The 144,179-nt window shown below is 43.3% G+C and overlaps 5 protein-coding genes across 5 annotated transcripts in view; all 5 read left to right on the forward strand.

Moving 5' to 3' along the window:
• Nucleotides 1-29,095: 29,095 nt before the first annotated feature.
• On the forward strand, nucleotides 29,096-91,297 carry tmc2a (transmembrane channel-like 2a; the record flags this gene model as incomplete). The annotated part of the gene is made up of 21 exons (XM_079581153.1): nucleotides 29,096-29,138; nucleotides 42,882-42,920; nucleotides 44,188-44,375; nucleotides 46,953-47,218; nucleotides 48,303-48,455; nucleotides 49,910-50,000; nucleotides 50,109-50,190; nucleotides 50,293-50,399; nucleotides 52,115-52,213; nucleotides 55,062-55,204; nucleotides 61,999-62,146; nucleotides 63,794-63,982; nucleotides 66,906-67,085; nucleotides 69,623-69,781; nucleotides 78,768-78,896; nucleotides 81,839-81,906; nucleotides 85,529-85,768; nucleotides 87,283-87,408; nucleotides 89,707-89,785; nucleotides 90,946-91,066; nucleotides 91,149-91,297. Exons 1-21 carry the CDS (start codon nucleotides 29,102-29,104, stop codon nucleotides 91,295-91,297), a joined length of 2,793 nt encoding a protein of 930 aa, XP_079437279.1. The 5' UTR covers nucleotides 29,096-29,101.
• A 3,444-nt stretch (nucleotides 91,298-94,741) lies between these two features.
• LOC306981547 (heat shock 70 kDa protein 12A-like) lies at nucleotides 94,742-105,673 on the forward strand (the record flags this gene model as incomplete). The annotated part of the gene is made up of 7 exons (XM_079581154.1): nucleotides 94,742-94,816; nucleotides 94,870-95,180; nucleotides 95,325-95,805; nucleotides 97,532-97,897; nucleotides 99,280-99,507; nucleotides 102,032-102,197; nucleotides 104,616-105,673. 7 exons carry the CDS (start codon nucleotides 94,742-94,744, stop codon nucleotides 105,671-105,673), a joined length of 2,685 nt encoding a protein of 894 aa, XP_079437280.1.
• A 14,669-nt stretch (nucleotides 105,674-120,342) lies between these two features.
• The window catches only part of LOC306981548 (uncharacterized protein), a gene marked incomplete at its 3' end in the record, with an annotated part of 30,908 nt that continues 7,071 nt past the window's right edge, over nucleotides 120,343-144,179 (forward strand). The window contains exons 1-3 of the mRNA XM_079581155.1: nucleotides 120,343-120,374; nucleotides 121,247-121,279; nucleotides 121,408-121,473. Of these exons, the coding sequence (XP_079437281.1) occupies nucleotides 121,248-121,279; nucleotides 121,408-121,473 (98 nt within the window). The 5' untranslated portion in view covers nucleotides 120,343-120,374; nucleotide 121,247. The remainder of the gene's footprint in view (nucleotides 120,375-121,246; nucleotides 121,280-121,407; nucleotides 121,474-144,179) is intronic.
• Nucleotides 121,554-122,266, forward strand: LOC306981477 (uncharacterized protein; the record flags this gene model as incomplete). Its single annotated transcript, XM_079581085.1, has 5 exons — nucleotides 121,554-121,600; nucleotides 121,662-121,709; nucleotides 121,765-121,930; nucleotides 122,004-122,081; nucleotides 122,152-122,266. The coding sequence occupies 5 exons, from the start codon at nucleotides 121,554-121,556 to the stop codon at nucleotides 122,245-122,247; spliced, it is 435 nt and encodes a 144-aa protein (XP_079437211.1). The 3' UTR covers nucleotides 122,248-122,266.
• LOC306981478 (heat shock 70 kDa protein 12A-like) lies at nucleotides 122,660-138,503 on the forward strand (the record flags this gene model as incomplete). Its single annotated transcript, XM_079581086.1, has 6 exons — nucleotides 122,660-122,768; nucleotides 122,914-122,985; nucleotides 128,330-128,655; nucleotides 130,590-130,814; nucleotides 130,884-131,055; nucleotides 137,334-138,503. 6 exons carry the CDS (start codon nucleotides 122,660-122,662, stop codon nucleotides 138,374-138,376), a joined length of 1,947 nt encoding a protein of 648 aa, XP_079437212.1. The 3' UTR covers nucleotides 138,377-138,503.

Raw genomic sequence — 144,179 nt, forward strand, 5'->3', positions numbered from 1 at the left:
TCAGGGTCGGGTAGTAATTACTCTGTAGTTTTATCATACAGTACTTTTTACTTCTACAAGCAAAATTATAAAGAAGTATCTGTACTGTAAAAAAAAAGTTACTTTTTCCACAAAAAACTGGAACTAACAAATATTTGTGTTAAATGCTTTGATCTATCATATTGATGTAGTCTGTCTCCTGCACCTTGTTCTCGATTTGATTCAGCTTTTCTGTATTTTCTTGGAATTTTCTTTGGAAATATCACATGCTTTTATGTTTTGTTTCACACACTTTACCGCGTCATTGAAAATAAATCTTTTTCTTTTTTTTTTGCTCAGTTGGTCAGTACTCTTTACTTGAGTAACTATTTTGGCTCCTCTACCCACCTCTGCGAATATTGCATCACCGTGAATACAGTCACTGTTGCTTTTGTGAGTTGAGTCAAATTGTCATGGTCTGCTTTCTGTTGCCTTGTTTTGGTTTGTTTTCTCGTGTTTATGTCCTTGGTGTTTTATTTGGACATGTCTTTTTGGTCTGTTGTATTTTCTGTTTGACGTCCCTCTCGTTACCTGCCTGCCCCGCCCTAATGTGTCTCACCTGTGCCCCGTTTCCTCATGTATTTCTAACCCTGTGTTTCCCTTGTTCTTGGTCAGCTCATTGACTTCATGTCTGAGTTTGGTTTTCAGTTGCTCCTGCTTTATTTTTGCCAGTTTCTTGATTTTTGCATGCATTAAATCAGTTTCCGTGGCGTTCTGCATTTTGGGTCGTTTCATTTTGATTTTTACTTTAAAACCGTGACACAAATAGTGGCATTACACAAAGAAATTAAATGCTTCTGGAATGAACATTTAATGCTTTTCATTGACATTTAAAGGGACTACACTGGGTTTAAAATGTTAAAATTCTGTATTTTCCTGCCCAGCCATGTCCTAATGTGTAGAATGAGCCCAGACTTGTTGTTACTTTGGGTCCGAAGTGCCGTCATGCACAAGCTTAATATAGAAGCTGCTGCTACGCCTAAGACCTGAGGTGGCAGTAGTGAGTATAAAAATGATACAAACACACAGTAAAGGAAAACATTCACACAAGAAAGTCGTCTACAAACCACTGAACTGCTAAAACTTTGTACACAGGTGTAGCACCAAATTCCGGACTCTGGGTACAAACTATCTTGGTGGCTTTGGAAGATCATTCCAAGGAGCCTATAGGGGCCACGGCCTGGAAGGATCGGTCACTTGTAGTCCGAAAATGAGCGCGTGGAACCATCAGCAGATTTTGACCCTCAGACCTGTAAGGGGGGGTGTAGGGCTGGATCAAATCACTGATGTAAGAAGGAGCCTGACCATGCAAGGCTCTGAAAGCTAGAACCAGAGTTTTGAACTTGATCCGATAGGACACTGGCAGCCAATGCAGTTCTTTAAGAATAGGGGAAATGTGAGTCAGCTTTTATCTGACAGATAAATGAGAAAAAGTGGCATTGAACCGATTTGACGACTGGGCTAGCTGGTAGCATGAAATAAAGCAAGTCTACGATGAGCTCATAGTAGACTTGTATTTTTAATGCTGCTGCCAAACAAAACCAGGTACAGTTAGCAGGCTAGCAGAATTAGACATTACAAACACAAATTAGACATTCACTGGTCCAAAAACAACAACCTTCAGATATAGCTACTGTGTACAAATTAGGCATTCACTGGTCAATAATAAAAAATAAAATGTGCAAAAATAACCCTACAGAAATAAAAACAAAAAACCTTAAGGGTGGGACAACTCTCATAGGCATCCAATGTAAAGGTAAGTCCCACGTGTGGAGGGATTCCCCGCACATAATCCAAAGAGAATACAGTATGAAATAGTTTAACATTTACTTTGTCACATGTAAATGCTTTAAAACATACCCATGTGTCAACATCTGCTCCAGATGTAACACTGCCACAGGACCTGCAGATACTAGAAAGATCCTCTGCAAAAAGAAAAAAAATACATATAAAATTACGTTATTAATAAACAAACTTTACATTGTCCAGACAAGGTTGTACCAGATTCTTCGAGCAGCGACGTCGCAATGCTGAGACGCATCTCTTTAATTCCAGCTGTGCTGGTGTCGAATTGAAGCAGCTGTCCTGTCATTATTAGCTCTGCAATCTAACACCACTCTGTAAGAACCCAAACATCAACATCTCAGATCAATCCATTGGCCGACCTTGCAAATAAGTGCCCCGCACGAAGAGAAGTCAGTCTGTTTTGGGTGCACTACTGTTGCACAAGCCCACCTGCCCAAAGCAGAGCATGACTTGCGAACAATTGCTCTGAATACAAGAACACACACACACTGGGGACTCAGTCATTTCATCCATGATACCTTGTAACCTCTGTGCACTGCGTCAACTGACTCTCACTTGCGTCAAAGGGGTCGACAAACACAGCCCGCTTTTGATTAGGATAGATAATCTGGATATAAAAACATTTACAATATAAATAAACTTACACACACCTCCATATAGATACTCACAACAAAGGTCCAGTGGTGCTGGAAACAAACAGCCCCAAGGGCGACATTACAGTTGCTCGGATCCAGCTGTAAAATGCAAAGATGTGAAGTAATGAAGTATAACGATCAATCCATAACAATGAAGGGAATGCATACTCTTCTGAAGGGCTTGAGGCCTCCCTCCCAAGCCATCGACAGGGCAAATGAGTCCAGGAGGACTGCCCCCGTTTGTTTGCACAGGCAGTGCAAGAACACCTAAACAACATTGTGTATTAACCATTGTTAAAGTTTATCACATACAGTTTACCTCACTCTCTAGCTCTCGGCCTGGAGCCACATTCAGTAGGTCCTGAGAAAAGATTTTAAATGGACCTACTTTGGCCCTCAGCATGTGTTTGGACTTCCTGGCCCAAATCCTCAGTCACTGTAAAGAAGGACAATGAAGACATGATTTGATACTGCTCAACGTGTGCACTCACACTTCCGTCTGCCCAGACTAGAGTGGAGCGGGGCGGGTGGGCCAGGTGGAGCAGCTTGGTGGTTGAGTAGAATGGAGCTGGCCGGGTGGTGGCGAGGTGGAATGACCTGGAGCAAGGTGGATGGGCCAGGAGCAGTGGCTTGGATGGAGCGGATTGGGCCTGGCCAGATGGAACGGCTTGGAGAGTGGTAGGTGGAGCAAGTAGAGTGGCCCGGTGCGAGATGTTTGGGGCAGGCAAATATGTCGGCAGAGGAGGAATCCGTAGAATGGCATGTTTAACCGGTCTTGGTATCCTGAGTTGGCCAGGTGGAGCAGCCTGAATGGACACGGGTGGTGCAGTGTGGACAGAGGTAAGCGGTGCAGGATGGATGGAGGAAAGTGGGCCAGGTGGAGCAGGACTGTGTGGTGCAGGAGGGGATGTTACAGAACAGAATTGAGTGGGGACTGCATGTTATTGTTGCGGATGAGGGGGATGGAGGGGTCAGCCAGTAATGTGGAAGCCATCCGTTTCAATTTTGCCGGAATCTTTTCCTCTAGTTCAATATATAGTGTGAGATGGTCTATATTGACCACCTTGTCTAGATTGTTCTTTTTTAAAGTGGCCAATTTGTCTTTTATTGTTACTATTGTATTTGGTCCAAGACCATCTGGAGCCAGTTTCCCGCCCTTCCGCTGCCCTCCCCTTGCAGGGCCCAGGGCCAGCTTCCGCTTCATCACCTTCATCTGTGAGGCCTTCACATTGTTGAGGACTGTTTGATATGTGTCCTCCACTTTTTTAAGGCCCTCACATACATCCATGTTACTGATCACACTTGTGATGCTGTGATCTGGTGAAGAAAGAAAAATGATAATCAGATTACTACATGTAGGTAAATTCGAAATTAGCCTACAAGATCACTTTACAATTTCCTGCATTTATTTCATTCTCACTGTAAGCTACGATTGTAGCCCCAGCTGCCCTGGTGCATTGACAGAAGCAAGGCTGCCAATTGGCGACATTCAGCCACCACCAATCACTCTCTACATTCACCCAGGTTTCTTCTCCCTAGCGGGCTCCCAGCAAAGCACCAACCAGGCCGTACCCTGCTTTGCTTCAGATCATCTGATGGGATCAGGCAGTGTAAAGTCAGTATAACCAAGATATAATTAATCAGTTGCCCAATATGAAAATAATTGCAAGCAAATCAAGGCCCCTTGTATCTCAGGGACCTCGGCAGGATATCGCGCTTCCCTCCCATACATAAAGTATGGCGTGAAATGTGTTGTGCTTTGTTTTTTAGTTCTTATTGCGAACATTGTTGGCTGCAGCTCCTCATCCCAAGTTGTCGGCCTTTGTCTGACCATTGCACTGAGAGAGCTGATCATACATGGTCACAACAAGTCAAACTGTTCAGAGGGCCTACATTGACAGAGATGGGTAGAGTATCCACAATATTTACTCAAGAAGGCTTAAGCGCAACAAAATAAAAGTACAACAAAAAATGCTACAATGTTAGACTACGGAGTGAAAGCCTGATTGTCAACGATGCCAAAAATTGTGGGAAACAAAAGCAAATTGTGACATTTCCGTAGAAAATGCCATGAAATGCAGAACAAAATTCCAAACAAGGTACACGAGGCGATATACATCCATTTTCTACATCGAAATGAAGCATTTGCCTCTGAAACATTACAGATGCTGCATCGTTGTTTTAATCAAGATACGCCTTTACTGATTTAACTTCACACACACACACGCGCTTTCTTACAAAATGAGGACCTATGGCACAAACGTGACAAATGGGTACGTGTGAGGTCCCACAAGTCTCAGTGACATATAAAGACCTGTGACACACAAATCCAGGTCTGAGTGAAATCCAGAGACCTTTGACACACAAATCCAGGTCTGAGTGAAATGTTAAGACCATTGACCGTATAAGGTTGACCTGTACAACACAAAATCCAACACAGAAAGGGCGGATGGACTAAAAAAATATTAAATCAAATTCACATTAACCACGACCCGGCCCCGGATGAAGCAGAAGAAAATGGTTGGATTATAATTAATATTATTTTATTAACAATCAATCAACACTTCTTCTGAAACATGAACAAACATTTTGGTTCTGTAGTCTTTTCACTAAGCTGAATTGACTGATTTCTGTCACTGAATAAGCTGAATAAACATGAACATCACCAGCGTTGTCACGTAGGGCTGGGCAATATGTAAGGATTAAACAACGAGGAGCCGCATTAGACGGTTATAATGCACGACGCAGAGTCAAGAATATCCGCAAAGTGCATTATAACGTCTAATGCACGGCTCCTCGTTGTTTAATCCGCTTATACCAGGGTCCCACAAACGTAACATTTATAATAAATGTGTTTTTCATTGACTAAAGTCACTAAATCTGCCAGACTACGGGACTATTTTGTGTGGGTTATTAGCCGGTCACTGAAGGCTGGTCTCAGAGCGAGTCATTCTCCGCAGCTATTACGAGGATCTCAGTCAGGCGCAACGACACAACATCAGCACAGAATCACAACACAACAGGACTAACCCGGAAACACTTTTCCCTGGAAGGAAACACCGATATGCGGCACTCGTGGGCAGGAGTTATTTACCTTTTACGCTGTTTAACCTGAAGCTAAAGCTAGCTAGCTCAACCAGCTCAACTGTTTATGGAAACAGCTGCGGTGGAGTCGCTCACACCTGGGCCCCCCCACCTGAAACTTTTATGTTTGACTTTACTAATCCAGACAAATATGCTTCAATGCAGGATCATTTTATGTACGCCTGAAAATGATGAATAGCCTTAACCGTTTTCAATAGAAATGTAAAGCTCATATGTTATTAACAGTAGCTAACCTAGCTGCTCACTCTCCTCTACAAACATTTAGCAAACCTTTGGTTTTGGCCAAAAACGTTGAAATTAACACAAAATCCATCTCATACGTTCCTGTCAGTCACTAATTACGCCTTTATCTGATTCAGCTGTGTCATGCGTTGCTATGGCGATGCCACAGCGGAGTGATATCCCAGTGATTTAACTACCGGACTACGTGTGCGGTTATACCAAAATAATGCATCAGAATCCAGTATTCACCCAGACCATGTTATAATCTACCATAACACAAATGTACTGGTAGTAGCCACTGTTGGTTGTTGTGAGTTTACCCACCAAATCCATCCTTACCACAATCGGACAATACTCTGTTTTGTCCTTTATTTTACGAGCCCTTTTGAATTGGCACGACGGACACTGTGCCATCTGTAAAGCAGGCAACATTAGATTACAACTACAACATGAAATTATTAATAGGCTGTATAACACCGAAGAAAACGGAATATAATAATGATAATAATATGCGACTTCTTAAATGTAACATTTGTCACCGTGTTTAGTAAAATATTTGGTCCACGTGTCCTGTGCACTTTAAACATTAAGGTCAACTCACCCACTTCTTCAAGTCTGCCTCCATACCTGGCCAGTAAAATCTTTTTATTACGGCAGAATGGGTTTTTTTCCACCCTAAATGCCCCCCTACTGCGCTGTCATGGAATCGGGTGAAAAGGTTCGCAGCCTCCTCCGCTGTAGTGACAACTTTGGCCAGGTGTGTGGACTTATCCCTTTTCCTTCTGCAAATGTAGAATAGCTCGTCATCTGTGTAAATAAAGGATTTTTTGAAATATAATTTGTAAGGTTCTCATAATAATTGCACATCAAGGAAGACCCTGCAAATTGAACTACATTTTCAGGTTTGGGGCTAGTTTGGTCTGTAAAAGAAGAATGAATTTGTACAGGTCCATCTGGATATATTTTCCAATATTCACATTGCACTTAATCAGCAATTCATTAATGTCATTAAAGAAGGAATTGTAACTTTACACAAAAAAATGTTTCATGCAATTTTATTTAGATTGGCTGTTCTTAACAAAGGGCCTCCCCCTCCCCTTTTTTTCCCTTCCCCCCTTTATTTGTCTGATTTCTTTTGCTTTAACCCAAAAACAAGCGGTAATTCAGTTTAGTTTTTCACATATTTGTCTGGCAAACTAAAAAAGGGAAACTAAAAAAGGATTCTCTTGGCATCCAATACCCCTGCTTGTGACCCAGACATTGTATGCTGGCTCTTTAATTTACTCAGATTTTCTTGCCACATTGGATTTTGGACATTTTATACATCAAATGTGAATTTCTCATTTACGTGGTCATACAGGAAATGAAATGTATGGGCGATAGCATTTCATCCCACTGTGAGATTAAGAAAATATTATTACCTTTCACCACACAGTTTCCCGCTGTCCTCTTGAGCCTGTATCTCCCCACAACATTTAGGCTTTTGGGATATGTTTTCTTCACAATAAACTCAAACACACGTTTGGCTTTCTGCGAATCCATTGTCTCTCGGTCATAAACCCAAGTGTGTGTGTGGTGGTTTTTATACCTCCTCATCTCCAATCCTCCGCCTGATCACCTGTGCTTCTCTGATGCACAGCAGCTGAGAAACACAGGTGATGGGCAACTTTATGTAATAAATGTCAGACAGTTATTAATTCATTATCTTAAGCTATATAGGCCTACAGACACAATTAAAGTCTATATAAATTATATGAAAAGACAAAAGATGAAAAGATAATTACTCCATGTAGGCTGTTCAATCTATCCTCCATTATTAATTTATAGTGGAACTGTAATCATGCAAATAGGCCTCCTTTGGCCTGTCAAATAGACCTAGACCATTAGTGCATAGGCCTTTACTGACCTCACAACGGAGAAATACACAATCTATGAATGAGATTGTGATTTTCATGTCATTAGGAGGGAGAATACAGACGTCTTTAATAAATGATGTTCTGATATTCATCTGAGCCGACTCAACATCACATTTAAATTGATGATGCACTAGTTGTGACATAATCAATATTTTAGCTTTAAATGGTAACATCAGTGGTGGGGGAGGGGGGCGGGGGAACAGGGGAAAAAAAACATTACGCCAACAGTCACAATGCTTGTCATTAGATTCATGAAACAATACGAACGGGAAAGTCTTTGAATTTAAAGTTAAAGGAATAGGCCATCGTTTTTACATACTGAGATATGTTCTTACCTCACTTTAGACGTGTTAATATATCCCCGTCTGGTCTTTGTCCGTGCGCTCTGTCAGGCAAACGGAGCACATACGCAGCCTCTCCCACATGTCACATAGCTCCAAAAAAGCTCACGATAGAAGCTACCAAGCTCTTCCACGTGTTCCCTATTTAAATAAAGTTACGTGAAGTGTTTTCATGCGAAGTATATTTACACAGAAATGTAGCATGTCGATTTTATAAGCAGATAAAAAGGGGGACTATATTGTGAGGCGTAATGATACAGGAGCAAAACGTCCGCGCAGTAACTCCTAAAGACTTCCCCCGCTCACTTCCGTCAATAGAAGCTACTTGTATTAGTGCAGTAGTAACAGAGAGCTATCGGCTGGCTAGTTTGAGTACAGTTGAGGAAGCGTCAAGTTTTAGTGACATAACTGAAATGAAGAATTTGCGATGGCGGACTTTGTTGATGAGGAGGAATGGCTTACAGCAGATCCAGAGCCGTATCTTTTTGAGCCAGAATATACAGTAGAGGAACTTGCCTTTTTGGACCGTGAGAGGGAACAAAGACACGAAGTACAGCAGACTGGAGCCATCGAAGAAAGAACACGGGAAAATAACAACTGGTGGTGCAAATGTGACTGTTGCGAAAAAGATGCCACGTGAAATGGAGGGTCTGTGTTGTTCAGAGTGGGACCAGGTGTTGCCATCATTGTTCACCTGGAAGAGCCTGGACAAAGGCCTTGTGTCACGGCAAACGATGCTTTTGAAGCAATGATTCATCCTGCAGTAGTTGATTTTTTTCTTTCGCCTGGACAAAGTAAATCGGAAAAAACGACCCACACCAAGTGGTCCCGATGGCCAGCTTTCCCCAGAGTAAGTACAAAATGAAACCGTTGAAATACGTTTATCATGTTGCCATATTAGTGCATATACTTTGCAAAACGCTGACGCTTCTTCAACTGTCCTCTGCGAGCTCTTTACAAGTCTCGCAGCTTCTATTGACGGAAGTGAGCGGGGGAAGTCTTTAGGAGTTACTGCGCGGACGTTGTGCTCCTCGTATCATTACGCCTCACAATATAGTACTATACTACTCTTTCCATTTCCGAATGATGGATTAAACAGTTGCTCCAGGAGATGTTCAAATCTTGGGATAACTTTGTATAACTTAATGCTGCTTTAAACTTCTCCACAGCTTTATCCCTGACCTCTCTGGTGCTCCTTGACCTTCATGATGTTGTTCAGTGACCAACACACTCCGACCACAGCTCTGAGGGCCTGAAAGAACAGCTGTAATTATACTGAGAGTAGATTACACACAGGTGCCTCTGTTTAACCGTTAGGCCAAGGTGTGAACATTCTGGAGTCATTAGAAATGTTTTAAAGGCAATTTAATGCACTCAGAAAATGCTGTATGAATACTTATGCAAGCCCCACTTTTCACTTTTCTATTTTTGGAAAAATAACAGAATCATGTATCATTTAGCTTTCACTTCACAGTCGTCTGTTACTTGTGTGTGAACACTCAGTAAAAAAATCAAAATAAAATCTTTATGTTTAGGGATGTAAACATGACAAAATGTGCAAAAGTTCAAGGTCTATGAATACTTACTAGAGGCACTGTATATCACGATGATTATGTTGGCCTACCCATCACATGGCTCACTGTGAGTGAAAAACAACACACTAGCGAGTACAGAACGCCCGTAGTAGACACAATTATTCATTAAATGTGCATGCGAGTCGGGCATAAATAAAACATGGCGGCCGCTGCTGTGGATCGAGAAACGGAAAGGTGTGGTAACGCAAATCACCTGTGGACTAACGCCAATTGATGCCTATATGGCCTATATAAGGATATAAGGGAGATCAGTGGTCTGACTTTCTCAAAATAGGATGATTAAGAAATGGATCCAAAAAAAAGTCAAAGAAATAGAAGATCTTTTGATTTCCAAAACCTTTCCGAGAGACATAACAGCAAAACAACGATGGAAAATAAAAAGATGTGAAAATTTCACTATTAAGGGTAAGTGGCAGTGACGCACCTGCTCATATCTATCCATACATCTATATATCTATCTATATATAATAGATGAAATAGACAGATTTTGTGTCATTAAACGTGAAATATTGAAAGGACTCAGCTTATATAGCACTTTTGTACCTTCATTAGGCCCAAAGCACTTTACAGCAAGCAATGCTTACATACCTCACAATTACAGAGTAGTCAAGTGTAAACTCTTATGCCCAATTAGGGGGGATTTCACAGCTGTGTGAACTCTAGCGTGCAATTGGTTTTAAGCGAATCCTTGTACAAAGTTTGGTGTGAAGTCAAACAGAAGAGCAGAAATTCAGGCCATGAAATATACAATGTGAAGTACATAAAGGTTGTAAGGGATTATTTAAAACGGGTTCAAGGTCTCTGCTCATATTCACAGGGTAACGCTACTTCAGCTACCCTTGTACGTTTCCCAAATACCAAGAAAGTGATTGGAATTTAAACATTCATTATCAATTTCCTGTTGTACTCCCTTTTTAATTGTATCAACCATTTCAATCTCTATCTCTATCCTATTTATATCTCTAAATTTCACATTGGAAGTTGCCTACACACTTTGAGTCTTTCCAATTCATTTATCTTCTCCTTTTTATTTGACAAAAATATAATTACACTCATTGACTTTTAACATAGTTTGACTCAAATTACATCAAAATTATGCTGTGGACAAAATGAACACTGGGTAGCCTACTACTGGACAAAAACCATCACCAACAACACTATGCTCGCATAATGTAGCCTACATACTGCATTTGTCATATTGTGAATTTGAGGGCCAGTTATGTTTTCTCATGGCCAGGAAAAAAAAACAAGGGTCCACACTGGGCACAGGTGGTAAAAACGCCCAAAGAAGCTGCAGACATTTTTCACTGCTTTCATAGCAGCAGCTACGGAGGGAACAGTGGCATGGAAAAAACAACAGACGACGCCATCTCACTGAGATACTACTGGCCTGGCATGAAGAAGGATATCAGGAAATGGGTGAGTGAAGCTGGGTACATGGTAAGCGTTTTTTTTTTTTGAGCTGCTGTAACAAGTAGGCCTGCGTTTCACTTTTGTGAGATCAACAATGTCTTACCTCATTTCACCCTACAATTCCTATTTTGAAATGTTTCCTCAGATATCTAAATGTCCTGAATGCCAGGCCAGAAGAAAAAACTTAAAAGTGAAGAAGGACTACATCCCCATTGAGGTAACTGTCTGTACCATACAGGGTGGGCCAACAAAACCTGTTTATTTTACCCCTTTCACAAGACACTTCTTTTTGTTTTTGTTTTTGTTTTTTTAACTTTGCTGATATCTTGTTTGTTTCTATCCTGCAACCATTAAAAGTGGAGGACATAGCTAAGAGATTGGCTTCCTATAGAGTATGTGTTTTCAAATCATGACTGTATTAGTAAAATACTGGTTGGTGGAACTTCATCTCAACATTCCAAATAGCCTCCTTATTCTTATACCTCTTGGCGTTTCTCATGATTCTTAGCATGCTCTTATGTAGGCCTATTGATGCACAATGTGTAAGCCTATTCCTTGTTCATTTCACCCTCCAGGTCAATGATCCATTTGAGCTGGTGGGAATGGACCTCATTGGGAAACTAACAATGACTGACCTCTATATCTGCGTCCTGATCGACTACGTCACCAAATGGACTGAGGCTTATCCATTGAAAAGTAAAACAGCCGTTGAGGTGTCGGGGTGCGTATGGGATTTCTTTTGCCGCCATGGAGCCCCCAAAAGAATCCTAGCAGACCAGGGGAGAGAATTTGTAAAAAACTATAAAGGTGTGTGTGTGTGTTTATAGGCATTGATTCTAATTTAATCATTTAATTTTCCCTGCAGCTCAATTACTCTTTATGCAAAAAGCTAGAAATTGAGAGAAGTCTCTGTGCCCCATACCACACCCAAACCAATGGGTTAGTGGAAAAAAAAATGAATGGGACAATTCAAAGAAGAAGAAGAAGAAGAATTCAAAGGTGACCAACAAATTACGACCGGAATAAACTCTTGTAAACTCCAAGTAGGTTGGTGTAATGCTTATATTTTTTTCCTATTTCCGTAGAGCGTTGTGGCCAAAGACCGAAAACCTGGGACCTCAACTTGCAGGGAGCACTTTTTGAAATGAGGGCCAAAAAACAGTTGACAGCGCAATTTTCACCTTGTTATTTATTATATGGGCGGGATGCACGGTACCCTCCACAGGTACCCGACAATTGTCCGTTCTCCAATGAACCGCAAGAACATCAACGAAATGGTGGCTTTTGATGGGCCAAATAAAAAGACTGGAAAAAGAAAGAGGACAAACGAAATGGCGCTAGAAAAATGGGCACAATCCAGAGAAAAAAAAAGAAAAAAAAGGGAGGAAATGGCCTCCTCAATGCTGGGGCCTTTCACCATCCTCAAACTCGAGGGGAAGAATGCCGATCTAGAGTCAGAAAAAGGCAAGACTATATTAAAAATCAATATAGATCATTTAATTCAATACAAACAACCCTCTGCACGCATCCCCCATAAATGGCCCATGAATTCTCCACCATGCATCACCCCACCTCCATGTAGCCCAGCAGCCACCACACACTGCCCTTAGTCCAGCACCTACACACATGTCACTTTCACCATAAACCTGACAATAACCCCCCCACCTGGCTCCTCTCCACAGAATAAATCCACATTTTCCACACCTCAACATTCCACCCTTGACACGTCAGCCTTTTCACCACTTGGTCACTCCCCCTTAAACTTGTCAACCTCTGCTCCACCTGGCTCCCCTTTGTACTTATCACTCTCAGCTCAACCTGCTTCACATAACGGCTGCGTCCGAAATGGTCAGATTGCTAAGAGCTCTTACGCCAAACCGGATGTGCGTCAGCGTCCGCCATGGCAAGTCGCTTCCGAATTGGTAAGTCAGTTAGGAAGTAGTTAGGAAATGGAGCCTTGATGCTAACTATCATAGCCACTTTAGCATAGGGACCTCTGATGCTAACTATCATAGCCACTTTAGCATAGGGACCTCTGATGCTAACTATCATGGCCACTTTAGCATAGGGACCTCTGATGCTAACTATCATGGCCACTTTAGCATAGGGACCTCTGATGCTATCTATCATAGCCACTTTAGCATAGGGACCTCTGATGCTAACTATCATAGCCACTTTAGCATAGGGACCACTGATGCTAACTATCATGGCCACTTTAGCATAGGGACCTCTGATGCTAACTATCATGGCCACTTTAGCATAGGGACCTCTGATGCTAACTATCATAGCCACTTTAGCATAGGGACCTCTGATGCTAACTATCATGGCCACTTTAGCATAGGGACCTCTGATGCTATCTATCATAGCCACTTTAGCATAGGGACCTCTGATGCTAACTATCATAGCCATTTTAGCATAGGGACCTCTGATGCTAACTATCATAGCCACTTTAGCATAGGGACCTCTGATGCTAACTATCATAGCCACTTTAGCATAGGGACCTCTGATGCTAACTATCATAGCCACTTTAGCATAGGGACCTCTGATGCTAACTATCATAGCCACTTTAGCATAGGGACCTCTGATGCTAACTATCATAGCCACTTTAGCATAGGGACCTCTGATGCTAACTATCATGGCCACTTTAGCATAGGGACCTCTGATGCTAACTATCATGGCCACTTTAGCATAGGGACCTCTGATGCTAACTATCATGGCCACTTTAGCATAGGGACCTCTGATGCTAACTATCATAGCCACTTTAGCATAGGGACCTCTGATGCTAACTATCATGGCCACTTTAGCATAGGGACCTCTGATGCTAACTATCATGGCCACTTTAGCATAGGGACCTCTGATGCTAACTATCATGGCCACTTTAGCATAGGGACCTCTGATGCTAACTATCATAGCCACTTTAGCATAGGGACCTCTGATGCTAACTATCATAGCCACTTTAGCATAGGGACCTCTGATGCTAACTATCATAGCCACTTTAGCATAGGGACCTCTGATGCTAACTATCATAGCCACTTTAGCATAGGGACCTCTGATGCTAACTATCATGGCCACTTTAGCATAGGGACCTCTGATGCTACCTAACCGGTGATTAGGAGCTATGTGCCATCCCACAATCCCTTGCGCCACATGACGGCATAAATACTGCTCGCCCATCCTACAAAAAAGAAGGAAAATGGCCGAGAAGAAGCGCGCATGTGAGTAAAACAGCCCGTCTGAAGTTTGAGCACATGTAACCAATCCATTTGCACCATTAGACTGTTGGTCATGTGCGCGTGTGTTGTGCACCGTAAATATTATCCCATTGTGTTATAGTGCAACAGCTACATTTAGAAAGAAAACCATAGAAGTTATGCACCATTTAATGTAATAGAAATCGAACCTCAAATGCATGGACGGATCAAATGTAAACATAAGTAGGTATATCAAAGTGAGGGCTCAATTCAAAGAAAGCAATATCTGAGACAGCCAATTTTGGTATGTCATCACATGCCTTCAATAACAGTTGTGTTCTACTTGTATTTCCCATACTTATGGGAGTTACACATGCTCAGGAGGACATTGTCTTGACACTAAGTGTACCTAAAATCTGCTTAAACGAGAGATGTCCTCCATACTAACACGAATTAAGTCCCATCTAATCTCTCCTCTAATTTGGCCATCATCAGCATAAAACGTTCTGCCGGAAAACTTTCAGGTTAAAAAAAAAACAAAAACTGTTGTACAAGTTATTATCCTGTAGATGGAATCCACACATCAAACCATGGTCATTTTGTTCTTTCAGTCACCGATGAAGAGACAAGTAACCTAATTAGGGCTCGCACCAGGCTGGCGCACCTGTTCACAGGGAGGCAACACAAGGTGGCGGCTGCCTGGCAGTAAGTACATTATCATCTACAAATATCATTAAGCAGAGTGACATCACTCTCGACCTTCGTTCACGTAAAGAATTAATGTACAATGACTAATTACAGCCTTTTCTTACCAAAAGGCAGGTTGTCCGGGAGATAGGCCTTGAGGGCCAAATTATTGGCCCTCAAGCGTCGAAAAAGTGGGATAACTTGAAATCAAAATACAACACAGGGTCACCGTTTAGTAAACCGTGCTTGCACATTTCTCACCTGGGGGAGACATTTAATCGATGGTGAATGGAATACATTCTGACACAGAAAACGTCCCCTTTCAGGAAATAGACCAGTGTTGCACTTCAATAAAGGGTATCACATGGCTGTCACTGTGGCCAAATATTAATGATGTTGTCATTTTTAGGAGCTGATAAAACCACCCACGGGGACATGACAGGATGAGGGCACAGCTGAGACATGGCCCTGGTTTGATGCCTCACGTGTGGCATCAAACCAGGGCCATGTCATCACACCAGCTAGCACCATGAGCACCGGGCCGAGCACCATGAGCACCGAGCCGAGCACCATGAGCACCGAGCCGAGCACCATGAGCACCGAGCCGAGCACCATGAGCACCGGGCCGAGCACCGAGCCGAGCACCATGAGCACCGAGCCGAGCACCATGAGCACCGAGCCGAGCACCATGAGCACCGAGCCGAGCACCATGAGCACCGAGCCGAGCACCATGAGCACCGAGCCGAGCACCATGAGCACCATGAGCACCGAGCCGAGCACCATGAGCACAGAGCCGAGCACCATCCGCACCGAGCTGAGCACCAGCCACGGGGAAAGGAGCACCACACCAGCACGTCCACGAAAGCGCCGGGGAGAGTCACTCACATCGATAATCACAAAACAATTACAAAAGGTCAATGAAATAAACCATCAACTCATAGAACAAAATGAAAGAATCATTAAACTACTAGAGGAAATACAAAATTCACAATAAAACATTTCATCACAACAATGCGCCAGTCCTTCTTGTAAGCTGCAGGCTCTACAAAATGTTATTATAATGGCTGTATGGTAATCATTAATGTGTCAAATCAGACACTGCAGGGTCAGACTTGCACATAACTCAGGTCATAGCATATTGCTATTTTAAGATGCAACTATAACTATCCCCTCTTTCAGCATACTTAGGAAAAATTACAATGGTGGTGGCCATCAATATATTGTTTTGTAACTGAACCCATTTAGCACAAGGAAGAATATCCAAATCAAATATTAAGATTATGAGAAGGATTTCATGATGTGATTCTCATTTCCTGTAGGAAACACATTAGGTTGTCGTAGTTAAAGTCAGTAGGGGCAGAGTACGAATAAATGAGGAACCTTTAATGGCTTGGGGCAAACTAATTGAACTTCGTCTGGGTGGGATTTCAGTCATACACATGAGTAACATCGTAATGGCCTCACAGTCTTCATTGTTGGAATTTAATATAACCTTTGTTGGCAATAACAGAGGTCAAACGATTACTATCGGTCTGTACCAGGTTTGCACACACAGTAGCTGGTATTTTGGCCCATCCCTCCATGCAGATCTTCTCCAGAGCAGTGATGTTTTGGGGCTGTCGCCGAGCAACACGGACTTTCAACTCCCTCCACAGATTTTCTATGGGGTTGAGGTCTGGAGACTGGCTAGGCCACTCCAGCACTTTCAAATGCTTCTTACGGAGCCAGTCCTTCGTTGCCCGGGCGGTGTGTTTGGGATCATTGTCATGCTGGAAGACCCAGCCACGTTTCATCTTCAAAGCTCTCACTGATGGAAGGAGGTTTTGGCTCAAAATCTCACGATACATGGCCCCATTCATTCTTTCCTTAACACGGATCAGTCGTCCTGTCCCCTTAGCAGAAAAACAGCCCCAAAGCATGATGTTTCCACCCCCATGCTTCACAGTAGGTATGGTGTTCTTGAGATGCAACTCAGTATTCTTCTTCCTCCAAACACGACGAGTTGAGTTTATACCAAAAAGTTCTACTTTGGTTTCATCTGACCACATGACATTCTCCCAATCCTCTGCTGTATCATCCATGTGCTCTCTGGCAAACTTCAGACGGGCCTGGACATGCACTGGCTTAAGCAGGGGGACACGTCTGGGATTCCCTGTCGTTGTGGTGTGTTACTGATGGTAGCCTTTGTTACTTTGGTCCCAGCTCTCTGCAGGTCATTCACCAGGTCCCCCCGTGTGGTTCTGGGATTGTTGCTCACCGTTCTCATGATCATTGTGACCCCACGGGATGAGATCTTGCGTGAAGCCCCAGATCGAGGGAGATTATCAGTGGTCTTGTATGTCTTCCATTTTCTGATAATTGTTCCCACAGTTGATTTTTTCACACCAAGCTGCCTATTGTAGATTCACTCTTCCCAGTCTGGTGCAGGTCTACAGTTCTGTTCCTGGTGTCCTTCCACAGCTCTTTGGTCTTGGCCATAGTGGAGTTTGGAGTCTGACTGTTTGAGGCTGTGGACAGGTTTTTTTTATACAGATAACCAGTTCCAACAGGTGCCATTAATACAGGTAACGAGTGGAGGACAGAAGAAGAAGTTACAGGTCTGTGAGAGCCAGAGATCTTCCTTGTTTGAACCAAATACTTATTTTCCACCATAATTTACAAATAAACTCTTTAAAAATCCTACAATGTGAATTCCTGGATTTTTTTTTCACATTCTGTCTCTCACAGTTGAAGTGAACCTATGATGAAAATTACAGACCTCTGTCATTATTTTAAGTGGGAGAACTTGCACAATTGGTGGCTGACTAAATACTTTTTTGCCCCACTGTAAGATAGTTGTACATATGTGAAGCCTTTGTGTGGGACCCTATTGTGGCTCTTCTTACACAATGGCATGAGCCTCAGCCTTTTCTGTAATGACAACACGACATCTAATTGTAGGTGTATACCAGAAATAATTTAATACATAAAATGTGAACAAAACATAATGGCGGAGCAACCATCAGAGGTAATCATGTTCAAGAAGATGAGGAGGGCACTGGCGAGGGGCGGAGACTTGCTTCACCAATACATGTTGATTGTATCGTCCCTGATAAATAAATAAATAAATGACGTTGGGTCGAAAGGCTGTACGAAACGGGCACATCCGCGAACGGCTCCCTAGACTACCAGCCATGTGTTCTCACAGTCGACCCCATGAAAGGTTAAGGATTAGTTGCTAGTGTTAGCACTTAGAGGCTACAATTTGATGGTTTCGGACGCAGCCCACGTCGCTCCTCCAGCCAACCTGCCTCTGCCACGGCTCACTATAACCCAGAAGGACAACGAAGCAGGAAAGTGTTTAACAGATTTATTTAGGAGTCTTTTCAGGTGGAGCAGGAGGAACCAAGCAGGGAGGTTGATGGACAAGATGGCAGGCAAGCAGGTGAGTTAACAAGATGGCTGCTGCCACCTGAGCACAAAAAACAGGTTACAAAAATATTGATTTAACAATGACTGAGCCAAGCGTTACTAACTGGGTAGTTGAGACAACGAACTGGCGAGGAGTGGCTGAAGAACCAGGTGTCTTATACTGCAGGTTAACGAGATCTGGATGAGTATCAGGTGTGCCAGCAGCCAAGCCAGGAAAGCCACGCCCAGGTAGGAGGACAGACAAACACACACACACACACACACACACAGAAGGGGAGAGCCAAGATATGGATCCTGACAGCTTCTGAACTACCTGGTCCCTCCACCAGCCATCCTGCCTCTGAACTACCTGGCCCTTCCACCAGCCATCCTGCCTCTGAACTACCTGGTCCCTCCACCAGCCATCCTGCCACTGAACTACCTGGTCCCTCCACCAGCCATCCTGCCACTGAACTACCTGGTCCCTCCTCCAGCCATCCTGCCACTGAACTACCTGGTCCCTCCACCAGCCATCCTGCCTCTGAAATACCTGGCCCCTCCACCAGCCATCCTGCCACTGAACTACCTGGTCCCTCCTCCAGCCATCCTGTCTCTGAACTACCTGGCCCCTCCACCAGCCATCCTGCCTCTGAACTACCTGGTCCCTCCACCAGCCAACCTGCCTCTGAACTACCTGGTCCCTCCTCCAGCCATCCTGCCTCTGAACTACCTGGCCCCTCCACCAGCCATCCTGCCACTGAACTACCTGGTCCCTCCTCCAGCCAAGTTGTATGGTCAATTGGGGCCATACAACGTGTATGTCCATGAACATCAGAGACCACTTGGACCCCAACAAAAAACTGGAGGCAGAGGTAAGGAACCACACATTTTTGACTCTCTTTTACACTTCTAATCGTGTGTGTGTGTGTATATGTGTGTGTCTTTTCTTTTATAGGTTGTAAATGCATACACCCAGATGCTGGTTGGGGACCTTGGGGAGGGTCATGGGTTCCACATCGATTTATTTGCAATCTGGAATGGAAAATACAGAGGCTTGAGCAAAGTACAATTCAATATTTAATGAATATCACCAGTAATTTGGTTTTGAGTAAACTGCCTGCTTTCCAGATCAATCAAAAAATGACCATTGGACACTGGCAGAAAGACAAAATATGTGAGACATGCAGACCTTTTTTAATTGACACTATTATTTGGTTCTATTGATGTTTTGAAGGTCATTTGTCCGAGGGGGCGGCGATCCATTTACGTGGATCCACTTGGTGCAACAGCTAGTGCACTAACACATGTGGCAATGTCAGCAGGTTGTAGTATGCAATTAACAAAAATAAAATAGAATGTACCTTTAATTCTTATTGACCAATACACACTATCAGCGAAACGTCCTACACTTCAACGACAGTGTACAGACGATGACTAAAGAACCTTCACCTAGGATAGCATACATGTCCACCCTGATTGTGTATTTTAATCTGTGTCTTTCTTGCTTGTTTATGTCGTATTCATGTATTTTGCAGATAAAATACTGATTTCTTGAGTTTATCATCATCACCCATCCCTCCATTTGCTACAAATTTCCTGACGGACAGATGGCCGTGTGTGGCATGGGAACATGTCACTCTTTTGTTGTTTATTAATTATAATTTTTACTGAATGTTAACACATTTTACCAACTTGCAAAAATAAATGTGGCAATGACATTAAATCCGTGTATGGGTTCTTTGTTTTTTTTTCTATTTCAAATTTAGTTTAGTTTAGTTTATTTCAGTCAGTATCTTCACACAGACACGATTTACTCCAAAACATGAAAACACAGAAACAATGACTGAAAAGGGTTTTGGCTGAAGTGAAACACTCATCTAAAGCCAAACCTTATTGCAACTTATAGCAACTTAGAGTCTACAGCAGTTTTATCATCTGCAAGATGAGGACAAATGATTATGTTTCTGTATCAATTAGTTACAAAATGAATTCGCACAAGTCACACATCAATCAATAATGTAACGTAAAAACAAAATATAATGTACACAGGAGAGTTTATATGCGAGTTTGCGCTAGTGCCTTATAACTACTAATTACATCAGATTTGAACATTTTTTTGAAAGCGTTTAAGGATGTTGAGTTTTTTAAGGTGTCATTCAGACTATTCCAGACGTTTACTCCTCTGACTGAGACACATCTGGCTTTGGTGTTTGTTCCAAATGCTCTTTTCTGATAGATTTGAGTTCCTCTGAGATTATAGCCAGTCTCTCTGGGTTTAAACCTTTCTTGTATACATTCAGGAAGCTTATGGTTATGAACCTTATACATAACAATAGCTGTGCCAAGATCAACTAAGTCGTGTAGTTTTAGTATTTTTAATTTAATGAACAAAGGATTTGTTGGGGCATTATAATCTGCATAGCTGACTATTCTGACCGCTTTTTTTTGTAGGATAAAAATGGGTTGGATTGTACTTTTATAATTATTCCCCCAGAGTACCACACCATAATTTAGGTATGGAAGAATGAGAGCATTGTATAATAAATGGAGTGATTTTTGATTTACAACTGCTTTGATTTTACACAATATGCCAATTATTTTTGATACTTTTGATTTCACATAATTTACATGCACTTTCCAATTTAGTCTTTCATCAACATGTACTCCCAAAAATTTTGTATGACACACCCTCTCAATTTCCATTTGGTTAATTTTTAGTGTTGTTGGATTATCAATTCTCTTATTACCAAATATAATATATTTTGTTTTATTCACATTCATTGATAATTTATTATAGTCAAACCATCTTTTTAGCAATTCTAGTTCCTTTTCAACTGAATGCATTAACTGTTCAAAATTTTGTCCAGAACAATAGAGGCTGGTGTCATCAGCAAACAAAATACACTGCATGTTCTTAAGGACTTGACAGATGTCATTAATGTACATGATAAATAATTTTGGCCCAAGAACAGATCCCTGCGGGACACCATGAGTTATGGTGTGTTTTTCAGAATTAACATGATCAATTTGTACATATTGCTTCCTCCCACTGAGATAACTTTTTAGCCATTCGTACGCGACTCCCCTAAAACCATATCTTTGCATTTTTGATAAAAGTAATTGATGATTAATAGTGTCAAAGGCCTTACTTAGATCTATAAAGACACCAACTGTATTTTCTCCATTGTCTGTTGCAGTTGTAATCTCCTCCACCAGATCCATGACTGCCATAGAGGTTGATCTATTTGCTCTAAAACCAAACTGCCTATCGTTAATTATTTTGTGCTTATTTAAAAATTCGTTCATTCTCGTGTCAAACAGCTTTTCTAGAATTTTGGAAAATTGGGAAAGTAAAGAAATTGGTCTGTAGTTTGTGAATTTGTGTTTGTCGCCAGTTTTGAAAATAGGTATTACTTTTGATATTTTCATTGCAGTTGGAAAGATACCAGTAAGGAAAGACTGATTAAAGATATATGTTAAAGGTATTACAATGCTATCTATGATCTCCTTTACCAGCATCATATCAAAATCAAAGCTGTCAGTGGACCTCTTACTCTTAAACGTATGCACAACATTTATAACTTCATTCTCATCTACACTTCTAATAAAAAATGAATTTATGTTACTTTTGATATTGCTTATGTCCACTTCCATGGTTTCTGGTGGTGGAGCAATTTCTTGGGCTATAGCGGGCCCAACATTGACAAAGAATTGGTTAAATGCATTTACTATTTCGATATTTTTATCCATAATTTTTCCTTCTTTAACAAAATATGTAGGATAATCAGCTTTTTTTGTTTTGTGCTTAAGTATACCATTTAGAACTTTCCAAGTACCTTGAATATTATCTTTCTGTTTCTCTAATAGCTTATTATTATATATTTTTTGGCATGATCTTATTATGTTGGTTAATTTATTTTTATATGTTTTATATCTTTCAGCTTCTTTAGATCGTGATTTTAGAAATAATTTATAATAATGTTTTTTCTTTTTACACGCATTAGCTATGCCTTTTGTAATCCACGGTTTGTTTTGTTTGCTTGATTGCTTGATAGTATGTTTCTTTGGTGGGCAGTGTTTATCATAAAGACTTATCAGTTTGGTTAAGAAGATGTCATAGGCCAGGTCAGGATTAGACGTGGAATAGACCTCATTCCATGTCTGACTGGATAGGTCTGTCCTTAAAGCAGCCATGGCTTCAGGGGTTCTACGTCTCACCATTTTATATGTTACTGTTTGGGATGTACTTGATATATCATACCTTTTGAGTAACTTATGGAAAATACTGAACACTGGAAGATGATCGCTAATATCATTTATGAGTAAGCCAGCAGTGGTTGATGTTTTATGGTTTGTATATGATATGAACGCTGTCATATCGGATGTGAACAAATAAGCAGCATTTAGTGAACAGACTCCTGGAAGGTGTTCTCACTTTTTGGTTTGGTTTGGTTTTATGTGATCAATAAAGCACATCCCACATGTTTCCACCCTCTGTTACGTGACACTGTGCACATTCAGCACACCTGCTCTTGGCGCGGTAGAAGACAACAAGTGGAAGGAGGAGAGACTTCACCCCGGAGAAAGGTGCTGTTGTGGGCCGCGATGGCAGCTATGAGGCGCAGCAGACGAACGCATGGACGGGGCAGGTGCGGGCCTTGGAACATGATGGATGAAGATGCAGCGGCCGCGGAAAGGTGCTTGTGATGTTACGCACAGCTTATTAACCTTCAATGAAATCCATGTCTAAATGCGTCAAAAGGTGCACAGGAAACATGGCCAGTGTGTCTGGGTCAGAAGGGCTTTTGTGCGGCTGCTGAATTGATTTAAGTGGAGATATTCAAATACATTTTGAGGGAAAAGGTCCTTGCCACATTTTCACATGTATTTGTAAAGGGTTTCATTGAACAGCCATGATGATTCCAGCGCTGTAACGACTGTAACCAGTAGGTGGTGCTATTGCAATACAGAATCAGATGTAAGCCTGTGATGATCCACAGTAAAACTATATGATAAGGTTTCGGACAGTTTCTGGTCTCGACTTAAAGCTCATAACAAGAGGCTGAAAGTTTGGATTTACTTATTGATACCATCCGTATTGCATTAACCACCTGGACACATGATAGAGGTTTTAACAGTTAGGAATGCAACAATTCTCAATATCATATTAAATCGTGCAATACACCCTCCTCAATTCAATATGCATATGTTAAATATGAGTGGATGAAAGACTGTAGATGTGTCACTGATAGTATTTTCACATTTTTTCCAACTTAATTTGATTTTGAAAATTTAGGCTAAAATCCAACTTTTTGAAACCTAATGGATTTGGATTTAAAGTATTATAATTAATATTTAAATCACCACAATAATTGCCATTTAAATATATATATATTTGAAATGCTCCAGTCTATATACAAAATTACTGGGACAGCATTTAAGGAAGGGGGGCCTACTAGAAAAAAAGTAAACAGTGTCTTTTAAACATGAGTTTCTTTTCAGTCTTTTTTTAAATTTTTGTTAGTTTCCGACAGTTTTTCTGTCAGTGGTTCCCCTGTAATACCCCGGCCCCTGTATACTCGGATTCGCCCCTGCTCAAAGTCAATTCTGCACAGCCTTCAATCCCGCTGTCACTGGGCTCTGTGTGGCTATTTCCTTATCAAAAACACCCCCAGAGAAAACCCAAAATGCAGGGCTCCAACTAAACTGGTGATGTTTAATGAAGGACGAAAACCAAACTAACAAAATCCAGAGATAACCAAAAACCGGGGCTGACAATGACGCGACAAAGGACAAGGGAAACACAGGGGTATAAATACAAGAGGAAACGGGGCACAGGTGGAACACATCAGGGCGGGGCAGGCAGGTAACGAGGGAAGTAAAGCAAAAGCACAAGGACAGAACACGTCAAAAATAAAACACAGGACTAAACCAAACACAAGAAAACATACAAAAACAGGTGAACAAAAGACGAATCATGACAAGCAGTGTCTCTTAATGGATGTTTGGTGAACCTTCTCAAAGTGGATTAACTTTTACAACCAACACGAGTCCCCAATGTGAGGGAGAGGCCAGGACAGAGCGGTATTGAGTCAAGACGCGTGTTAGCTTGTGAGGTAGCTTGTGTGTTAGCTTGTGAGGTAGCTTGTGTGTTAGCTTGTGTGTTAGCTTGTGAGGTAGCTTGTGTGTTAGCTTGTGTGTTAGCTTGTGAGGTAGCTTGTGTGTTAGCTTGTGTGTTAGCGTGTGTGTTAGCTTGTGTGTTAGCTTGTGTGTTAGCATGTGTGGTAGCTTGTGTGTTAGCATGTGTGCTAGCGTGTGTGTTAGCATGTGTGTTAGCTTGTGTGTTAGCGTGTGGTAGCTTGTGTGTTAGCATGTGTGTTAGCTTGTGTGTTAGCGTGTGTGCTAGCGAGTGTGTTAGCGTGTGTGTTAGCTTGTGTGGTAGCTTGTGTGTTAGCATGTGTGGTAGCTTGTGTGGTAGCATGTGTGTTAGCGTGTGTGTTAGCTTGTGTGTTAGCTTGTGTGGTAGCGTGTGTGTTAACTTGTGTGTTAGCATGTGTATTAGCGTGTGTGTTAGCTTGTGTGTTAGCGTGTGTGTTAGCGTGTGTGTTAGCTTGTGTGGTAGCGTGTGTGTTAGCTTGTGTGTTAGCATGTGTGTTAGCGTGTGTGGTAGCGTGTGTGTTAGCTTGTGTCTTAGCGTGTGTGTTAGCGTGAGTGTTAGCTTGTGTGTTAGCGTGTGTGTTAGCTTGTGGGTTAGCATGTGTGTTAGCGTGTGTGGTAGCGTGTGTGTTAACTTGTGTGTTAGCATGTGTGTTAGCTTGTGTGTTAGCTTGTGTGTTAGCATGTGTGTTAGCTTGTGTGTTAGCTTGTGTGTTAGCATGTGTGGTAGCATGTGTGTTAGCATGTGTGTTAGCCATTTATGAAGCTGTGTTGCAGATTCCTTATAACTGTATTGTGAAGTAACTTCACTTATTGCTGTGATATTTATATTTATTTTACTGCTAATAATGCCTGGGCAGATCCGCTCGGAGAGAGGGGGCGGAGTTAACTGAATTGAAGCGTCTTGTCTTCCGGGTTTGCAAAAAGTACTTATATTTCTCACAAAAAATTGTGCTCCATAGCGGAAGAGGTACAACATATCATATAAATGCCTATACTTTACTTTGGGGTGGCTAAAATAGCAGGATGCAGATCCTTTAAGTCAGAGCAAGTCATTGAAAGTCATTGGCCTCAAGTCCAAGTTAAAGGGATATTTCAGGATTTTTGTCATAGGGCCTCATTTCCTAGTTATCCATAGTGTTGCTGATTTCTGGAGATATTTTTTTTGTAATTCATGCAGTTCTTATGTTTGAAGAGTTTCGTGGCGCTAGGCTAATGCTAGGCTAGCGCATTTCTACGATATCAGCTAGCCTGCATTAAAAACAGTCTGACCCGCTCCACAGAGCACCTGAGGCAAATCACTTATAACACCAGACTAACCATATGAATTTCTGTGTCGATAGAATAATTTTGCATTTAAAATACCTTATATTTGAGCAGCATCAGCTTCGTGGTTGTATAAGCTACGCAGTGATCGAGTGATCTGCTAGAAAATAGTCCCTCAAAATGCGATCATTCATGTGATGCAGGTCGGTTATATTCCAAACATTATTCTATGGACATTATGGATATTCTATGGTTTTTACTGCAGGCTAGCTGACATCGTAGAAGTGCGCTAGCCTTGCATTAGCCTAGCGCCACAAAACTCTTCAAACATAAGGAAACATAAGCATGCATGAAGTAACAGAAGAAAGGGCAATTTCTGGGTTCCATATTCACACACTTCACAAAAACAAAAGGGGTTTCTTGTAAAAGGGATCAGTTTATGGAATTCTTCGGACATTGTTCATGTAACACAATCACTCAATTCAACAAAATGTATAAAAAAAATGTACTTGGAAAATACGAAGGCGACGAAACATAAGAACCAATGTTTGACAAATTCGAAACAGTCATTGATTTAGATGTAAAGTATTATTGTACCTTGATATAGGCCAAAACATATCAAAAACTGAATACTTTGCTGTTGCTGTTGTTGTTGTTACTATTATGTCTGCAAAAAAACTTGAACTGAACTGAACCCAGCCCTACCAGCTGATCTCCTGTGTCCTGAGAGTCTAGTCTTCCCTATACACACTGTAACAAAGCACTTTCAGCCAGAACTTCAACCGTCCACACAACTCTTAAGGCCAGAACTGGGTTGAGATGACCAATTCTGGCTCTAAACTGAAGTTCAGAAGAAAGTAGAACAGTTACTTGTACTTTTTCATCGGCTACTTTTGTGGCTGCGAGTCGACGGCCTAGCTTGAACCCGACGTGAGAGCGCCCGGCCTCAGGGGCGAGCAGCGTATAATGGAAGTGCTTTGGCCGGTAAACAGATAGGGTTTGTAATATTTAATGAGGCTGTTATCTGCGCTCGTCCCGCTGTCTCACGCCACGTCGCAGGTGCTCAGGTACAGTGTGCGGAGCAACCCAGCGTGAAAATATATACCTATCACACAGATCAGCATCACGCCGTTACCAGGACCTCCAGCCAAAAACCCCTGCACGCTTGAACGATCCTGGTACTCAGGCAGGTTACTCAGGTCAATGCCCTGGACTAAAATGTGAATAAAAGTATGAAGTATGTTCACAATTTTTCAGTCTTTTTTACATTATCATATCATATTTATCACACAAAATGAATTCAAGTCGAAGTCGGGTCCATGTGGATGTTTTTTCACAGCAGATGGTTCAGTAGGAGTGAAAAATGTCACTCTTAGAATCTCAGCAGAACCCCCTCCCCACTGATGCCACAGACAGCGTGTGGAGGGGGCGTGTCGGAAAGGCTCAGAGGTTCTTAAAGAGACAGAGGCCTATTTCAAGACATTCACTACAGCCATTTTGAGAGAGCAATTTTATACAAGGCAGTTATTCTAATTTACTGCATTTACAGACCAACAGAAGGTTTGCTCATCATTGTAGTGTGATATAGACTGGTGCCATGTGATTGAAAAAAGCATAATTTTCCCCCTTAACAGTTTCAAACTTGACCATAAAACCATGGTGATTCCAGAGATGCCGTCTGTATCTATGGCGGAATGTGTGTGTCCTCATAAGGACAAGCAGACAGACGTGTGTGTGTGTGTGTGTGTGTGTGTGTGTCGGGTTACAGGCAGTGAGAGTGTCTGGGTAACGGTCTCCACTTACAGAGAAGCGGCTCCTGAACAAACTGACTGAAGGCACGTCAGAGTTTCAAGACGCTGCAAATACAAATCCTTGTCGTTAAAACACATTGTGATATGTTTTTATAATAATAATAATAATCTATACTGTATTAATCTCTGTAGAGACATTTCTGTAGAGAAATTAGTTCTCTGCATTTGACCCATCCTCAGTGTCACATGGGGCGACCTGTAGGAGCAGTGAGCTGCCAGCATGGGCCGGCGCTCGGGGACATATTAATTATATTATAATATTTTTACATATGTAACTAGTTACATTAGTCACGTTACTGTAATTGAGTACACTTTTGGGGTAATTGTACATTTTTGAGCACATTTTTCAGCCTGTACTTTTACTTCTAACTGAGTACAATTTTAGTCATGCAATTGTAACTGCGCACACTTTTTTTTTTAAATTGTCGAGAGTTTCAGCTGCCATTTGGAAGATATATCCATGTGCAAAAAGGAAGGTCCATTTTGTATTTCCCAGAACGCTGTGACCATGGTTGTTTTAAATGTGCTTTATAAATAAAATTGACATTGACATTGACATTGACCATAAGGCATTGTGATATTACTGTTGGAGGAGAACCCAATGTCACAACACGGGCGAATGAAAACAGCTGATTGAACAAACTACTTTGAACATTAATCGTTAAAAGTTGGTGATGTTAGCCGCTTAGCTTGAGCTGTTAAACGAACAAGAGCTTCCTCCCTTCAGCCAAAAAAATCCATGTGAAATAACACGGGTCTGAATCCAAACACCCCTCCTGGAGCCGCCGCCTTAACGTGGTGGAGGGGTTTGAGCACCTGAATGATCCTGGAGCTCTGTTGTCGGGGGCTTCGTGCCCCTGGTAGGGTCTCCCATGGCAAACAGGTCCTACAGGTGGCGGGTCAGACAAAGAGCGGTTCAGAAGCTCCTTATGAGAGACCAACAGGCCCGGTTAGAACCATGAGGCCGACCTTCTGTGGACCCACCACCTGCAGGAGGAGGCATAGGGGCTGGTGCAATGTGATTTGGGCAACTCCAACAACTGCCCCCACGACCCGGCAATGGACAAGTGGAAGAAAATGGATGGATGGATGGATGGATGGATGGATGGATGGATGGATATCGAATCGTGAGGTCCCCAGAGGTTCCCACCCCTACTGAGTATGACGTGGATGATTTGTGGCGCTCTGTGGAACTTGGAAACCCAGGCTTGTAAAGGACGATACAATACAATTTTGGCTGTTTTTATGCCTAAATGTCTTATTGGTGACATAAAACGGCAGAAATATTGCAATAGTTTATTTTTCATTTATTTTAGTAATCTACTGCAGACGTTTCAAATAAATATCTCCACATTTATTTTTGCCCCTTACTTCACAAACAGCCGGGCCATTACCTCTCAGCCGCTCCACACTCTGCCAGATCAGACCCACCTGAGGTCACGTGGTGCGTCGTCATGGCGACCGGCCGAGACACCCGAGTCTGCGGGCTTAGAGGACGTCTCTCATCAGTCTGCACTTTGTTCAGCTCATCTCTACACGGGACGCCAGGATGCCCCGGAGGAAGGAGGTCGCCGATATGGAGGAAGGTCAGAAAGAGGCTTTTAAGACTACTGTATATCCATTTCAAACTGTAGCTTACCATCAGGAGTCTAACAATAATACTCAAGTTTCCTTTCATTTAATGATGTTTGAAGAAAAATGGCCCAAATTGACCATATTTGTGAGTTTAACAAAAAGTATTTCGGTCATGTAGTCATCTGTACGTTTTTATTTTAATTTTTTCTTGTGATGTCATGTTCTTGTCGCATAAAGAAATATGCTTAAATGAAGGAATACAACATGACATGACACTAATACTGCCTACTACTACCTACTACTAACTGCTACTACCACTACCTGCTACCTACTACTTGCTACCTACTACTACCTACTACTACCTGCTACTACCTACTTCTACCTGCAACTACCTGCTACTACCTACTACTTGCTACCTACTACTACCTGCTACTACCTACTACTTGCTACCTACTACTACCTGCTACTACCTGCTACTACCTGCTACGACCTACTACTACTTGCTACCTACTACTACCTGCTACTACCTACTACTAACTGCTACTACCACTACCTGCTACTTGCTACCTACTACTACCTACTACTACCTGCTACTACCTACTTCTACCTGCTACTACCTACTACTTGCTACCTACTACTACCTGCTACTACCTACTTCTACCTGCTACTACCTACTACTTGCTACCTACTATTACCTGCTACTACCTGCTACTACCTGCTACTACATGCTACAACCTGCTACTACCTACAACTATCTGCTACTGCTACCTACTACTACCTGCTACTACCTACTACTACCTGCTACTACATGCTACAACCTGCTACTACCTACAACTATCTGCTACTGCTACCTACTACTACCTGCTACTACCTACTACTACCTACTACTACCTGCTACTACCTACTACTACCTACTACTACCTGCTACTACCTACTACTACCTACAACTACCTGCTACTGCTACCTACTACTACCTGCTACTACCTACTACTACCTGCTACTACCTGCTACTACCACCTGCTACTACCTGCTATTACCTGCTACTACCTACAACTACCTGCTACTACCTACTACTACCTACAACTACCTGCTACTACCTGCTTCTACAGGCTACTGCTACCAACTACTACCAACTATTACCTGCTACTACCTGCTACTACCTACAACTACCTGCTACTACCTACTACTACCTGCTACTGCTACTACCTACAACTATCTGCTACTACCTACTATTACCTGCTACTACCTGCTACTACCTACTACTAACTGCTACTACCTACTACTACCTACTACTACCTACTATTACCTGCTACTACCTGCTACTACCTACTACTACCTACTACTACCTGCTATTACCTGCTACTACCTACTACTACCTACTACTACCTGCTACCTACTACTACCTGCTACTACCTACTACTACCTGCTACCACCTATCAAACACAACCACAGATTTCATATTTAGATCCGAACAAAGTACTGCTAAGTGAAACAGCAAAATTATTGTTGCGTTTTCGGCTTTCCCAATAAATCGGACGGGGAAAATCGTTTGCAGTTTTTCTACCGTTAACCCAAAGCTGTGCAGAATCAGGGAGAGCAGACAGAATGATTGAAAGAAAGGAGACGATTATGGATTGCAAGCCACAATTTGAATTTGGGATGGGAAACATCATCATCATCATTTTGTTGCCCTAGTGTTTGGGTTGATTTGCTTTTAACCAATTCATTCAATCATTGCATTGGTGCCTGTGTGTTTCAGCTGATTGTGACTTGCTTTATTTTGTGTGTCTCCCTATGATAAATCGTAAAAAAGACCATGGGGTCACACCAGTTTTTTTTCTTTCAACAGATCGACATGTTTTATGTTAATTTTGTAAATTCCTGGCCCATACAGATAGCTCGGTTTCATCCATATTAAACAAATGTGACGGTAAAATAGTCGGGGACCGTCCAACGGCATCATAGAAACTTCATTCATTTATTTCACAAATTTAAACGTTCAGATAGCATATAGCTTTATAACGTGAAATATAACAACTTATGTCAGTTTTGTATAAGACCATGGCATCAAATATCGATGAGAAAATGGATGAACACAGTTTGTTCATGTAAAATTATTTTTCTTTGGCGTCCAGTCTTTCTCTGTCCAACTGGTCAACTGTGTGAAGTTTTACAGGCCGATGTCGAGGATTTATGGCGAAACTTTGACTTTTTATCCATGATTCATGATCGTACGTCTCGTTACGTGGCAAGTGCTTTGGACGGCGGTGAAGTTGGTTTCATGTTGGACGGTAGATAGTCGTCTCCTGTGGTGTACATGTTAGAGAGGTGTCTCTCACCCAGAAGGCTTTGGGGTTTTGGGGCGTGTCTGAGCCCTTACAGTCATTTCTGTAAATGTAGTCAGCTGAAGGAATACAGTTGACTCACTTGTGGCTAGCTTGTGTCTCCTTCATTCTCGCCACACTCCTATAGTCCCTTTTCCACAGGCAGACACTACTCAGCCCAGTGCCTGGTCAACCCACAGCGGAGGCCTGTGCCTAATCAGTCTGACCCGGTACACGTTTTGGGACCCACCGCTGGCTGTGGCTCTAAAAAAAGCGCTAAATCCTTTATGCCGATATTAGCACTTAGCGCAACTTTAGCTGCTGTTAGCATAACATTTGCAAGTTGCTCACCTCCATGGTTCAGATTTTAGCAGTTTCTTTCCTGTTTTATTAGCCTTGGCACCTCTGAATGATTCCATAACTCCCACCAGAAGTTGTAGTCCACATTTGTTCTCTTCTGACGATCTGAACTGCGTGCTCCTTTGTGGGGGCGCCTCCCACAACAGCTGCGGTTGTGTTATCTTGTGAAAAACAAGTGTGTACTGTGTAGAGTCGATACGTGCACGTAGATCGTGACATGCACAGTAGAGCCGTACTCTGTGGAAAAGGGGCTTTGGGTGCTGGTCTGGAGAAAAGCTACAAACATGTTCTACACATGACTATTCTGCTGGTTAATGGGTTTGACACACAGGAGACGATGTCGCTTCTCTTCAGTTCATAACCGATGGAACGAGCGACAAGGCGAAAATCGTCCTCCAACCTCTCATTATTGGCATTCGTGCATGTGATATTTTGTGCACACGCAGGTTTGCGACGTAATTCAAGAACGTTTCTAAACTCTTGTCAGGCGAAACATAATGTATGATTTTTAAATGACAGCAAATAGTTACATTCAAAAGTCACACAGATCATAAATGGGATTGTGCCAGCACCCACTCTTACTTATTTCCTCTACCAGTGCCTAATTCAACAAATACTTTGAATAATATCCACTTAAGGAGGAAGTGTTATAGTGCAATTTTTTGACTTTTTTTTTTCATAAACATGGCCCACCGACCTACAAAATTATTAAAACTGGTCAATTTAGCATCAGTGCATTTTTATGAAGTCAAACTAAAGATAGAACCCACATTTATTTCAAAATTGTATTTTATGAGTGAAATATTGGAGAAACAAAGGGACCATAAGTGTAACCCTTCAAAATGGAGCACACAAGGGTTAAAATACTCGACCTGAGAGATCAATGAAAACAGTCCAAAAGAGTCAAAGCTTTCAAAGAGTAAATGTATAAATCTACTGTAATAATGACTAAAGTAAGCAACTACTGAAAAGACGTTCATAGATCCTTAACGGATGAATAAAATAAAAATACATAAACAAATTGCAGGGCAACTCTTTACTCTAACCCTCGGGGTTAATTGCACTAATAAAATACAACCGTTTTTGTATCAGACCAATAATTGACTTTGATTGAAAAACACTTTTTCAAATAAAGTGGGATTATTTTATGGACAATTTTTCACATTTTTTGTCTGGCAAGTTATGAGAAGATCAAATCTATAATCTTACTTAGAAATAAAAATGTTTTATTTTCAAAATGTTCTGTAAATAAGTTTATGCTGTTCAGTAGATACATTTAAATGCTTGATGTGTCATTGTAACCATTGTCTGGTTTGTTCATGTCATTTTATGCCTGTTTAATGCGATTTTGGGGAGGCGGTTTAGGGAGTTCAGCTTCTCGATTACTCTGTATGAAACTGTTCCTCAGTCGACCGGAACTGACCTGTAGATTCCGCAGTCTCCTCCCTGAAGGCATTACCTTGAAGAGACTGAGTGATGGGTGTGTAGTGCATCTCCTTAATAGAGGGGAGAGGGGCTCCGCAGATCTTCTCCACTGCTCTCACGATGCACTGGAGGCTCCTTCGGCAGGATGCAGTGCTGACTTTTACACAAGCAGAGCTGTTTTAAATTCTATTCTCTGAGTGACAGGAAGCCAGTGCACAATTTCAAGTGTCCAACAGAAGAGAAATACATTTGTATCTATCATCATTATTTTATGCATTCCAATTATCCCAAAATATATGTTAATATATAAGAAACAATGAATATATTCCAGACCATTTTGAAGATGCAAACACATCAACACATCCCAAAATGTGTATAAAATTGTTGTCTTTATATCATACTATTTCTACACAATAAACACCAAAGTAAAAAGTCTCATCTTACCCCACTGTCCCCTATGTTTGCTTTCTTCCCGACCACCTCTATACAGCGCTAATGGCCGCACTGGAGAAACACTTTTGCCCAGTGGCCACATGAATCTTTCACACACAACTTAAAACCTGAAGACGCAGTGAAATCCAAGTCCATTTGCAGCTTAAGTAGCTCAATGTCACCAGGCTGACTGACCGGAGGCACGAGCTATAGATGTTTGCAGTTCAAGGCTCAATTAATCATGCAGGAATTAGATAACTTAACAAACAAACAAAAACAAAATAAAAAACTCCAAATGTAGTTGAGTCCAGGCCTGTAGAGTCTGTAGGAGCTGCGACATTAAGCATTTCTTATCCATATTAAACTATTTGTGGTCCAATCATAGGTTGACTGGATTTTTTTGGTCCAAAATACTCAAGTAAAATACTGTATAATTAAACAAAAAATTCAACAAAATAATCTTTTTGGAAAATTTGGCTCATTATTATCAATTTTCACGGTCAGAAATGACTTAAAATTACTCCACAAATGAGAAAAATCTTCTTGTAAACAAACTTTTAGGCAATTCCAGTTCTGTTCCCTTTTTCCTAATGACTATTCTCTTCAAAATGAGCCATTTCCCAAAGAAATTCATTGATATTTGTCCTGGCAGTGCTCAGTGGGTGCCAGAAGCACATGTTAGCCACATGTTAGCCACATTAGCATTTCCGCACAAACTTGTCTAAAATGTCCACACGGCCATTGATTTCACAGTGGACAGTGGTACATCTGAGTAGAGGTTCATTGTCTCTGTCCAACAATATGCCATAGTCCATATCGACAGTGAATGCAGACATGTAAGGGGCTCTTTTCTGAGTAAACAAGGCGGCCATTTTGTTTTGGGGGAAGGGTGTGACTAATGCACCTCTGTGCACTGAGATAAATATGGAAACAAAATCACCCACTTCATTTTGCTTTGATTGTCGTCAATTTTTGGGCGGTTTGTTGTTGCTGCTGCACTTTGTTTGACACATTTGTGAAAATAGTTTTTGCTTCTATAACATTTGGCCCTTTGGAGCGGTTTGTGCACAATGCTAATGAGATATAGCACCAAAAAATTGAAAAGTTTACAATTCCAACATACTTGGACCTAGACTTCTGAAATTTTGCACACATTCTGAGTACCAGTAAGGTCACAACTGTACTACATTTGGAGTGTGTGCTATGAAGTATATTTTCAGGAAAGACATTTCAGTTTATGTGGGATTTTCGATATATAAAAAAACTACATTTTTATTGATTTTTCCACTGCAGAACCTTTTTACAAGTTTTTGTCACAATGTCTTTCTAAATGTACATAAAAGCTACTTTTTGTCCTGATTCCAATGATGGTTCACATAAGCAATTTGGACAAAGTATGTTGTTTTAATACTAATTTTAATATGGAGAGGTGACTGTTTAATTTAGCCAGGCGAGAGCACATCAAAATAGGTGGTCCTTAACAGGTCCAGCATGTTTTGTGGCTTGCAGAGTATAAATCCAAGTGTTTCCAAGCGATTTCCTTTTTGTATCGTGTCCGTTGATATATTCCATGTGCTTGAAGACTAGCTGGATTGCTGGTATGGAAACCCAAAACATGTCTGGCCATTGGGTAGTTCAGGTTAGCAGTTAGCGAATAGCATACTTGCCAACCTGTCCTGTAGGCCGTCTCTTTGTCATCCCAATGGAAAAGACTTCACAGCCATAGCACACCAGCCTGTAGATGGCAAATGTAGTTTTACAGTTAATGCAATGCTTTATACAACGTGTCTTGTCTTGCCTTACAGCTGTATGTCTACAAGAAAGCGCTGTTTGTATTTTTTTGGGACCTCTCTAAGGCATTCGATACTGTCAACCATGCGATTCTTCTAGAAAAGCTTTCATACTTAGAATCCAACTCCAACAAATCATTATTATGGTTTACTAGTTACCTAACGGACCGCTATCAAACCGTCAAATACAATGGCTACGAATCTCCTCTTCTTCCTCTTCAGTGCGGGTTACCCCAAGGTTCGATTTTGGGGCCCTTGTTGTTTTTGTTATATATTAATGACCTCCCTAATGCTTCCATCAAACTCTCAAAAATACTCTTTGCAGATGACACAAGTGTGTTTTGTTCCCATAAAGATACTAATATGCTCATGAATGTGGTTAATGAAGAACTGAAAAAACTATCCTCGTGGTTTAAGGCCAATAAATTATCACTTAACATTAAGAAAACAAGCTTTATATTTTTTGGGACACAACATAAAAGTTTAAACCCTTCCATAAAAATCCAAATTGATGGCATTCCCATCAGGAGTGTGAGTTCAGCTCGCTTCCTCGGAGTCCTGGTGGATGAATCCCTGACCTGGAAACCACACCTTAATTTCATGAGTACAAAAATAGCCAAAGCAGTCGTATATTGGGAGAATCTCTGCATCTGATCAACACAAATGTTGCAAAGATCTTGTATTACACAATGATATATCCATATATTAATGATTGTTATATTGCTTGGGCCGGCACTCATAAAACCAAACTTGAGCCAATTCTTCATCTGCAGAAACGAGCCTTAAGAATAATCTTTTGTGTCGATCGCAGACATTCCTCAAAGCCCCTGTTTGCTAAAGCCGGTGTTCTTAGTGTTCACCAGGTTAACCACTTCCAAGTTGGTCAATTTGTTTACGGTTCAGTTAAAGGGCTACTGCCACAGCACCTCAATAAAATGTTTTCCTTTAACAATACATTTCATAGATTTCCCACTCGCAGCAGCAATCTAATCAGAGCACCTTTAGCTCCAGACACTCTCAGTTCAGTGTTCTATACAGAGGACCCAAAATATGGAAGATCCTGCCAACTCCTCTCACGGAGCTTTCCCCAATTCAGTTTAGAAAATCTCTTCAATCTTTGCTTCTGAGTGATTGCTATTTACCTCTTGGGATCCATTTCTAAACCCAGTATTGATGTATGTATTGTGTTTTCTGACAATGTACTTTAATTAACTTTATTTTTTTTGACAATTGCATGCCTCACATTTGCTTTTAATTTTAACTTATGGAGGTTGCCACTCATGAAGCCCCTTGAGGGTTTTCGGCAAACCTTCCATCACATTTGTGAAACCAGATGTAATCGTGCTATTGTTTTATTATGTGAAAATAAATCAAATCAAATCAAATGTGGTGCTAAAAAATTCTACTGCTAGTTTTGGAGGGATTCCTTTCATGCAGGGCATCTCAGTTTAGATGCTGTATCTCCCGGTGAGCCTTAAGGAGGGTCTTCTCATCGGAACCTCGGAAAATGCCATTCATGTGAATCATGTAGATCTGCAATAAAAAAAAATGAAGGGGGGGGGGGAGGTATGTGGCGTTTTTTATTTTATTTGCTGATCTCCAAATATTTTAGCCTTGACTTTAATGTAATTTGGCCAGATTCAATGTCTGTGTGTATTTGGGGGATGTATGTGTATTGGGAACTGTCTGGGTGGGCGTACCCTCTCAATTTACGAAGGAGACAGTTTGGAGCATATTATCACCTCGTAGCTGAACTTCGCCTGAACCCAGAAAGACATATTCAGTATTTCAGGATGTGCACACCAAATGGAGGACCTACTGGCCATAATAGGACCTACAATCCGCCGCACTGACACCAACTACAGAGAAAGCATCAGTCCAAGACAGAGGCTTGCAGTAACTATCAGGTGAGAATTAAATAAACGTACACACATTTCCAAGAGTTGTTACAGTACAGGCCAGTCCAAAGGTAAGCCTTACAAAAAGAAAATGTTAAAATGAAAAAAAATTAAGTTCTTCCATGTATCGCCTTTGTGGATCTTGGTTGGAGGAGGTAGAGGGTGTAGAATGGAGAGGTATGAAGACTTGTTCTTAAGGTCGGCTGTATGGTTGGAATCCAGGCAATCTGTGTGGTTGAAATGGGGATGTATGTGTAGGAGGCCTGTCCTGGATCTCTGAAAGCACCTGCAGTATTCGGCCCTGTGCTGTAAGCCTTGAGGTTGGTGAAAGGGCATTTAAGGCGGGTACAATGCTTAGGGCAAAATGATACATAGCTTCATTCTCTGAGGGAACATGGGGGGGCAGGGGTCACAGTGGGTCTTGTTACTATATTTAGTAATTGCTGTTCAGCTGGTGTGTACGTCCTTTGTGGAGTGCTTGAGCGAGGTAGTGGACTGCTTGACTGAGGTCGTGGAGTGCTTGAGCGAGGTAGTGGACTGCTGGACTGAGGTCGTGGACTGCTGGACTGAGGTCGTGGAGTGCTTGAGCGAGGTAGTGGACTGCTTGACTGAGGTCGTGGTGTGCTGGAGCGAGGTAGTGGACTGCTTGACTGAGGTCGTGTAGTGCTTGAGCGAGGTAGTGGACTGCTTGACTGAGGTCGTGGTGTGCTGGAGCGAGGTAGTGGACTGCTGGACTGAGGTTGTGGAGTGCTGGAGCGAGGTAGTGGACTGCTGGACTGATGTCGTCGAGTGCTGGAGCGAGGTAGTGGACTGCTTGACTGAGGTCGGGGAGTGCTTGAGCGAGGTAGTGGACTGCTTTACTGAGGTCGTGGAGTGCTTGAGCGAGGTAGTAGACTGCTGGACTGAGGTCGTGGAGTGCTTGAGCGAGGTAGTGGACTGCTTGACTGAGGTCGTGGAGTGCTTGAGCGAGGTAGTGGACTGCTTGACTAAGGTCGTGGAGTGCTTGAGTGAGGTAGTGGACTGCTTGACTGAGGTCGTGGAGTGCTTGAGCGAGGTAGTGGACTTCTTGACTGAGGTCGTGGAGTGCTTGAGCGAGGTAGTGGACTGCTGGACTGAGGTCGTGGAGTGCTTGAGCGAGGTAGTGGACTGCTTGACTGAGGTCGTGGACTGCTTGAGCGAGGTAGTGGACTGCTTGACTGAGGTCGTGGAGTGCTGGAGCGAGGTAGTGGACTGCTTGACTGAGGTCGTGGAGTGCTTGAGCGAGGTAGTGGACTGCTGGACTGAGGTCGTGGAGTGCTTGACTGAGGTCGTGGAGTGCTTGAGCGAGGTAGTGGACTGCTGGACTGAGGTTGTGGACTGCTTGACTGAGGTCGTGGACTGCTGGACTGAGGTCGTGGAGTGCTTGAGCGAGGTAGTGGACTGCTTGACTGAGGTCGTGGACTGCTTGACTGAGGTCGTGGAGTGCTTGAGCGAGGTAGTGGACTGCTTGACTGAGGTCGTGGAGCGCTTGAGCGAGGTAGTGGACTGCTGGACTGAGGTCGTGTAGTGCTGGAGCGAGGTAGTTGACTGCTGGACTGAGGTCGTGTAGTGCTGGAGCGAGGTAGTGGACTGCTGGACTGAGGTCGTGGAGTGCTTGAGCGAGGTAGTGGACTGCTGGACTGAGGTCGTGGACTGCTGGACTGAGGTCGTGGACTGCTGGACTGAGGTCGTGGAGTGCTTGACTGAGGTCGTGGACTGCTGGACTGAGGTCGTGGAGTGCTTGAGCGAGGTAGTGGACAGCTTGACTGAGGTCGTGTATGCTGGAGCGAGGTAGTGGACTGCTGGACTGAGGTCGTGGAGTGCTTGAGCGAGGTAGTGGACTGCTGGACTGAGGTCGTGGAGTGCTTGAGCGAGGTAGTGGACTGCTTGACTGAGGTCGTGGAGTGCTTGAGCGAGGTAGTGAACTGCTTGACTGAGGTCGTGGAGTGCTTGACTGAGGTCGTGGACTGCTGGACTGAGGTCGTGGACTGCTAGACTGAGGTCGTGTAGTGCTGGAGCGAGGTAGTGGACTGCTGGACTGAGGTCGTGGACTGCTGGACTGAGGTCGTGGAGTGCTTGACTGAGGTCGTGGACTGCTGGACTGAGGTCGTGGAGTGCTTGAGCGAGGTAGTGGACTGCTTGACTGAGGTCGTGTATGCTGGAGCGAGGTAGTGGACTGCTGGACTGAGGTCGTGGAGTGCTTGAGCGAGGTAGTGGACTGCTGGACTGAGGTCGTGGAGTGCTTGAGCGAGGTAGTGGACTGCTTGACTGAGGTCGTGGAGTGCTTGAGCGAGGTAGTGAACTGCTTGACTGAGGTCGTGGAGTGCTTGACTGAGGTCGTGGAGTGCTTGACTGAGGTCGTGGACTGCTGGACTGAGGTCGTGGACTGCTGGACTGAGGTCGTGGAGTGCTTGACTGAGGTCGTGGACTGCTGGACTGAGGTCATGGACTGCTGGACTGAGGTCGTGGAGTGTTGCACCGAGTTGTGTCAGAAGGGGTGTCCACATCTTGTAATGGAGTACGGTTGGAGGCAGATATTGACCTATACGTTGCATATACAGCTCTTATTTGAGGTCGGACAGTTGGTGCTGTGACAAGTTGTTCAGTGTCCGGAGTAGGAAGATCTACCAACTCCTGTTCTTCCCCCGACTCCTCCTCAGGTGACACTTCTTCTGGTTGGGTAACTGATACAGAGCCCCTAGATCTACAAAAGACAATTTATTAGAGCGACATTTTAGTTTATATATTTTTTATACGGCATTGACATGATTTAAAACAAATATATCAACAATGGAAGCAGTGCACACCTTCTTGGTTGCGGGTGTGGGACAATGAAAGCCATTTGTTTTTCATATCGCCACCCTGTCCCTTCTGCTTCAGATCCACTCGTTTTTTTTTAAATATTTCACTAAAGAATCCCTTAGTTGCTTCCACCTCTTCTTGCAATCATCAGCTGTTTAGAAGAAAAACGTAATTACATTATAACATACGCATAAATGTAATAGTTACATTCTGTTACAAAGTATACATTTTACAGCCTGAATTACTGTTATATAGTACTATAATCATATTTCTATCTTTCAGGTTCCTTGCAACTGGTGAGAGTTTCACTAGTTTGGCCTTCCAGTATAGACTGGGAGTAGCTACTGTCGGCAGGGTCATCCACAGTACCCTGGAGGCCATAGAAAGCCAAATGCTGGGAACACAAATCCCTGTCCCAAACGAACTAATCTGGAGGACTGTTGCTGATGGATTTTGGTCTAAACGGAACTTCCCCAACTGCATTGGTGCCCTTGATGGAAAACATGTCAACATTAAAGCACCACAAAACTCTGGGAAGCCTGTACTATGACTATAAGCACCATTTTTCAATACATCTACTGGCACTAGTGGATGCAGACTCACGCTTCATCTACATTCATGTAGGTGACTATGGAGGAGCCAGTGATGGTGGAATATTTTCTACATCACCTCTGAAGAGAGGGCTGGAGGACAAAACCCTGCAAGTTCCATCAGACAGACTTTTACCTAATGCGCCTGCACACGGACTTATGCCACATGTAATAGTGGGCGATGCTGCATTCCCACTCAAAACATACCTGATGAGACCCTACTCTGGCATGAATCTTCGAGGACCAAAGCAGAATTTCAATTACAGGTTATCTCGGGCGAGAATGGCAGTTGAATGTGCATTTGGCATTCTAGCAGCAAGGTGGCGGGTGCTTCTCACAAAGATCAACATGTCACCTGATCATGTAGACAATGCTGTCATCGCGTGTTGCATACTACATAACAAATGGGTGGACTCAGACCCAGTCCAGCAGCTGCATCAGTGAGACAGCGATTTAGTGACTTTTTCATGTCTGCAGAGGGTCAACTACCAGGAACTCAGTAAACTTCAGGAGCCTACAATGTTGTTTATGTAAACAAACCTGGGCCTGGAGTACAAAGTGTTACTCTACATAAAAGTTCTAATGTTACTTTAATGTGTATATTTTTCTTGGGCTTTTCAAATAGTGCATTTAAAATAAAGAAGACTGATCATGTATAGGCTATAAGTATTTTTTTTATTTGTTTGTTTTTGAAGTTGTACATTTTTTTTGTTATGACACTAAGGGCCCGATCTTGTGCATCAAAACAGAGACGATAGCGTGACATTTTGCCTCAGTAGCAGCACTTTGTGATCTTGCCACTCCAGACTTAGTGCATTTAAGTGGGTGGAGACACACATTTTCCTCCAACCAGATCGACTCCGCGTCCAGGAGAGTGGTTGTGTGGGAGTGGTGGGTGAACATGTGCTTTTGTTTTGCTTCGCGTTCACGCCAAGCGCGGCCAATCCGCGCCACAGCGGACGCTGTAGCTCTTTTTCTCTGGAGACGTGAACATGGTTTAGCTCACGATGGGGTAAATAAAGTTTTTAGTTTGACCTGTAAGAGCCTAAGGCTTAAGAAAGAACGCAAGACAGCGCAATGTAAACGAGGAAGTGAACGTCAGCCGTGTTTCCATCAGTGCAGTCGCCTCCTCTTGTGACGCCCCCTCACAGGTGGCCGAGGCGAATGGGACATGTAGCGCCGCCACTCGGAAAATAATTCGCCAAGAGCCTGCGCCGCCCCGTGCGCCGCCACAAGATCTGGCCCAGAATATTTGTGTATTTGACCTTTTACTGACTCGTTGGCGTTATGGGTGCAGCATGGCACCTTTGCTTTCCCTCACAGTGGCCTTTATGACGCTCCAGAATCAATTGTTTTTGGGGTTCTGGCCCGTTTCTGGTACGAACCAATGGCCGCTTGTAGCAGAGATTCACCATGACGCTAGGGGCTGACATTGGCCGCCTTGCTGTAGAACCTCCATATGGTGGCGGCAGAACAAGCTAGTTTTACATTGCATAGCATTGGACACATTCTAAACAACTGTATAGCCTGGTCAATATTTTTAAAAACTTTCTACAGCTAGATATTGCTCTTGTGACAACGCTGGGTCAGGCACAATTGAGGGAAAACAAAGGTGCCATGCTGCACCCATAACGCCAACGAGTCATTAAAAGGTCAAATGCGCAAAAATATAACGTTTTTTTTTTTCACCTAAAAAGTTACATATTGCACTTTTAAATATAAATCGCTACCATAAAAAGTTGCTGCCGTTAGCTCTGACACCTAGTTTAAACTGTTTAATGACATGGGTACGGTTAAACATTTTTTTATACCAATATTTACAATACCGATGCCTGAATGATCATGAATCCCCCAAGCCGTTTTCTTCATTCATCAGGAATCCATGTGAAATCAATCTGATCTGACTGACATTTATCCATAAACATGAAGCTGAATTCGGTCGGTGTTTATCGTAGAAATCCATTATTACCAGAGCAGAGCAGACAGTTCCACATTCTATGAGTCTTCAAATCTTTAAAGGAAGTCAAGTTTCTTTATAATTTGTTTTTGTCTCAAGGAAACAAGAAGTATTTCAGTTCTTTGGCATTTTTTCTCACTGTTATGTTTTTTGTGTAGTGGGGATCGAGATCGATGGAGAGCTGAGCGACAGTGACGGTGAGTAAACCTTCCCACAGTGCATTTTGAAAAGTAGAGAACATCTACGGTTACGAGACAGGTCCTCCCCTCCTCACGGTGCCAACATTTCTGGGACAAAAAACAAGTTCAACAGCTGGAAGGCCAGGTCAGGATTTGAGAGACTGAGCTGGTCTAAATTTGCCCGGAGCACCCTCTGCAGGCGGCTCCGTGAGACTGACGCTTTGATTGCTGTACTTCCATCCACAGCAACCACTTACTGAAACTCTCCCTAAGACAAGGATGTTTGCTGATTAGGGATTTGGCTACGCTTTCATATTGTTGATTGGTCGGGTAAGCTGTGTAGCTGTAAATGTGTTCAGCTATCTTTTCCAGCATTTCGCGCTTCATGTCTTTTGGGACTTTTGTTACGACAGAACCATCCTTAAGATGTTTCAGCTCACAGTACCACTCTCCATTGGGGAAGATACTGCGGGTCTGGTTTCCAGTGTCAGTTTTAGTATGTCTGCTTCAGGACAGATGGCCCTCCCCATGACATGGCCCACCCATGACATCACCTCAACAAAACAAGGCTAGTTTAAACCAATCCAAATGAACCACATACCTGACCCTAATCCTAACCCTAAGGATAGTGGAGTGTTACAAACAAACCCTATCCTTACTTAGCCCTAACCTTGAGGATAGTGGAGTGTTACAAACTAACCCTATCCTTACTTAGCCCTAAACTTAAGGATAGTGGAGTGTTACAAACTAACCCTAATCTTACTTAGCCCTAAACTTAAGGATAGTGGAGTGTTACAAACTAACCCTAACCTTACTTAGCCCTAAACTTAAGGATAGTGGAGTGTTCTGGTGAGGGGTGTCCTGTGAGGCGGGGGATGTGGGGCGCTTGTCTGCTTCTGTGGTACAAAGTTAGTTCGCTGTTTGCGAAGGTGGCGCGTCTTGTGATGCAAAGTGGGAATGCAACAATGCCGTTCCGGTAAAATGGAGTGTCCGAGGGAAGCTTTAAAGTCTTAAAAACTACAAAATGAGGAGAGACAGAAGAAAAAATGCTCCTGATTGGACCTGAAAGCCCCCCCTCGTTCCCTGTGACAGGCCTGTTCACAGAAAGCTCCTCTCATTGGCCAAAGCTATGGTGATGGGGATTCTGATTAGTTTCTGAGATCAGCGGTAGCGGTGGTTTCTGTATGGAGTTTGCATGTTCTCCCCGTTTCCTTCCGTGTTTACATGCATGAGACCCATGTGTGTTCATTAATACGCACTTTCCCGACTTTTATCTGTTCTGCAGATGGTGGAGCGCCGCGAAGAGGGAACAGGCGTCAAGGGGCAGGAAGGGGCGCGGCTAAGGGACGTGGGCGCGGCAAGAAGGCGGCCAGCGACGATGAAGAGGAGGACGAAGAAGAGGAGGAGGCTCCTAGAGGGCGCCGTGGAGCCGGAAACCGGAAAAAAGCAGGCAATAAAAAACAAGCTGATGAGGTGGGCATTATTGTATGTTATTTGGAAATATATGCTCCAAAAAGTGCTGGCGATAAAGAAGAAAATCCATTGCATTTACAATATGTTTCTGCGCTTGTATAGTACATTATACTATCAACAGATGTCATAACCTACAATACTGAGATGAAGAACTGTCAAAATCTAATTGTTTTAACCAGGCTTATGGAAATAAAGATTTAATAAACATGGACATTGAGTGAAGCAGATTAAGCCGATCATCTTCAAATGCAAATTTGGCCGTGAATGGAATTTGAGCCAAATCTGGCCTGCACACCACCTACTGGAGATCCCTGAATATTTGACACGCTCGGTGTAGCTCCTTTCTGAGGGACTGCAAAAGACAGCCTTTAATTATCACTAGAGATGCACCGATCCAGCTTTTTGGCTTCCAATACTGATACTGGGGGTTTGAGTATTTGTCGATATCTGATATTAACAGATACCAAGAGACAGTGAAAAAAGGTGAATGTTCTCTTTTCTCCAGTGTGAGATAAATACAATCTTATCTTTAATAAACAAAGGAAAAAGAGGATCTGAGGCACTCGTTTTGACCTAGAGATGGTTGTCCTCAGGGCATATGTTTTAAAAAAGCGGCACCAGGTGGCCTTAAGTACTGATTGGGTGGTCATGTGACCATCTTCCACACACTATTTACAAACATTTACAACATATATTAAGTAAAATTATATACAAACATACATTGCGCAAAAAGCGAAGCAAGAAAAAATGTTAATATGTAACACCTTTTCTTGGAAGCAAGATGTTACATATTACTTATCAGTTATATCTATCAATAAACTAATGGAAAAACATTACACAAGGATCACTGGACTTTCTACTAATTATCCTTTGGGATATGACAGGCTTTTAGACTGCATTAACTGCATTATCGCATTAAGGGGAGACACTACAGGCAAAACTCAATTTTTTCAGTTTTCAGGTTTTGGGCCAGATTGGTCTCTGATCATTTAAACTTTCACCTGGAAACAGAAAATATGCCTAATCTTCACAATAACATGTTTAAATATTGCGCTGATTCAATGTTCCCCCATAGACTTATATGGGAGAACACAATTTCAAGGGCCTTTTCCTCAAAACACATTTTTCTGTCATTGTGGCGACACTATGTCCACGTCAGTCGGACCTAAAGACTTCACATTTTCCAGCCTTGGACTGAGCAATATTTGGAAGATTTAATTATTTAATCCCTTAAGCCCCATTTATTGAGTTTTGAATGTCAAAAAATGGAAGACCCAGGACACGGTGGTGGGACTATGTCTCCGAGCTGGCCTGGTGTCGCCTCGGGGTCCCCCCAGAACAGCTGGGCATCTCTGCTGAGACTGCTGCCCCCGCGACCCGGCCCCGGATAAAGCGGAAGAAAATGGATGGATGGATGTCAAAAAATAAGGCGAAAATTTATTTTTTTACAAATGTTTACACTAAAAAACAGCTTATTTTCAAACTAAACAAGAAATCCAAAATCCCCTCTGAAAAAGTCTTGGCTCATTTACCAATAAAATGAAACAATAAATTTGAACGTAGCTCTATCCATTTTTCAGATTTCGTCGCCGAAAAGATGGGAAATTTGGGGCATTTTTAGGCATAAAACACCTTGTTCTTATATGAAAAGATAAAATGAAAGAAAACTTGCAATGTATTTTTTCCTCACATTTATGCCAGTGATCGACAGCAACAGTTTCAAATTGATATCTGTAAATATACATTTTTTCCCTATTCACCTGCAGGGTCTCGCCTTAATTGCATTACAGTCGTGCCAATAAGTGTACACACCCTGGTGGATTATAGAGCATTCCTCAAAGAATATGAACGAAAACACAAAAACTTTTTTTTTCACTCATGGTCATTGATGCTCCTGATGGAGAATTCCCTAACAGTTATGAAGCCATTTATTGTGGAAAAATAAAAAAATAACAACTAAAAAACTAAACTTAACTCATTCCAAATCACCATAACAAAATAAAATGCCACAATGACCCTATCAATCTAATGGTAGAGCAGACCATTCCTCTTTGCCAAAAGCCTCCAGTTCCTGTAAGGTCCTGGGCTGTCTTGCATGAACAGCGCATTTGAGCTCTCCCCACAGTGGCCCAATGATATCGAGGTCAGGAGACTGAGACGGCCACTCCAGAACCTTCACTTTATTCTGCTGGAGCCAGTGGCAGGTCGACTTGGCCTTGTGTTTTGGCTCGTTGTCATGTTGGAACGTCCAAGTGCGACACATGCGCAACTTCCGGGCTGATGAGCGCAAATTCTCCTCCAGTGTTTTTTTTGATAAACTGTGCATTCATCCTGCCATCAATTTTGACCAGGTTTCCAGTTCCTTTGCTAACTTTAACATCCCCAAAACATCAGCAAACCACCTCCATAGTTCACAGTAGGGATGGTGCACTTTTTATCATCGGCCATCGGCCCATCAGCAAGGCCTAGGATGAAAAGCCTATGAGTGAAAAAATTGAATGTGGAAAGCACTTTTACTCTGTACACAGCTTTTAAATGTGCTCTATAAATAAGCTTGACCTTGATCTTTACAACTAGGACAGCGAGGAAGAAGACAACCCCAGGAAGAAGCGCGGGGGAGCGGCTGCCAACAAGAAGAGAGGCCGCAAAGGGCAGGAGAGCGAGGACAGCGAGGAGGAACCGAAGAAGGGCCGGAAGGGAGGGAAGAAGGGAGCAAAAGAGCAGGAGGACAAAGGGAAGAAGGGAGATGCCAAAGGGAAAGACAAAGGCAAGGACAAGGGCAAGGACAAAGGCAAGGACAAAGGGAAGGACAATGACAAGAAGAAAAAGAAGAAAGGAGACAGGTACGTTCTTAAAGCTGCACGGCAGAACATTTCTTGTATATGCTGCTACATCACAAAAGCACTTTTTCTTACAAGATACAAGTTAAAAATAATACTGTGAGGTTTGATGCTAAACATTTCGTGATAGACTTCTGTACAGTTTTACAACCACTGTGGTTTGTTGTTCATCTACATTTCATTTTAAGCTTTAAGGTCAGCGCACACTACACGATTTGTTCAGTCTTTTGTTCAGATTTTTATAAAGAATGGGGGGGTCCACACTACATGGCTGGATTTAGCGTGAGTATAGAACGTCTGGGGGTTCACACATAATGACTGAGAAGAGTATGATGATTCAGACACGCTCGGGTTTGTGCAGATAAAGGCACAATATGGACGGTTTCTGCCAGACAAACACATCAGATTAAGAGAACAGATGCTACAAAGCAGCAGACGGGTATTTGAAGCTGCTGGTGCCTCTGGAGTCTCCCGAACATCAAGGTGTAGGACCCTCCAGAGGCTGCAGTTGCGCATAAACCCTCTCTCCGTGCCTCCCCTGTTAATTGAAGCTGATGAACAGAAACGGCTGCAACGGCCTGAGGAATACATGAGGACTCATTATCAAACAGTCTTGTTCACTGATGAGGCCGTGTAACCCTGGATGGTCAAATCAATGGAGTAGCGGATAGTTGGAACAATGTCCCAACAAGGCTGTGACGTCAGTAAGGAGGGGGAAGAGTCATGTTTTGGGCCAGAATCATGGGGAGAGAGCTGGTCAGTCTCTTTAGGCCCTTTTAGGATCCCTGAAGGTGTGAAAATGACCTTTGAACGCAGTGTAGTTTGATTTCCTGCTAGTTGCGTCTTTCTGCTGTCCACATTACACAAGTCCAGTCGTGTCCCCCTTACACTACGAGACACGACTCTGTGCGACTGAAAATGAGATCAAAATCGGTCATGAAAGTCGTGTAGTGTGTGCTGACCTTTATCTGTGATTGGATCAAATGCATCGCCTTTGGGCATGTGTGTTGACCGAGAACAGCATGGACACGGTTTGACATTATCGTGTCCTTGGGGTGTTGTTGAGTCTGTGTGTTCCCTGGTGCAGCTCCTCAGACTCCAACTCCAACTCTGAGGAAGAGGACTCCATGTCTGAGGGAGAGATGGCCCAGCTGATGGAGGAGGTGGAGGAGAAGAAGAAGCTCATCGCCAACATCCGCAATAAGCCCTGGAGGATGGGCCGCAGACTCACAAACCTCAAGTAAGACATGTCCACAACATATAGGGACGGACCAAACCTCACAGAGACACATTCGCCTGAGGGACAGACCAAACCCCACAGAGATACATTCACCTGAGGGATAGACCAAACCCCACAGAGACACATTCGCCTGAGGGACAAACCAAACCCCACAGAGACACATTCGCCTTAAAGACATACCAAACCCCACAGAGACACATTCGCCTTAAAGACATACCAAACCCCACAGAGACACATTCGCCTTAAAGACATACCAAACCCCACAGAGACACATTCGCCTTAAAGACATACCAAACCCCACAGAGACACATTCGCCTTAAAGACATACCAAACCCCACAGAGACACATTCGCCTTAAAGACATACCAAACCCCACAGAGACACATTCGCCTGAGGGACAGACCAAATCCCACAGACACAGTCGCCTGAGGGACAGACCAAACTCCACAGAGACACATTCGCCTGAGGGACAGATCAAACCCCACAGAGACACATTCGCCTGAGGGACAGATCAAACTCCACAGAGACACATTCGCCTGAGGGACAGATCAAATCCCACAGAGACACATTCACCTGAGGGACAGACCAAACCCCACAGAGACACATTCACCTGAGGGACAGACCAAATCCCACAGAGGCACATTCGCCTGAGGGACAGACCAAACCCCACAGAGACACATTCGCCTGAGGGACAGACCAAACCCCACAGAGACACATTCGCCTGAGGGACAGACCAAACCCCACAGAGACACATTCGCCTGAGGGACAGACCAAACCTCACAGAGACACATTCGCCTGAGGGACAGACCAAACCTCACGGAGACACATTCGCCTGAGGGACAGACCAAACCCCACGGAGACACATTTGCCTGAGGGACAGACCAAACCCCACAGAGACACATTCACCTAAGGGACAGACCAAACCTCACAGAGACACATTCGCCTGAGGGACAGACCAAACCTCACAGAGACACATTCACCTGAGGGACAGACCAAACCTCACAGAGACACATTCGCCTGAGGGACAGACCAAACCCCACAGAGACACATTCACCTGAGGGACATACCAAACCCCACAGAGACACATTCGCCTGAGGGACAGACCAAACCTCACAGAGACACATTCGCCTGAGGGACAGACCAAACCTCACAGAGACACATTCACCTGAGGGACAGACCAAACCTCACAGAGACACAGTCGCCTGAGGGACAGACCAAACCTCACAGAGACATTCGCCTGAGAGACAGACCAAACCCCACAGACACATTCGCCTGAGGGACAGACCAAACCCCACAGAGACACATTTGCCTGAGGGACAGACCAAACCCCACAGAGACACATTCACCTGAGGGACAGACTAAACCTCACAGAGACACATTCGCCTGAGGGACAGACCAAACCTTAATCATGAGGATGAGAACAGAAGAGATGTCATGGAGTGTATTTTTTTGCAGGGAGGCACAGGAATTTGTGGACAAGTTTGAAGGGGCACTGGGCAAAGGCAAAGGCCGGAAGTGGTACGCCTACAAAGTCATGATGACCAAGGTCTGCACCACCAACACACTGTTAAGCTAAAGGAAGGGTGGGGGCTGTACTGATTCAAGAACCTCATATGACTTCTCCATTCTCGAAACGCTCACCTCTGATTCACAGAAATGGATCAAGTTCCAGAGGGACTTTGAGAACTTCCGCACCTCCTGTATTCCCTGGGAGAGCCGCATCAAGGAAGTGGAAAGTCAGTAAAGTCTCACTGGCCCTCACTCTACAGACTTTTAACTTTTTTATTTTGAACCTCTAACGACGACCTTTTACTTTACTTCACTCGCACTTCTTCCAGGTCACTTTGGCTCATCCGTGGCGTCATACTTTATCTTCCTGCGCTGGATGTACGGCCTCAACATGGTGCTGTTCGGGCTCACCTTCGGACTGGTGGTCATCCCAGAGGTCAGCGGGCTCCAAACACACCAACCCATTTCTGTGTCCACACCGAAGTTCACATAGTTCATTGATCTACGTTGTCTGTCGAGAGCAAATAAATAATACTTTCAACTGGTCCTGGTCAAAAACGGCTGTGTTGACCTAAGAGGTAACACTTTACATTACGGGCCGGTAAGTCCTTGGTAATTACAGTGGTACTTATGGTGGTAATTACAGTGGCAATTCTAGGTACTTATTGTGGTTCTTACAGTGGTACTTACAGTGGTAATTACAGTGGTAATTCTAGGTACTTATTGTGGTTCTTACAGTGGTACTTACAGTGGTAATTACAGTGGTAATTCTAGGTACTTATTGTGGTTCTTACAGTGGTACTTACAGTGGTAATTACAGTGGTAATTCTAGGTACTTATTGTGGTTCTTACAGTGGTACTTACAGTGGAAATTACAGTGGTAATTCTAGGTACTTATTGTGGTTCTTACAGTGGTACTTACAGTGGTAATTACAGTGGCAATTCTAGGTACTTATTGTGGTTTTTACAGTGGTACTTACAGTGATACTTACAGTGGTAATTACAGTGGCAATTCTAGGTACTTATTGTGGTTCTTACAGTGGTAGTTACAGTGATACTTACAGTGGCAATTCTAGGTACTTATTGTGGTTTTTACAGTGGTACTTACAGTGGTACTTACAGTGGTAATTACAGTGGCAATTCTAGGTACTTATTGTGGTTCTTACAGTGGTACTTACAGTGGTAATTACAGTGGTAATTACAGTGGTAATTCTAGGTACTTATTGTGGTTGTTACAGTGGTACTTACAGTGGAAATTACAGTGGTAATTCTAGGTACTTATTGTGGTTCTTACAGTGGTACTTACAGTGGTAATTACAGTGGCAATTCTAGGTACTTATTGTGGTTCTTACAGTGGTACTTACAGTGGTAATTCTAGGTACTTATTGTGGTTCTTACAGTGGTACTTACAGTGGTAATTACAGTGGCAATTCTAGGTACTTATTGTGGTTCTTACAGTGGTACTTACAGTGGTAATTACAGTGGCAATTCTAGGTACTTATTGTGGTACTTAAAGGATACTATAGTGACAATTACAAGGTATGTACTTCTAGATACAGTGGTAACTCTTAGTAATGAAGGTTGTACTTCTTGTTTTCCCTAATGCTGTTTTATGTTGTTTTGTAGTCACACAATCCTAGAAATTAATTCTGTATGTAGAAGTAGCACATTTACTACCTATGAATTGCTGCTGTAGCATCCTTGAATTACCAATAAGTAGATGTATCACAAGAAGTACCAAGAATTACCACTGTAATTACCACTATAGTACCACGGACTTACCGGCCCGTAATGTAAAGTGTTACCTACCATCTTACATCTAAAAAGAAAAGCCTTATTCAAAGTTTTTCTTTCTTTTTTCCCGGTATTCCGCACATTGTAAATCACCACCTCCTTCTCTTGTTCCAGGCGAACTAGAGGTCGACCGATACAGGTTTTTCTCACGAATTTCAAACTGCAAATTTTTCGTCGCAGTTTGGTCTTTAGTGCAACTTTAAACACAACTCTTGGCGGGTCATTTACCAAGAGTTTACTCACGCGCAAATCGATTAGTGGTATGTTTGGGAATAGGTTGCTTCTTTTCTAAATCTCGACTTGGGTGAATCTTTTTCTACTAACTAGATGACTGATTCTCTGTGCTCTAACTGCCAGGTTTTGATGGGCCTGCCGTACGGATCGGTTCCCAGGAAAACAGTTCCGCGGGAAGACCAGGACACTGCCCAGGACTACTCTGTGCTCATGGACTTCAATGTGAGAACTCATAATATTGATAAAATGTTTAAGGTTTAAACGTCGGTCTACAATGGCAAATCAGCAAATCAAATTGCTTTGCAGTCTTTTGCTTTGGTAATTCCCAAAAAGAACAATGGGCCTCATTCATGAAATATGCACTTGAACCCTTTTTACGCTTGGCATTCACAAAATTAGTTCTTGGCTTAAAGTTTATTTTTCTGTAAGAATAGATTGTAAGAACTGTCTGGACAACTGTTGCGTGCAAACAATCTACAGTTTTAGAATCTTATCAGTCAAAATAAACCCTTTCTCATGATCAATAACACATTTCTACAAATTATCTTATTTACAAATTCTTTGAGAGAATAACAGTGATCAGTTTATTTTTATTATGGGGATGCAATAGGACAACATAAACAAAAAAACATGGAAAATCTGATATTACAAAAAAAAGAGAGAGAAGAAGAAGCTATAACAATTAAAAAGAAATGTTTTGAGATATTGTCCAGCAATAAAGTTTAAATAATAAAACAGATACATGTTCATGTCAGATGAAGGTTTTGGTGCTTACAGATTTACTCACTGTGGAGAAGTGAAGTAAGAGCATTGTTATTTAAGGGGAGACACTGCAGGCAAAACTCAATTTTTTCAGTTTTCAGGTTTTGGGCCAAATTGGTCTCTGAACATATAAGCTTTCACCTGGAAACAGAAAACATGCCTAATCTTCACAATAACATGTTTAAATATTGCGCTGATTCAATGTTCCCCCATAGACTTATATGGGAGAATGCAATTTCAAGGGCCTTTTTCTCAAAACACATTTTTCTGTCATTGTGGCGACACTTTGTCCACGTCAGTCGGACATAAAGACTTCAAATTTTCCAGCCTTGGACTGAACAATATTTGGAAGATTTTTTCAGAGGGATTTTTTATTATCTAATCCCTAAAGCCCCATTTATTGAGTTCTCAATGTCAAAAAATGAGGCGAAAATTCCATTTTTACAAACTTTTCCACTAAAAAACAGCTTATTTTAAAACTAAACAAGAAATCCAAAATCCCCTCTGAGAAAGTCTTGGTAACTCATTTATCAATAAAATGAAACCATACATTTGAATGTAGCTCTATCCATTATTCAGATTTCGTCGCCGAAAAGATGTGAAATTTGGGGCATTTTTAGGCATAAAACACCTTGTTCTTATATGAAAAGATAAAATGACAGAAAACTTGCAATGTATTTTTTTCTCACATTTATGCCAGTGATCGACAGCAAAAGTTTCAAATTGATATCTGTAAATTTAAATTATTTCCCTATTCAGCTGCAGCGTCTCGCCTTAAAAAATTATACTTAAGTAGAAATGAAAAGAATTGTGTGATGAAATTACTTGAAAAAGTTGAGGTACTTGAGTAATTTCAGGTACTTGAGCAACTGAGTAGCCTACTTATGGATGTATTTTCTACCAAATAAAGACGCAGAGACATGGCGAAGGACAGAGTGGTTCAACGGCCCACATTTGTGCATATATAACAGGGAATGCTAACCACTATACTAATGTTAGCTTCATGCTACACGCTAACCGCTACCTTCGAGTGATGTTTTTTTTTTGCTTATAGTGGACAACAACACAACCATTAGGACCTGACTGAGCCAATAGGCTACTCAAAGTCTGACAGAAGATGCCTCAAAAAATAATGAAAAATAATCATTCCCTTTACACACTCCTCTTCCAATGGCCGCTGGTTGCGCTGCTTTATGACCACGATGCTCGGGGCCAACGTTGCTGTAGTACCGACATATGGGGCGGCAGAACAAGCTAGTCTTTCAAAAGCTACCATTGCACTTTAGACACGTTGAAAACAACTTTAAGGCCTGGTGCCGAATCTTCCTAAATTTCTACAGCTAGATATAAGAAATCTATATAGAAATCATCCTGTATACTAATGAGGCCCGAACTGTTAGCATTAGAGCTGCGCGGCTGTGACCCAAATACACGTCATGCAAGGGCTGAGTCTACAGTGAAGATCCCGCCCTTATGCCCTTTTTAGGAACATGCTTCGTCAGAGCTGGGGAGTCTGCAAATCCGCCATGACTTCCCCCTCAAACTTAGTTGTTATAGCAAACAGGAAGGAGTGAGTACTGACGGTCTATTAATAACATGTCATTGTCTACGTTCCCTCCACCTCGCTAGGCCACACCCCCTAGTGTTACACAGTCAATATGATGTGAATGCCATGCTAATGATAACAAAGCGCATCCTTGTGATATTTGTGGCGCATGTTTTTGGCAAAAATAATATTTTGCGAATGTTACTATTCACCCCCATTGGTGGAGTTCACATCGGAGCGTGTCCTTTCGGGAGGATCAGAGGTGATTTGTTGTTCAGCGTGATACGTAGCATCGGTACATCGGAGTAGGAATTGCTGTTTTCTCTCACGCTTGCGCTCATTTCAAGTTTAACCAAAATAAAACATCATTCTTCATCTGAGAAAACCTTCCCATTTTTTTGTTTGTTGAAGTTTGTGAGATCAAATATTTCCTTTTAAGTTTCATTGGACCCGGAAGTAGAGTGATGACATAATCACTTAACAAACGTACCGCAATATTCGTGAATGTGTGTAATAATTAGTGTGATTAATGGCAACACATTGAAACAAGTAATAGCTTGCGTGAAGCCCCGAATCCTCAAATTCCCTCCACATTGGTGACTTGTCATTGTTATGTGTAAACACTTTAGAACACATTGTGAATCTGACTGTTTAAGCGGTAATCACCAACTTTTTCTAAAGAAAGCGTTCATGAATGAAGCCCAATGTCACTTTACATGGGCAAACAGTGTTAACCTTCTTACATTTGCCTTTCGCTTCCAGGGCTACTGTAAATACTCCATCATGTTTTACGGATACTACAACAGCCAGAGGACCATCGGGCTGCTCAAGTTCAGGCTGCCCCTGTCCTACCTCCTGGTTGGCATCGGCACCTTCGGGTACAGCCTCATGGTGGTCATCCGAACGTGAGTCCAAGCTGCCCACTAAGGGAGGTGATGAAAGGGGAGGGTGATAGGTGTTTTTGAGAGACGCCGATGGTGAAGAGGAATTGATGAGGCTCAGGAGGCTGATGGTTCTGCTGCTGAGAGAGAGGAAGGGTGCTTTGGAGGCTACGAGAACATGAAGTTGAGCTGTAAATATCACCAAATGCATCCTAACCAATTTTTAGATTTTGATTGTAAACTTCCCCATTCACCTTTGCTAACTGGGTCAGAGGACTTGCACAGGTCTAGGTCTACTAGTATGTCAAATTCAAACTTTTTGTTGTGTCTATACATAGGTTTATAAATGATGCATCAAGCATTATATACGATTTGAAAAAAAGCTCCAAACTATTCATGTGTAGATTTTAACGTGAACGACGTTGTAAAATGTTAGTAAAAGCCTACATTTTGTGATTGCTTGAATAGTTGTGATAATTGATAATTTAAAAAAATGGCTGACGGCTGCTATTTGGATTTAAAGTTTCCCTGCGGTGTTAACAGATAAAGTCTTTCTGTAGCTGTTGTTTGGTTTCTCCAATGTAATGTTCTTTGCACCAAATAGAATTAACCACATTGCTTTGTTTGTGGCTAGGCCTTTTGTCTTTAGAGTGAACACATTTTTGTGTTTTCACAAGTTTGTGGTGCACTGGAATTCTGTGTTGTCTTAAAGGATCTGAATCATGTTATTTTAGCCATCCCAAAGTAAAGTATAGGCTTCTATTTCATTCCTCCTGACTGCCAGAGGGCGGTGCTTGAGAATATATACCAACAAAGTCACGCCATTGGACGTGACCGGGGTGACGTCAGTGTTTATAAACCCAATGTACCCAGCGCTCGTTTCTTTTCTACGTTCTCGCTTCGTGCAGTGGTTGGATATTGGATAAACATTTTGGATACGATTGCAGCTCTCGCTTGTAGCCTCGCTGACCATCTGGTTGGAGTTGCGTGCCATTTCCCACTTCCTCCTGAGGCTGCGAGACACAGCTTGACTGTCCTTCGTTGGAACTCCTTATCGTAAGTACATCTTTTTCCAGCCACCCGTCCCTGGTTAGCCGGGTCACTTTTCTTGTGCTAGTTATAACTGCTAAGTTTGGGCTGACTGGTTGTTGTTCGACCTGGGCCAGCTAGCGTTAAGTGTTTTGGCGTTTGCTGCTATTTCCTCAATAGGCTAGCTTAGCCTGTAGTGTGTTTTATCAGTGGCAAGTATCTTGCTGTGATAGTTGTGAGTGTTGTCCGCTCTTACGATATATTTTTTCTGCGCTCCCGCAATTTTGCCATTTGTTGCGACTGTGAGTGGTTCCCACTCCGTGCCTTCCCTAATCTGTTGGTGAGTGACTCCCGCTCCCTACTCCTGTGCGCTGGCAGCGAGCTATTCTTGCTTCGTGCCTTGTGTTGCCCCTTGGCTTTGAGTGAAACCCGCTCCGTGCTATTGTACAAGCTAGTATTGGCTACAATTTTGGCTGTGAGTGATTCTTGCTCCGTGCCTTTGGTTATTGCTGTGGCTGTGAGTGACTCCCGCTCCGTAGCCTTGTATTGTCATCAGTGTCCGTGTGGGCCGTGATGTCGTTAGTGAACAGCTGTAAATAACTGCTTGGCTCCGCTGAGCTCTGAGGATGGACATATGATGTGCCCCTCGTGTCTCAGGATTGGACATTTGAGGGACTGTGTCTGTATGCCACTGGCGGAGAGGTCTGCTGGACTGGTGCCGGTGGAGAGCATGATGCATCAGGGGACCTTGGTCTCCGGCCCCAGGAAGGAACCGAAGCGCCGTAAGCCCACAGATGGTGAAGCCCCCTCGGCCAAGAAGGGGCGCCATGACGGTGTATTGTCCGCTAAGGTTGATACTTTGGCTTCGGAGTTTGCTCAGATTAAGTCCTTACTTCTGAGTCTACACCCCAATGACTCAGTGACTCCTCCTCCCACTGTCTATGAGGGTCACGCTGACCAGACCAACCCGTTTGACACTGGTGTACGGGAAGACGACACCATATCTATTGCTGCTACTGATTCCTTGTTCAGGGGCGAAGATGCAAGTTACATGGTGGACCGGGAGGGTAGAGAGCGATCCCTAAGCCCCTCTGTAGGGGGCTCTCAATATTCTGAGTCTGGACCTGGATTATCCTTTGTTAAACAGGCTGTGCAACTGGATTTATCCCGGCTGGGAATTGATAAACCACCTGCAGAAACTACTACTCCAAGTGCCTTTTTTAATGATTCAAATTACTTTCTTGTTCCAAAGAAGGATGGCGGTTTTCACCCTATCCTCGATCTCAGATACCTGAATCGTTATATCAAAGTGCTACGGTTTCACATGCTTTGCACAGTGGACGTCCTTCAAGCTATCACACCAGGGGATTGGTTCACATGTGTTGACCTAAAGGACGCCTATTTCCATGTGCTGGTGGCGCCTCGCGCTTGCCCCGCTGCAAGCCCGTGGACTACGAATCCTCCCCTACTTAGACGACTGGCCTATGTGCGCTCCGACTCAGGAGCAGGCACGCAACGACACGGCCCTCCTTTTGAACCACGTGTCTCAGTTGGGACTCACAGTGAATTTCACAAAGATTTCTTTGAATCCCAGTCAACAAGCTGTCTTCATCGGCATAATCATTGATTATCATTCTCGGGCCATGACTGCCTCCTCATCTCCACAGAGGGTGGAGGATGCGGTTTGTCTCGTCTCACACGTTCGACGACGTGTGGAACTGTCCTACGGTCTACTTCTCCAACTAATGGGCAAACTGATGGCCATGTCATCGGTGGCATCGTGGGGCTTCTGTTCTTGCGCCCCCTACAGGTTTGGATCAACAGCCTAGGCCTCGACCCCGAGTTGCACCAACACAGGCACAGAGGCACACTGTTTCGGTTCTCCAGCCAGTGTTTTGCGGACCTCAGTCCCTGGGGGAACAGAGACTTCATCTGCAGGGCCGTCCCTCTAGGCTCCCTCCCCTCTCGTCGGGAAGTGGTTGTTACAGAAGCGTCACTTACAGGCTGGGTGCTGTTCGGCTAGCTCTGAAGCATTTTCTTCCTGCTCTGAGGGGAAAACATGTCCTTGTCCGGTCTACAGTTTACAACATAAACCATCAGGGGGGCACCAGGTCCGCTCACTCACTGACCGAGGCTCAGAAGCTCCTCCTGTGGGCTCGCCTTCACAACATCAGAGTGGTTCCTCTGCCCGGTGTGCAGAATTGTGCTGCGGATCTACTCTCCAGGCAGAGACCGCCACCGGGAGTCTGGAGACTGAACCCAGTTGTCATCCAGATGATCTGGCAGAGGTATGGGGAAGCGGAGGTGGACCTTTTCGCCTCGGGCGTAACAACACATTGTCTACTGTGGTTCTCTCTGTCGGAACTGGACAGTCCGCTGGGGCAGGATGCTCTGGCACACTCATGGCCAGAGAGGCTCCTGTATGCCTTTCCCCCTCTTCCACTACTAATGTTGACACTACACAGGATAGAAAAGAGCAATCACAGAGTCCTGCTGGTTGCTCCATTTTGGCCAGGGAGGATCTAGACCTTGAGCTCTCGCTCAGAGGAAGGACCTGCTGTTGCAACTAGAAGGGAGCATTTGGCACCCTCACCCAAAGCGCCTTCGTCTGTACCTGTGGCCATTGAAGGGCCGGACTCCTTGTTGAACTCCTGTGACCAGGGTGTTGTACAGACTGTCCTTAATGCGCGTGTCATGTCTACCAGGACATTGTATGACAACAGATGGAAGCTGTTTGTGAATTGGTGTGAAAGTCGTAAGGTGGATCCAGACCGTTGCCATGTGCCAATATTACTAAACTATTTACAGGAACTGCTGGAGAAAGGTCTTTCTGTCTCCACTATAAAAGTATATGTCACTGCTATATCTGCTCGACACATCTTTGTAGATGGTCAGTTGGTGGGTTCACATTCTTTAGTATGTCGTTTTTTGAAAGATGCTCTGCGTCTGCGCCCTGCAAGGCTTCCACGCTTACCTTCATGGGACCTTTCCCTAGTTCTGGAAGGCTTATGTTCTCCACCATTTGAACCAATGGAAAGTGCTGATCTGAGAGGCGTTCCACTGAGTGACATTTGTGCTGCGGCTACATGGACTTCGTCCTGTACCTTCGCCCGCTTCTACAGAGTGAATGTGACTGCGCCCCACGCGGTGGCCTCAGTGGTGCTGTCCGCAACTGATGTAAGTGTAGACTCTGTTGGTATTAGTCATTCAGGTGCTATAGCAGCGCCCTCTGGCGGTCAGGAGGAATAGAACAAGAGTTACGTATGTAGCTAAGGTTCTATGAATTCCAGATGACCGCCAGAGTTTCTCGTCACTCAGAGTCCTTGCGAGTACTCCGAAAAGAAACGAGCGCTGGGTACATTCGGTTTATAAACACTGACGTCACCCAGGTCACGTCCAATGGCGTGATTTTGTTGGTATATATTCTCGACCTCTGTGCTGCGCACATGTCATAGATATCCTGGTGCTATCCAGGACTCTGGCGGTCATTCGGAATTCATGGAACCTTAGTTACATACGTAACTCTCGATTTTTATGATATATATTGTACCACTACCACTATGGAGCATTCATTTTTGTACTAAATATAAGTATTTTCTGGAGGTATTTTACAAACCCGGAATTATTTGGTGATAGTTTGCCGAATCCCGGAGAGAAAAAAGCTCTTAGCCAAACGCGCTTTTTTTTCTCCATGACATTATCGTTAATTAAGAAAAAAGAACAGGCGTGTCCAGAGTAGGTTACACAGGGGATCCGCGGGGTCTTAAAAAGTCTAAAATTCAAGAATCCAAATTTAAGGCCTTAAAAAGTCTAAAATTCGGCCTATTTGGTCTTAAATCCAGGGTAAACTGGTCTTAAAAATTAGCGTTCAACGACACAATTATTTGCGCACAATTTAATTTAAAAAGTCGACAAATAAATGCACAGAAGCACCGATGAGGAGCCGCCCGGTGCCGCTCATGGTCCGAGAGGGCGAAGCGACGCTGACGCACTGGCCGCCGCCACAAACAACGCGTAAACTCAGCGATAGTTGAGCGAGGCAGAAGGACTCTCCTTCAGAGCTTTATCCGCCCAAAAAAAACACTGAAGTCAGCAGAGTTTAGGAATTATTTTTAGAAACAGTGAATGTTTACCAGCTCAAGTATTACAAAGCATTTTAAATACAAAAACTAAATATCTGTAGTTTCCTTTCATTCAGTCGATAATTGTGAGTAATTATTCAATCTCAATATTCTTATTATGGGTATTATGGGATGAGGTTGTTAAAACTTGAATGGTTTTAAAATGCCTAATGTGAAAAATGTTCTTACATTTGTACATCCCACTGTGAAATCAGAAACAACAGTTTGACACTTGGACTTTTGTGACAGTGATTTTCTTTACAGTCCATTTATATATTGCGCGTTCAAAATCAGGTCTTATTTTTGAGATTTTGTGGTCTTAAAAAGGTCTTAAAAATTCTTAAATTTGACTTGTCCAACGCTGCAGATACCCTGGTTACAAAGAGCTCCTTCTTCAATGCTTGCAGCGCAAACATGACATCTGTTCAGATGCTCAGTGGGTGCGTTGGGATGCTGAGAACTGTGTGAATGAAGCCAAAAACCACTCCGGGGTGTTTTTGATAAGGAAATAGCAAAACAATATGGCTAAAAGCTAAGAAAAGTCGATTTTGCATGATAATAGGACCTTTAAGATTCTCTGAAGCTTCTCTGAGACCCCAGCTACTTCTTACCCTTTGTACTTTAGTGAAGGAGCATTTAGGATACCCGCAGACTGAGAGGCCTCTCTGGACATGTTGCACCTCTTTGGTCTTTTCCTCTGCACTAGTAGGCCCCTGTTAAGCTCTGTGTTGGAGCGTCCTGACCCCTAGTTTGTGCTGGAGAGGATGGTTGGAGGAGCAGGTATTGGTCACTGTGTTGTCTGAAGTTGCCTGTTTTCCCATATGATCACCCTACAGTCTAAAAAGTCAAGTTGGTTCTCCTTAGTGTCCTACTGAGTACATTCAATGCTGGGATTCACAGCATTGATGAATGTTTCATTTCGACCCAGGTATCCATGTATCTGAACCAGTCGCTGGGTTTGATGCCTGGAAATGAAGCGAGAGCTGGAGAGCCAATAGTTGTGAATCTGTCTGTAGAAGTCATCCCCAAACTGGAAATACATGGTGTTAAAACAGATCTCCAGTAGTTGGCAAATGTGGTCTGGAGTGAGTCCAATGGCTGCAGGTAGCCATGAGTACCGTGACCACCATACAGGGCGGTGCCATTGGCCGCCATTGCTGTAACACCTCCATCTAGTGGTTGCCGCTAATGCTAGTTCTGCATCAGAAAGTATTGCACTTCACACACAGTTTAAACCACTGTAAAGCCTGGTTTCACATTTTTTTAAACTTCCCACAACTAGATATTCCATTTGACTTCTAGTTTCTGAAAATATGAGTGAGTGAAACGCAACTTACATCGCATTTGCCTTTAAATACCCTGACCCCTGACCCTAATCCTAGCCTCCTGAACAGGGGGGACAGCAAGTAGCAGGTTAAACAAAGGCAAAAGCTCAACTGTATCAGCTCAAGTCTTTCATGATGGACCTTGAGGCACAAGGTAATAATCCGACTGTCAATCCCAACCATTAAAACTCAGGAAGGAAAAGGCAAGGTGATAGATTTGTTGTAGAGAAGAAGAAAATTCTCATGCCAGGCTAGAAGACATAGTGAACTTTGTGTATATGTTGGCCTCTTATATCATACAGCAAGAATAAAAAACATGAATAGCTATCTGTCCTGTGTTTAGGATGGCTAAGAATGCGGATGTGGGCGGAGGGGACGGCGAGGACGGCGAGTTCACCTTCGCCTGGAAGATGTTCACCAGCTGGGACTACCTGATTGGCAACTCCGAGACAGCCGACAACAAGTACGCGTCCATCACCACCAGCTTCAAGGTGAGCCAAGGTATTTGGTGATCCGTTCAAGCATCTTCATCACTAACTTACAATTTGGCCAGTTGGAAAAAGCTACCGTAAATTCTCTAATACTGGCCTGTATTCCATTAGTGGCCGGGTCTCTAACAGAGGCCGGGTTTGTGGCTGGCGGAGGCAAATTAAAGCCGGTCTCTAAAACAGGCCGGGGCTTTTATTAGAAACTATAGCAGTAGAAATATTCCCCATGTTAGGAATTTGTCTCATACTGGTGTAAATGAAAACTCACGTGCAGGAAGTAACAAACGGGAACCCGGGCTGATGGGGACGCTGCGGAGGAGCTGATCCGAGCGTAACTTTGACACAGATTTAGCCACTTTTCAAACCTTCTGTGACTATGTTTGGAAACAGGGCAAACAACAAATGTTGTGTGACCCTCCAGGGTTTTAATAAAGTCTCCATCACGTCTTCAAAGCACGTCCAGCTGCTCCGTGTGCAGGTCAGTCCCACGCCTCAAAATAACTCCTCCCATCAGCGCGAGCGTCTCGTCTTCTCTCGGGTCAGTCTCATGATCGATCACAAACACAAACGCTCCGTCTAAACTCGCCTTTTACACGAGATAACAACAAATAATCCGGTCCGCGGTAAAAACGAAACAGAAACCTGCAGTGACACTGATGTCAAAGCTCCGCTAACAGCAACGAAACACTTCCTGTTGTCCCGACAAAATAAAAGGCGTCAATCTTCCAGCCGCAAATGAACATCGGACATTTTACACAAATCAATCGACTAAACATCAGATTTCACTTTTTCCGCAGTCAAAACAAACAAAGAATGACCGAAATAAAACGAGCTATTTGAGTTTAAACTATTATAAAATGTATCAGTCACGATATTGCAAACATTTTGAAGATTGACTTCATGTTTAGCCACATCTCCCGCTGGTTTATTATGTTAGAAAACGTTAACGTTAAAAGCTTACCTCAGTATCACTCGGTAAAACCATGTTGTTTGACGTCAGTGTAGCTCAGTGCGGGTTTTGTTCATCCAAGAACCTTCACTGAACATGTTGGTGACGTTTCCCGGTGTTTGATGAAGGTCTAAGGTTTACAAGCCTGGTCTCCCTCTGTCCACGAGCCTGAACCACTTTTTTCTTCATCACTCGCTTGTTTCACGCAGGTAACGCCAGGCTCTTCTGTTTCCTCTTCGTCCTCGCCCAAAACGTCTGCGTGTTTCTCCCCAGGACGTGTTTGCCATGTGCGTGTCCTTGTTGTCCTTCAGGGAAGTGTTTTACTGCCGCGAGCGGTGCCGCAAAACTATCCATGTTGTCTCCGTTTTCCGCACCGGTGTTTCGATGTAAACATTGGATTCTCGCTTCCCGCTTCCGCCAAAATAACCCCGCCCACTAAAAATCCAGCCTGAGCCAGAGTTTTCGCAGCCTTGCCGTAATAGTTCTGCTGAGCTGATGTGTCAGCAAGAGCGGCCGAACAGGAGCTGCAAGAACAAAATGACGTCATTTTGTTCTTGCAGCACAAGTTCTCGCGTCTTGTGGAGTATGAATAGGGCTTAAGAAAGATCTGCACACGTGATCTCTTTTGTCATGTGAGGCAAGAGTGCTAACCATTGTCAGATCGTATACACTGACAGTGCTGCTGCCTGTGTTGACCTCAGGAGTCCATCGTGGACGAGCAGGAGAACCAGAAGGACGAGAACATCCACCTGCGGCGTTTCCTGCGGGTCTTGGCGAACTTCATGATCACCTGCAGCCTGGGCGGCAGCGGATACCTCATCTACTTCGTGGTTAAGCGCTCACAGGAATTCGAAGGCAGAGACGACCTCAGCTGGTATGAGAAGAACGAGGTATGGAGTCCCACAAGGGTCAGAAAACTGGTCTCTAGGGATGGGCAATTGTTAAGGATTAATCAATACTACTTCTCTTATCGATACTCTTTACTTGGTACTTTAATGGTACTCTCATCAGTACTTTTTCACGTGCTGATTTGGTGGTGTGACATCAGCATGACTTCCCAGCTCTTTACTTTACTCTTTACTTTCTCCCTTGGAAAGTTACTCCGCACACTCCCCCCTCACACCCCCCCCCCCCCCCCCCCCCCCGTACACTTGCACCGTCAAAGTCGCCACTTCTTACTTTGAAAATTTGTGTTTTTAGTTTGACCGACAGATTTCCAAACCAGCCGGTGATTCCATATCTGAGAACTGACTCGATTGCTGCTCTATAGAAGGCTAGCATGATGTTCCGACAGACACCAAACAGTCTGACCCTGCGCAGGAAGTGAAGGCGCTGGTGCATTTTGCTACAGACTGTGGTGACCTGTGTGTGCCAGCGCTGATCACTGTCAATGTGAACTCCCAGGTGTTTAAAGGAGCTCACCTGCTGCACCACATGGCCATGGATGGTAACAGTGCCATGGTCTACGTCTGGCCTGGTCGATCACCATTTACTTACTTGGGTTGATCTGCAGCTTGTGTTCATCACACCAGGCTACCAGGTCTTCTACAGCCGCACCGTGGATGCTGGAGTTGGAAGTTTGGGTCAACAAACTGAGTATCGTCAGAAAATTTGAGAATGTATTGTTTGGGCGCCGAACAAACACAGTCATTTGTATAAAAAGTTTAAAAAAAAAAGCGAGCTAACTGACCCTTGGGGGGCCCCAGTGCTGCACATGGCTCTGTCTGACAGGGCAGAGTTGAACTTGCACATCGTCAGAGTTTTTCACTGCGGTGCATGTGGCACAGTGCATTGTTACATTGTTTGTGACAAAAAGTGATAAAGTGATAGCAGCGGATCTAAGTGTGGACACCTCACATTGCAACAGAGCAGATTACATCCTTGAGTCTGGAACTAAGCTGTCGGGTCTTGTTTTTTGTTCATGAGTCTGATGGTGGAGGGAAAAAACTGTTGAAGTGGCGGGAGGTATGGGTCTGGATAAACTGTAGCTTCCTGCCTGAGGGGAGAGGGTGAATAGTCCGTGAAGGGTCAGCTGTGATCCGACCTACATTTAGATCTCCTTCTTTCTAGGAGAGAGCACGATTGGATCCACCATTTAAAGACTTTGACTCCTCATTGACTTAATTTGACTTTGATCTGAAATAATTCTTGAAAGTACTGTAGACTTTATGTTATGTGTCTTGCGGACTTTGTGTATTTGTATATATTTTAATAATTTTTGATTTTGTAGAAATTGGCTTCTCTGCAATGGGTGTGGCCTCCAGATTAATGGGCACGACCCAGTCTTTGAAGAAGATCTAAGCCACCTGGTTCAAAAATGACAAATTATTATATCAATCAATCAATCAATCAATCAAATTTTATTTGTATAGCGCCCAACAACAACCAGAAGGTGCCCAGAGCGCTTTCCAGGATAAAAACAAGAATCACAGTAGACAACAATAAATACAAAAACACATAAAAACAGCAGTCGAGTCGGTGTCTATGTATCGAAAGCTTTGTGTGTCTTCAACTGTGATTTAAAAGTGTCCGACACGGCCAACTACACCTGTGTGGCCAAGAACATCGTGGCCAAGCGCAAGAGCTCCACCGCCGTGGTCATCGTCTACGGATTTCCCATCAACCAGTGCTCCTCCTGTGACCAAAATAGTGAAGATTTGCGGCCGCGACACAACCATCTTTCACCAAAGAAAAAAAAAGAGTGGTGCGCACTGAATGGGTGCTGCTGCCGGATGCTCTCTCATCGAATGCAATTTCTCCATCTGTGAGATCAATAAAGTATCATCTTATCTTATCTTATCTTAAAAACACTCAGCTCTGTGATGTTTCGAAGCTGTACCGGAACTGCGTTCCACAGCTTTTGGCCTTGCGCGGCAAATGACCGGTTTTTGGTGACCGATTATAATATTATTATAATATATGATTCAATTTATCTGAAAAAAGCAATGCCGAAACGTAATCTTTGATTACTAAATATACATCTGGACCTCGGCTACTTCAGTGGGCGATGCTGTTTTTTTAAATTTTTGATTAATTGCAATGTGACATTGATTCAAATCAAATGAGATGAATTGCACATCTCAATCCTATTTATCTCTCCTCAACAGACTTTAGACCAGTGTTCACTGGTGGGTCAGGGAACATTACCAGCCAAGAAAAAAGTAAACCACCACCAACCACTCACCATGAGGGAGTGGTTGGCTTCTATGAATGTAGAGGCTGTGGGTGAAGTGTCTTAGTCAAAGACACAACAACAGTCTGCACCAGCGGAAGCTTCTGTCACTGTTGCCCGAGGCTTATACAGTAACATGGCAAACATTGGTTCAGTTTAATTCATGCTGAACATTTCATGGTTTTGGCTAAAGCACTGCTTTGTTCTCTTTTATCAGAGAACAATCAGAGCAGCACTGCAAACTTCTGCCCCTCTGTTCTCATTCTGCTCATCATGCTTTCCTGTGAAAATCCAATGTCAAGTCATTCAAAACAAATCATGTTCAAAAACTGCACAAACTCCTCCACAGAAATGTGAATGTCAGTTCCTTTAGCCCATACAATATGACAGCTTCTGAATATGACAGCTGGAGAAAGGGCCACATTCTGAAAACGATCAGCACACTTAAAGCCACGGTACAGCCATAGACTGTGACAAACAAGTAGCATCACTCTCAGCTGCTGAAGCCTCGTAGGAAATGCGGGCTGGCTCCGGAAGTTCCTTGATGTAAACATTTTTGCCTCTTTTTGTCAGTGTTGAACACAGGCTTGCTATTCTGACACGCCCACGCGTTTATGTTATTTGCTTCTTTTTCTCCGCAGCTGGAGCTCATCATGTCTCTGCTGGGCCTCGTGTGTCCTCCTCTGTTTGAGACCATCGCAGAGTTGGAGGACTATCACCCCAGGATTGCCCTCAAGTGGCAGCTTGGCCGCATCTTCGCCCTGTTCCTGGGAAACCTCTACACCTTCCTCTTTGCTCTGTTCGATGAAGTCAACAACAAGGTACTGCTGCTTTCCTTGGCGCTACACGATCGCGAAAGAAATTCCCAACGTTAGCACCAGTGTGGCGATGCACACTTGCGTAAAGGTCCCGCCTGTCTTCGCTATGCCTTTGGTCTCTGGTCATGACGGCGTCCTCCCCTGCTTGGAGTAACAGAGCAAATGATTAACTGGTTTTACAATCACCGAGGTTATAAAAGCCCAAGGTAGGTTAATGGCTAGAATGTTAGAACCTAGTGTTAAATCCAGCTGCAATGAACACATGAAGTTAGCGGCAGGTCCAATAATTCAAAGTGCAGAGCAAATGTTATCCATTTTTATTATGACTGCATTACGCTGCCAAAGGAACAGTCTCAAAAGAAGCATGTGCGGCTACGTTTGTTGTGTCGCGGTAAAAATGAAAGTGCATGCGAATGGAAACGAGCTGATAGGTTCATTTGTTTACGAACTCTTTTGTAATTATAGTGAATTTATGAGGCACAGATGCTTCCTTATAGATATGTCATGTTTTATATTGCCCAATATTGCAGCAGGAGTTGCCTCACTGGGCTGCACCAAACATTAAAATAGTGAAGACAGTAGCCAATGTCAGTAAGCAAATATCCAGGCAAAAATAATGTCCAAACAGAGGTAATGTCCAAATTAGCATCAGCAGCAGATGGGCATACATCATTAGCCTGGCACGAGCCAGACTGCTCCTCCATGTTCAGAGATATACATAGGGATACAGTCTGGAATTGTGTGATTTGAATCTCGCTGACTCCGGCAAAACGAGGCAGAGCCAATCATAGCGCGGGAGGCGGGAGTTAACAGTGCGTCATCTTCCGCGCTAGGATTTCCCATAAACACCTGCGCTGCTCCCGCAACCAAAACAGTAAAGATGGCGGCGGCCGTGACACAGTGATCTTTTACCAGTGCCCTTTCTTCTGTTTTAAATGAGCTGGACTTGCCGTTAAAGCTACAGCAAGAAGCTGCTCCGAGGGCTTTCACCGGAACATTTACTCGACTGCACGTGTGAACTACAAACGATCATGGCGAAGGACGTGAACGCAAAGCGCAAGTCCCTTTGTTGTTTGATTGGATCGCTCTCGTTCAAACTGCGATTGTTTGCCCCGCCTCCAGTTCGATTTGGAAATTGCGTCCTAGTACCACAATTCCAGACTGTCTTTATATGTATTTATGAATACATAAATAAAGTCTAATACATCATGGGCACAGAAGTCCAGGTAGAGTCCAGTTTTAAGTACCTGGGCCTGCATGGGAATGACAGCCTCACCTGGTCAACTAACACAGCCAGCATCGATAAGAAGGCCCACCAACGCTTATTTTTGAGGAGACTCAAAGCTGCTGGCCTCGGACACCAATCCCCTACCTCTTTTTACATGTGTGAGGTGGAGAGCGTGCTGACCCGGTCCATCACGGTGTCGTACGGTCGCTGTTCAGCCCGGGACAGGAAGGCACTGCAGCGTGTGGTCAAAGTGGCAGGGAAGATTATTGGATCAACCAATGGTTTTGTATAGCCCAATATCACAACAGGGGTTTCCTCACAGGGCTGCGCCGAACATTAAGGCAATAAAACAGAGCAGTACATATGTAAACTTTGGGCGAATTAAGTGTCCAGGAAAACATAATGTCCAAATAAGCGTCGGCAGTAGGTGGCCCTGTCCTTAGACTCTCCAGCACGGCGAGGAAAAACCCATGGGGAGAGAAGAGGAGAACCACAGGAGGAGAGAGGCACTCCCATGGATGGACAGGCTATAGAGACCCAGGGCCGATGGGAGTCCCTCAGCAGACGGGCCAAGATCGCAGACCGTCCAGTCCTTGTTGTCCAACAAACAGATAAAGGAAATACTGTATTATAATTACAAGACCTTGTATATGCAGCTTTGACTGTGGGTTAGACGGTTAATTCAGCAGATCAATAGAAAATGACTTAAGTTTTAGAAACAAATTTGGTTCAAGTGTTCATTAAAACCCTAAAATCTGGGCGTCCGCTCATGCATCACAACTAGAAGGTCCCGAGTTCGGTTCCCACCAGAACGGGGCCTTTCTGTGTGTCCCTCCACAAGTTTGGAAGTGTCAAAAGCCCTTAAGCTTCTAGATTCCACTAAATCAGCAGGTTCTGATGAGCTTGAACTTGACTTTTTGAAATTGGTCCACCACTACTAGGTGACCTCTCTCATCTAAAAAACTATCGACCTATCTCGAAGCTGTCTGTCCTGGCCAAAGTTCTAGAATCTTTAGCAAGTGCCCAATTAGAAGAGTTCCTTACTGCATCAAATGTATTGTAATGACATAATGGAATCTATGGGTAAAAAGCAACCTCTTTGTTGACCTCCTCAAAGCTTTCGAGACAGTGAATCACCAGGTACTTAGTGAAAAAGTTTGCTCTACCTGCTGGCATGTTGCTCTGAACAGGGGAGGACGCCTGCACGACCACAGCGAAGGTAGGCGTGACCTTTTATACCTTTCATGTAGTGCCTAGAATCCAGAATCAGGGCCATGGTTTTTTGACGGTTCTCTCCCTGCGGTGCTCTCAGCTCATAGAGGAGCAGTCGATCAAGAACGCGTCCATGTTGGCCATGCAGGAGTACTACGCCAACTTCACACGGCTGAGTAATGACACGGAGGCCACGCCCCCTCCCATGAACCCGGCTGACGTCATCCGTGGCCCCTGCTGGGAGACCGCCGTCGGCATCGTGAGTACTTGGTGGATCTTTTTCTGTCTACACAACTGGTCATATGTCCGTTCTGGAAGAGCACAGAGGGGCCACTGGCTCGAGGGCCACCGGTCCCGCCTCAACCGAGCTTTACCTAAATCTAAAAGCTAAAAAGGAAAGCATCAAAATGGCGAGAAAAAGAGGATAAAAACATGAGAAAAACACGGACAAACAAAACACAACAAAAAATGATAGAAAAAATAATTAAAAATTCAACAAAGATGTGACAAAAATGTGACAAAAATGTGACAAAAATGTGACAAAAATTCAACAAAAATGTGACAAAAACTCAACAAAAATGTGACAAAAAATGTGACAAAAATTCAACAAAAAGTGACAAAAATTCATCAAAAATGTGACAAAATTTCATCCAAAATGTGACAAAATTTCATCCAAAATGTGACAAAATTTCATCAAAAATGTGACAAAAATTCAACAAAAACTCAACAAAAATGTGACAAAAACTCAACAAAAATGTGACAAAAATGTGACAAAAATGTGACAAAAATTCAACAAAAATGTGACAAAAATTCATCAAAAATGTGACAAAAATGTGACAAAAATTCAACAAAAACTCAACAAAAACTCAACAAAAATGTGACAAAAACTCAACAAAAATGTGACAAAAATGTGACAAAAACTCAACAAAACTCAACAAAAATGTGACAAAAATTCTACAAAAATGTGACAAAAATTCATCAAAAATTCATCAAAAATGTGACAAAAACTCAACAAAAATGTGACAAAAATTCAACAAAAATGTGACAAAAATGTGACAAAAACTCAACAAAAATGTGACAAAAATTCAACAAAAATGTGACAAAAATTCAACAAAAAGTGACAAAAATTCATCAAAAATGTGACAAAATTTCATCAAAAATGTGACGTCATCCGTGGCCCCTGCTGGGAGACCGCCGTCGGCATCGTGAGTACTTACTAGTCGAACGGATGGTGATTGTGGAGCTTTTTCTGTCTACATAACTGGCCATATGTCCATTCTGGAAGAGCACAGAGGGGCCACTGGCTCGAGGGCCACCGGTCCCGCCTCAACCGAGCTTTACCTAAATCTAAAAGCTAAAAAGGAAAGCATCAAAATAGCGAGAAAAAGAGGGTGGAAACATGAGAAAAACACGGACAAAAAAAACACAACAAAAAATGATAGAAAAAATAATTAAAAATTCAACAAAGATGTAACAAAAATGTGACAAAAATGTAACAAAAATTTAACAAAAATGTGATGAAACTCAACAAAAATGTGACAAAAACTCAACAAAAATGTGACAAAAATGTGACAAAAATTCAACAAAAATGTGACAAAAATGTGACAAAAATGTGACAAAAATTCAAATAAAATTTGACAAAAATGTGACAAAAATGTGACAAAAACTCAACACAAATGTGACAAAACTCAACAAAAATGTGACAAAAATGTGACAAAAATTCAACAAAAATTCAACAAAAATTCAACAAAAATTCAACAAAAATTCAACAAAATTTCAACACAAATGTGACAAAACTCAACAAAAATGTGAGAAAAATTGAACAAAAACTCTACAAAAATTGAACAAAAAATCAACAAAAATGTGACAAAAATGTGACAAAAATGTGACCAAATTTCAACAAAAATGTGACAAAAATTCATCAAAAATGTGACAAAAATTCAACAAAAATGTGACAAAAATTCATCAAAAATGTGACAAAAATTCAACAAAAATGTGACAAAAATGTGACAAAATTTCAACAAAAATGTGACAAAAAATCATCAAAAATGTGACAAAAATTCATCAAAAATGTGACAAAAAAGAAAAAAAAAGAAAAAAAAACATCACACAAGGTCACACAAAAGGTGACACAACACAGCAACAGCGCGAGGAAAAAGGTCAGTTTTGTGGGTCTTAGCTTTCAAATGAGGTGTTACACAGCCAAAAGAGGACAGAATGCATTTGGTTTAGGCGGGGGTTAAGAGGTAAAAATATGTATTTATGGAAGTGTCGCATTTACGCTAATTTGGGCCAGGCTGGTCAGAGTCCAGGGCTGTTTTTCAGTCCCAGTCCGCCCCTGCTCCCTGTACTCGTCCTGGGCCTGTCTTTGCATCGACTTGGACCAGGGAGCACTGGGGAAAGGTTAAAGTCGGGACTGGAGGGAGAGAGTGGAGCTGATGGAGTTCACTGACAGCCTCTCGGTATTTTTTTTTGAAGGGTTTTCATTTCACCTTCCTTTGAATGATCGGCAACAGTTTAGCATAAATCCACATTACGATGCCTCTTTCCATCTAAAACATTTATAGTCCATGGGCCAGACCAAATATCGGTACCGAAAAGGTGGCAAAGGCTATCGTTGATTTTTAAGTAGGTCCATGTCTGAGGTTTATATTTTTGTATGATAGCCTTTTCAGAGTTACAGCTTTATCATAGTTTTCAGCTGTTGAAGTGAACCACCCCCATGTCAAAAAAGTCGCTTTTGACAGTGGTCCATATTTTGGTTTAGGCCATATCCAGCCCATTAGATACTGATTTACACATTGTATTTGGTATCATTGTAAAGAAGACATTTTCATGTTTCATTTGAGCCCAAATGTACCACTCTGTGACTTTTACCGTGGTAACCATAGCTCCTCAAACTCAAACCTGAGGACGTTTTTTCACCATTTTCACAAAAACAGTTTTACTCTGTTTAACGCTGTTTCTTCAAGGAACATCACAGAGACAAATGTTTGATACTGGGGAACTCTCTAGACTCTGGGGATTCAGGAAATGTATAACATGTCAGTACTTTCTCAACTTAAGGTCTCACAGTGAGCCACGAAGGAAAAGAATGTCCACCTCACGTGAGCCTCTCCCATTGAAATAAGCCTATATCTGCCATTCTAAGGTTGGAACAGCTGGTGAGACTTTCTGTCCAGGACAGGCCAATGCAACTTGAAAATACATTTAGAAAAATAACAATTATTCTGTATTATATAAACTGTATCCTAAATTGTAAAAAAAAAAATCCATATTATGTAGCCTACACAATGCACTCACTGACAGTCTCATTCACTTTCACTCATTCACTACTGAAACCATTTTACATTTGTATTTGGTAAATGAATAACATTTCTAGCGATATAACATTGCAGACACCATTATCTTTTGCCTCTAGAGAGTTGTGCAGTCGAATGGCCAAAAAGACAAAAGGGGGTTTACTATCGCTAGATTTTGAGCCAAAAGCTAGGTTAGAAGTATCAAGGTGTTCTTCCGTATAGAACTGGATTCTACAGAAAATTAACTCAGGGGACATGAAACAAAAAGAACAACATGCAAACTCTACACAGAAAGGTCCCACATGGCCTTGGATATCGAACCCAGGAACGTCTTGCTGTGAGGTGACAGCTAGACATTCAGTCACTCTTGAATCCCCTTGTACAAAAACCATTATGCTGATAGAAAAGGGCGAAGGGAATACCTTTATGTCCAAGAAGACACACAAACTGCAGTTCGTTAGACAGTTGGTTATCCAAGAACCAAGCTTTTCCTGCAACAGTTGACAATGGCGACTCGTGACCAATGGCAATGTTGTGTTTTCTTCCAACCAGACTCCGCGACCGGAAAGGGGCGAGGGAGAAAGGTGGTGTAAGAGTGGGGGTGAATAACGGCTGAGTACAACCTGGAAACATAGCAGGACCGGCTTTACATCTTTTTCTCTCAGACACGGACAGTGGTTAACTCAAGTTTTTAGTTTGACCTGATAGAGCTTATAGAAGCCCATAACACTAAAGGAAGAACTTGAGGCAGCACGATGTAAACTAGGAAAAGAATGTGGGTCTTGTCTTGTTTGGAGCAGCGCTGTCCTTGCGCCAGGTGGAAGATCTGGCCCAAAAAGTGTTGAATACGCAGGAGAGATTGCATGCCCTCAGTGGTTAGTCTTAGTGTTTAGTGTTCCCTTGCCTCTCAGCATGAAGTTCAATTTAGGTTTTGTGTGGAGTTTACATCCTCTGTCTGTGTCTGGACAGATTTTTTTCACCTCCAAATCTGAGGCCATGGTTCTCCACCGGAAAAAGGTGGTTTCCCCTCTACAGGTCGGTGGGGAGTCCTCGCCTCAAGTGGAGGAGTTCAAGTATCTCGGGGTCTTGTTCTCAGTGAGGGACGGATGGAGCGTGAGATGGACAGACGGATCGGTGCGGCGTCAGCAGTGATGCGGTCGCTGTATCGGTCTGTCGTGGTGAAGAGGGAGCTGAGTCGCGGATCAAAGCTCTCGATTTACCGATCGATCTACGTTCCCACCCTCACCTATGGTCATGAGATTTGGGTAATGACCGAAAGGACAAGATCGCGAATACAAGCGGCCAAAATGAGTTTCCTTCGCAGGGTGTCTGGGCGCACCCTCCGAGATCGGGTGAGGAGCTCAGTTACCCGAGAGGAGCTCGGAGTAGAGTCGCTGCTCCTTCACGTTGAAAGGAGCAGCTGAGGTGGCTCGGGCATCTGTTCCGGATACCTCCTGGTCGCCTCCCGTGGGAGGTGTTCCGGGCATGTCCTAGTGGGACAAGGCCTCGTGGAAGACCCAGGACACGCTGGTGGGACTATGTCTCCGAGCTGGCCTGGTGTCGCCTCGGGGTCCCCCCAGAACAGCTGGAGGAGTTGTGTGTGGACCGGGAAGTTTAGGCATCTCTGCTGAGACTGCTGCCCCCACGACCCGGCCCCGGATAAAGCGGAAGAAAATGGATGGATGGATGGATGGATGGTTTCTTCCATCAACGTAAAAGATGCACAGAAGGATAATCCTCTAACTTGGTGATTCTGAACATGAGCATGGCTGTCCACTGCTCCTGACATGTTCCAGGGGCAGATGGATGGGTTAAATGGTTAATTATTGTAAAGGGACAATAACGTACAGCTTCGATCTGTGGCTCCAATGCATAATCTGAATTACAGTTCACAAACAGTTGTAAAAGTTCAGAATATCCATAAATCTTCACTTCGTTGTCTTCTTCTGGACCTCGATCCCTACTCTGTGCATGTCCAAATCTAGAATCAATCGGCCTCAGACTCTTGTTCTTCTGCATTGTCCTCACCACTTCCCTATGCATAATTGCTGTTTTTCATCTCCTCATACAACATTCATTTGCAAATTTTTGAGTCCAGTCTGAGCATATGAAGTATCTTCAAAAACACAAATTTCAACAAAAGGACACTTGTGATACATTCCTTGTGCTGGATAAAGCATTCTCATGCTACAATTTGCATGTTCTTTTTTCACTCTACACTTGTTGAGGTGTTGAGATAAAATGTGCACAAGAGGCAACAAGAGACAATCCCAAACAGGAATGGTTTCAGATGGTTTTCAGCCTGCTGAGCTTCCGAGAGACAGTTTTCTAGTTGCATTTGACTGGGCTCGATATAACTATTGTCAGCCTGAGGTGATACTGAACCCTGCAGTGGTGGCACAGTCCAGGATGACAACTCAATAAGTGCCATCGCCAAAAGATTTGTTTCCAGAATATTCTGAAGAGCATGAATAATGTATGATATGGGCACAACTCTACATGTAAACCTCCACAATCATCAGGTTTGTTATCTGCTAAGTTATGATGGGAAAAGCAGCGGCTCTTCTCCAAGCTCCTCTTAGTTGACTGAGGAAACTCCTTTCGGCCACCTGTATCTGCGATCTTGTCCTTTTGGTCATTACCCAGATCTTATGACCATAAGTGAGGGTAGAACATAGATCGATCAGTAAATCAGCTCCCTCTTCACCACAACAGTCACAGTAACAACGATCACTGCCGATGTCGCACTGATCCGTCTATCGATCTCACACTCCATCCGTCCCTCACTCGTGAACACGACACTGAGATACTTGAACTCCTCCCCTTGAGGCGTCTCCACCGACCTGTAGAGGGGAAGCCACCCATGGCCTCGGATATGGAGGTGCTGATCCTCATCCCACTTCACACTCGGCTGCAAACTGCCCCAGGGCAGCTGAAGGTCCTGGTTTGATGAAGCCAACAGAACAACACCTGAGATCCTGGGGTTCCCAAACCGGACACCCTCCGGTTCCTGGCTGTGTCTTTAAGTTCTGTCCATAAAACTAATAAGTAAACTTTTGTTTATTCATTTATACAGCATATTTCATGTGCACAGACTCAATATGCCTGGGAAGAAAATAAATAAATTACACAACATAAAAAAATAAAAAATAAACTCAAATACGTTAATACAGCACGTACACACACACACATACACACACACAAAAAAAAGCAATCCATGTACAAAGAACTTAAAATAACTTTAGAAAAGCTGGAGAAATTGTTTAATCAAATACAAATATGGACTGTTTTGCTTAGTCGACTGCCTCTGTGATTTAGTTCTGGATGAGGCTAAACTGTAGTTTTGTGTTGACTCTTCATGTCCTGGTTTTAACACCTCACACCTCACCATCTTTATACAACTAGATTTGATTCATTAGTAATGAAATAAAACAACTTTACTGAAATGACCCTACAAAATTGGCATAACCATGTGGTGTCTACAAAGACAAACCTTTGGAATTATCTTGGATTATTGAGACATTTTAGACAAATGTACAGGACTACATATAGTAGTGAAAGAAACAGAATGCCATTGTGTGTATGGCATAGTATATGATAAATAGCTATAATATATAAAATATATGAACAACTTTTTGGTGAAAATACAGAACTGTTCTTCTCCACAAATGTATTTTCAAGTTGCATTGGCCTGTCCTGGACAGAAAGTCTCACCAGCTGTTCCAACCTTAGAATGGCAGATATAGGCTTATTTCAATGGGAGAGGCTCATGTGAGGTGGACATTCTTTTCCTTCGTGGCTCACTGTGAGGCCTTAAGCTGAGAAAGTACTGACATATTATACATTTCCTGAATCCTCAGAGTCTAGAGAGTTGCCCAGTATCAAACATTTGTCTCTGTGATGTTCCTTGAAGAAACAGCGTTAAACATAGTAAAACTGTTTTTGTGAAAATGGAGAAAAAACGTCCTCAGGTTTGTGTTTGAGGAGCTTTGGTTACCACGGTAATAGTCACAGAGTGGTACATTTGGGCTCAAATGAAACATGAAAATGTCTTCTTTACAATGATACCAAATACAATGGTGTAAATCAGTATCTAATGGGCTGGATATGGCCTAAACCAAAATATGGACCAGTGTCAAAAGCGACTTTTTTGACATGGGGGTGGTTCACTTCAACAGCTGAAAACTATGATAAAGCTGTGACTCTGAAAAGGCTATCATACAAAAATATAAACCTCAGACATGGACCTACTTAAAAATCAATGATAGCCTTTGCCACCTTTTCGGTACCGATATGCCAGATTTTGGGGTTTGGCCCATGGACTATTACTACTTAGTTCTTCTTTAATGGTTAAAATAAAATGTAAAACCTCTTTCTCCTCTTTACTCAGAGCTCAAACAGGAGCTCTTCGGACTCGCCACCGCCATGTTTGTTTACGATTATAGGTACATGTTGTGCATAACCGGGAAATAGCGTTTACATGCCGTTATATCCCAGTGTTGGAGAATCCAGGTTTCTTGTTACCGGGAAACTGCTGTTTTGGGGTTTCTATAATAGGGCTCTATACCCTTCATCGGGTGCTTGAGGGTTCTTGGGAGTTCACCCCAACCAGTCCACATGTTTTTTGTGGATCTGGAGAAAGCGTTCGACCGTGTCCCTTGTGGTGCCCTGTGGGGGGTGCTCCGGGAGTATGGGGTCCGGGGCCCTCTGCTAAGGGCTGTCCGTTCCCTCTATGACCATTGGGTTCGCATTGCCGGCAGTAAGTCAGACCTGTTCCCGGTGCGTGTTGGTCTCCACCAGGGCTGCCCTTTGTCACCGGTTCTGTTCATTACCTTTATGGACAGAATTTCTAGGCGCAGCCAGGGGCCGGAGGGTGTCCGGTTTGGGAGCCTCAGAGTCTCATCTCTGCTGTTTGCGGACGATGTTGTTCTGTTGGCTTCAACGAACCAGGACCTTCAGCTGCTCTGGGGCGGTTTGCAGCCGAGTGTGTAGCGGCCGGGATGAGGATCAGCACCTCCAAATCCGAGGCCATGGTTCTCCACCGGAAAAAGGTGGCTTCCCCTCTACAGGTCGGTGGGGAGTCCTTACCTCAAGTGGAGGAGTTCAAGTATCTCGGGATCTTGTTCACGAGTGAGGGACGGATGGAGCGTGAGATCGACAGACGGATCGGTGCGGCGTCAGCAGTGATGCGGTCGCTGTATCGGTCTGTCGTGGTGAAGAGGGAGCTAAGTCGGAGGGCAAAGCTCTCGATTTACCGATCGATCTACGTTCCCACCCTCACCTATGGTCATGAGATTTGGGTCATGACCGAAAGGACAAGATCGCGAATACAAGCGGCCGAAATGAGTTTCCTTCGCAGGGCGGCTGGGCGCACCCTGCGAGATCGGGTGAGGAGCTCAGTTACCCGGGATGTCAAAAGGAGCCAGCTGAGGTGGCTAGGGCATTGGGAGGAGGCCTCATGGAAGGCCCAGGACACGCTGGTGGGACTATGTCTCGCGTGGATCGGGCAGTCTGGGCATCTTTGCTGAGACTGATGCCCCCGTACCTCGGCCCTGGATAAAGCGGAAGAAAATGGATGGATGGATGGATGTAATAGGGAAACTGTGTCTATATGACTTTATAAGACAAAACAGGAATATTAAAAACTCCTGATAATGTATGTAAACACACTCAGTGAAAGTTTTTTGTTACATGATTTTAGGAAATTGCATTGTTTTGGCCCTGCTTTAGCATTTTGAAGTGTAGAGGAAGTGGTGGACGGTCAAAATACCTGGTTTCATTACTTGAGTAAAAGTACTAGTGGTCAAATATTACTCCATAAAAACAAAACTTACTCAGTCAAAAATAGTACTTCAGTGAAATATTTGCTGGAGAAAAAACAAATATCATATCAAAATAGACATGTAAAGTATTTTTACTTGGCTTTGCTCTGCTGTGTCCCAGGAGTTTGTGAAGCTGACCGTGTCGGACATCCAGGTGACATATCTGACCATTCTGATTGGAGACTTCGCTCGCGCCGTCATCGTGCGCTTCCTCAACTATTGCTGGTGCTGGGACCTGGAGGCGGGCTTCGTACGTGCACACTCACTCCCACAGCACATGCACAAAAACGAGAACAAAACGACTTAAGGCGAGACACTGCAGGTGAATAGGGAAAAAATGTATATTTATAGATATCAATTTGAAACTGTTGCTGTCGATCACTGGCATAAATGTAAGAAAAAAATACATTGCAAGTTTTCTGTCATTTTATCTTTTCATATAAGAACAAGGTGTTTTATGCCTAAAAATGCCCCAAATTTCCCATCTTTTCGGCGACGAAATCTGAATAATGGATAGAGCTACATTCACATTTATGGTTTCATTTTATTGATAAATGAGTTGCCAAGACTTTCTCTGAGGGGATTTGGGATTTCTTGTTTAGTTTTAAAATAAGCTGTTTTTTAGTGGAACATTTTGTAAAAACTTAATTTTCTAATTATTTTTTGACATTCAAACCTCAATAAATGGGGCTTAAGGGATTAAATAATAAAAAATCCCTCTGAAAAAATCTTCCAAATATTGTTCAGTCCAAGGCTGGAAAATGTGAAGTCTTTAGGTCCGACTGACGTGGACATAGTGTCGCCACAATGACAGAAAAATGTGTTTTGAGAAAAAGGCCCTTGAAATTGCATTCTCCCATATAAGTCTATGGGGGAACATTGAATCAGCGCAATATTTAAACATGTTATTGTGAAGATTAGGCGTATTTTCTGTTTCCGGGTGAAAGTTTATATGTTCAGAGACCAACTTGGCCCAAAACCTGAAAACTGAAAAAATTGAGTTTTGCCTGTAGTGTCTCCCCTTAATCGATTGGTTGTTTCAGCCCTAATTAGACGATTATTGCGATTCTTTTTTACTACTTTCGAAACGGACTCAGTTCTGTTTCATCCATTAAAATAACCGATCACTCAGACGGTGCATTTAAAACCTAATCTACTCCATAACCTAATGTAGATCACAACACGGGCACCACCGTGACTATAGCGCTCATCTCTTCGAAATCTTTTTGTGTTTGCAGCATCACACAAACGAAGCAGAGGGAAGTAAATACAGCAGCTCATGTTAAACTTGCGTTGCATTACTGCAGTCAGTCTAACATGAGCCGGCTCTATTTAGTTTTGGATCGATATGAGAATCGCGCAACGTAATATCGCGATGTATCTGCGGATCGATATTTTTCAACACCCCTCGTGTATAGCTAAAACCCAGAACCACCGTTTCCTGCTGCCAAATTGTATATGCTGGGGTGAAAACACAGCTTTTTCACGCAGTGGTTAATGTTTTCTCCTTATAATCTACATTTTAATGTCAGTAAAAAATAGACCAAACCATCACTTTTACGGTGTTAATTTGCTTCCAAGAAATCCCAACAACATCACGGCGCTCCCTCGGTCTTTCCCACGTTTATTCATTTACAAATAGTGACGAATGACGATGACGCTGTTGTCCAAATATGGCCGTTTCCTTTGTGGGAGACAGCAGTGGCTAAAGACGGGAGAAATATACACAGGACGCATGTGTAGACAAAGTTACTAAACTTTAGGGATGTTTTTCATTTTCATTCCACTCTTGCAATAACAAGACTTGAACTTAAAGGGGCTGGAAGCAAGTTCGCCATTTTATACTCACTACTGCCACCTCAGGCCATATGTGTAACTGCACCTTCTATATTAAGCTTGTGCATGACGGCAATTCGGGCCGAAGTGACACATTTTTGAGTGACAGTGCAGGATTTTAGAGGCAGTTGTGGTGAACAGGTCTGGGCTCATTCTACACATTAGGACATTGTTGGAACATGTAGGGGGAGGAAAATACTTAATTTTAACATTTTTAAACTCCTTATTGTCCCTTTAACACTAGGAAATTCATTTGATATCTAATTCCTGCCTGACATATTGAATTTTGAACCACAAAAAACAAGCAAAATAACAACTAAAATAAAATAAAATAACTAGGTCATGCAAAAAATAAACAAGATCCCAAATCTCTCGTTGTGTTACAAAATGAAACCATACATATAAACTAGGGATGCACCGATACCGATACCAGTACCACAGGCTTGTACTCATACTCGTACTCATTCATGAGGTCCCGATACCAGAAACCGATACCATTTGACCATTTGCTCTCAGCTGAGGAGAGAAGAAGCAACAAACTGTAGAATTCTTTAGTGTAAATACAATAATCCACATAGAGCTGACTTTATTACAGACTGCGCTCTCTAAACCAGAGTCTGAGCTGGATTTAACCAGAGCTTAATGTTGTTCGTGCTGCAGCGTCTGCAGTGTTTACAACATACAGGCTAACGTTGCTAACTCGCGGCTAACAGTTCTGACGCCGTTTTAAGCCCAGGGATTTATTTATCTGAAAAACTAACCCAGCGACTAAAAAGTCCACAGAAAATCCAGATTAAAGACATACAGCATGTTTATATTGAGGGAAAATGAGCTGCAGCAGAACAGTGAAAACGCTGTAGCTACTCGCTAAGTTACTACAAACACACGAGAAAATCTACAGGAGCTGAAGTAAAAACGAAAAGAGACCATTTAAGAAACATCTCAATACTATTGTTAAATAAAAATACATAAATGAATAAAGCACAGGCATTGGGAGCTTTAGGACATGGGCTTTTCTGTCTATGATGGACAGTGCAATAAAAATAAAAAATTATATTGAATGAAAAAAATAAAATAAATAAATGGCATCAACACAATTCTTATATAACTGCTATAAATGCTTGTACTCTTATCAGTATCCGGTATCGGCAAGTACTTAAATCAAAGCACTCGTACTCGTATCGGTTTTAGAAAAAGTGGTATCGGTGCCTCCCTAATATAAACCTGACTCAATCCCTTATTTTGATTTTGTCATTGAAAATATCAAGATATTTCTGGCCATTATCTTTTTATTTTAATCAATTTTTCCTCATACGTCAGCAATCTACACCTTTTCTGTCTTTTTTTCTCCCTCAGCCATCGTACGGAGAGTTCGACATCAGCGGCAACGTGCTGGGTCTGGTCTTCAACCAGGGCATGATCTGGTGAGGCTCCCCCTCAGGCCTCACACACACAAACACATACACGTGTCATCGCCAGACGTGGCTCATGTGTCCGTGTCGGGTAGCTGTGGCATCACCTATTAGCGCCTAATGAGCCCAGTCACCTGATGCGGCGGTGTGAAAGCTCCGGGTGTGTGTGACCACTAACCGCCTCACTAAACACGCTGCTTGGTTTTTAGTCCCTCCATTTTGAGGGAACGGCCGCTAATGTCTCAGTCCTAATGTCCTTTCATTATTCATGGCCCAGCCGTGGTCAACTTGATTTTGTAATTTGAGTAAAAGTGTGGATAGGTACAAACATTACTCCCAATACAAGCAAAAGCAGAAATAGGTAGAAAATATTCACATAGTCAAAGAAGAAAGTGCAAGTCCGTTTAATTAACCAATTTGGTGTGGGTTTTTACTCAGTTACGAAGCTGTAAAACACAGGGAAATTCTGTTTCTCAGTGTCTCACTTCTGCCATGAGAGAAGGAGGGTGAAATGCGCCACCTTCTGCTGTAAGTGTGTAATTCCAACTTAGTTATTCCCTAAGTCACTTCTGTTTTCAAATAATCAATGCGAACCACTGCGGAATTGACTGCGAAATATTCAGAACTGGCAAAACATGATTATAGTATGAAGAGCCAGAATGTTGTGAAGTACCTTGAAAATCTGCATTTTGACCATTACCATAGTTACCAACACTGAACGCAGCCGATGGAGGGGCACGTGAATCCTTATTTAGTAGGTTCATAGTGCTTTTATTGTGAAAACATTTATCGTATCACCCCCTACACATTGTGATATGAAATGACAAAAGAGTTTATTTGATTAGAGAAGAAGAGACAGAGTGCTCGCTGGATCACCGTGGTCGAATAGTAAATGCTAGAAGATACACTTACAAAACAGGGGCTCTTCAAGCTTGTAGGGCCAGGCATATTACGACAGAAAGAGATTGGGCTGAGGCACTCTGAATTTGCAGATAAAATGTATTTGCATGACCGACGCTCTTTGACTCAATGAGGACTCATTGACGAAGACTCATTTAGTCGAAACGCGTCGGTCAACCAAATACATTTTGAGTGCCTCAGCCCAATCTCTTTCTGTCAGTTTATTTGATTGTATTGTTTTAAATGTTGTAATCTGTAAAGCACTTTGTGATACCTTTCGGTATGAAAAGCGCTTTATAAAAAAAAATTGATTTGATATGATTGTGGAAAGTGGGGTCAGTTGAGCCACTTTTTTTACTTCGGTGGTTATTGTGTTAAAAAGATATTTAACCAGATTTACAGATGAAATGTATGTTTAAAATTATAAAATCTTTTTCATTTTAAGTTTGTCATTAGCATTTTATGCAAAAAATATTTTTATCATAACATGTATTTTTCTTTTGTGTCATAATGTGCAAAAGATGCGTAACCCTTTGAACAGTGTGACATTTTGTCTTAAAAAAACAATTTCATTTTAATTTGCTTGTCTCAACCAAACCCAGAACCACCAAAAAACATGAAAAAACAATAGAACTGTAAATTGCGATTCTCTTTAGTTTGTGATTGATTGTTTCTTCTGAAGCAGAGGCAGTTGTCACTGCTCGCTGGTAGTCACAGCTCGCTGGTAGTCACGGCTCGCAGGTAGCCACGGCTCGCAGGTAGCCACGGCTCGCAGGTAGCCACGGCTCGCAGGTAGTCACAGCTCGCAGGTAGTCACAGCTCGCAGGTAGTCACAGCTCGCTGGTAGTCACAGCTCGCAGGTAGTCACAGCTCGCTGGTAGCCACGGCTCGCAGGTAGCCACGGCTCGCTGGTAGCCACGGCTCGCAGGTAGCCACGGCTCGCTGGTAGCCACGGCTCGCAGGTAGTCACAGCTCGCAGGTAGTCACAGCTCGCTGGTAGCCACGGCTCGCAGGTAGCCACGGCTCGCTGGTAGCCACGGCTCGCAGGTAGTCACAGCTCGCAGGTAGCCACGGCTCGCAGGTAGTCACAGCTCGCAGGTAGTCACAGCTCGCTGGTAGCCACGGCTCGCAGGTAGCCACGGCTCGCTGGTAGCCACGGCTCGCAGGTAGTCACAGCTCGCAGGTAGCCACGGCTCGCAGGTAGTCACAGCTCGCAGGTAGTCACAGCTCGCAGGTAGCCACGGCTCGCAGGTAGTCACAGCTCGCAGGTAGTCACAGCTCGCTGGTAGCCACGGCTCGCAGGTAGCCACGGCTCGCTGGTAGCCACGGCTCGCAGGTAGTCACAGCTCGCAGGTAGCCACGGCTCGCAGGTAGTCACAGCTCGCAGGTAGTCACAGCTCGCAGGTAGCCACGGCTCGCAGGTAGTCACAGCTCGCAGGTAGTCACAGCTCGCAGGTAGTCACAGCTCGCAGGTAGTCACAGCTCGCAGGTAGCCACGGCTCGCAGGTAGTCACAGCTCGCAGGTAGCCACGGCTCGCTGGTAGCCACGGCTCGCAGGTAGTCACGGCTCGCAGGTAGTCACAGCTCGCAGGTAGCCACGGCTCGCAGATAGTCACAGCTCGCAGGTAGTCACGGCTCGCAGGTAGCCACGGCTCGCAGGTAGCCACAGCTCGCAGGTAGTCACAGCTCGCAGGTAGTCACGGCTCGCAGGTAGCCACAGCTCGCAGGTAGTCACAGCTCGCAGGTAGCCACGGCTCGCAGGTAGTCACGGCTCGCAGGTAGTCACAGCTCGCAGGTAGTCACGGCTCGCAGGTAGTCACAGCTCGCAGGTAGTCACAGCTCGCAGGTAGTCACAGCTCGCAGGTAGTCACGGCTCGCAGGTAGTCACGGCTCGCAGATAGTCACAGCTCGCAGGTAGTCACGGCTCGCAGGTAGCCACGGCTCGCAGGTAGCCACGGCTCGCAGGTAGTCACGGCTCGCAGGTAGTCACGGCTCGCAGGTAGTCACGGCTCGCAGGTAGCCACGGCTCGCAGGTAGTCACGGCTCGCAGGTAGCCACGGCTCGCTGGTAGCCACGGCTCGCTGGTAGCCACGGCTTGCAGGTAGTCACAGCTCGCAGGTAGCCACGGCTCGCAGGTAGCCACGGCTCGCAGGTAGCCACGGCTCGCAGGTAGCCACGGCTCGCAGGCAGTCACGGCTCGCAGGTAGCCACGGCTCGCAGGTAGCCACGGCTCGCAGGTAGCCACGGCTCGCAGGTAGTCACTGCTCGCAGGTAGCCACTGCTCGCAGGTAGCCACGGCTCGCAGGTAGTCACTGCTCGCAGGTGGCCACAGCTCGCTGGTAGTCACCGTTCCTAGGTAGCCACGGCTCGCTGGTAGTCACCGTTCCTAGGTAGCCACCGCTCGCAGGTAGTCACGGCTCGCTGGTAGTCACGGCTCGCTGGTAGTCACGGCTCGCTGGTAGTCACCGTTCCTAGGTAGCCACCGCTCGCAGGTAGTCACCGCTCGTAGGTAGCCACGGCTTGCAGGCAGTCATGGCTCGCTGGTAGTCACCGTTTGCGGGTAGTCACGGCTCGCTGGTAGTCACCGTTTGCGGGTAGTCATCGCTCGTAGGTACCCACGGCTTGCAGATAGTCACTGCTCGCAGGTAGCCACGGCTCACTGGTAGTCGCGGCTCACAGGCCCCTGTCCACTGCACAATAGCACCCCTTTCAAAAGTTGTTTGTGTTGTGTCAGGATGGGAGCGTTCTTCGCCCCCGGTTTGGTGGGCATCAATGTGCTGCGCCTGCTCACCTCCATGTACTACCAGTGCTGGGCCGTCATGGCGACCAACGTCCCCCACGAGAGGGTCTTCAAGGCCTCCAAGTCCAACAACTTCTACATGGGCCTGCTGCTGCTCATCCTGTTCCTCAGCCTGCTGCCCGTGGTCTACACCATCATGACCATGCCACCCTCCTTCGACTGCGGGCCCTTCAGGTCAGACTTAAAATAATCCTCACAGCAGAAAGAGCAGAAAGGCCTGGTGTGGATGATCTAGATGTTGAAGGCCAAAGCAAACTACAACCCACTCTGCAGGCGGTGCATAAAGTTTTTTTTTTCTCAACTGAGTGGTGGAACTGGTGGTGTTAGAAGTCTCCCCATGTTACAACCACACCCGGTCTCCCCTACATTCATTAATGCGTCTTTGACCTAAATGTGGATGTCGATGGTTGACAAGAGCTGAAAACATCTGGAAAGTTCATAATTTGCTATGTTTGATGGCTAATACTAACGGCTATAGGAATATTAACTTAAACTTTGACCTGCAGTCTGGCCATGAACACAAGATGGCGCCTGTTCTTGAATACGTTGAAAGCGACTCTACTGCAGCTGTTGTCATAGAGAGTAATACCAAGGCCGTGGGAACCCAGGGTGCTGAGGGCGCTGCAGCTCCCCCTGGTGGATAGTTTGTGAACTGCAGGCAATATCAACCCCTTAACTCCCACCTGAACCGAGCACATTTTCTCCAGCTTTATCCCAATCCAAAAGCTTCTGGAAAAAAGGTGTGAAAATAGCAACAAAACTGAGACGAAAACAAGGATGGAAATGTGACAAAAAGTGAGAAAACATTGACAAAAAATTGACAAAAAAGTGACAAAAAATAGACAAAAAATTGACAAAAACTTCACAAAAAAATGACAAAAAAGTGAGAAAAATTTGACAAAAAAGTGACAAAAAAGTGACAAAAAATTGACAAAAAAATGACAAAAAATGGACAAAAAAGTGAGAAAATTTTGACAAAAAAATGACAAAAAATGACAAAAAATGACAAAAAAATGACAAAAAAGTGACAAAAAGGTGACAAAAAAGTGACAAAAAAGTGACAAAAAGTGACAAAAAATTGACAAAAAATGACAAAAAATGACAAAAAAGTGACAAAAAAGTGACAAAAAAGTGACAAAAAAGTGACAAAAATTTACAAAAAAGTGACAAAAAAGTGACAAAAAAGTGACAAAAAATTGACTAAAAATGACAAAAAATGGACAAAAAATTGACAAAAAAACGACAAAAATTGACCAAAAAAACGTGACAAAAAATTGACAAAAAAGTGAAAGATTTTATGAAAAAGTGACAAAAAAAGTCACGAAAATTTGACAAAAATGAGACGACTGCCCAACAAAAAAAAGTGATGAAAAAAAATCTGATCTGAGGAAAAAGATCCATTTAGTTTTGCAGGTCTTTCAAATGAGGCGTTACACTGGCCTACAGGATTTGGGTAAAGCTGAACTGGAGAAAATGCTCTCGGTTCAGGCGGGAGTTAAGAGGTTAATAAATAGGATTTATGCACAGAAAAAGTATTTTGGGGGTAAATTTTGTCCCTCATCGCCTCCTAACTAAAACATCTTCCCACGGCTCTGAGTAACACCATTTCTTTGTGAACTGACGATAACCTTTGCAGTGTGGGCTTGTGTCGGCCCGCGATTGGTTTCACTTGTGTTCTGTGCGTGCAGTGGTAAGGACAAGATGTTTGATGTGATCATGGAGACCATCGACCTGGATCTGCCCGCCTTCTTGGGGACTCTGTTCAGCTACGCCGCTAATCCTGGTCTGATCATCCCCGCTGTGCTGCTCATGGTGTAAGTGCTGCGTCATCCTTTTCTTTGTGTCACTCCAGGAAACCATACTTAAGACAAGATGGTTTCATTTTATTAATGAGTTGCCAAGACTTTTTCAGAGGGGATTTTGGATTTCTTGTTTAGTTTTAAAATAAGCTGTTTTTTAGTGGAAAGATTTGTAATAATGTAATTTTCGCCTTATTTGTTGACATTCAAAACTCAATAAATGGGGCTTAAGGGATTAAATAATAAAAAATCCCTCTGAAAAAATCTTCCAAATATTGTTCAGTCCAAGGCTGGAAAATGTGAAGTCTTTAGGTCTGACTGACGTGGACATAGTGTCGCCACAATGACAGAAAAATGTGTTTTGAGAAAAAGGCCCTTGAAATTGCGTTCTCCCATATAAGTCTATGGGGGAACATTGAATCAGCGCAATATTTAAACATGTTGTTGTGAAGATTAGGCATATTTTCTGTTTCCGGGTGAAAGCTTGTATGTTCAGAGACCAATTTGGCCCGAAACCTGAAAACTGAAAAAATTGAGTTTTGCCTGTAGTGTCTCCCCTTAATGCAATTTTGACAGCCCAAATACATAGTTTAATGCCAAAAACTCAGAGAAACAGCAAAAAATGGGGTCAAATTCAGCCCAAACTGCTCTGAAATAGGGTGGTTCTGATTGACCAACATCATGATGGAGAGGCACCATCGTGATGCCACGCCCCTCCTGGCAGAAACACCACTGATCTCTGCTCTTCTGTCGGCCGAGTAAACCTACAAACCGTGCAGGGATTGCATTGTAAATTAAATCACGAGTATAACTAACATGCACGCTAGTTTAAGTAGCCAGAGACATGATGTGTTAGCCGTAATTAAAACGCAGTGCTGCTCTTTTTCTGCAATCTCACATTTTCCAGGACATAAATAATATGCAGCCCATATATAGGCTATGTAAATGTCTTTAACAAATGCTTATAAAGATGGTTCACTGTAAACACCGTCAACTGCCAATTAAAGGGACATCGCCCCACCCCCGCTGAACATGTTTTAGACCAGGGGTCCTCAGACTTTTTTCTCTGGCGGCCACATTGTTGTTCCTGACTGTGATGGGGGGCCGGACCGGGATGGCTATAACATAGAATTGTGACCCAGACCAAAATGCCTCATAGTGAAGTAGAGATTACTCACCTGCACAGTCGACCCCACGACTTTATCCACAAGATCAACACTTGATTCAGGCTCATATTTGTTTCACTGTAGTGGTTTGCAAAAATAGTGATCAAGTCTTCACACTTTGTTTTAATTTCCATTTATTTATATTTTCAAATAAAACATCATTATGTAATGTGACCAAAGTAATAACTTCTTACACTTGTATTGCGCTTTACAAGCCTGTGTCACAAGTTTCTCAAAGTACTGTCGTCATTATTCATTCTCTCCACACTCTGTGGTGGTTAAGCTTCATTTACCACGTGGCTATAATGTGTTTACATTCTGATCTCTTATGTAAGTGCCCTCTGCTGGACACCTGTGGAATTATTTTGTATTTATTCAAATTGCCCCCTAGTGGCTAGAATGAGTAAACTTGTTATTTAGTTAAAATATCGTAACTCCGCACAGGAATGGGCTAGAAACATACTCAGGGATTTGTGCTCTACAAGTCGGACCCCTGTTTTAGACCATCACTTATTTTCAATAAACATATGCAGTAAAAAATGTTGAACATTTTCAACATAAATTTAGATTTAATGACATTAATTGAATGACATTTAAGGCCTTGATGTGGGCAAAATTCATACTGACTTTAAAGTAAGGGATAATGCACGACGAGGTGTCCATTATCAGAAATAACTGGACGACGCGGAGGTGGGAAGTCCAGTTATTCACAAAAACACAAAAAACAAGGCATGTTACTTATTTGTTACTTGATCCAGTATAAAATTTGTGTTTTGGGCCATGCAAACAATGCCTTATTTTTATATAAACACATAAAATGACACAAAACTTGCAATTTCAAACTGATATCTCTCTTTTCTCCCCCTTGCTAACTAAACAAATTGGCCTTTGCTTTTTCTTCTCCGCTTCGTGGGAATTTTCTTTGGCTTGAGCTCAATGTTTCTATTTTCATCTAAGTTTTTAAATTCTAGTGCTTTTAGACGGTGATTCCTCTGTCCCGCAGATATTCCTATAGTTCTGGCACAAACTTGCGCCTCAACATTGAGCATGTATTTCGGAACCAAGGCATTACAGAGAAATCAGCCTCTGACAGAACGGAACAAACAATAATTCCATTCAAGCACATGAGGTTTCTGCTGTTTTCTAGGCTGGCCATCTACTACCTGAACTCGGTGTCTGAGGCCTACCAGAACTCCAACATGGAGCTGAAGAAGAAGATGCAGATGGTAAGCACTGGGCCATGGATGGGAGCTCAACTTGCCATGGCCTCGCCCCCTCTTAAAACAGCTTCTCTAAGTACTTTGGAGCCGGGAGTGACCAAATTACATCTTAAAGTGAAGCACAACAACGATGGACTGTTATCTATGTGCTTTGCCTTGAAGGGGCTCGATGCAAGTTGGCCATTTTATACTCACTACTGCCACCTCAGGTCATGTGTGTAACTGCACCTTCTATATTAACCCCTTAACTCCCACCTGAACCGAGCACATTTTCTCCAGTTTGGCTTTACCCCAGTCCAAAAGCTTCTGGAAAAAAGGTGTGAAAAAAGCAACAAAACTGAGACGAAAATAATGATGGAAATGTGACAAAAAAGTGACGAAAAATTTATGAAAAAGTGGCAAAATTGTCACAAGGAATTGACAAAATAATTTACGAAAAAATGACAAAAATGTTACAAAATGTGACAAAAAAATTCTAAAAATTGATTTAAAAAAAATGGACAAGAAAATTACAAAAATGTGACAAAAAATTTGATAAAAAACGTCAAAAAAAATATTAAAAATTAAAAAAAATGGATAAAAAATTGACGAAAAAATGACAAAAATGTGACAAAAAATGATTAAAAATTGACGAAAAAATGACAAAAATGTGACAAAAAAATTACAACAAATTGATAAAACATGGACCAGAAAATGACAAAAATGTGACAAAAAAATGATAAAAAATTGGACAAGAAAATTACAAAAATTGATGAAAAAATGGATGAAAAAATGACAAAAATTTGACAAAATATGACAAAAAAATTACAAAAAAATGATGAAAATGTGACAAAAAAATTACAAAAAAATTACAAAAAAATTACAAAAAAATTACAAAAAAATTACAAAAAAATTACAAAAAAATTACAAAAATGTGACAAAAAAATTAAAAAAAAAGATTAAAATGGAGAAGAAAATTACAAAAATGTGACAAAAAAGTGACAAAAATGTGACAAAAAATTCATTAAAAATTGACGAAAAAATTGAGAGTTGTTTTTCTCATTGTCCATTTGAATTGAACTTTCTAAGCAGCCGTGTGTTTTCCTTCAATAACAAAGTGCAGTAACAGTACTCTTAGGTCACATACAGGTCCTGGCCTGAGAAAGCCTGTCTTTATTCACCATCAGGCTCGAGATGAGGAGAAGAACCGGAGGAACAACGCCAACAGCACCAACCAAGTCATGAAGGACCTAGAGGACCTGCTGCCCAACCGCTCCCTGGCGCCTCCACCCCCCAAGCCCGAACCAGGTCAGACCCCCCCCCCCCCCCCCCCCCACCTTCCCCTGCAGAACATTAGAAAACCCTTCACTGAGCGTCCACTCTTCCACAGAGCCTGAGCCCGTGTCCAAGCCCGCCAAGTCCAAATCCAAAGGGGTCAACCTGGAGAAGGACGTGGCCCTGGCCTCACCCAACCCCAACAGAGGGGGGCCCGTTAGCAAGGCACCAGGGCCCCGAGGCAGAGGGCCCCCACCCAGATGACCTTGTACGCCTGCCACAAAGCTATAAAAGGATCCACATTGTGTTGAGACGTTCTCTGTAGAACTCAATGGGAGAGACTTTGAGACTTTCATCATCTGGAATATTGTCTCCACTTTGGGACACGTCTCTGAGACAGTCATGTGACCTGAGTTCATGTGTGCTGAGAGAGAAGACGGTGGACTTTCTGTTTTTACTTCATGTGGATGGGACCAGCCGTTATTATATTAACCATAAACCAAGTCCAAAATTCTGCATTTTACAGTTACCATAGTTACCACAACAGAATTCTTCCCTACTCCATTCCTGAACTGAACGCAGACTATTCTTCTCATATGACAGGGTTTAATGGCTTTTCAAAATTATGACTTATTTAGATGGATTGGCCAGAAAAGCTATTTTTAGCACTTAGCTAGTTAAACTAAAGAAGGCTACACGAGGATTAGCTGGATGTGTGACTATACCATATGTAGGACATCAGCTGCTATTGCAGATATAAGACATGTTGTGTATTAGCTTGAATTCATTCAATTAAGGCCAGACATGCAGGTGAAGAGGGAAAAAATGTAAATTTACAGATATCAATTTGAAACGTTTGCTGTCGATCACTGGCATAAATGTGAGAAAAAAATACATTGCAAGTTTTCTGTCATTTTATCTTTTCATATAAGAACAAGGTGTTTTATGCCTAAAAATGCCCCAAATTTCCCATCTTTTCAGCGACGAAATCTGAATAATGGATAGAGCTACATTCAAATGTATGGTTTCATTTTATTGGTAAATGAGTTACCAAGACTTTCTCAGAGGGGATTTAGGATTTCTTGTTTAGTTTTAAAATAAAATTAAAATTTTGCAAAAATTAAATTTTTGCCTTATTTTTTGACATTCAAAACTCAATAAATGGGGCTTAAGGGATTAGATAATAAAACATCCCTCTGAAAAAATCTTCCAAATATTGTTCAGTCCAAGGCTGGAAAATGTGAAGTCTTTAGGTCCGACTGACGTGGACATAGTGTCGCCACAATGACAGAAATGTGTGTTTTGAGAAAAAGGCCCTTGAAATTGTGTTCTCCCATATAAGTCTATGGGGGAACATTGAATCAGCGCAATATTTAAACATGTTATTGTGAAGATTAGGTATTTTTTTGGTTTCCAGGTGAAAGCTTGTATGTTCAGAGACCAATTTTGCCCAAAACCTGAAAACTGAAAAAATTGAGTTTTGCCTGTAGTGTGTCCACTCAAGGCCAGACATGCAGGTGAACAGAGGAAACAAGTGTAATGTAGAGTCCAGATATCAATGTGAAACTTTTGCAGAACATTACTGACAAATGGGAGAAAAAAATGTATATTGCAATTTTATGTAGTTTATGTTTGCTTCAGAAATCAGGCACTTCATGCATTAAACTCTCAGTGATGAAATCTGAATAATGGATAAAGCCTGGTATAAAAACTGTGCTTTCATTTTATGATATATGGCATTGATTTTCTCTGAGGGATTTTATTTAGTTTTAGAATAAAACGGTCAGAACAAAATCTGTCAATTGGCTTGTTGCACGGTGTGGCTATGCTAGTTCCTCTGACCTGAAGTTGTGAGCGCCAGTACTTCCTGTCTGTATTCTTTTCCTGAAACAATAATCATATTTTCTATAGATTTTGTTGTGGGCTGTGAGTTCCCGGTAGATGATCATTTACTGTGTGTTCAAATCTTGATGTAACGAGTTCAGATCGGAGACACCTGTGATCATAAAGGCTAACATGTTATAAAAAAAATTCAATAAAAGGCACTATTTCAAATTGCATAATGCATGAAATTAATGCTAGCCTTTAGCTTCAAGACAAACTCACTGATCCTTTTAAAGATGGACGTCTCCTCTACGGAAATATTTACACTGTACAGCAACTCGTTCACCTGCAGGAAGTGATCATCTACCAGGAACTCACTGACCACCACAGAATCTTTAGGAAATGCGATGATTCGAACGGGTCTGAGCTAATCTTAATGGAAATTCATACGAACAGGAAGTACTAGCGCCCACAACTTCAGCTCAGAGGACCTAGCGTAGCAACATTGTGCAACAAGCCGATTCTTACCTCGATTTTAGAGGATCATAAAGGGACAGTTTGGTATTTTTTTACACTTTGAAATGTGAAGGGAAAAAATAGCTACAAATGCACCTGTAACGTCTCCACTTTAGCACAACATGGGGGATCTGGGAAATTTGAACTAAACAGATGTCATTTGCGCAAATCTGGCCTTTTTGAGTGACATTTTTGAAAGAAAACCATAAGAAGTCCCGTTTCTGTTTGCCAGAAGCCTCCATGTGTCTTCTGGCAAACAGAAAACGGGACTTCTTATGTTTTTTTTTTCCAAAAATGTCTTGTTCTAGCCACTCTGCCATAAAGGCCAGATTTGTGCTGTGTACGACTAATAGTTGTTCTGTGGACAGTTTCCCCCACCTGAGCTGTAGCTCTCTGCAGTTCATCCAGGGTCATCATACACTACAAAAAGTAAATATCAAGCATTGGCTTAAATGACTTGAATTGAGGAAATGTATCTTGTTTTGAGCGGTTTTCACTCATTTAGACACTTTTCCTGATCGGACCAAGTTTACTTTGCTTGTTTGAGGACATTTCAGACCAGTTCTAGGGTAAATCTCGCTTGAAATAAGAAAGTCAAATTGCCCAATGAGATAAGACCAATTTTCTTCCCCCATTGGCAAAGAAAATGACCTGAAATAAGGACGAAATGTATCGAAACGAGTCAGAAACATCTCAGAACAAGTGGAATAATCCAGGACAAATGCCCAAGAACTTCTTAACTAGTCAAAACAGCTAAAATGTGGATTATTATGCTCAAATTGAGATGTTTATACTGATCTAGTTAAATACTTTTTGCAGTGTAGGCTTCTTGGTAACAGCTGTGGTCAGTGCTGTCCTTGTTGAGTCAGTAAGTTTAGGAGGACGGCCTTGTCTTGGTAGGTTTGCATTGATGTCAGACTCTTTCCATTCCTGGATGGTGGATTTAACTGTACACAGAGAGATGTTCAAAGCTTTGGAAATCTTTTTTTAACCAAACCCAGCTTTACACTTCTCAATAACTTTATCTCAGACCTGTTTGGTGTGTTCTTGGACTTCATGATGCTTCTGCTCCACAATAGTCTCTTAACAAACCTCTGAGACCATCACAGAGACGCTGTATCTGAACTGACAGTAGATTACACTCAGGTAGACTCTGTTTAGTCATTGGGATTGGCATTATTTTTCATCTTTTCTTTAGTTGATGTACTTTTAATTTCTTTATTAACAATCGGTGTTAGTGTTTCCCAGTCCCTCTGCCTCTCTTTGTGTAATAAAACCGCAAATACTGTATTTCACAAAGCTTTCCAGTATTTGTTATTATTTGTCTTAAAGCCACACTCGGCCAAACTGGAGATCTCTGAGCGCAGGATGGAGTCGTCCTTCCACAAGACGCTGGTGGACATCGCTGCCCGTCTGAGTGAGATCCTCCAGAATCATCGAACCGTCAGATACCGCGAGAACGTGTTCAGAGACCGAGCCAAAGTTCTGTCCCTCAGGAGGTGGTGCTGAAGGGAGCCCTGATGTTCGGGCGAGGCCAGTCCGTGATCAGGTCCAGAAAGAGCGCCTTCACTTACGGCTTCTCCAAGATCATGAGGTTCGATCCGTCCAAACACAAAGCAGAGAAGAGGATCGAGACGGAGGAACGGCGTGTGGTGCAGACACCTCTCTTCAGGAAGATGGTGGAAGTCGATGATAGACGTGGAGTGGAACGAGACCAGGGAGTTCAGGGCGAGAAGGATCCGATGTACGTGGACGAGGAGGAGGTGGAGGGTCCGTGCCGACGGTCTCCAAGGGCCCGGACCACGAGGTCAAACTGAAGATCGACTTCGGCTCCACCGCCATCACAGCGGAGGCCACGGACGTGCAGGCGACGTCCACGGTTTTCAGTCACGGTGGACTTCAAATCAGAGCTCCTCTCCTGACCTCCTCCCTCTAACACTGTCCCCAGCAGATCCAGTCCACGCTCCTCCTCCATGAAACACCCGTCTGTGCGCTCCGGTACGCCAACGACAACCCTCTCTCGACCCACGGCACGACGAAGTTTTAGACTCTGGGATGTCGAGCCTCCTTCCAAACCACCTCCAGTGCCCTCCGACCCATCACCGACCAACACTCGCCCCTCGAAGCCCAGACCCAGAGACACTCGCCCTCCTGTGAAGCCTGACCAGCCAACATCCGCTCGACCAACAGCACGACGGAGCTCCAGGCCCGCACAGACAGATCCTCCCTCTGATCAGCCCACACCAACCCCCCTCTGGGCCAACGGTGCGACAAAGTTTCAGATCTGGAGACGTCGACCCTCGTTCCAAACCTCCTCCGGTTCCCAGGGCAGCCTACGCTCAACCCTCACCAACAGCAGACGTTCAGACCCAGAGAGATGCCGTCTTCTCCCTCCGACACTCGCCCTCCACGTCCACGTCATCATCTACCCGGTCAGCAGGACGAAGGAGCTCCAGGCCTGCGCAGACAGATCCTTCCACCCTGATATAACGCGGAACAAAAGCCACTGCCAGACTTCGTGGCTTTTACCTCTCATTTTTGGCCTGGCACTTGTGATTGACGTGGTTGCATCCTTAGATCTATGAATATTTAGATACTTTGAACTGTCTCAGGAGCTGGGACTGTTTCCAGGGCGTCCCCTTTGTATATTTTGTAAAGAAAACTGTTCTTTAAGTCTAAATGCCAGGATCAAAACCAAAATCAAACTTGAATAACTACAAAAGATAACTGGACCCCCTCTGATGTAGGTGCTGATGTTCATGTTCAGGCTGTTGTTTGGAAGTGTCTGCTTCTGGTTTGCTTTACTTGCCTTTGATCGAACTAATAGTTGAATAAATGAGCTCTTTGTATTATAATTCAATTCATTCACGTACACTAGGGCTGTGCAATTAATCGAAATTCGATTACGATTTCGATTACAACAGTAAACGATTACAAAATTAGCATAATCGCAAAAAATCGATTATATATATATTTTTTTTCATGTTTTATTTTTTTTATTTTTTATTTTTTCAAAAAATGTTTTTTTCATTTTTTTTCATTTTTTTTGCAAAGCAGACTTGTTATTTCACGGCGCTGGGATTATTTCCCCTTCGCTTTTCCCGTGCCACGGCTCGTGCTTTTGTCTGACATAAAAACAAACGGCGCTGTGTGATGATGTCATCAGGCCGCGCAGCTCAGTTTGCTTGCGCAGGTGTGAGGGCTGGCCAGCAGGGGGCAGGTGTGAAACAGGGACCTCTTCTTAATCAAGGCGTACTTTGTCATTTTTCTGCTGGATTTTTGTCACTTTTTTGCTGGATTTTTGTCCTTTTTCTGCTGGGTTTTTGTCTTTTTTTTTTTTGCTGGATTTTTGTCATTTTTTGCTGGATTTTTGTCACTTTTTTGCTGGATTTTTGTCACTTTTTTGCAGGATTTTTGTCACTTTTTTGCTGGATTTTTGTCACTTTTTTGCTGGATTTTTGTCTTTTTTCTGCTGGATTTTTGTCACTTTTTTGCTGGATTTTTGTCACTTTTTTGCTGGATTTTTGTCACTTTTTTGCTGGATTTTTGTCACTTTTTTGCTGGATTTTTGTCTTTTTCTGCTGGATTTTTGTCACTTTTTTGATGGATTTTTGTCACTTTTTTGCTGGATTTTTGTCACTTTTTTGATGGATTTTTGTCACTTTTTTAATGGATTTTTGTCACTTTTTTAATGGATTTTTGTCTTTTTTTTGCTGGATTTTTTTAAAGGCAACAAATAATCGTTTGAATAATCGTGATTTCAATCATGACAAAAATAATCGTGATTATTATTTTTTCAATAATCGAGCAGCCCTAACGTACATTAACCTCTGTATCTGCAAACACCTGCAAAAAGTGTCACTCGCTTAATCACAATCAGCTGCTTTATGACTGTAAACACAATCAACTTCTTTGCACTGACAACTTTGACACTCAGGTCTTTTTCTAATGTTAGTCAAGACACATTAACTCCTGAAAATGGAGTCTCCCCCCTCTGGGAAAACTCAAATCCCAGGAGACTCTTGTAGTATTTTCTAGATATGGAGACATTGCAGCTAAGCGTTCTTTGTTTGTCATCATAGTTACGTTTTCTGATCACTTTAGAACTGCAGGAACATAAGGTGCAGCCCATTTCCTTGAGTCTGTCTCTGCGGCGAGGGCGACGCCCGGGAGGCGGGACTTCCTGAGCCTGAGGCGACACAGCTGAGCCGCTTCACCGTCAGACCTGTCCGTCCTGTTGCAAAGATGAGCCGCACGTTTATCGTCGCTATAGATTTCGGGACGTCTTTCAGCGGCTACGCCTACAGCCTGACCCCGACCGGCGCCAAGACAGAGCCTCACGTGAGAAAATGGAGCAAAACACTGGTCATGAAGACCCCGAAGACCCCCACCTGCATCCTGCTGGACGAACATGGAGAGGTCACGGCGTTCGGATACGAGGCACGGAACAAGTACTATGAGATTCGCAAAGACACGGCCAAGTACTACTACTTTAAAGACTTTAAGATGAGTCTTTATGGAAAGGTAAGATCTGTTCTTTTGAGTCTAATTACAGATAAACAGAAAAAGAAAAGTCATTTTTGTATCTGTCCAATAACAACATAAAGAGAAACAGCTTTAAAGCAGTACTAAGTAACTCTTCCCCCTAGAGGCCATAAGCGCAACTGCAAGTGTAGTAGAAAGTTACGATTTTTTTAACGTATTAATTGTCTTGGAGAGTAAATACTACGCTGACAGGAAAGGCGAAGGGAGAGAGGGTTACTGTGCATCCAATTATACAATGGCAGTTAGCACTTTGCCCGTTAGCATGTTAGCTTCTTCTTCGTGATTACATTAGTGTGTATGGCTTTCTCCGGACCGGTGGCAGACAAGTTGCAAACATGGTTGTCTGGTCAGAGACACCAGGGGGCGATGAAAGACCCTCCAATCATCCCATAAACACTTGTATCACCCCCACAGGGACTACGGGGAGGGTTTATTAAGGTAAACACGTTACTTAGTACTGCTTTAAACCCGACACTGAAGGTGTGAAACTACTGTTTCTGGTTCATATTTTGATTTAGATCAGATTTGTGGTAGTGTTTTATTCTGAACAGTAGAGGGAGCTCCTGGAAAGTAAGAGAGCGAACTTCCACCAGTGAAGTATAGAAGTAATGACTTTTCTTCTTAGACACGGAATAGCTCATTGACAGGTTTTACTTTGATCATAGCTGATGTATGTAAGTTTTTCATCATGTATTAGAATAAAACTGTATGCTTTATCGTTTTCTTTGATCATTTTAAACCAACCTTTAAAATAAAACTATTCTGCCCCGAGTCAGTTTCAAGTTTCAAGTTTCAAGTTTAATGGTTTTGTATAGCCCAACATCACAACAGAAGTCTCCTCACAGCTGCACCAAACATTAAGGCAATAAAACAGAGCAATAAATATGACAATTAAAAGTTCAGGTAAATATAATGGAAAATATAATGTCCAATAGGAGGCAGCGACGAGCGGCGTGGGCGTCCCCCGTCCTTAGACTCTCCAGCACGGCGAGGAAAAACTCAAAAACCCGGCAGGAGAAAAGAGAAACCTTGGGGAGAACCACAGAAGAAGAGATCCACTCCCATGGACGGACAGGCTATAGAGACCCAGGGCCGAAGGATCCCTCAGCAGACGGGCCGAGATCACAGACCGTCCAGTCCTCAGATTCCAGAATGCAGGTTCCTCCGTTCACCCAGGTTCCTCCGTTCACCCAGGTTCCTCCGTTCGATCTAGACGGGCACTCCCGAGGGGGGGGGGCAGGAGACACCATTTGAATAGTGATGAACAGACTACAGAAACAGGCACTAAGTTCATGTCTTTCTAGTCACAGGTGCAAACACTGTAATAACCCCTGTAGTTAAAGCTTTGTATCTGTCTGCAGGAAATCACCAAGGACCTGGAGATGAAAGATGTGAATAAGAGGTCGATGATCGCTCTGAAGGTGTTCTCTGCTGCTCTGAGCTTCCTGAAGGAGGACGCTCTGAGAACCATCAGAGGGAACACGCTTCACACAGTGCAGTACGTCGCCTCAGACTTCACCTGGGTCCTGACGGTTCCGGCCATTTGGGACATTTCAGCGCGACAGTTCATGAGGGAAGCTGCAGTTCAGGTGAAACTCCTGAAAACTCTTTCAAGAACGCCCCACAGAACCGACTTCGGGAATGTGATCCAGTCCAATCCAACTTTATTTACAGAGCACTAAAAAACACAATGTCGACCAAAGTGCTGAACACAGCAGTAAAAATGACATAATTAAGTCAGATGAACATTAAAAGAAATACAAAATACAAGACATTCAAAAGTCAAAATTACTCAGGCTGTGTTAAAAACCAAGGCAAAAAAGGTGTGTTTTAAGGGAGGATTTAAAAAGAACAAGAGCCTCTGTCTCAGGTGCTGGGGCAGTTCCACAGTTTAGGACCAGTGACGGCAAAAGAGCGGTGGCCTTTGGTTTTCCTTTTTGTTTTGGGAACAACCGACAAGGACAGTTGTGCTGACCTCAGAGCGCGCAGCAGGTCAGACAGATCCTGAGGACCATGAAGACATTTAAAAACATATAAAAGAATCTTAAACTCAACACCATATGACATGGGGAGCCAGTGCAAAGACCTCAACATGGGTGTGATGTGCTCTCGCTTTTGGTGCCCGTTAGAAGCCGAGCAGCAGCATTTTGTACAAGCTGTAGTCGGGCGAGAGACGACTGACTGAGCCCGACATAAAGTGCATTACAGTAATCTCAATGATTTGTGATAAAATCTCAAATAAATGCTGGGGAACAAACGGTTTTGCCTTGGACAGTCGCCTGAGCTGATGATGAGTGATGTCATACCGCTAAGCATCATGGGATTAGCAGCAATTATAAACAGAGATTTTAAATCATTGTTCACTTTAAAACACTTGGACACCACAGTGAGCTCCACGGCTTTTTATACCGTTAGTCTATGGAAATGTGTACTAACAGCTGCAAAGATGGCGGATCCCTATGGTAACAGTGGAATTTCTCTACAGGTGCTACTTTTGTGCCATTTTGTGCCACATTTATTTTATTTCAATATTTAATAGTGCATTTATTATGTTCCCTCTTCAAACCATCACCTTGTCGTTTTTTATTACAAAGGTCATTGACGTCAACAAAGGTACGTTTAAAAAGTGACTTATAAAAGAATTTATGCTGAACGGACACTTTCAAAATGATCTAATGCAGCATTTTCTTTGAGTTAACAAATGACTGAGGTAAAGTCAATGTAGGAGCTGCAGATACACTGAAAAGCACAAAGCAACGAAGTAAAACAAACAACAGTAAAGCAAAACTACAGACTTTAGCAGAGCAGACTTTAAAGCCTCAGACTCAGCGGTCACTGACTCACACCTTAGTGACGACACGAGCTGCAACCTCACATTAACAGACTCATAGGGCCCGATCTTGTGCATCAAAACGGAGACGATAGCGTGACATTTTGCGCTCAGTCGGGGCGCACTTTGTGATCTTGCCACTCCAGACTTGGCGCATTTAAGTGGGTTGAGACACACACATTTTCCTCCAACCAGATCAACTCCGCGTCCAGGAGAGTGGTTGTGTGGGAGTGGGGGGTGAACATGTGCTTTTGTTTTGCTTCGCGTTCACGCCAAGCGTGAGCCGATCCGCGCCACAGCGGACGCTGTAGCTCTTTTTCTCTCGAGACGTAAACATCGTTTAGCTCACGATGGGGTAAATAAAGTTTTTAGTTTGACCTGTGAGAGCCTAAGGCTTAAGAAAGAACGCAAGACAGCGCAATGTAAACGAGGAAGTGAACGTCAGCCGTGTTTCCATCAGTGCAGTCGCCTCCTCTTGTGACGCCCCCTCGCAGGTGGCGAAGGCGAATGGCACAGATAGCTCCGCCACTCGGAAAATAATTCGCCAAGAGCCTGCGCCGCCCCGTGCGCCGCCACAAGATCTGGCCCATAATGTCTCTCCCTATAAGCAGTTTGGACTGTTAAAGATGTTGACATTTTGCACTAGATTACTAACCTGGCTAACACCAGGCTGCTGTGTGCGCTCGAATTATTTCGAACTGCACAACAGCCTGGGGACCATGGCCAAATCTCCGGTGGATTTGGGAACCAATCACAGAACGAGAAGGGACGGCAAGACGATGACGCGCTATTCGATATATGGAAGCTTGTAGTTTATTTACGGATAATTTAAAAAAAAGTTTATTTACGGATCCAACATGACAGCAGCAGACACGATGGTATTTTTTGATCAAGCTTTTGACCTTGTTCTAAATAATTTAGCTCAAAAGTTTACAGCGGGTACGTCATACGTCATCTCATACGATGATATGATTGGCTGGGGCTACGTGCAGACGCATGAGACTTTTTTTTTTTTTTTTTTCGTATCGCCCAATAAACGACTATGGACGATCGTAAACCACACCTCTCCTACGAGAAAATGAATTGGTGGTCCCCAGACTAAATATCACTTGTGATTTTAGTCTGGTGTTAGCCAGGCTACTAGATTACTGCAATTGTTGGTTTTGTTCTACTGAAACCATAGGCTTGTGCCATCGTTAAAGCATCAGAGCTTCTATCGAGCAATTCTTTTTTCCAGTGCCGGCTTATTTCCCTCAGCACAGACTGTGTGTCTCTGCGTCCAGGCTGGGCTGGCGTCCTCCTTCACTGAGGACACTCTGGTGATCACTCTGGAGCCGGAGGCAGCTTCAGTCTGGTGTAAACAGCTCGAACCCAAAGACTTCATCAAAGACAGCGGTGACAGAGTGAAGCTGTCTGTGGGAGCGCAGTACGTCGTCCTCGACTGTGGAGGTAACGCACACTTAGGGCGCAGTTTGTTTGTTTGTGAGCGCAGTCAAACCCTAGCCTGGCTAACACCAGACTAAAATCACAAGTGATATTTAGTCTGGGGACCACCAATTCATTTTCTCGTAGGAGAGGTGTGGTTAAAAAAGAAAAAGTCTATCATGCGTCTGCACGTAGCCATAGCCAATCGCATCATCGTATGAGATGACGTATGACTGTAAACTGTAAACTAACTGTAACTCTTGAGCTAAACAATTTAGAACAAGGTCTAAAGCTTGATCGAAAAATACCATCGTGTCTGCTGCTGTAATGTTTTTTTTTTATACGATCCGTCTGTTGATCTCCCGCTCCATCCGTCCCTCACTCGTGAACAAGACCCCGAGATACTTGAACTCCTCCACTTGAGGTAAGGACTCCCCACCGACCTGTAGAGGGGAAGCCACCTTTTTCGGTGGAGAACCATGGCCTCAGATTTGGAGGTGCTGATCCTCATCCCGGCCGCTACACACTCGGCTGAAAACCGCCCCAGAGCAGCTGAAGGTCCTGGTTCTTTGAAGCCAACAGAACAACATCATCCGCAAACAGCAGAGATGAGATCCTGATGCTCCCAAACCGGACACCCTCCGGCCCCTGGCTGCGCCTAGAAATTCTGTCCATAAAAGAAATTAACAGAACCGGTGACAAAGGGCAGCCCTGGCGGAGACCAACACGCACCGGGAACAGGTCTGACTTACTGCCGGCAATGCGAACCAAGCTCCTGCTGCGGTCATACAGGGAACGGACAGCCCTGCCACCGAGGAGCTTTCTCACCACCTCGGTGACTTCAGCCCCGGTGATGGACGAGCCCACCTCCGAGCCCCCAGCCTCTGCTTCCTCATTGGAAGACGTGACGACGGAATTGAGGAGGTCCTCGAAGTACTCCTTCCACCGTCCGACGACATCCCAAGTTGAGGTCAGCAGGCCCCCACCCGCACTGTAAACAGTGTTGGTGAAGCACTGCTTCCCCCTCCTGAGGCGCCGGATGGTTTGCCAGAATCTCTTCGAGGCCGACCGATAGTCTTCCTCCATGGCTTCTCCGAACTCCTCCCAGACCCGAGTTTTAGCCTCTGTGACCGCACGAGCTGCAGCACGCTTGGCCTGCCGGTACCTCTCAGCTGCCTCAGGAGTCCCACAAGCCAACAAGGCCAGGTAGGACTCCTTCTTCAGCTGGACGGCATCCCTTCCTTCCGGGCGCCACCACCGGGTTCGGGGATTGCCGCCGCGACAGGCACCAGAGACCTTACGGCCACAACTACGAGCAGCCGCATCGACAATGGAGGAGGAGAACAGAGTCCACTCGGACTCCATGTCCCCAGCCTCCCTCGGAATCTGGGTGAAGCTCTTCCGGAGGTGGGAGTTGAAGACCCCACTGACAGAGGGATCCACCAGACGTTCCCAGCAGACCCTCACAACACGCTTGGGTCTGCCGCGTTGAAGTCCCCCAGTAGAACAATGGAGTCCCCAGTCGGAGCACCATCAAGTACCCCTCCCAGGGACTCCAAGAAGGCCGGGTACTCTGCACCCATATTGGGCCCGTAGGCCGAGACAACGGTGAGAGACCTGTCCCCGACCCGGAGGCGTAGGGACGCGACCCTCTCTTCCACCGGGGTGAACTCCAACACGTGACGGCTGAGCTGGGGGGATATGAGCAAACCCACCCCAGCCTGCCGCCTCTCCCCGCGGGCAACTCCAGAAAAATGGAGAGTCCAGCCTCTCTCCAGGACTTGGGATCCGGAACCCAAGCTGTGCGTGGAGGTGAGCCCGACTATATCTAGCCGGTATCTCTCAACCTCCCGCACAAGCTCAGGCTCCTTCCCCCCCAGCGAGGTGACGTTCCATGTCCCGAACGCCAGAAGCTGCGCATGCAGACCAGGTCGTCGAGGCACCCGGCCTCGACTGCCACCCAGTCCTCTCCGCACCCGACCCATACGGATCCCTCTGCGGGTGGTGGGTCCACAGGAGGGCGGGCCCACGTCGTCCCTTCGGGCTGTGCCCGGCTGGGCCCCGTGGGCAGAGGCCCGGTCACCAGATGCTCGCGTTCGGCCCACAACCCCAGGTCTGGCTCCAGGGTGGGGCCCGGGCGACGTCACGGTCCTTGTGTAGTGTACGTCCATAAGAGTCTTCTGAGCTGCTCTTCGTCTGACCCGTCACCTCGGACCTGTTTGCCATGGGAGACCCTACCAGGGGCATAAAGCTCCGGACAACATAGCTCCTCGGATCATTCGGGTACTCAAACAACCTCACCACGTTAAGGTGGCAGCTCATGGGGGTTGACTTCATTTAAATAATCAAGTAAATTACTTTTTGTACTATGCTGCTTGCACTTTGCCTGTTTATTTTTTACACTAGCTCTTTTAAGTACTTGTTTTTCTTGCTTTGTTTCAGGAGGAACCATCGACATCACAGTCCATGAGGTTCTTGAAGGAGGGGCTCTTAAAGAGCTGCACAAAGCCTCAGGAAACGGCAAAGGAGGACGGACAGTTGACAAGAAGTTCACTCGGTGTCTGAGAGAGTTCTTCTGTGACGGTCTGTGGGAGGACTACGAGAGAGATCATCCCAGAGAAGCTCAGGAGTTCATGGAGGACTTCAGTTATTTAAATCAGGCTCCACAGAACCAGGTCTATAAGCTCAATGTGCACAACAAATTCAAGAAAAAGATTGAAAAGAGAGAAAAGGCTGGAGCCAGAGGAAGTAAAGAAAGTCTGGTGTTCATGTCGATGGAAGGTGTGAGCTGGGACAGAGGAAAAATGGAGATCTCTGTGGAGAAAATGAAGTCTTTCTTTCACGAGACGCTGGTGCACATCACAGACAGTCTCACTGAACTCTTACAGGAACATAAAGGCATCAGCTACATCCTGTTAGTGGGAGGTTTATCATCGAGCCATATCCTCCGTGAACATGTTCAGAAAGAGTTCAGTGACCGAGCCAAAGTGATGTGTCCTAAAAACCCTCAGGAGGTCGTTCTGCAGGGAGCGGTGATGTTCGGGCGAGACCAGTCTGTGATCAGGTCCAGAAAGAGCGCCTTCACTTACGGGGTTAAAATGGGTCAAAGATTTGATCCTTCTAAACATAAACCAGAAAAGAAGTTCACAAACGAAGAGGGTGATTGGTGCAACAAACGTTTCAAAAAAATGGTTGAAATTGGAGAAGACGTGGGCTGGAATGAAACCAGGGAGTACATGTGTCATCCTGGGAAGAGTGACCAAACAAGGATGGGCCTGAGATTTTATCGAACACTGAGGAAGAATGTGACGTATGTGGACGAGTGGGGAGTGGAGGGTCCGATTGCTCACTGTAGCGTGGACTCGCCGGACATCACCAAAGGTCTGGCTCGTGAGCTCAAACTGGAAGTTTTCTTTGGCTCCACCGAGATCAAGGCAGTGGCCACTGACCTGGAGTCAGGGAGCACAGCGTCCGTGAAAATGGACTTCATCATAAAGTGAAGAAGTGACTCCGAAATGTGGTATCTGGTGTCTTCTTTTGTCAGATGCCCTCCCAGCGACTAAAGGGTACTTTAAGTGGTTATGGTTAATGTGGTTAAGGTGTACTTTATTATCCCTGTAGGTGTAGGGAAATGTGTCCTCTGCATTTGGCCCATCCTTTGACGCCTCAGGGTGATCCGTCCCGAGCAGTGCCCGGACACCATCTCCAGATGTGGAACCAGGCTAATGGTCTGAATCAGCTGCTGGAGGATTCATCATTCGTGCATGTGTAGGACGGACGAAAACGCAATAACTCTGTTGAGCCAATAACGTAATAACGGACGATAACGCAATAACTCTGTTGAGCCAATAACGTAATGACGGACGATAACGCAATAACTCTGTTGAGCCAATAACGTAATAACGGACGATAACGCAATAACTCTGTTGAGCCAATAACGTAATGACGGACGATAACGCAATAACTCTGTTGAGCCAATAACGTAATAACGGACGATAACGCAATAACTCTGTTGAGCCAATAACGTAATAACGGACGATAACGCAATAACTCTGTTGAGCCAATAACGTAATAACGGACGATAACGCAATAACTCTGTTGAGCCAATAACGTAATGACGGACGATAACGCGATACCTCGAAAAACGATTTACCGGCCAGGTCTAACATTATTGGCCTGACAAGAGGAAAATCCTTCACGAATGTAATAAATTCAGCCAATAATGTTGGCTGAATTTATTGGAATGTGCTGGTTTTTCATCGGTTTTTGGATTTTACCGCTTTCTGTTTGTTTGCTTGTTTTTTCACTTAACTTGTCGCAGCTCAGAAGGAACCGGACCACGACGGTGGCCCAGATGGTAAAGCCGGTCATTTTATGACCGAAAGGTTACTGGTTCCCGCAACCTTCATCAATGCTCCCACTAGTGCATGGCGTCGCTGTGTCCTTGGGCAAGGCACTTCCTGAGTCTTCTTCTAGCGCTGACTAAAACACAGTTTGGTATAATGATAATAGGATAATTATTAAATAAAAAAACTATGTAAGGGATAATGTATAGAACGCTGGTCATTATCGGGAAAATAAGCACCGACAGGGCAAACCGGACTTGTTTCGCCCTGAAGGTGCTTATTTTCCCGATAATGACCAGCGTTCTATACATTATCCCGCTCATTATTCGGCCATTTGCCAACTAAACACACACAACATAAACTTCGTACACTTTTATGAAGGTCGAAAGGTTTATTTAATGACTTCCGCGACAAATAGTTCCCAAAAGTTTGCGCGTTGCTCGGCATCGTTTTGCTAGGCTAGAAGCAGCAAGGCTAGCAGCTAGCCTAGCTACTTAGTTGAAGGCGCAGTTGGAGGAATGGTGGTGAATCTCTGGGTAAGTTGAAAGTCAGACTCACACTAACTTCACGAGCGATTCCCCGACTTCTCTCTCCGTGACAGGACAGATAGTGTCGCTGCTACGTACGTGCAGAGTGATATGAAAGCATTAACTCCATTGCCATTGGCAGCGTCATTATTTTTTTCAGAGGTCGTTTATCAGAAAATAATGACCGTATAATAAGTGATGATACTAGTTCTCTTGACAAAATCTTTCCCTTTCTGCTACAGACGACTATTGTAGCCACAGCTGCCGCGGGCAGGCTGCCAAACTGTGCCATTGGCCTCTCCGACCACTACCAACCTCTCACTCATACATGCCCCACATTCATGTGAGTGAAGTGTCTTGCCCAAGGACACAGCGACTTCATGCATTTGTTGGAGGTGGGACTCGAACCGGCAGCCTTTCCATCATGAGACACCCCACTTTACACTCTGGGCCACCGTCATAGGAAAAGGCCTGTGAGATACGACAAGTTACGAAGTGAGAAAATAAAACAGTAAAAACAGCAAAATACAAAACCTGATGAAAAAGCCACAAAATAACAATTTAGAGAAAACAGCACAGGAACGGTTTAATGTGTTTTTGTAAATGAATTAAAGTTGATCATTACATTATTGGCTGAATTTATTACATTTGTGAATGATTTTCATATTTTTATAATTCTAAGTTATTTCCACAAATCTGCGCCTTCTTTATAATATATGTCTGTAGTATTGTTTATTGACTCTTCAGTGGAGTTGGTTCAAGTGCCTGAAGACAATGTCCCTCACACTTTAATATAACATTTCCTTTGTAAAACACATGAGGAACAGCCTGACAGTCGAGGCGGCTTTCACTTATTTCACTTACGCATTGATAATCCCTCACTTTACTGACCATCCAGCTGGTCACAGGCAAAGGAGACCACACTCAAACCACTAAGATGTGTAACACTTTGTCATCATCATTGCAATATCCTGAGTAAGTACAAACTGCTCAGTTTTGACAGTCTAATTCTACACAATAACCCAAGAACTATATTCAAAATCACCAATAACACAGCTCCACCACCACTGAAGACCTTTGTCAGACTTTGTTCTGAGCAAAATGCGAGACCCACTCGGTCCACTGCAAATAAAAACTGTCATTCCAAAAAGATCCTGGGCCTTTGCACAATGTAATCTAGACCTAATAATTGATGATGTTATCTAAATGTACATTGAATTGATCATGGGGTCAGCACTTATAAGCTTATTGCTTCAGCCGACTTCATTTTGAGCATCCACACTGTATGAATTCTGGAAGATAAGATGAATGTAAAATTACTCGAATACAGTTGTGCACTTCTGCACTTAAACAAAGCAAAATGTGCCTCCTCCTGTCGCTCCATTAAACAGTGGAATGAACTTCAGTCTGAAACTGTCAGTAGATCTTAGTACATTTTAGATCATCAGTCGTGTCAGCATTGATGATGTAAATTGTAGAGATTAGGCTTAGGTTTTGTGCACACTTTTAGAAAAAGCATAGAATGTATTTTATATAGTGATTTTATTGTAAATTAGATTTAGAGATTATAATTGTAATGCTTGTGTACTCACCTGTCCAGGGACTGCGGATGGAAAATATCTGCTTATGGGGCTGTCACACCTTGATGATCTAGTTTTTAATGGTTGCCGGGGCGGGGCAGGTTATTAAAATAGAAACAATGTGCGGGAAGGGCAGAGCCTGCTCCAAATGCGGCCCCACAGGCTGAAAAAACAAAAGAGTAGCTTGAGTAACTTAAAACTAACGTGTGTCAAGGATCACATGACTTACTTGTAACTTATGACCAACGCATGTCAGACGTATGAGCGTACGCTGGCATACGCCGAGACATTTTGAGCATGCTTAAAATTTCTGGACCCATTAGCTAAACCTGGTAGCCTGGTCTCGGGACCACCAATTCATTTTCTCGTAGGAGAGGTGTGGTTTACGATCGTCCATAGCCGTTTATTGGGCGCTATCATGCGTCTGCACGTAGCCACAGCCATCGTATCATCGTATCCGATGACGTATGACGTACCCGCTGTAAACTTTTGAGATAAACTATTTAGAACACGGCCTAAAGCTCGATCGAAAAATAGCGTCGCGTCTGCTGCTGTCATGTTCGAACCGTAAATAAACTTTTTTTAAAACCATAAATAAACTACACGCTTCCGTATAACGAATAGTGCGTCATCATCTTGCCGTCCCTCCTCGTTCTGTGATTGGTTCCCAAATCCACGCGAAAATTTCGGCCATGGTCCCCAGGCTGTTGTGCAGTTCCAAATGATTCGAGCGCACACAGCATATATAACCCGGCATTAGCCAGGTTATAAATCTGGTACAAATCATCTCCTCTTCTGTAAAGACTAATGGTTTTGTACATTGTCCCTGTTTCAATAAACAATAAACTCAACTCAACTCAACCTTTTTATTTCAAAGCCAGAGTGCCTTGGATTTCATTTTAAACAGTGCATAAATAATGTTGTGGTGAGTTGACTCTACACTGACTGAGACCAGACCTGTTAAGGGCCTAACTAACTGGGCGACAGAACACACTTCACTCAATGTAACACAGACTATGTGCCTGTTTTTATTACATAGTGGGGTTCCCTGTCAGGACACAGCCATGTGACCCTCCACCTCCATTAATTCATTAATGGAGTCAATATTTATTGACTAGGTTCGGGAGCAGGACCTCGCCTCAGCCAATCACCTTCTGCATACCAACCACTCCTGCTTTCACCTTGCCACGCCTCTAATTACCCACAAGCCTTATATATACACCAGGCCAAGCCTCTTCATTCATGTTTGCTCGAAACTGTCGACCCCACCCTCCCTCCCTCTACGTCTGTTTTATCTTTCAGCCCTGATTCTTCTGCTGGGAGGGGGTCCTGAAGAGCTGGGTTCAATCGAGACGGAGCCCCCACCCACAGTCTCACCCAGCTTCACTCTGCACATTTAAAACATCAATAAATTCTTCAACGGCAATTTGTTGTGGCGTGTTGTGGTTTTTATTATTGCTATTGTTTGTTATGTAATGTATTTTAACTTTGTTGAAACTTTGTATTGCCTGTGTACAGCACTTTGGGCAGCGATAGTTGTTGTAAATGTGCTTTATAAATAAATTTGACCTTGACCTTAATCAGATTCTCAAAGAAAAACGAGCCTAATCGTGGTCAGAACTATCCTAAGGCAGGTTTGTGGGATCGGCTCCTGATAAATACTTCATGAGTGACATTAAAAGTATTTCCTGCTCAGTGTACGATGAGCTGACTGCCACTAACTGGTTCGTCTGGTCTCTTTTTCCCAACAGAGACTGTCATCGAACCATAAGTGAAGTCAACGCAGCACAGACAAAATGTCCAAGAGGTGAGTGTTGAGATTCTTCTGTTTCATTCTGTTTATAGATGCTACTACTTTCCATCAAAGTCTTTCTAACGATGCACAAACTGTATTTAGTGTAAATTAAAACTCTGAATATAACAAAGTGATGACTGAACAGTATGAACAAAACATCAACTCGACATGTCTGTGCACATGCTGCGCTCCTCTGTGTCTTTGCCTGAAGTTATGCATGTTTTGTTTGTGTTTTATAGTGTCTTTCACTTCTGGAAAATTAAAAGCAAAGCTCCAAAGGAAACCCCACCTGAGGATGTGGTCAGTGCAAACCAACTACAGCCTGAAAGGTCCAAGACAAGGTGAAAAGTTTTTGTCTTACTTTAACATTTCTATGGAAGATTTGTTGTATCATCAGATTTTGATTTTAAATCATTTGAGAATGTTTTTTTTATTTTTATTTTCATTTGAAGAATTGAAAATACATAGAGTAGATAGAATATTCAAAAGGCTAATTTTTATTTGGATTTTCTAAAATTTAGACTGCAGAATTTGAAGGAAAAAAGTATGAATAGAATATCTGAAAGACAAATTGTATTTATTTTTATTCACACTGAAATATGTCCTGAAATTTAGGGACAATAAAGTGTACACTTTTGCTGGTTGAGTTTCGGGTTTATTCGTCTGCAGAGGTGGGAGTAAGTCACTAAATGCAAGTCTCAAGTAAGTCCAAGTCAATCGGTCATGGGGTCAAGTCAAGTCAAGTCATAGCTTTTGTCAAGTCAAGTCAAGTCTTGCTTTAGCCGGCAAGTCACCTCAAGTCACAAACGCCAGTGTGTCGACTTTTCATGTGTTTAATCTTGAAAATAATAAGTGCTTTCTCAAGATACCGTAATTTTGAAAATTTAGGCTAAAATCAAACTTTTAAAAACTCATGGATTTGGATTTAAAGTCTAATTAATATTTTAACACCACAACAGTCAAAATATATGTATTATAAATAAACAGTCTATGTACAAAATTGCTGGGACAGCATTTTAAGGAAAAAAAATATGAAATATAGTATTTTAAATATGAGCTGCTTTTCCCTGCAGTCTGAAACATAAATATAAAATAATATTTTTATTTTTGTTAGTTTCTGGCAGTTTTTCTGTCAGTGGTTCCCCTGTAATGCCCCAGCCCCTGTATACTCGGATTCACCCCTGCTCAAAGTAGATTCTGCGTAGCCTTCAGTCCTGCTGTCACTGGGCTGTGGCGGATGCGTAAACTAGTCACTAAATGCTGTAAACTTTGTGTGAACGCCTTAAAACATTGAAAAGCCCCGAGATTCCTGTTGATTAATCAGCTCTTACATCGTGGTTCTGGAGGCTCCGTCTGCGCTGTAGGTCCAGTCCATTGTTTCAAACATTTTCCTGTCCATAAATCTCCACCTCTTCACTCTGTTTAGAAGACTTTTAATCCACGTATTTCGACCTCATATTTCCTCCTGCCTTTATGCGCTGTATTGATTAGAAGTGCTGTGTCGGGTAACCCAACACGCATGTGGCTAATTACCATATGTAAACATAGATGCACCGCTTTTATGAAATGAATCCTGATCTTTCGACAGTTTCACTCAAATAAATAATAACTATAAAGTCACAGCAAGTCATTGGGAGTCATTGGCCTCAAGTCCAAGTTAAGTCTCGAGTCACAAACAGCAAGTCTCAAGTCAAGTCAAGTCTTTTTGCAGCTTTGGTCAAGTAAGTCTCAAGTCCCAAAAATTGCGACTCGAGTCTGACTCGAGTCAAGTCATGTGACTCGAGTCTCCCACCTCTGCTCGTCCGGCTTCGTTGTCTCTCGTGTATCTCTTTCGGCCAAGGCTTGGAGCCTTTGTTTCCAAAGCTTCAGGGCATCTGGCTGCACCTGCTTTTACATTGCACCCCTCAGGGCCTCTGTCACTTTTCTCCGCGCCACCTGCACCAGCCTTCTTTTCCATGGTGGGTGTTATTTTTCACACAGGGCCAGAGAGGTTTGGATAATCCTTGGCAAACTGCATTTTGTTTTCACTGGGGATGTCCTTGTGTGATATAAATAATATCTTCATGGACAGAAACATCTCTACCGTCGGCCTGGGAGCTTGAGGGTTCTGCGCAGTATCTTTGCTGTTCCTATAACTGCACTTTTCTGGACCGAGATGTCTGATGTATTTCCTGGGATCTGGGAAAAGGTTCGCCCCAAAATTCTGATGTTTAGTCGATGAATTTGTGTAAAATGTCCAATGTTCATTTGCACCAACAAGTCGACACTGCGCCGTTTCTCTGCACGGACTTAAATCAGCTTTGTTTTCATGTAGTGACTGATTTTATCTTGACCTCTCCAGTCTTATGTTAACTGATAGAAGGGGTGGGCACAATTCATGGCGGCGCCCACGGGAAAGTTTTATTCAGAGTTATTATTCACCAAAACTAGTCGCAGCAAATGCACAAACTAACCTATCGTCTGGTGGCCTGCTGGGCCACAATCTGCTGGAAAGCGCCGGTATCCTGCCTCCCTGACTTGTCACACTTAAGACAAAAGGGCAAAGACCTGTCCTGAGACAAAATCATCGCAGACGTCTGCTGCTCATCTGCATAAACACACCAAATTGCCATGGTCTTTCCTGCTGTGCTGTTGTGCCCAATGCTATATAGCTGGATCAGAGAGTTTTCTCCTCAGAACTCTGATGCACTGCTTTGTGCATTCTCCGTATATATATACATATATATATATATGTATGTATTAAACCTCACCTTTTGACTAGACAACATATCTCTAAGCTTTATTAAGTAAGAAAATCCACAACAATCATCATTGTGGACATATAAAGAAATAGATTCAGGGCCATGTAGTGTACAAGTGATTACATCAGACAAAGAAGGTGTTCATTCGGTATTTAAACCCGTGATCTTCTTGCTGTTGTGACCATACAGGGCCGCAGGGGTGCAATATCTTACCAAGATGTTACCATTTAAGCCCCAAATCTCTCTTTGGCTAAACTCAAATTATCGTTAAAGGAGGGGTGTTATGCAAAATGAACTTTTTCAAGCTTTCCATCATGTTATTCTGTCATTCCCTCATTAAAAACATGCCTGAAGTGTTGCCTTGGCACATTCACGTATTTTTGAGTAATCTGTAAAAACTCTGATGGCGGCCATTTTAGGGATAGGTTTGCCTGAGTCCTCCTAGGAACGCCCCCATCTCCTGGAGACACCTCCGAGCTTTCGTCACCAGCCGAGTATCTTGACCTCCACTGCTCCTCAGCAGAACCCCCTCCCCACTGATGCCACAGACAGCGTGTGGAGGGGGCGTGTCTAAAGGCTCAGAGGTTCTTAAAGAGACAGAGGCCTATTTCAAGACATTCACTACAGCCATTTTGAGAGAGACATTTTATACAAGGCAGTTATTCTAATTTACTGCATTTACAGACCAACAGAAGGTTTGGTCATCATTGTAGTGAGATATAAACTGGTGCTATGTGATTGAAAAAAGCATAAAAAATGTTGTCAACAACGCCAGCCCATGATTATACTGGGCAAATAAAAGTATCCTCACGCTACAAAAGCCACCACAGGTTCGTATTAACTAAGGACAGAGACAGTAATACAATTTTGGTTCATTTATTAACAGCTTTTCATTTCTTTGACTAAAATATGGTTTGTCAGTTGGTTTAGACCAGGGCTGGACTGGCCATCGGGAGATTCGGGAGTTTTCCCGGTGGGCCGACGCACTTTCGGGCCAATCACACCGAAATAAGGCCCATAATACCTTCCACCGGCCCACAATTAACGGGAAAAGCCTTCAGAATCTCTATCATTACATTTATGCAATTATAAGACTCTTCCACTAGAGGGATGTGACGCATTTTATACCCCTCTGGTAGCACGCTTTCTTGAGTCATGGTTCACAGATAATCTCGTATAATGAGCGATGGGCCTCTGGGACATAACACTCATGCCCCTCACATTGCCAATATGAGAGGAAATATTTTATTGCAACTCCCTCCAGGACCCACAGAACCTCAGACCTCTGTTTTTTATACATTTTAGACAAGGGATTTACAATGTTTGGCCTTTTTGGGACTTCTATCTTCACTCCACACCTCCATAACTCTGTGGTGAGTTTGACCATTTCATCTTGAATCTACAGTGCGATAATTTGGTTGGTTTACTTTTGAGAAGTTTATTTGTGTTGCAGTCGCGAGTGGAACTTCATTAACGGAACGCACATTTTAAGATTGTTAAGTCATTTTACAAAAGTTCCTTCAAGTTAAAAATGACAAGATGAAAGTGTTGAGTGCTCTGAGGTGTTAGCTTGAATTCGGCAGAAAGAAAATGCAACTATTGTCCTCGATTTGTAGCTTATGCTGTTTTAGTTCAAGGTAAGGGTTTATTGTTTTGCTCATCACCTCGACTATTGCATTGAATATGTCTGTTTTTTTTTTTTTTTGGAGGGCCGGTCTTGACCCAAAAGTCCCGGGACGATTTTTTTTGCCAGTCCAGCTGCCACACTGTGAAGCGAGAGTGCTCACCTCTGTGGCACCGTTCAGTGAGTGACTCCAGAGGTTGATGAAGTTTTCATGTGTCCTGTTTCCTCCAGACGTGTTCAGCAGCAGAAAGAAGAGGAGCTGCAGAGGTACAGACAGCACTGAGCTCATTAACCATGTCCAGTCTGACTCTGATGGGTTTTATTGTTGCATGAGCTATAGGGTTGATCTACAGACGGTTGGGTTTAGGGTTTGGGAAAAGAGACTCAGATAGAAAAAAAAGGAAGAACTCTTATATAGTGAAATAGGCTTTGCTGTTGAGGTATAAAATATGACCTCAGGACACTCACTCACCGCTTTTCCTTGATGACGGTGACAGCAACAATGCCGTCTTTATGCTTTATTTCTTGAATTGACCATGTTATCTATCAAATATAATGACCTACGTGTGAATCCAGTACACATTAGAATGAAAACATCAAACCACTGGGCAAGACACAACTGCTATTGAATCTTAACTTCACAGTAAGAGGGTTTGATTCCCACCTGGGCGGGGCCTTTCTGTAATGTTTGCATGTTCTCCTTCTGTCTGTTTTGTAATGTTTTATGGTTTGTTTCAGGAAATCGAAGAAGTGGAGCTGCCAGCGCTGTGAGCTGCAGGCCCAGGAGCACAAGCATGAGTACTTATCTTATCTTATCTGTGGTGCAGGTGGTAGAGCAGCTCGTCTCATGAGGGTTGAACCTCACCTCCTGCAGGGGCCCACAGTCGTTGTGTCCTTGGGCAAGACACTTCACCCTCTTTGCCTCCAGTGTCTGCGTGCACTGGTGTATGAATGTGAGAGTGAATGGGTGACTGGTTCCTTACTGTAAAGCACTTTAGGTCTAATGGTAGAAAAGTGCTTTATAAGTTCAGACCATTTACTATATAATTACAGTTGTGCCCAAAGGTTTACATACCGTGGCAGAATTTATCCTGCTTTTTACTATTTTTCAAAGAATATGAAGTAATACGTTTTTTCTTCACTCATAGTTAGTGTTTGTGTGATGGTGATATTTTATTTTATTTTGAAATCATAATCATAGAAATCATAGATGTTCTTGGCCTGATGAAATGCACCCAAGGTTTGAATGGCCACTTAAGGTAAAGCATCCTCACCTGTGACCTGTGTTTGTAATTATTATCGCTTTACTTTACTGTCTGTCAAAACAAACTATGTTTGGAACTAGGGCTGCTCGATTATTGAAAAAATAATAATCACGATTATTTTTGTCATGATTGAAATCACGATTATTCAAACGATTATTTGTTGCCTTTAAAAAAATCCAGAAAAAAGTGACAAAAATCCATCAAAAAAGTGACAAAAATCCAGCAGAAAAAGTGACAAAAATCCATCAAAAAAATTACAAAAATCCATCAAAAAAGTGACAAAAATCCATCAAAAAAATTACAAAAATCCAGAAAAAAAGTGACAAAAATCCATCAAAAAAGTGACAAAAATCCAGCAGAAAAAGTGACAAAAATCCATCAAAAAAATTACAAAAATCCATCAAAAAAGTGACAAAAATCCATCAAAAAAGTGACAAAAATCCATCAAAAAAGTGACAAAAATCCATCAAAAAAGTGACAAAAATCCATCAAAAAAGTGACAAAAATCCAGCAGAAAAAAGACAAAAATCCAGCAGAAAAAAGACAAAAATCCATCAAAAAAGTGACAAAAATCCAAAAATTTGAAAAAAAAAAAAAATAGAAAAAAAAAATAGAAAAAAAAAAGAAAATAAAAAATTATAATCGTTTTTTTGCGATTATGCTTATTTTGTAATCGTTTACTGTTGTAATCGAAATCGTAATCGGATTTCGATTAATTGCACAGCCCTATTTGGAACTATTGGAAAGAAGAAGCTGCTCTCCTCAGGTTACTAAGAAGTTGCTGCCTTGTCATTGTGGCTCTGCCTTTTTGCTGCTGCATTATTCTCATCACATGTGCCGGTCACACATGATTGAGCACAGCTCTTCTCTGAGCCCCTGGTATTTCTCTAGTTTCTCGTGTTCCTTTTTCCTGATGTTGAAGTCGCTTGGTATTGCTATGTCGACCACAACGGCTCCTCTGCTCTTTGTCACCACCACAATGTCCGGTTGGTTCATTACCTTCTGTCCGTCTGTATCTGGAAGTCCCACAGGATCTTGGCTCGGTCATTCTCGACCACCTTTGGAGGTGTTTCCCACTTTGACCTTGGGGTTTCCAGCCCATATTCTGCACAGATGTTCCTGTACACTATACCAGCCACTTGGTTATGGCGCTCCATGTAAGCTTTCCCTGCAGCATCTTACACCCTGCAGTTCTGTAAAGCTGGATTGTCTCATTGGCCTCTTTGCACAGTCTACACCTGGGGTCTTGTCTGGTGTGGTAGATCTGGGCCTCTATTGCTCTGGTGCTCAAGGCTCCTGTGCAGCCATGATGAGCCTCTGTGCTGTCCTTTAGTCCGGCTCTGTCTAGCCATTGGTAGGATTTCTGTATATCCGCCACTTCCGTTATGTTTGGGTGGTACATGCCGTGTAGGGGCTTGTCCTCCCATGACGGGACCTCCAGCACCTCATCTTCTGTTGCCCATTGTTCGGTTCTTTGGGTCACAAGTTAAAAAATATAATAGTAAAATTCATAGTTATAAATAATATGGTTAGCTGTAGGGTTTATAATCATAAATAACATTGACCTCAAGTAATTTATATTCATTTCAAAATAATGATAGTTTTGTTACGTAATACACGCATGCGCAGCTGCGCCGTAAACTTTGTAAAATTTAAATTAGCAGCGTCCATCATTGTAATCACTATCCATCGTCAGGAGTGCGCAGCCCATTGGTATGCACCAAATTTGTAACGTGAAAAGTATATAACATGAGATACAGTCTATTTATTCGTTAGTTTAAAGGAGCTATATCCTGCTATTTTAGCCATTCCAAAGTTAAGTTCAGGCATTTATATGAATGATTGTACCTCTACCACTATGGAGCACTCATTTTAGTGATAAATATAAGTGTTTTCTGGAGGTATTTTTCAAACCCGGAAGACACAACGCTTCGATTCAGTTAACTCCGCCCCCTCTCTCCGCACATACTTTACCGTAATATAAATAAACAGCAATAAGTGAAGTTACTTCACAATGCAGTTATAAGGAGTTGACATCTGCAACACAGCTTCATAAATGGCTAACACACACATGCTAATATGCTAACACACAAGCTAATATGCTAACACACATGCTAATATGCTAACACACAAGCTAAACCGCGTTTGGACTGACTCACCACTCTGGTCCATCGCTGTTTACATTATGGGACTTGCGTTGGTTATAAAAGTTAATCCACTTTGGTTCTGGCGAAGGTTCACCAAACATCCATCAGTGACAGTCACAGAAAAACAATATTTTGCTGATAGTCGCTGAATCCCGGAGAAAAAAACAACTTCAAGTGGCCTCTTCTTGTCCTCGTAGCCAAATGTGCTTCTTTTTCTCCATCCGTGACATAATCGTTAGTTAAGAATAAAGAACAGGTGTGTCCAGTTATAACGAGCTCCATCTTCAGCTGCAGCGCAAACATGACTGATCTGTTCAGACGCTCAGGGATGTGTTTGTTTTGGCCACAGCTGAAAAAGCTGTTTTACAAATTAAAATCAGGCTGTAAGACATTACATTACAGACGTCGAGCACTTCCGTTCCGCTGTGACGACACAACTGAGCAGGTCAGTGGTTCACCAGGAGAGGGCGGAGCCTCAGAGAGCAGGATTCAGGAGGATTACTGAGAGCTGCGTGAATGAAGCCACAAACCACTCTGGGGGTGTTTTTGATAAGGAAATAGCAAAACAACATGGCTAACAGCTCCAAAAAGTCGATTTTGCATGATATAGGACCTTTAAGAAGTTTAAAGCCTAGTACTTGAGTAGTTGTTGGGATTTGTTGCGCTATGTCCGTGTTGGGGGACTTAATTGATAATTAAGGAAGCGCGCATGGCGCTCTCGTCTTCGAACAAACAAAGTGCCCACACTCGTAATAAATAACTAACGTAGCAGACGGTTGTGTGGCGCGCGGAGGAGGTGTTGTTTTTGTAAAGCACTAAATTTAGTTAATATAATAAGATACAAAGTACCTATCGTGTGGGAGCTGTGCTCTGCACATGCGTGCTAGACGCTGTGCATGATGGGAGATGTAGTCTGCGGCATTTTCGAGGCTGCTGTGAAAGGCTGGATCAGTGAGTCGATGTCTCGCTCATTCTTAGCGTACAGCTTGATGTCATCCATGTAGAGGAGGTGACTGATGGTGGCCCCGTTCCGGAGTCGGTATCCATAGCCAGTCTTGTTGATTATTTGGCTGAGGGGGTTCAGACCTATGCAGAACAGCAGTGGGGACAGGGCGTCTCCTTGGAATATGCCACATTTGATGGAGACTTGTGCAAGTGGCTTGCCATTGGCTTCAAGGATGTTTTTTTCCACAACCTCATCGAGTTTGCAATGAAGGCTCTTAGAGTCGTGTTGATGTTGTAGAGCTCCAGGCATTCAATGATCCAAGTATGTGGCATTGAGTCGTAGGCTTTCTTGTAATCAATCCAGGCAGTGCTCAGGTTTGTGTGTTGGGTTCTGCAGTCTCAAGCGACTGTTCTGTCTACCAGGAGCTGGTGTTTGGCACCTCTGGTATCTTTACCGATTCCCTTCTGAGCTGTGCTCATGTATTGATCCATGTGCTTACTTATCTTAGCCGCTATGGTGCCGGACATGAGCTTCCACGTTGTGGAGAGGCAGGTTATTGGCCGATAGTTGGATGGGACTGTACCCTTTGAGGGATCCTTCAGGATCAGGATTGTATATATATATATATATATATATATATATATATATATATATATATATATATATATATATATATTATATATATATATTAGAGAGAGAGAGAGAGAGAGAGAAAGAGCATAGGACTTATAGAAACATGAGACACAACAGCGCATTAAGTCATCCCATAATCACAACAGGCCGTAAGCACTGAGCTCATTAACCATGTCCAGTCTGACTCTGATGTGTTTTATTGTTCTATGAATATAGGGTTGATCGACTGCACCGCGAGAATCAGGAGCTGAGGTAAATATCCACACACAACCACTGTGTCAGATGTGAAATAATCTAAAGTGTTTTTAGTGACATTTTCTCTACACTGCTCTCTCTGAACTGTTCTCTCAGAACTGCTTTGGACCAAAGTGTTAAGGACCAAGAAAAATGGTAAAGAACTAACTCCAAATGGGTTCATCCGTCTGTTTCTAATGACACATGTTTCAGGCTGAATGATCTGAGTTACCAGAACCGGAGTGTGAGGTGACTATGGTTCACAACTGAAAGCTGGATGGAATTTAACATTATTAAAATGCTCTTTCTGTTTCTTGTTGTACAAAGATCGACAGTGGACCTGGACTTCTCAGACTCTAAAAGGTACAGACTGTCGGGCCAGAACTTTACAGACTCCAATGTTGTGTTCACACTAACTGTGATTGAAACAAAACAACAAAAAAACTGGTCGCTTCAACATTTGAGGGTCACTCACATTTGTTTTTCAAAAAACTCACCTCTATTCGCAAGAGTAGATTTCTGTCTTTAGCTTCAGGGCCATTTACAGCGGCTGCAAAGTCTAGAGGCAAGTAATTTACTATGGCCAAGTTGTGAAAAGATGTTTCTTGTTTTTAGTAGCTATGTCCTAAGCCCTTTGTGGAGCAGGCCCCCGTGGCCCCTCTCAGCCCGGGATGGTCCCCTAACCACAGTCCCGGGAGCTCTCTCTGGGACTCTCTACAGTGAAAACATTTCTTTGCTCCATCCCATAAGCACTGACCTGCTGATAAGTGCTGCCCAATATAAGTTCATTGCGTCTGTAGAACGTGCTGATAATCACAATCTTTTTTCAATTTAATCTGGTTTTCATCAATTTATCAAAGCATGTCTTTTCAGATGAAAATGCCTTAACAGTAATCAATGTTTTTTTTCCACAATCAGAAGCAATTAAACTACACTAATCCTCTCACTCTTCTCGCATCCATCCCATTGACAAGCTCCTAATCGCACATTTTGCACAGGGACAACATGTAAATCACTCTCCCCAGATGCCTCTCACGTTCAGTGTGAATGCACCATAAAAGGTACATGCTGCTGACCTCAGGGTTTGGGAAAAAACAAGAAAGAACAAAGAAAAATGAAAGCAGTGTTTTCTCTTAAACTGACATTATTGACATGTTGCATTTTTCTAATTCATCATGGCAGATTTACTATCAGGCTTAGTCCAACCAGTCTGACTTTAATGACTTGTTTTTCAGGATGAACGGACCGAAAAAGAGCTTCTCGTCGAGGTAATGACTGGACTGTGACACAGTTCTTTCTAATAGGCCTAACAGTTTTATACTCAATAGAAGTGTCAAGTCTACAAACCACAAGCCCAACAACAATTCAATACTGTTAACAAATTTAATCACGATAGTTTCAGGATATCAAAGAAGTGGAGCTTCAAGCGCTGTGAGAAACTCACGCAAGAACACAAACAACAGTCAGTATCTCACTCCAACACAGTGTGGAACATGAAATTTGATAAAGATACTGGTGATGAAGTCTCTCTCTCTGAGCAGAATGTCCGAGATGGAGGCGTTTTACAATAACAAGCTGACAGAGGCCAGGTAAAGAGCAGAGGTCAGTGCAGGAGCTTGTGTCCATGTGACTGATGACTGTGGTCCACAGGTCTGCGCTGAAGGAGAAGGAGGAGCAGCTGCGCTCCTTCAAAGACAGGTACTGACTTCATCTCCTGTTCCTGTGACTCCTCTGACGGAGTGTGTCTCTGCAGAGTGGCTCAGAATGTGGTGCTGTCCCTAAAGACGGAGAACACGGAGAACATGAACAGTCCAGTGAACCAGAGCCGCCTCACAGAGATGTACCAGCAGCTCAGAGTGTGCACGTGGCCCAACATCCACTTCAGCTCTTCAGACTCTCAGGCCCGAGTCCTGGTCCAGGTGAAGCTCTTCTCCTCAGCTGCTCCACACTCGCCTTTGCTCTGTTTTCACTCTGTCCCTGGTGGATCTGCAGGAGATGTTCAGAGCAGCAGCTGAGCACATGAAGACAGTCACAGAGACAGTGTGTGGAGGACAGGCGGCGTCTGCCAAGGTAGGACACGCCCACATCATGAAGATGATGATGATGATGATGAGGAGGAGCTCAGCTCTGTCTGTTACAGGTGGAGAAGTTCAGACAGACGGCTCTGGAGAATCTACAGCTGGCTCTGTTCCACAGCAGCAGAGAGGACGTCTTTAAGGTCCAACAACATCTCTGACTAACCTCACAGTAACACTAACCTACAGTTAGACCCAATCTCCATTCTCTTTTCTACCCCTTCCCCTTTCCCCACACCCTGAAACCAAGGGCTAAGGGCGAATGTTGAAAAGAGCGCCCTAAGAAATGGGACAGCCCTCCATTTGACTGCATTTACTATTAACACAGATGATTAAGGTTATGTACAAAAACAACAACAAGGCTACTTTAGCATGTTTCTGCTGAACCTGTTCATCACTTGACTGATGCTGTAACACCTAAACAACAGGACTCGTCTCATCCTAAACCCTACAGATTTTCATCTGTTTCTCCTTCCCCCGTCCGTGTGTTGCGGCTTCTTCCGCGGGTCGCTGTGGCTGCAGCCAGAGCTGCGAGAGATCAGCAGATCCGCTCATGTAGCACACTCAGCGGGGATGGATCGCAGTGCGCACAGGGCCTCCGCTCTCAGCCCCGGGCCTGAGCGGAGGCTGCCGAGGTGCACTCAGACTGGGGACAGACAGGCTCTGACCTCAGAGCACAACGGCACTGACAGACAGCGGGGAAACAGCGGGTGCAGAAGGGATGAACTGAATTTTGCAGCTTATTTCTGTGTTTTGTCAAACTCCTCCTTCCCCTTCCTCTGCAGTGTGCATCTGAAAAAACCCTCAATCCCCTTATTCTGTTACAGTTAGGAAGTCCAACATCTACCGAGTAAATTACCACTCAGATAAAAGTGTCCATAGAGACTTTGATTTAGAAGGTGAGGATGAGGAGTTGAACCTGTGAGCAAATGTTTAAAAGGTTTATCCATCAGGACGACAGACTATTTCAAAGCAAGATGGTATTGAATAAATATTGAAAATTAAAGCGATACCTAAAACTTCACCGAGTGGAACATTGTATTTTAGTTAAGAAGAGACAACTGAGTGAAATAACTTATTTAAACTGTGAGTGGCGATTGTAACACTGTACTAGTTATACTAACCCAGTTTTTGAACCGATCTAAAAGGACCGAACGATCAGTTGTGTCAAACGCCACACTAAGGTCGAGGAAAAATGAATCAAAAGGACCATCTCAGTTCTGCATTCTCCTGTAAAACCAGACTAACACAATTGAAAACATTAGTCTGTTTCCTGTGTCTGTTCCAGGCGGCGTTCCCACAGTATCACGCGACACCTGCAGATCAGCTCTTGGCCTCTGAGTGTTACTGGTTGGGCTGTCTGATGGCGCTGCACTCTCCTCCTCTTCTTCCTCACTGGGACAGGGCCGATCCGAGTGTCTTCCCCAGAGAAATCAGGCCTGAAAGACGACGTGTGAACAGAGTCACTAAACTTTAAATCCAGTTATATATTTATAGGCTATATGTTTTGAAGTAATCACAAATGAATGACTATGACTGTAAAAATGTGCGTATTTCCCGATGTTGTTGGCTCAACTCATTCAGTCCAGTCCACTTAACAATATTTAATATACAATATAAAATCTACATGTTTTCATGATATCTCATCACTGATATATCACTGGTTTATTTTCCTATTTTATACTATTTTCATGAATACGAGTCTAAGGGAGGTTTGTTCAGGATAAACAGAAGGGGACCTAGCGCTGAGCCTTGGGGGACCCGGGGGGGGATGTAGGAGGAAGTTATTTGACTTGTGTAGGCCCAAGTAGTTTGTTTTACTATATTTATGGATATTAAAATGATGTACATTTACTGTGTGCACTTTCCCTCTGAGTTGTATTACTTTTACTCCTCATTTCTATTCTATATGTTAGGGCTGTGCAATTAATCGAAATTCGATTACGATTTCGATTACAACAGTAAACGATTACAAAATTAGCATAATCGCAAAAAATCGATTATTATTATTATTTTTTTCTATTTTTTTTTTCTATTTTTTTTTTTTTTCCCACATTTTTTTTTTTCAATTGTTTTTTTTTTTTTTGTAAAGCAGACTTGTTATTTCACGGCGCTGGGATTATTTTCCCTTCGCTTTTCCCGCGCTGTGTGATGATGTCATCAGGCCGCGCAGCTCAGTTTGCTTGCGCAGGTGTAAGTTGTCATTTTTTGGCTGTATTTTTGTCTTTTTTCTGCTGGATTTTTGTCATTTTTTTGATGGATTTTTGTCACTTTTTTAATGGATTTTTGTCTTTTTTTCTGCTGGATTTTTGTCACTTTTTTGCTGGATTTTTGTCTTTTTTTTAATGGATTTTTGTCACTTTTTTGCTGGATTTTTGTCACTTTTTTGCTGGATTTTTGTCTTTTTTCTGCTGGATTTTTGTCATTTTTTTGCTGGATTTTTGTCACTTTTTTGCTGGATTTTTGTCTTTTTCTGCTGGATTTTTGTCATTTTTCTGCTGGATTTTTGTCATTTTTCTGCTGGATTTTTGTCATTTTTCTGCTGGATTTTTGTCATTTTTCTGCTGGATTTTTGTCATTTTTCTGCCGGATTTTTGTCATTTTTCTGCTGGATTTTTGTCATTTTTTTATGGATTTTTGTCACTTTTTAATGGATTTTTGTCTTTTTTTTTATGGATTTTTGTCACTTTTTTGCTGGATTTTTTTTAAAGGCAACAAATAATCGTTTGAATAATCGTGATTTCAATTATGACAAAAATAATCGTGATTATTATTTTTTCAATAATCGAGCAGCCCTAGTATATGTTGTACTATATGTGGGCCAGTACGAAAGAGGAGCGAGGGTTCTTAATGAGTACTGGGAGGCAGTCCAGTACTGCATGGTAAATTTCGCCTGAACCCGTAACACCACCGTCTCCTTCAGCTGTTTTCTATTTTAAGCTTCATTGTTGAGCACTTGTTCTTTATTTTGTTCTGATTATTTTTTCTTATCACTGTTGTAAGTTAAAGTTATGGTTATGTGGTAAGATCACTTGAAGAATGTCCATCAGTGGTGAGTCTTAATCAGGCAATTACTAAAAAGTATAAATGTTCTAATCATATGGACCTCACTTAGTGCCTGAAGCAAATCGACGAAACAATCGTAATTTAAGGAAAACAGTGTCACCAAACATATGTTGAGTTTGTGCGTGACAAAGAAATCCTTTTTTGATGGATGGTGTTGCTCTCAAAAACTTAGAGATTTTGTCCAAGTGAAGCAGCTTATTGCAATAGAGCAGGGGTGTCCAAAGTTTGGTGGCACTCGGGCTGCTTGCTGAATCGGTTCACATCATCAAAGATGGTCCTTTTTATTTAATACGTAATAATTCTACACATTTCTAACCTAAAAAACTAGCATTTTATTGTGAGGCAGAGCTGGCATTAAGGTTTTAAGCATAAATAAAGGCATGAGGCACAATTTAAACCTCTGCTACTCGAAGGTTTCGTGGAACTAACCACCGACCCTTGGCCCTTTACCAATGTTAATTTCGTCGACTAAAATATTTAGTTTTAATTTTAGTCAAAGTGTTATTTTTGACGACTAAAATTGGACTAAAACTAAATTAAAACTTTCTCATGAGACTAAAACTGTGACTAAAATGTCCAGATATTTTAGTCGACTAAAATAAGACTAAATAAAAATGAAAAGGAGAGACTAAAATCATCCAAACTTCTATTGAGCGTCTGAAAGAGCCTCAGATCATGTAAATTCTCTGCCAAAGGATCAGCTCTGAGCTTTGTTCATGTTGGAGCAGCTCCATGAAGTCGAGGACTTGGATTAAAAATGATTATAATGAATGTTATAAATGCAAAGTCGACTAAATTAGTCTTAAATTTAGTCGACTAAAAACTAGACTAAAATTGCAAAGATTTTTTTCGACTAAATCTCGACGAAAATTAAATTGCATTTTAGTCAAAAGACTACGACTAAAACTAAATTAAAATATGTTGTCAAAATAAACACTGCCCTTTACCCCGTGTACACTCCAATATGTGGCCCCCCATGAAAAAAGTTTGGACACCCCTGCAATAGAGGAAATTAAAAATAGTTTGCCTGAAAAAGTTGAAATGTATTTGAACAAAAATACAATTTATTTTTGTTCAAATACATTTGAACAAAATGTATTTGAACAACATATATTTTTGTATTTTGTTCATATATGTATGTATTACGCATATGTATGTATATGTATGTATTATGCATACATATATGTGTGCGTAAATACATGAAATATGTATTTACGCATAAAGCAAGTTTCGTCTTTAAAACATTTGATCGCAGTGCAAATAGAGATGAGTTTGTGTACAATGTTTCTCCTCCTGTAGAGCCGATTATAAACCCTGTGTCCATCGAAAATAAAACTGATGCGCTTGAGTCCAAATCTAATGAGAATAAAATGTGCTTATTGTACACTACGTTCCAAATGATTAAGAAAATAGTTTTTCAGTGCCATAAAGGAAGGTAAAAAACATTTTTCAATGAAACTCATGGATGATATCGTGTCTCGGGCTCTTTGAATCACTGACATTAATCTCAGACCTGGGATGATTAGTTTTCAGGTTAAGGGAAAAACTACTGAAAAAGGATGTTCCACTTTATTAAGCAGATCATCATTTTCAAGCAATATGGGAAAGAAAAAGGATCTCTCTGCTGATGAAAAGCGTGAAATAGTTGAATGCCCTAGTATTATAGGGCAAAGAGTGACAATTAGCACAAGCTGAATATGATCCAAGTGTTCTCTTCATACCTGTCCAAACGTAGGTGTTTCGACCCAAAGAACTGTCATGATTCGTCTTTTGTTCCCCTGTTTTTGTATGTTTTCTTGTGTTTGGTCTTGTCCTGTATTTTATTGTGACGCGTGTTCTGTTCTTGTGATTTTTGAATGGTTGAATGAATTAATATTTATATTTGAGTGGTTAAATTTTATATTACGTGTTTTGTAACTCACTTGCTCAGGGTCTGCAGATGGAAACGAGCTTAAGGCGAGACACTGCAGGTGAATGGGGGAAAAAATGTATATTTACAGATATCAATTTGAAACTTTTGCTGTCGATCACTGGCATAAATGTGAGAAAAAAATGCATTGCAAGTTTTCTGTCATTTTATCTTTTCATATAAGAACAAGGTGTTTTGTGCCTAAAAATGCCCCAAATTTCCCATCTTTACGGCGACGAAATCTGAATAATGGATAGAGCTACATTCAAATTTATGGTTTCATTTTATTGATAAATGAGTTACCAAGACTTTCTCAGAGCGGATTTAGGATTTCTTGTTTAGTTTTAAAATAAGCTGTTTTTTAGTGGGAAAATGTGTAAAAAATTTCATTTTCGCCTTATTTTTTGACGTTCAAAACTCAATAAATGGGGCTTAAGGGATTAAATAATAAAAAATCCCTCTGAAAAAATCTTCCAAATATTGTTCAGTCCAAGGCTGGAAAATGTGAAGTCTTTAGGTCTGACTGACGTGGACATAGTGTCGCCACAATGACAGAAAAATGTGTTTTGAGAAAAAGGCCCTTGAAATTGCATTCTCCCATATAAGTCTATGGGGGAACATTGAATCAGCGCAATATTTAAACATGTTATTGTGAAGATTAGGCATATTTTCTGTTTCCGGGTGAAAGCTTGTATGTTCAGAGACCAATTTGGCCCAAAACCTGAAAACTGAAAAAATTGAGTTTTGCCTGTAGTGTCTCCCCTTAAGCTAAATCTGGTTTAAAGCATCTTTAATGAATGTTTTTTTGCACATTGTCCCTGTTGAAATAAACTAATAAACTGAACTCAACTGTGGTGAATCAGAGCGATATTAACATTTGCATGTTTAGCCTTACAATTAAAGCAGTTTCTCTCAGCAATAAAACATATGAGATGATCTGATTTTCCAAGTGCCAAGAAACTCCTGTTGTTTTTCATGACTCAAACCGGTTTGACTCTCGGCTGATCATTTCTGAGAAGTCGATGGAATGTTATATAACAACTAGGAAGAAGCTGCGCCCTGAAGTTTATTATAAAACACTTTTATTTCCTGTAATAAGTGACTGAGGGAACACTGTACCTCCTCATTCCCCCAACACTGTCACAATAAAGTCCATCTGAAGGGTTTCTGGGCTTGTATGTAGTTTCTGAGTTTGGTGAGAGCACGCCCCCTAGAGGCTGCCCCTTATTATCCACTATATGAGCGGTGCCTGTGGCGTTGTGCGTCAGACCTGTCGCTCCTGTCGCTCCTGTCGCTCCTGTCAGAGATGGCTAACACTGAGACTTACATCATCGCCATTGACTTTGGGACGACTTACAGCGGTTATGCTTACAGCCTGACGCCCCGAAACAAAGACGTCTCGCCCCATGTGCGGCGCTGGGGCCAAGAGCAGGGCCACGACACGCCCAAAACCCCCTCCTGCATTCTGCTGGACCACCACGGGACCTTCCAGTGCTTTGGATACGAGGCCAAAGGGAAATACCTGGAGATGCACGAAGATGAGGCCAAAAACTACTACTATTTTGAGAACTTCAAAATGGAACTTTACGACAAGGTTAGTAATGACGCTTCAGTGTTTATTTTAGCATAGTTTCATTGTTGTCAGGAAAGATTAAGATATTTTAAGGCGAGACACTGCAGGTGAATAGGGAAAAAATGTATATTTACAGTTATCAATTTGAAACTTTTGCTGTCGATCACTGGCATAAATGTGAGAAGAACATACATTGCAAGTTGTCCGTCATTTTATCTTTTCATATAAGAACAAGGTGTTTTATGCCTAAAAATGCCCCAAATTTCCCATCTTTTCGGCGACGAAATCTGAATAATGGACAGAGCTACATTCAAATGTATGGTTTCATTTTATTGATAAATGAGTTGCCAAGACTTTCTCAGAGGGGATTTTGGATTTCTTGTTTAGTTTTAAAATAAGCTGTTTTTAATGGAAAATTTGGTAAAAAAACATTTTCGCCTTATGTTTTTGACATTCAAAACTCAATAAATGGGGCTTTAGGGATTAAATAATAAAAAATCCCTCTGAAAAAATCTTCCAAATATTGTTCAGTCCAAGGTTGGAAAATGTGAAGTCTTTAGGTCCGACTGACGTGGACATAGTGTCGCCACAATGACAGAAAAATGTGTTTTGAGAAAAAGGCCCTTGAAATTGCATTCTCCCATATAAGTCTATGGGGGAACATTGAATCAGCGCAATATTTAAACATGTTGTTGTGAAGATTAGGCATATTTTCTGTTTCCAGGTGAAAGCTTATATGTTCAGAGACCAATTTGGCCCAAAACCTGAAAACTGAAAAAATTGAGTTTTGCCTGTAGTGTCTCCCCTTAATATGTTCTTAAGGTGTGTGTTACGCACACGTTTGTGCCAGAACAAGGGCTGTTTCAATTCATGTTATTCACCTTTTTTTTTTTTTTCTACCCCGAGATAATTATCATGTTCCCCGAGATTTTTTGGGGGGATTTTCTTATATTTCTTTAAAAAAAAAATGTTTTGACCCCTCAAATTGTTTTTGTCTAATGTCACTTCCAGGGCTCCGTACTATTTAGATTTAAATAAAAGTAGAATCAACATGACCTCTATAGAAGCAGCTATTAATAAATAAATGTAATTTTTTTCTATTGGACTCCCTTGTTTGAGCAGCGAAGAATGCATTGTTCTATGTAGTGAATCTAATTTGATCCTGGTTTTAGCTGCTAATAATTTCTTGCTTCATAAAGGTGCATTATGCAACTTGTTAGGCAAAAAAAGTGGGTCACCGCAAGGTCAAACATGCACAAATATCACCAGTGGCTGTGTGAGTGGTCATTGTTCAGAAGGTTTTCACTGCAGAACCAGAAAACCCACAAAACAATTGATCCTGGAGTGTCGTAGCCGAGAGACCACTGTGATGGAAAGTAAAGCCGCCATGCTGACCACTCATACAGCCGCTGGGTGTTGTATATTTTATGTTGCACATCGGCACCGAGAACAAAATCCTAGTCTGTGAACCTGTTCTCAAACAAAGGCAATAAAAAGCGATTCTGATTCTGATCTCTATACACAAAAACTGGAGGTAAGACATTAATCTAGTTTGCAGACTTTTTTCTATGATGACAGAGGTTGACTGTAAAATGAAGCGGGTGACAACTTACACATCCTCTTGGCTGATTCAAAATAGCGCGTTTCTCCGACATGGATAAGCCGGTGCTGCTACTGTTCTAACAGCATGGACATGTAGGAAGAGGAGTTTGAGTGGGAGTGAATGAGTGAGGAGACTGGGAGAAGGGGGCCTATGTTGGAGTGCTAGGTTGGAGTGGGGTGAGTAAAAAAGTGAGGTAAAGGGGCTGGTCCTGTTTAGTGATTATATGCTTTATTTTGCAAGAGTGCACATATTATTGCATTGTTGTGGAGGACACAAACAGCTGAATAAAATGACATAAATAATCGGTCGTGGCCAGTGTTTTGCATATTCTTCTCACTGATTTCTCACACAGACGATCACCAAGGACCTGGAGATCAAAGACGTGCAGAAGAAGTCGATGAGCGCCCTGAGGGTCTTCTCTGCTGCTCTGAACTTTCTGAAGGAGGACGCTCTGAACACCATTTTATTAAACACAAATGGTGTGAAGTTCAAGGTCACAGACTTCACCTGGGTCCTGACGGTTCCGGCCATCTGGGACTTCTCAGCGCGACAGATCATGAGGGAAGCTGCTGAGCAGGTGAAAAGCTGTGGCTCTTATTCATAACTCCACAGGTAACTGTCCTCATCATCAGTGCTTTCTGTCCAGGCCGGGATCGTGACCTCGTCCTCGGAGAACAAACTGGTGATCGCGCTGGAGCCCGAGGCAGCTTCAGTCTGGAGTATGAAGCTTCCATCAAGCGGCTTCATCGCTGAAGATCATGACAGAGCAGCTCTGCAGCAGTTTCCAGGCACGCAGTACATCGTCGTGGACTGTGGAGGTCAGTGTTTCCTCTGGAAAAGTACAAGCAGCGTTTACTTTCCTTTTCACGTGAATAAAGTGTAGCTTAATAAGTCTGTTCAGAAGTAACACATGCTTTATCTGCACAGTCTATGGGAGACACATGTTTAGGAGAGTCTAGATCCTGTGGTGCTGGTCAGACCCACTTCCTTCCAGTTGTTCCCTTCGATGGAGCCGATTGGCCCCCTACTCCAGGGCAGCTGTGGCTACATTAGTAGCTTTGTAAAAGGTTCATACTGTCTTATCATCCATCCATCCATCCATCCATTTTCTTCCGCTTTATCCGGGGCCAGGTCGCGGGGGCAGCAGTCTCAGCAGAGATGCCCAAACTTCCCAATCCACACACACCTCCTCCAGCTGTTCTGGGGGGACCCCGAGGCGACACCAGGCCTCGGGGTCCCCCCGAGACATAGTCCCACCAGTGTGTCCTGGGTCTTCCACGAGGCCTTGTCCCACTAGGACATGCCTGGAACACCTCCCGCGGGAGGCGACCGGAGGCATCCGGAACAGATGCCCGAGCCACCTCAGCTGCTCCTTTCGACGTGAAGGAGCAGCGACTCTACTCCGAGCTCCTCTCGGGTAACTGAGCTCCTCACCCGATCTCGAAGGGTGCGCCCAGCCACCCTGCGAAGGAAACTCATTTTGGCCGCTTGTATTCGCGATCTCGTCCTTTCGGTCATTACCCAAATCTCATGACCATAGGTGAGGGCGGGAACGTAGATCGATCGGTAAATCGAGAGCTTTGCCCCGACTCAGCTCCCTCTTCACCACGACAGACCGATACAGCGACCGCATCACTGCTGACGCCGCACCGATCCGTCTGCCACCGAGGAGCTTTCTCACCATCTCGGTGACTTCAGCCCCGGTGATGGACGAGCCCACCCCCGAGTCCCCAGCCTCTGCTTCCTCATTGGAAGACGTGACGGTGGGATTGAGGAGGTCCTCAAAATACTCCTTCCACCGCCCGACGACATCCCCAGTCGAGGTCAGCAGCTCCCCACCCGCACTGTAAACTGTTGGTTTTGTTTGTTTGTTTGTTTGTATACTTTATTGTCCAGGCCCTGTCCTGGTGGGAATCGAACCCGGGACCTTCTAGCTGTGAAGCGGAGGCGCTAACCGCTGCGCTACCGTGCCGCACTACTTCCCCCTCCTGAGGCGCCGGATGGTTTGCCAGAATCTGTTCAAGGCCGACCGATAGTCCTCCTCCATGGCCTCCCCGAACTCCTCCCAGACCCGAGTTTTTGCCTCTGCGACCGCACGAGCTGCAGCACGCTTGGCCTGCCGGTACCTCTCAGCTGCCTCCGGAGTCCCACAAGCCAACAAGGCCAGGTAGGACTCCTTCTTCAGCTTGACGGCATCCCTTACTTCCGGGCGCCACCACCGGGTTCGGGGATTGCCGCCGCGACAGGCACCAGAGACCTTACGGCCACAACTACGAGCAGCCGCATCGACAATGGAGGAGGAGAACAGAGTCCACTCGGACTCCATGTCCCCCGCCTCCCCCGGAATCTGGGTGAAGCTCTTCCGGAGGTGGGAGTTGAAGACACCGCTGACAGAGGGATCCGCCAGATGTTCCCGGTGGAGAGTCCACAGGAGGGCGGGCCCACGGCGTCTCTTCGGGCTGTGCCCGGCCGGACCCCGTGGGCAAAGGCCCGGCCACCAGGCGCTCGAGTTCGAGCTCCAACCCCAGGCCTGGCTCCAGGGTGGAGCCCCGGCTGCGCCATGCCGGGCGGCGCCACGGTCCTTGTTCTTTTAAAGTCCATAGAAATCTTATCGATTAGACTATTACTGTTTTGTTCTTTTAGTGAGACAGAAGGTTTGTTTACCTGCTTTGCTAGTTTCAATCACTTCCTGTGATGTTCCTCAGAAGCACCACCTGGTGGTGAAGGTGACGTGTCATAGGCAGCTTACATGGATTTTCCAGTATACTGACTGGCATCTTCTCCAGGACGGCGATGGTACTTGTTACTTTCGGCACAGATGACCCTGGCATTAAGTAAAGCAGCAGTGAGTGAGTGAGTGAGTGAGTGAGTGAGTGAGTGAGTGAGTGAAACTTTCCATGGCTTATAGTTATTACGGTAATTCAAGGCATACACAGTTGACATGTGATGCAATATTAATAGCTATATACCTTTATGTTATTACCAATAGCTACATGTTCACATTTCAAATGTCAATTTTTTTTATTTTTTTTATCACAATATCTCTGAAAACGGTCATGCATTTTTCTTTCTTCTCAAGGTTCAAGGTTCAAGGTTCAAGGTTCAACTTTATTAATGTCCCGAAGGAAATTATTATGCAGCAGGAGTCCACACACAATAAAGCAAAACAACAATTAAAACACAGTGAGACAACAATTGTGCTTGGGACAAAGATCACACAGTCACAGCATCATCAGTCACACAATAAGAATAAGATCACGTAAAGGCTAATTTGCAGCAGCTTCACTGAGCAACATATGATCGTTTACTTTCGCGACAGCCTCTGGAATAAAAGAGGCCCTGGCCCGACGAGTTCGAGTACAGGGCATTCTTAGCCTGCGTCCGGAGGGGAGTAAGTTAAACTCCTTAAAAAGCGGATGGTCCGGACACTCCATTATCTGTTGGGCTTTACGTACAACCCTTTGGCTGTAAAGGTCATGCAGCTGAGTCTGCTGTGCACCAATGATTTTCCCTGCTACTCTGACCAACTTCATCAAACAATTTTTGTTGGTCACAGAAAGAGCCCCAAACCAAGAAACAAAACAAAATGTTAAAACTGACTCAATAAAAGACTGGTAAAAGATCGTCATGAGGACGTTACAAACTCTAAATGAATTCATTTTTCTTAAAAAGAAGAGTCTTTGCTGCACCTTTCTGCAGATGGCGTCAGTGTTGGACTCAAAGCGCAAGTCCTTGTCAATAATAGTCCCGAGGTACTTGTATTCGGAGACTACTTCAACCGGTTTTCCCTGGATCACAGTGTTGGTGCCACTAGGGGGCGCCTTGCGGAAATCTATCAACATGTCCTTGGTCTTTGACACATTGATAGACAAATGAAACTGTTCACACCAATCAATAAAATCATCAGCGATAGGTCCATGGGCGCTCTCGCTGTTTGTTAAAAGACTCACAATGACTGTGTCATCTGCAAATTTCAGAAGATGCCTGTTCCCATACACACTTCTGCAGTCATTGGTGTATAAAATAAAAAGCAAAGACGATAAGACGCAGCCTTGAGGAGATCCAGTGGAGGAGAGCATTTTGGAGGACACAACCCCATTCACTCTTACACACTGTGATCTGAGTGACAAGAAGTTCACAATCCAGCCAACAAGATTAAAATCCAAATTAAAAAGAGAAATCAGCTTCTCTTTAATAATAATAAAAATAAAAATAATAAAAATAATCCTACATATATATATTTATTATTATTATTTTATGTATGTATATATATATATATATATATATATATATATATATATATATATATATGTAAAAAAAACTCTTTCTCACCCTCCGCGGGCGGTCTCTTTTTCCCTCCAAGCTCGGGTCCTCTACCGTCGGCCCGGGAGCTTGAGGGTTCTGTTCAGTATGTTTGCTGTTCCTAGAACTGCACTTTTCTGGACCGAGATGTCTGATGTATTTCCTGGGATCTGCTGGAGCCACTCCTCCAGTTTGGGGGTCACTGGCCCGAGTGCCCCAACGACCACGGGCACCACTGATGCCTTCACCCTCCAGGTTTTCTCCAGCTCTTCTCTGAGCCCCTGGTATTTCTCTAGTTTCTCGTGTTCCTTTTTCCTGATGTTGAAGTCTTGGTTTTGCTATGTCGACCACAACGGCTCCTCTGCTCTTTGTCACCACCACAATGTCCGGTTGGTTCATCACCATCTGTCCGTCTGTATCTGGAAGTCCCACAGGATCTTGGCTCGGTCATTCTCCACCACCTTTGGAGGTGTTTCCCACTTTGACCTTGGGGTTTCCAGCCCATACTCTGTACAGATGTTCCTGTACACTATACCAGCCACTTGGTTATGGCGTTTAATGTAAGCTTTCCCTGCAGCATCTTACACCCTGCAGTTATGTTCTTACACCTGCAGTTATGTTCTCACACCCTGCAGTTCTGTAAAGCTGGATTGTCTCATTGGCCTCTTTGCACAGTCTACACCTGGGCTCTTGTCTGGTGTGGTAGATCTGGGCCTCTATTGCTCTGGTGCTCAAGGCCTGCTCCTGTGCAGCCATGATGAGTGCCTCTGTGCTGTCCTTTAGTCCGGCTCTGTCTAGCCATTGGTAGGATTTCTGAATATCCACCACTTCAGTTATGTTTCGGTGGTACATGCCGTGTAGGGGCTTGTCCTCCAATGACGGGACCTCCAGCACCTCATCTTCTGTTCCCCATTGTCTGAGACATTCACTGAGCATGTCATCTGTTGGAGCTTTGTCCTTGATGTACTTATGGATCTTGGATGTTTCATCCTGGATAGTGGCTCTCACACTCACTAGTCCTCGGCCTCCTTCCTTACGGCTAGCGTACAGTCTCAGAGTGCTGGACTTGGGGTGGAACCCTCCGTGCATGGTTAGGAACTTTCACGTCTTAACATCTGTGGTCTGTATCTCATCCTTTGGCAGCTTATTATTCCTGCAGGGTATCTGATTACTGGCAGGGCGTAGCTGTTTATTGCCCGGGACTTGTTCTTGCCATTGAGCTGCTTCTTAGGACCTGCCTTACTCGTTGGAGGTATTTGTAAGATTTTAAATAGGAGAGGTTTTCTCTGTATGGGTGCATTTTTAGAGCTCACAATGCAACATTACAAAACTTATGGGTACAGGAAGTAAACCATCAATGTATTCTAATGTTGAAATCTGGAGATGAAAATGTTTCAAATGTTATTTTTAATCTTGAGTAATCTACACTCACTGTAATGTCCTGTTTTATGGGTGTTCACATTTACAGGTTTATAATGGAAGGGAAATTACTGTAATTTGTACCAACAGAAAATACATGTGTATTATTTTATCAGGCTGCTGTAATAAAACAGAAATTATCAAGATATTTACAAACTTTCAGAAGCTGCAGTGTCACAGTACTTTAGGTGGAGACAGTTACATGGACAAGTTTGTCATGTGAAACAAACCCAAACACGCCTTAAGAGACACACGGCTCATGTTAAGATGTGTATTACTGTAGGACGTCTCTCGTGAGCAGCTTATACTGTAGCCACACTTTAAGTAAGGGATAATGTATAGAACGCTGGTCATTATCGGTAAAATAAGCACCGACAGGGCGAACCGGACCCCGACACGAAGCGGAGGGGTCTTGTTTCGCCCTGAAGGTGCTTATTTTCCCGATAATGACCAGCGTTCTATACATGATCCGCTTATTATACGGCCATTTGCCAACTGAACACACACAACATAAACTTCGTACACTTTTATGAAGGTCGAAAGGTTTATTTAATGACTTCCGCGACAAATAGTTCCCAAAAGTTTGCGCGTTGCTCGGCAACGTTTGGCTAGGCTAGAAGCAGCCAGGCTAGCATCCGTTGCCATTGGCAGCGTCATTATTTTTTTCAGAGGTCCTTTATCAGAAAATAATGACCGGTAGAACGTTGGGAAATCCCATTCAAATCAACGGAGCTTCTACTTACGTTGTGAAGAGCCGTATAATAATGGTCAATAATAAACTATTAACATTAGCACTCAAAGTTGACCGCTTTAGAAGCGCTTTAGCGCATTTGAACCTGTATAACCAGATTGTTGTAACAAACAATAAGTTTGGAGAAGGATTTGTGCGTGTCACCTGAATCCCTGCCCTGTCCGCGGGTGTATGGCGTCCTCCTCTCGCTACATCATCGCTGTCCCAGAGCGCGAGGCGACTCACGGCGAACACAAATTCAAAAGTTACTAATGGAGCGCTGTCTGTGGCCCCGACCCTCCAAAAAAAAAAGTCCACACTGAAACAGCAGTACGCACGCTTTAGCTTCGAAGGCAGCTAATGTTTTTAGACGAGAGACCAACGCCCCCTCACTGCATCAGCTCACTCCTGATTGGCTGATCGCCGTAGTCCAATGATTTCACCGCAGACGTGTTGCTGAATGCGCTCTCTCGACATTACTTTTATTGATTTATTTCTGACAGTTTCTAGGCGATGGACATTTTCCCAAATAGGTGAAAATGACGGAAACCTGTTGCAGCGACGGAGAACTTTAACCCATGGATTGAATACAAATATTATTCAACCACATCCTTTTAATAACAACAATGATGGTGTGTGTTTCAGGAGGAACCATCGACATCACAGTCCATGAGGTCCTTGAAGGAGGCGCTCTTAAAGAGCTGCACAAAGCCTCAGGAAACGACAAAGGAGGGCGAAGAGTGGACAAGAAGTTCAGACAAGCTCTCAGAGAACTCTTCTGTGACGGTCTGTGGGAGGAGTACGAGCGAGATCATCCCAGTGAGGCGCAGAAATTCATGTATGACTTTGAAACAGTCAAACTGAGGATAACTGAAAATGCTGCTAGAATGATCTGTTACTTTAATCTGGGGCGTTTGGTTCTTGAGAGGCAGAACGAGGACAGAGAGGTGTTTAATGTGGTTGAGGGCATGAGCTGGGACAACGGAAAGATCCTCATCTCACGACAAAGAATGGAAACTTTCTTCCACGAGAGTCTGGTGCACATCACTGACAGTCTGAGTGAAATCACGGACAAACACCCGGACATCAGCTACATCCTGTTAGTGGGAGGGTTCGCTCAAAGCACCATCCTCAGGGAGCATGTTCAGAGAGAGTTCAGTGACCAGGCCCAAGTTCTGTGTCCGATGAACCCTCAGGAGGTCATTCTTAAGGGAGCGGTGATGTTCGGGCGAGACCAGTCACTGATCAGGTCCAGAAAGAGCGCCTTCACTTACGGGGTAGGTACAAGTAGCAGATTTGATCCTTCTGTTCATAAGGAAGAGAAAAGATTCAGTAACAAAGAGGGCGTCTGGTGTAAGGACCTGTTCTCAAAGTTGGTAGGAATCAATGAAGATGTGGGTTGGAACCAAACTAAGAAGTATGAATTTGGTCCAATCGAAAGAGATCAGAAGAGTATGAAGCTAAGTTTCTATCGGACAGAGAGGAAGAATGTTACACATGTGGACGAGTGGGGAGTGGACGGTCCAGTCGCGTCATGTGTCGTGGACATGCCGGACATTTCTAAAGGCATGAATCGAAAAGTTAAACTCGAGGTTTTCTTTGGCGCCACCGAGATCACGGCAAAAGCCACAGACTTGGAGTCTAAAAACACCTCGTCCGTCAAAATGGACTTCATCACTAAACAATAGGATCTACAGGCCGTTTCAGACGGGTTCATATGGAAACCTTTTCCCTGAAATTCAGGAACAGTTTTAATCTGGGACATGGGCGTTTGACCTTAGGGGAGTGAAATGTGAGGAAGAGAAACATGGCATTTTTGCTCAAGGGTTTAATGCGGTGTGGTTTAAGTTAGAAACAGGCTCTTAAGGCCCACTTTAAACCATCTTATGAGGGTGCTTCATGAAAAAGCACTAAGGGCCAGATCTTGTGACAGGCGCAGTCCGTGCACAGCTCTAAACGCAACATAGTCCACGCGCGATCTTGCAACCTGCGCCACTAGGGAGAGGGCATTATTTAAGAAAAAGAGGCCGACTGAGGCCTGGTTCATCACAAGCAGCACTCGAGCCGCTCTTCTGTGGCAACCTTCACATTATGCTCCTCTTTACATCGCGCTGCCTTGTCTTCTTCCTTAGAATCGACGTCAAATTGAAATCAAAAGCGAAATTGCCTTGAAAAGTTTGTTTGAGCGTAGGATACGCACGGGTTTACTTTGATACAGTAGATCAATGCGCACACGCCTAACACCAAAACAACAACAGTTTTACATAAATAAACCACACATGCCTCAAGTGCCACAACACCAGGTCTGTGTTTAAAGCTGACATTTCCAGCGTGTGTCAGTCTTTACCTCCTGATGATGCTCCGTGTGCAGCCACAGCTCAGTCCAAAAGAAAGAAGCGCATTTTACAGGGCGCAGAGCAACTTTTTTTTTTTTTTTAAATTCAGCCGCTCCAAGAATCCTGCAGCTGTAGCGCAAATGTTCCAACACGCTACAGTTTTCTTTCAACTACTGCATAACTCTGTAACTCCTCTGCAGCCAATATGACAGTTTCTGATCAATTAAATCCTGTACATTTCGTAACATTGCGCATTCGAACGGTGTCCAGCGCGAGGCTGCTGCCTCTCTGTCCCGCCCGCTCATCTTGGATCTGCAGCAGCGGAGGGACACTTTTATTTCTTTAATCTTTTTTAAACATTGCGCGCTGCATCATGCATGTTACGCTTGTAAAGGAGAACCCCCCCCACCGCCTTCCGCAGGTCTGGGGAAAGCATGGGGAGGAGGCAGCACCACAACATCGCAATGCCAGTCTGTCCCCCCCTCCTGTCCTGCCCACTTTTTGTGCCAGGTATGACACTGAAGGAGCTCCCCCGTCTGCATCCTCGTCTGCTCTACAGCCTGTGCTATGAACCACAATATCTGGCCCTAAGTGTGTCTTATACTGTACAGCTTTTCATTGTCAGCTTGAAATAAACCTAACTAAATGTTTAATGTGTGGCTCATGAAGATTGTTTTGAGCAGAGGGAGTGGCCTGTGGCCTCAGTTTGGAAATGTTATGGCGTTGATCTCTTTATATTTATTTCACTCAGTCACTGTGAATAACGGCAGGTCATATCTCTGGATCAGGGTCAAGGCCAAGTTTATTCATAAAGCACATTTACATAAAACAGTCATCACTGCCCCAAAGTGCTGCACAGGTACACAGTGCAAAATACAAAACTACAACAAACACAACAATATAACACAATACGAAAAGTAAAGATTAAACAGTAAAAATAAAAATATTTTACAGAGTTTTGAAGCTCTCAGTTAAAGTGTCCTGTCTAGTGTACAGAGCGAGGGAGTTCCACACTTTAGGGCCTGCTACAGTGAAAGCTTTATCTCCTTTACTTTTTAGATGAGATCTAGGATGATCCAGCAAACATTGGCCTGAGGATCTAGAGCTCTCACAGGGCAAAGACAACAATTCAGATAAATATGGCAGTGCCAGTCCATGGATGAATTCAAAAACAAGTAATAGATTTTTGAAGTTGATTCTGAAAGCAGCAGGTGACCAGTGAAGAGAAGACAGAACAGGGGTGATATGTTCATGTTGTTCATGACGTGCATTTGGAGTTTGTGAATCGACGACTGCTTTAGACCAAATACAAAGAATTACAATAATCCAAACGAGTCGTGATCAATACATGGAAAAATCTGTTCAAACTGGGTTAAAGGCAAGTAGCGCTTTACCTTACTTAGAAGCCTGAGTTGGAAAAAAAATAGTTTTTACTACTGTGTTGATCTGTTTTTCAAACTGAAATGAACTGTCAATATGAAATCCAAGACTTTTGGCGGATGAACAGCAGTGAGACGCAAGTGGAGCAAGAGCACTAAGGTCAGGCTCACCAAAAAACTCTATTTCAGTCTTTTTCTCATTCAAATTGAGAAAATTCAGCAACATTCAGTCTTTGACCTCTGTCAGTAAGGAGCAGATGAGTTAGATTAAAGTTCCAAAGGCAAGTCGATCTGTACATCATTTGCAACGCAGTGAAACTGAACATTGTATTTCTTAAAAATTGAGCCCAATGGCAGCATGTACAATGAAAACAGAACTGGCCCTAAAATTGAGTCTTGGGGTACCCCGCAGGTAAGGGGGCTTTCTGCGAAGTAAAAAGAACCAAGGTTTACAGAAAAACACCTGTCAGTCAGATAATAATAATAATAATAATAATAATAATAATAATAATAATAATAATAATAATAATAATAATAATAATAATAATAATAATAATAATAATACATAAGTCTTATATAGCGCTTTTCGGGGGACACAAAGACGCTTTACAGATGAGACGAACAAACAAAGATGGCAGAGCTATTGTTGGTTGTAGGTGAGCTGAAACAGGTGGGTTTTGAGTAGTTTTTTGTAAGTGGCCAGTGAGTCTGAGTTTCTGATGTGGATGGGGAGTGAGTTCCAGAGGGCGGGGGCGGCGATGGCGAAGGCTCGGTCCCCCAAGGTTCGGTGCTTTGATTTGGTGATGGGTTTGAGGAGGTTTAAGTCGGCAGAGCGGAGGCGACGGGATGGGCGGTGGCGTTGTAGGAGGTCTGTGAGGTATGGGGGGGCCAGATTGTTGAAGGCTTTGTAGGTGATGAGCAGAACTTTGTCATTGATGTAATGGATATGACTTAAACCACTTCAGCACTGCGCCACATCCCAACACATGATTCAAGGCGGGATATTAAAATATTATGGTCAACAGTGTCAAAGGCTGCCATTAGATCTAAAAGTACAAGGACTGCTGAACGGCCAGAGTCTGTAATCATTATAATTAAAAAAAGATCATTGAAAACTTTTAAAAGAGCCGTTTCAGTGCTGTGCAAAGATTTAAAACCCGATTGGAATTTTTCACAGATATCAGAAGATTTAAGGTGCGACTGTAGTTGAGCATAGATCACTTTTTCAAGAATTTTGGACAAAAATGACAGCATTGAGATTGGCCTATAATTAGAAAACAGAAGGATCCAAATTCTGTATAGCAGAAGTTAGGAAAGCATTTACCAGAGTCAAAAACATCCTTTAACAGTCGAGCCGGAAGGTTATCCAGTTTTAAGGACAACCTTTAAGAGTTCAGATAATGAAAATCAGTAAAAACAGCTGAGCATTCAGGGGCAACACTAGGATCAGTGGCTACAAAAGGCAAAGATATGATAAGATATGTTCAATATTTTGTCGTTAAAGAACTGGCAAAACTTCTATATATTTGCCATATACCTAGACTTTGATCCTGAAACTTAGCAAGTGACTGTCTGAAATTCCCAGTGACACATGGAGTTTGTCCTTTTTCCATTTCCTTTCTGCACGGCGACAGAGGTGTCATCGTGCCATGGCTCTGCGAGCTGGGAACGCCGAATTTTAAAAGGCGCTACAGTGTCGGGAATGTCCACGCACGTCAAGTCAAATAAGCCAACCAACTCATCGATGTTCAGAGCAGGACTGTAAGAAATTAGCTGAACGTTGAGATCAGAGGCAGCAAAGGCCATAGAAAAAAGTGGCACCGTGGATGAAGAGATGATGTGCTGGGACGCATGATTTACTTTTGGATAAGGGCATCACAAGAGAAAAAAAGCACAGGGAAATGGTCTGATATACCAGCGTCACAAATCTCTGTCAGGTATGGTTGACACGGTTCAACCCTTCTCTTCAAAGGTATATTATCCAGTGGCGTGCCGTCCATACAAGCAGAGCAAGCAGTGATGCCTCCTTGAGACACCGTGCCCTTTACTACACTCTAGTGGCTATTTGTGGAACTGCCTGGTTGACTAAGCCCCGCACACATTCATGTTGGAGACCTTAGGTAAGCGGAGTCACCAGTCACGAGCGCTCTGAGGACTCATCTATGTTCAAGAGCAGCTTTTTGAAGGTCATGAGTAAGCGGAGCGTTGTCCCGATTATGGCCTCTCTGCGCATGCGTGAGTGAGCGGAGGCACCGGAGGATCCCGCCAAACTCCAGCAGAGAAAATAGTGCGGTGTTTCCTGAAGAAAATGTTTGAGTAATTATTATACCATGGTCTGGGTGAATACTGGATTCTGATTGGCTGGTGCATTATTTTGGTATAACCGCACACGTAGTCCGGTAGTTAAATCACTGGGATATCACTCCGCTGTGGCGTCGCCATAGCAACGCATGACACAGCTGAATCAGATAAAGGCGTAATTAGTGACTGACAGGAACGTATGAGATGGATTTTGTTTAATTTCAATGTTTTTTGCCAAAACAAAATGTTTGCTAAATGTTTGTAGAGGAGAGTGAGCAGCTAGGTTAGCTACTGTTAATAACATATGAGCTTTACATTTCTATTGAAAACGGTTAAGGCTATTCATCATTTTCAGGCGTACATAAAATGATCCTGCATTGAAGCATATTTGTCTGGATTAGTAAAGTCAAACATAAAAGTTTCAGTTCGTGGGGCCCAGGTGTGAGCGACTCCACCACAGCTCCATAAACAGTTGAGCTGGTTGAGCTAGCTAGCTTTAGCTTCAGGTTAAACAGCGTAAAAGTGAAATAACTCCTGCCCACGAGTGCCGCATATCAGTGTTTCCTTCCAGGGAAAAGTGTTTCCGGGTTAGTCCTGTTGTGTTGTGATTCTGTGCTGATGTTGTGTCGTTGAGCCTGACTGAGATCCTCGTAATAGCTGCGGAGAATGACTCGCTCTGAGACCAGCCTTCAGTGACCGGCTAATAACCCACACAAAATAGTCCCGTAGTCTGGCAGATTTAGTGACTTTAGTCAATGAAAAAAACATTTATTATAAATGTTACGTTTGTGGGACCCTGGTATAAGAAGATTAAACAACGAGGAGCCGCATTAGACGATATAATGCACTTCGCGTCGTGCATTATAACCGTCTAATGCGGCTCCTCGTTGTTTAATCCTCTTATAGGTTAGGACAGGTTTGTGAGGGTCCATGACGCAGTTGGAGCAGGGGCAGAAACCACAAAGTACGGACTATTACACCGAGTGGACATTCAAAGTGACGGGACCTTTTCTTCACACAAGACCAAGGAGGCTTCGGGCTGGACCAGGACGCTAAAGGTGAGTGTGGGCGAGGCTGTTGAGTGAGTGAATGTGTGTACGTGAAGTGCCATGAAGCAGCATAGAGTGGAAATGTCCAGCAATAATATAAATCTTTATGAACTGGAGACACATTGATGGGGTGTCTTAGTATTTTGGAAAGTAAACCAACATAGGCCTACAGTAGTTCATGTCATTGTGTGTTGCATTATCAGTATGTGTCTGGGTGGTCGATGCAGTAGCACATACGCATCAGTGAGTATTTGGGTCATAGCACCCATAACCCATAAATACAATTATTCATTACTAGCCCGTTTGCTAATTGGACCTGAGATTCAAAGTGTAGGCCTGTGACTTGACTTGTTCCCACCTCTTTGACTGCGCTGCATTTTAGAGGCTGTGCGGTGTTTCCTGGTGTGGATCAGATAGAGCTGAACC

Source organism: Gobius niger (genome assembly GCF_951799975.1).
Source record: "Gobius niger genome assembly, chromosome: 22".
In the NCBI taxonomy this organism is placed as follows: Eukaryota; Metazoa; Chordata; class Actinopteri; order Gobiiformes; family Gobiidae; genus Gobius; species Gobius niger.